Here is a 144,179-nt window from a genome sequence, read left to right on the forward strand (position 1 = left end):
ATGGATTTTTCAAGCCTAGAAATCTAGACGCACACTAGCGGTAGCAAATCTAATTTGCAGTCAGGGTCTCTAGCAACTCTCCGTTGGCTTGCGAGCTGGAAAAACCAAACTCTGGTCAGGCCAATCACATCGTGTATAGAGTCGGTGGGCGGGCTTAATATAATGATGGCAGAGTTGCGGCGGTTACGCGTGCTACTCGTAAACAAAGAAGCTGGCGAACGGCGGTCTTTCGAATCGGCTTTGATCGCGACTCTGGAAGACTTGGAGTTAAGCTTTTCTTTGAGAAAAGAACAAAGAACGGCACTGAAGTCATTCTTAAGAAAGGAAGATGTGTTCGGAGTTTTGCCGACCGGATACGGCAAAAGTTTAATCTATCAACTAGCTCCGCTTCACCTTCTTCGCTGCTCTGGTTGGTTGTAGCGCTATCCTATTGTGTGCAGAGGGAATCTGAAAGACAACCGTTCACCCGCCCCTCAGATTGAGCCCTGCCAACGGTGAATTCCCAGACCCAACATCTTGATGTGGCTCTGGCCTGTCAGGCTAGGATTTTTCTGGCTTTACGTGTTTCCACGATAAGTGGCGCTATTACACATCTTCTGAAAGAGTACAGAAACAAGCGATAAAAGCATTGAATATGCACGTTGTAGACTTTTCTCAGCTTTTTGTTCAAAAGCGTTGATATAAAAGGGAATGCATGATAGCAGAGGGTCTGTTCTTTGCATGTTCAGATATTCATACAACAAAATATTCCAGGGACAATGAAATTTGTGTGAAAATGATCAAAAACGATGGCGGGGAAAGAGTTAATGAAAACTATATAAAACTTAACAAAATGACTAAAACTTTACCTAAAATGAAAGTGAAAACGGAAAACCTGAATATAAACCTAATTCCAAATATTAATAAAAACTGTAATAGTATCTCAATGATAGTAAAAAAAACTACCAGACCAAAACTCTTGAATTTAACTCTTAATGTCATTCATATCTTTATCTTTCCATCCAGTGAGTGCCTTAATCAAATATCTAGTAGAAAGAGTGCAAAACTGGACCAAAGAAGTGAATAACCCCATACTAATGCTGAATATTTTGTATAGAGATGAGAATAAACTTGTTTCAGCAGTGATATACATTTCTGGGCCATAATGTTTGCTGTGCTGGCAGATTTTGCGTTCAAACAGCTGACTCAGGATCAGCCGTGCTGGAAATATTTATGAAGATCGCAGGAAGCTTTGACCCTGGATCAGTTATTCAGGTCAAGGAAAGAGGGCATGCTGTGGATTAGTCACGAGCTGAAAGACGATATAAAGGACAACAATGCAGTAAATATGAGGATGGAAAGTATATCAGTGTCATTTTTGTGCAGCGTGTTAGAAAGAGCACAGCGATATACATGGCAAAGGTCAAGGGTCCGATTCCTATATGATATATATCACACATGGAGAGCTCAAAGAATGTTCAGAATGAAATACTAGCATAATGTGCACTATATATTTCTTTCCATTGCATACGTGATGTAGTCTAGCACTTGCATTTAAAGTGCACGCTTTCACTGCATGATTCAGTCTATTAAAAATTCAAGATGTTTTTTATATTTATGAGCTTTTTTATATTTATAATATTTAAAGAGTTCCGTTTTTTCATCCAAATATCAGCATGATTACAAGTGTGATATTGATTTTATACAAGTTCAATAAACAACCTTCATTTCAGACACAATATTGCCTGCTTTTGCTCCATTTTGCCAAAGCTACAGTTTTGCTTCTCTGAGCAACACACACTGAATGAATTAACTTTTTGAACGAAACAGTTGAATGAATGATTCAATGACTCACTGAATGCTCTGTTTGAATGAATCGGTTGAATCTCAATGACTCACTCATTAGCAGTGACTTGCTGACACCTACGGGCGGTATTAATATTAGATTTAAAGTATCTTTTCATTTTTTAAATCATTTCAAATATCAATATTCAACATTTTGGGCCCTATTTTAACAATCTGAGCACATGGTCTGAAGAGCATGGCGCAGGTGAACTTAGAATCCACTTTTGCTGGTTTGACAGCGGACCGAAACTGGTCGTTACGCCAGGCGCATGGTCCAAAAGGGTTGTCCCTAGTCTCTTAAAGAGTCATGGGTGTGTTTTGGGCGTAATGTTCAATAAACCAATCAGAGTCTCATCTCCCTTTCCCTTTAAAAGCTAGTTGCTATTTATATAGAGAAATTTGCAAGCAGAAAGACTGAACGCTTCTCCAGAGAGGAATCCTTTTATTTTTTATATTTAAAAATGTGTGTGTGCTGCTGTGTGTGTGTGTAATAAATTGTATGCACGTTGTGCACCGCCTATAGGCTCATATTACTAACACACCCTTTAAATAACAAAAAAATACTGCACTATTGACTTTAGAGCAGATTTGTGTTGGTCAATGGTGCAGTCGCTTTCAGTTCCTCAAAATAGCAACACACCAACAATGCACCTGAACACACCTGGTTTTCAGACCAGACGCCCATGGGCGAACAGATGGACGCGAGTGCATTTGCAATTTAAACAACGTGGTGCTTGACATGAAAATGATACACTGTAAATAAAAATCAGGTCTCCAATTGAAAAATTTCTAGTGACCGATCACATCTACATTTTTTTGTAGGCCAAATTGAATGTCTGTTAATTAAATTGCATCAATTCACAGAAATTCAATTTGGCCAACTGAAAAATGTAGATGTGATCGGTCACTAGAAAATTTCCAAGAGACCTGATTGATTACAGTGTAACTGCGTCGGGCTGAAACTAGCAAAACACACTTGCCTGGAGTCACATTGTGCCGGGTGTATGATAGAGCCCTTAATGTTTAAAACAAAACATTATTTATGCATTTGTAACTGCAGCTGAGCTGCATTAAACATCTGTGTAAATGATCTAAATGCCACTTCAGATGCAGCTTCTGTGTTTCCTGTTCATTGCAAAGATTAATTTTGTTGATAGTGATTTCGATTGGTAACAGCCCTATTGTGTCTTATTATTCTAATTGAATTTATTGATTCAATGTAAGAATTGAGAAGCAAAAGATGATGCATACATTTAATTAGGTTAGAAAAATGGCTTTCTAAAAGGTAAAATGCCCATAAAAGTTCAAAAATAAAACTTCTTGGAAAAGATCATTTCTGTCACTGCTGCGAACTGACCACGCACAGAATATGAAGATATCAAAAGCTTTGCGAGTCTCTGTCCTAAACTTCCCAAGGTATTGTCAAATTATCGTTATTGATAAAATAACAGACAATATCGAGATATCATTTTTTTTTTTTTGTCAATATAGCACACCCCTACTTTAGATAAAAGCATCCGAAAGAAGGTAAATGCACAAACCCACATTGACAACATTTCATTACAAAAACGGAAGTTTATCTGTGAACAAAATAAGGGGTAAAAAAAGGCTAAACGTGTCTTTGCATCCAGCAGTTCTGAACAAAATCATAATAGCAACGATTCTTCTACAGTCGTGACAGACGCTCTCATTTTGGGTCACTTCGAGGCTGTCATTTAAATGTGCAGGGAAACAATAATAAAATGTACACAACTGACAACCTACAAAAGGAAAATAAGGGTACGACTGGCGCTGAATGAGAGCCCTTCAGCACTGAAGAGCTAAACGACAGCGTACTGCTGATACAACAGCTCACGAATCCTGTAGTAGTCATCACAATGGCAGCCTTCCAGACAGATGCGGCCCGCTTCCGTCTGAGAGAGAGAGAGAGAGAGAGAGAGAGAGAGAGAGAGAGAGAGAGAGAGAGAGAGAGAGAGAGAGAGAGAGGTCAGGGAGGTCAGTGTTGTACAGCACGCAGTGAGGTGTTCAGGTGAGCATGATGGGGGCGTTCACACAGCATGTGTTCTTGCATACAAAAACAGCGAAACGCTGGAGTCTCAAGATGATTTTAACACAAAAAGGTCACTTCGTGGTAGTTTCCTGTTGATATATTGTTCCACAGACTTAAAATAATATAAATATACAAAGACGGTGCACTCATATTAGTATGAAAGGGAGAAAGTGCAATATGCACAATATGATGGAATACATCCTGCCTTCTAATTAAAAGAGGTCAATTGGGACATCGTGTCAATGCAGCTGCTGTTAGAAGTCCCGGTAGCTTTAGGCCGTTTACACCTGGTATTAAAGGTCCCATGGCATGACATTTTCATTTCATGGGTAAGCGTGAGGGTCTCCGGGCTAGGCTAGCCAGCTTTCCCCACAATAAACTAGATTACATTTGATTACTTCTGTTGTGTCTTTGTTTGTGCTGTGTACTCAATGTTGACGCTTTTCATATGATAGGAAAATATCTAAAAATAATGCTATAATCAACACTTACTCGTAACTCATTCATCTCCTGTAATGGTACATTACATGTGTTACAGAGTTGGTAATAAGGAGGAAGACGGCTCGGCGTGACTGGGACTCGTGTTTATTCAGAACTCTCAGATACAAACACAATAAACTCTCACAACTCAGTACAATATCACTTTGTTAGCAATTTCTCCATCTCTGGTCCATTAGTGATGTCCGGTTCGCGAACAAAGTGTTTTTTTGAACCGGTTCTTTTTAGTGAACCGGTCGAACCAGTTCACCAAATCGGACTGAATCGTTCTAAACGGTTTGCGTCTCCAGTCAGCGCTGATCCATAATTTACTTAAGTTACTAACTTTCTGACATGAGTGACAGTCCCTCCGACTAGAAATAGACTAATAACCTGAAGTATATGCTGTAACTACAACAGTTCACTAAACTGAGACGTGCTGAGAGAACTGATGAGAAGTGACATCCGTCTCTCTGGCACAGCCTTGTGCCTCGTAGACCTTGTTAAACCACACCCCCTCCGCTACAAGATCTAATACTCATTTCAAATGCAAAGATGTCAGCCAATCACAACAGTGGGCGTTTTTACTGAAGTCTCACAGTAGACATGCCTCTTGAAACAGGGCATTCAGCCAGAGGGCAAACATCAGTATAGAAAAAATGCCTTTTATTTCTAAATTATGACATTTTATGATGTAAAAATCATACTAACAATATAAGTACACCTCAGAATACATTATAAAATAAAATAAAAAATCCATGCCATGGGACCTTTAAGGGTGTGTTCACACTTATAGTTCGGTTTGTGTAAATGTAGTCCTGGTCTGCTTAGCGTTCACATTGCATTCAACACCAAACCGAAAGATACAGAAGCTAAAGGCATAGGAATATGTTCACAACCTGATTGGACAGCTTTTATGACGTAGCCTACATTTCGAGACCGAACTTCCAAAACAATGCTGTCTGCTGGGCTAAATGCGCTCGCTGTATGTGCGTAGCTACATATGATGGTATGGCTATCACCAGACCAAGCTCAATTTAAGATTGAACATTGGTCTGGGGAATCTGCTATGCATTTTCTACTGCACAAGAGGCGTGGTAAACGAGCATAAATTAAATGACTCTGTACGCAATTTGATAGTCCTTCAACCAATCAGACCACAAGAGGCGTGATCAACGGGCAACGACCCATCACTTCTCTATCCGTCATTGTGTAAAACGTATCTTAATACCAGCTGTAAACAAGGCCATAGAAATAGTCTCTTCTGTTAAATGCAGTTTGTCATGATTTGAGCATTTAGAAACTAAATTAATGATTGTCAGATTTGATTGGTGATTTCATATAATTTAATCGTAAGTTTGCTAAACAACTTTGGAGAATTTGATGTTTCTCCATTCAAAGAGATAGGAGCTGCACTTGCATGACTGGAATAGCTGCCCGAGAGGTCGTTAGTCACTGCGCACAACCCTAATAGATACCATTTTTATAATTTCACTTTTTAATTAAAAATGTACAGTTCATTGCACAAATGCATCTCAAATGTGACGTCCCAGAATTGCAGGATCCAGATTAAGCCCAAGAACACATCGTGATTGTATGCATTCACTAATGAATGTGCAGTCCGCTAATCAAACACTCATTACAGATGATTTGCATATCGTGAGGTGTAATCTGATTCAACTCACCCTCCTGACAGCGACCATATTATTACACACCAGAACTCCGCCCACAAACTCCGCCTGGATCCCTTCGCGCAGCAGAACCTGCTTAAAGTCCGACAGTCGCGGTTCGTTGATGAACACAGACTGATGACCTGGGACCTGTGAAGAACACGTGTTATTTCACATGTTACTACCAATGCGTACTCAATTAGTAAGGGATAATGAACATCCAGCAGGTTGTTATCGCAATATACACTCTGACAGGGGTTTTATTTTGTGATGACAACCGGCTGGATGTACATCATCCCCACTGATTACACATTGATTAGAGTTGTAATATTTTATTAGCTCATAAAACATGAAGCTTCACTAGCAAACAGCTTTGAGCCTAGACGAACAAACAAGTTCAAACAAAACAGACATTTAAGGGATAATGAAGTCCATAAAAGTGCATCTATCCATCATATAACTGCTCCACACGGCCCCGGGGGGGTTAATAAAGGCCTTGTGAAGCAAATTGGCACATTTGTGAGAGGAAAATATCCATATTTAAAACTTTATAGACTAATATAACTAGCTTTCGGGGGTCAGCGGTACACAGGTCTTACAGCGAAAGAGTAAGTATTACCCCCCCAGAGCCGTGTGGAGTAGTTATATGATGGATAGATGCACTTTTATGGACTTAAAAAACGAATCAACAAGTCAATGCCATTATAAAGCTTGGAAGAGCCAGGACATCTTTAATATAACTCTGATTTTATTCGTCTGAAAGAAGAATGTCATATACACCTAGGATGACTAGTTTTAATTTTTGGGTGAACTATCCCTTTAAATATCCAGATGAGCATAATTATACAGCGCTGCTATTGACGATGATCATTATTGGGCAATAACTGACCTTGGAATGTCACGCCTAACCAATCAGAATCAAGTGTTTCAGAGAGCCATGTAATATAACACCTTATCTGTTCATCTCAGAGTGTTTAATGAGATGTTTCGTCCTGCTTCTTCAGTCAGCAGATCTATTTTAAAGTCTTTCCGCTGATGTCTGATGAACTGTATCGTACATTTTTACCTTCATCATGAGCTTAGTTTAACCCAATTTATATTGTAAATCACTCTCTTTGTACCTAGGGCTGCACGACAACTCAAAATAAACGTAGTGCTATTATGAAATCACGAAGGCTGCAATTTAAGTGAATACATTTATGCGCTGTGTTTCTGTGTTTCTTACACATGAACTGCTCATTATGGCCGCTTTAAGTTTAGTTAAGTTATAGTTTGGTTCGATTTAACGTGCATTCGGGAATGCAACATGCACCAACAATCTTCTCATAATGTAATGAGAAGTGATTATCAACAGAAAGCTTTAAAAGTTTGATGGTTTAAGGAAGAAGTTAAGGGTTAGTTCACCCAAAAATGAAAATTCTGTCATTAACTACTTACCCTCATGTCATTCGACACCCGTAAGCTTCGAAGTGTTATGAATCAGTGAGTCGATTCAGCAGTTTGAATCGCCAAATTTCAGCAGTTTGGCGGTTTGACACGGGATCCGAATCATGATTCGACTCACTAATTCATTACGCTTCGAAGCTTCATGATGCCTTGTTTTGAAATCGTTATCACTAGGTAAGTCGTTATTTAGGGTTTTTTTGCGCACAAAAACTATTGTCGCCGATTCATAAAGTTATTTTAGAACCACTGTAGTGAGATGGACTTTGTAACGACGTCTTTAGTACCTTTTAAAGGTCTTGAGAGTGAACCGTGCATTGTGCCAATGGAGGCCTTTCAGAGCCATCAGATTTCAACTAAAATATCTTCATTTCTGTTCCGAAGACGAACGGAGGTCTTACGGGTATCGAACGACATGAGGGTAAGTAATTAATGACAGAATTTTCATTTTTGGGTGAACTAACCCTTTAAGACTATTGTTTAATTGCACAGCTTTACAAATCACACACTTGTGTAAATCACACATTTTTGAATGCAATCACAATTTTTAAATGTAAAAAAAAAAAAACAATTCCCTCAAATTGTGCAGTCCTAGTTCCACTTCATTTATTTCCCCCTATCCTCTCTCATTTTCTCTAACAAACAAACATAATTTCCATGTTAAACTTCTCCTTTATGTCGTTTGTAACCTCTCACTCACCTCATTAGTAGGCAGTGGTTCCAGTGTGGGTATGACGTCGCTCTCCTCTGAGATCTCCCGCTCATCCTCTCCAAAGAGAGTCTTCATGGCCCGCTGGTTAGCCACGACGCTGGGCTCAGTCGTGAGGTCCGGCGTGACGTCCATGGCCGGTTGTTCCCCATCCTCCGTCTCCTCTTTCGCTTCTCCCATCTCCGCGATGACACCCGTGTCCACCTTTTCCACCCGCATATCCAGAACGCCGTCGATCCAGGCCAGCTCTGTGTCTTTGGCTTTACAGAACTGCAGCGAGCTGACTAGAGAGTCCTTCAGTCTGACCTACAGCGACATTCATCAGGCGGTCAATATTTCACTTTGTAGTCAAAGTTAAAATTATACTTAAAAGGGAATCATATCAATTTTTCTCTTTTGAAGCATTCACAACTCAAAGCACCCAGAACATTTGCTGAATATATCTTAAAGCTACACTGTGATATTTTCCCCCATCTAGCGGTTAAAAGGTATATGACCATCCAGTGAATATTAGTTTCTCTTCCTCTCAATTCCGATTTCGTTTTAACTCCTACGGTGGCCGATTTAGTCCAAGATTAACATGGCTTCCAGTTCGACCTCGTCCACATTCGACACGGTGCCATCAAGTGTTAAAACGCGAAAGGCGAAGCTTGAATTCACGGGTATGTCCCTCTTTGGCTAATGTACTTTCAAAATGGAGGGGCAACATGGCGACCCGCATTCGAACCCCTCACCCGTATGTATTTTCAATGGCATATTATAAACTTACGAGAAAACTTTATTACTTGAAAGAAGTAAATATACATTAATGAGCACATATTTTTTAAAGAACTAAGTGTTTTTAGCTAAGAATAAACAAAAAAAGTTACACAGTGTAGCTTTAATATTTATATATTGAGCAGTAAGATGAGTTCACCTCTTTATATAACCTCATATTAAATGAGACTAAATTGAATATTTATATTTTTAAAAAGTTAATTTGTTATAGCATTTGAAAAATAAATAAAAATAGTGAATCAGTCACGGTGATTAGAAATGGCGAAAAAATGGTTGTGTAAAACAATATTAATAGGAATAAAATACAATGAAAAAGTGTTTTTTCTAAATTTTCACTGATATTTAACACTAATATTTAACGTATTCGGGTCATTTTGACCTGGAGAGGTATTTCTTTTTCCTGAAAATGTACGTTAATGTTAAATTACATTTGACTAAAACTTCCTGACTTTACTCACCCAGGGAATGACTACTTAACCAAAAACATTTAAGGATTTTTGTGATTTTTTTTTCCCCCTCCACCTTGTTATTAGGGCTTGTCCGAATAAAATTTTTTGAGCTTCGAAGCTTCGGTAGTAATCAATCAACACCAAATATTCGAAGCTTCGGAGGGAAGGGGCTGAACATATTCTTCTCTCTAATAAAAGCAGGAATCTGGAAAAGCAGTGCACCTAACACGGGCAGGGCTTATATGCTCCGAGAACAGACATTGCACTAGTGTCCCACTATGTCCCAGTAACAACTATATTTCACACTAGATTAATTTAGATTGATAATGACGGGTAAAATTAGACTTGCTGTGATAGTCGGTGTTACCGGTGTTCAGGCATAACACCGGTTACATCACTTGCCCACCGTCATTTTGATATTTTATAGTAGTAAAAATTTGTTCCGTTAGAGAACAGATTAACTACAATTAAAAACTGAACGTGCAGCGTGATCGCGGAAGATTTGGTTTCAAAGCTAAATGTTAAAGCGGAAATTTAAGTGAGTTTGTCATTGTACTGTTTTGTTGTTGTCTTTCTCATTAAAGGGGTGGTAAACCACGATTTCACTATTCTAACTTTAGCTAGTGTGTAATGTTGCTGCTTGAGCATAAACAACATCTGCAAAGTTACAACGTTCAAAGTTTAAAGCAAAGGGAGATATTTGCTTTTGAAGAATTCAGTTTCTAAGAACTACAGCAAACGGCCAGTAGGAACTACAGACATTCCTCCAGGGTTTCTGACATCACCAGCCCCAATATTTACATAAACCCCTCCTCCGAGAATATGAAATAAGGGAGGGCGAGGCCATTTTGTATCGCTGCGTTGTTGTGGTTAGTAGGCTGGAGTGGTGTTGCTGCAATGCCGACGAAACGCTGTTTTTTCATCCGGATTGCAGGTCTGGGGTACTTGCTTTGTTCAGCCTTTCTAGGGACGGGGGAGCATTTGTTAAATGCTCATTCATACTTAACGTTATCCGACGAACACCTAACGTTACAAACACTAACGTTAAAATTTCAACAGTGAACTGGGCATTAGCGTAAATGATTCTTTGATTAGAGCTTTTATGTATTGTTTATCTACAGGCATGCTAAACATGGTTCTGTGTGTGATTTGGCTACTAGTAAAGCCAATGTTTAGTGTTCGTTTTGGGTTAATAGTTCTTGCTAGAATAGGGAGGGAATAGAGGAAAAAATAAATAGTATTTTTGTTTTGTTTTTTAAGATGAGATTAAGTGCTCACGGAAGAGATGAGTTTTCAGCTGAAGAAAAAGCAAATATATTTCTTAAAGGGTAACTTCAGTGATTTAGCATTAAGCTTTGTATTTAAACTGGGTCATTTATGTAGTAGAAATGTGAAATTATTTTTGAATTTGGTGCCTTCTAGACTGAGAAAAGACAGAAAATGTATTTTTGTCTCATGTGGATGAAAGACAACAACTCCCAGAATGCACTTGCTTTGCTGCCCTACGAGGCCACTCCGTACACCAGGGGTGTCAAAGTCAAATGGACGGAGGGCCAAATAAAAAATTTAGCTACAAGCCGAGGGCCGAACTGTTCGAATGTTCATTGAAAAATTTTTAAATGACGCATATAGTCTAGTGAACCTAATTGAACCTACTGAAAACCTAACAAATATATTCCAATATGATCAGATAAATAAAGCAATATTTTCTTATGGCTCTGTCAGTAATCTTTAATTTTCAACAGACACAAAAGACAAATTTCCTTTATATAAAAATCCCCATAACATGAACATTAAATGAAAGAAACCGGTATTCAAGGCACCATCAGTAGCCTATATTTTCTATTTTAGCAAAAGTGGGCTAAATTTACTTCAAAGAAAAAAACAATAATAGCAATTTTCTATCATCCACTCAACTGAAATATTTTTAAAATATAATTGGATTGAAATACAATAAAATAAAGTGCAAAAATCTATTAATCAAAAACAACACTTTGTTTAAGGAGAAGTAACATGCAGTGAAAACAAATATTAAACTTTAACTTTTAAACTTGAACTGAGTAAAAACTCTAAATATGTGATTGCACAGTAATGTTCACTTGTTTGAGGTTGATACTTGGTGGTGTCCCATCTTTTCCACAAGTTCATCAATGTTCGGGGTAAGGCTCTGAGCTGAGGAAATCCTCAGAATTGAGTGGAGGTGTTCAGCAGTAAGTCGACTTCTGTGTGATGTTTTGTTCAGGTTCATCAAAGAAAACAGTTGTTCACACAGGTATGTGCTGCCAAACATAGACAACGTTTGAGCAGCCTGGATGCGCAGCTGGGGCATTGTGTCGGGGAGGAAACGGGCGAACTCCGCAGCACCCACTGCCGCATATTTTGCCCTCAGTGCATCATTGCATTGGAGGTCAATCAACTCCATTTGGAGGTTTGGTGGTGAGCTTTCCACGTCAACAGCAAATGGGTTACCGAGCAGTTCCAACCTGCTTTTTTGTGCTTCAAAGTCAGCAAATCGGCGTCGAAAGTCAGCGGCAAGCATACCTATTTTATCAGCCAACTGTGCGCTCGGGAACGCACTGGTAGAGTGCTTCTCTTTCATGGTCTGGCAGCCATGAAATTTTACTGTGTCTAATTTTACATGTCTAATTTTAATTTTACATGTCTAATTTTACTGTGATGCTGACGACTGCTGTGCCAATAAATATTGAAATGAAGCAGCCTACTGCTCGGTGCGTCACCGTTGCATTGTGGGAAATGTAGTATTGGTGCGTGTAAAAGATCTGCGGGCTGCCGGCTTGCTGCGGTCTGCGGGCCGGTTCTAATAATAAATCAAGATCATCCCAGGGGCCGTAAAAAACCTTCTCGCGGGCCGGATGTGGCCCGCGGGCCTTGACTCTGACATATGTGCCGTACACCGTCGTTTTGATCTTCATAGTAATACAATGTTTTCGTTCAGTTAGAGAATAAACACTACAATTAAAAACTGAACGTGTCTTTTCAATAAAGTGTGAGTGAGCCGAACGAAAGTCACGGCACAGACGCAGCAGGAGTCAGATTTCATTCCTCACGAAGAGCGGAGCAGAGCTGAGGTAACGTTCAGCGCCAGTCTGGCACGTTCTCAGATCGCATATGGAAGCTAAACTATCACAGGAATTCATTGAAAAGTTGAAGTTCTGTGCGTGAGATCTCTCCCCTGTGGGCGGGTTGATAACATGCGGAACAGCTCCATCTACTGGCTGTAGTCTTTAGCTTCTGGCCAAAAAGTCCTCCGATGACGCAAAATGATGATATTTGCGTCATTGAGGGTTTTTTCCAGAAATAAAATGCATAATTATCTCGTCTCAGGGGGATATGAGGGGGGAAAGTACCATAATTTGAATATACTACCTGTTTTCTACTGATACAAAGCTTAATGCTAAATCACTGAAGTTACCCTTTAAGTATAATGAGGTTGGGTGTCTATTCAACTGTCCATCCTATTAAAAACTAGACTAGACTAGAAGATAATTGTACAAGAAAGAGTATTGTATTTCGCCAGATGTTATAGTGTAAATATATGCAAGCGTGAATGAGAACCGTTTTGAGGAGGATGCTAGGTATGGGCGAAAAAAAAGAAGTATATTTAAATCCCAAAATTGAAAATCGAATACCAACCCATCGAACGAATATTCAAATATTCTGGTCCAGCCCTACTTGTTATGCTGTTTCCCTTTAAAAATGACAGGTCAACAGAAAATATACATTACGCTATATTAACACCAAATATTGATCTCAGCTTATATTGGTCAACAATGGCCATCCATTAAATATGAATGGGGGAGATCGAACATAAGAGAACCATTAAGTGTTCAGGAACATGTTCATCATATTCATGTTCACATATTTACATGTGTGCTTGCAAAGATAAAGGCCTCACTCGGACCTTTGCATGTGTTGGTACATGCACACTCGCACTACCGCGCACACACATTCAGGCGTGCGCTCACACACTATATTTTGAGTATTACAGGCTTTCTTTTTCACAGAGATGAACTTTACTCTCATACGATCCAAAAATAAATACAAAACCTGCCCTGATTGAAAGAAAAGAAGTTGAGAAAAAGATTGAATCCACTATTTGGTGATTTAGCATAACGGGAGATTTATAAGCCAGTTATTTATAATATCAATACCAATATATATATATATATATATATATATATATATATTTGTCATTTTTGATCGGGACCACCACAAGTGTGACTTAAAGGCCTGATTCATTTTAAAGGAACACTCCACTTTTTTTGAAAATAGGCTCATTTTACAAGTCCCCTAGAGTTAAATAGTTGAGTTTTACCGTTTTTGAATCCATTCAGCCGGTCTTTGTATTTGGCGGTAGCACTTTTAGCATAGCTTAGCATACATCATTGATTCTGATCAGTCCATTAGCATCTCATTCAAAAAATAACCAAAGACACTTTCAATATTTTTCCTATTTAAAACTTGACTCTTCTACAGTTACATCGTGTGCTAAGACCAACTGAAAATGAAAAGTTGCGATTTTATACACCTATATGGCTAGGAACTACTTTCTCATTCCTGCGTAATAGTCGCGGATCTTCGCGGCTGTACCATGGCTGCAGCGGCGCAATGATATTACAGCGCCTGAAAGTAGCCCAGCTAGGTAACTTTCAATGTGACCGGCACTAAGTTTGTGTAGTTGCAGAGAAAGTTTCAGGCTTGCAGCCGACAAATTGTGTTGTGGATTTAGCTGTGTGATTAGCCATGGTTCTGTGTGTTGTAAAGGGCTGTGATAGTAAGTTCGAAGGTGTAACTACCACCATGTTTCACAGAATACCAACCAATCATTGCGCTGCTGCAGCCATGGTACGGCCACGAAGATCCGCGACTATTACGCAGGAATGAGAAAGTAGTTCCTAGCCATATAGGTGTAGAAAATCGCAACTTTTCATTTTCAATTGGTCTTAGCACACAATGTAACTGTAGAAGAGTCAAGTTTTAAATAGGAAAAATATTGAAAGTGTCTTTGGTCATTTTTTGAAAGAGATGCAAATGGACTGTTTAGAATCAATGATGTATGCTAAGCTATGCTAAAAGTGCTACCGCCAAATACAAAGATCGTCTGAATGGATTCAAAAACGGTAAAACTCAACTATTTAACTCTAGGGGACTTGTAAAATGAGCTTATTTTCAAAAAAAGTGGAGTGTTCCTTTAAGGGTGGAAACTTGACTAATATTATAAGACTTATAAACTTTTGTATGGTTTATTTTCAAATGTATTTAGAAAAGAATACATATCTGAATCTTAAAACCATACAGAGAGAAGCATTACCTGGTAAATGTGTGTCTCGCTGGTGGCATCCACCGTCTCCTGCAGTTTTGGCATGTAAACTTTGATGTCTTTCCCGCTGAAGGCCTTGCAGGACTCGGCCAGGTCCTGGCTGGCCTCAGGCGGGCCGTGAACGATGACTAGCTGTCTGGGTTTCATCTGGTTTATGATCTTCTTAATGGAGTCCCCGTCAGAACGGCCCTCATAATCGATGTAGGAGACTCGAGCTCTGAGACACAACAGATGAATGAAGGACTCTGAATGCTGTATCTGGGTCATTCTACCAGAAGTATGACCAAACAATACAATATTCATTTAAAAAAAAAGTATCACCACAACTAGGGTGACCACCATCAAACAAACCAAATGTGGGACGATTACTAAGTTTATGTGGGACAATGTGGGACATGTTACCAACACTAAAACATAACCTGAAACTGTTGTATAATCTTAAATTCAACATCACTGAGCCCAAAGGCAGCAGGCATCATGCAGATAACTACTTTTGAAACAGTTCTATATATATATATATATATATATATATATATATATATATATATATATATATATATATATATACAGAACTATCCATTCGTTTTCTGACAGGGAACACATGGAACGAATCACCGCTCCACATTTTGATTGACAGTCACAACCTACTAGTGACCGTGTTTACTCCTTTCTTTTCAACCATTGGATATGGTTTAAAAAACGTTTTTTGTATTTGTGTGAGGCGGGATGTTACTTCTGACGAAGCGCTGTTAAATATAGGTGAAAAACGATGCCGCAAAAATAATAAATAAAATGCTTTCTTAAAAAGGCAAAAGAACGCATGCATGTTTTCTCAATATGATCATTAAAAATCAACAGACTGGTGAAAATGCGGGACATTTTCTCAATATGTGACATGCGGGACAAGGGGTGAAAATGCTGTGCGGTACAACGCAAAGCGGGACAGGTGGTCACCCTAACCACAACACATACAAAGATGAATTTGACTAATTATTTGACCTAAGATTAAGCTATATAATAAATAAATTTACTTTATACTCAAAGTTGCAGTATATAGATGAATGCAACCACATTTAAATTTTTTTTACCAAAACATACCTAACAAATTACATAATAATCATAACTACTTCATAACTAATATAACTTTTTATTTAAATGGTTAGTTCGGTCATCATTTAGGACTGAAAGCGTTTTTGATTTCATCAAAAAGATCTTCATTTTGTTCCCAGTAAATGACAGAACTTTCATTCTCGGGTGAACTATCCCTTTAAAGTCTGTGGTGTAACAGAATATTGCACAATATATACAAAATAACAAATCATTTTCTTGTTTGAAGAGATTTTACATGGAAAGTCCTTTTACTAATTTCCAACACAAAACTAACATTTATCAAAAAATAGTAAATGTTAGCAAATATTTTATGTTGACACAGGAGTTCTTTCTGTGGACAGAGACACCTTACAGGGGAGGACATTTTCCAAGGACACCCTCATAATTATAACAGTGAATAAGCATATGCTTTAATGGTTACATTTTAATAATCTAAAAGCATTTCTAATAAATTGAATTCATAAAACCTAAGGGACAAGGGGTGGTTGATTGCCCCTTTTTACAAGATGTAAAATAAGTCTCTGATGAGTGTGCATGTGAAGTTTTAGCTAAAAATACCCCACAGATATTTTTTTATAGCATGTTAAAATTGTCACTTTTTGAGGGTGAGCATAAATGTGCTGTTTTTGTGTGTGTCCCTTTTAATGCAAATGAGCTGCTGCTCATGGGGCGGAGCATCAAAAGCTTATGTATGTTAGCAGCTTTGATTACCAAAACCGTAGCTTTTTCTTTGCGGTTTGGCTGTTCAACCACACACAAACCCAGTATCCGGACACTGAAACTAAGCTTCTTAGTCCTGCCAGGGTGAAAATATTGCAGTGTTGTCGTGTGGACAGTGAAACCGGAGATTTTGGCTTTTTTTCCAGGCTTCTGATTGGCCCACATGGCTTTACGGTTAGGGTTATATTGCCACCTGTTGGTTTGGCATGCTCTTGACAGCGCTTCATAGTGTGTTTTGCGTTTTTATGTGGATGTGATTTTATTTAAACTGAGGAGGGAAAAGAAAAAACTGTATATAAAAATACCCGTGTACGTGTGGATGAAGCCTCATGCAGACAGGCAATGAAACTGTTCAGCCTTTTATGTTCAAACCGGAGTCGGACAATGATGGAGAGACTCAAGAACAAGAGACAACATGTAGAATGAGACAGGACGCTTCTGAAGGGTTAGTTGAGGAATTTATGAGTTAACTATCTTCAAGTCATTGATTAGCATATTCTGTCCTGATAATCTCACCCCCTTTGTTGCGTGTACCCAGGGGCGGGTTTATGTAAATTTCAGGGTTTGTGATGTCACTAACCCGCGAAGAAGCTCGTTGTAGTCTCTAGCAGCCGTTTGTTGTAGTTCTTAAAAAAACGATTTCTTAAAAGGAAAATATATCCCTTTGCTTTGAACTTTGAGCTTTGTAACTTTGCACATGTTGTTTATGCTCAAACAGCAAAATTACAAACTAACTAACGTTAAAGCTACACTGTGTGATATTTTCCCCCATCTAGCGGTGAAAAGGTATATGACCATCCAGAGAATTTTTGTTTCTGTTCCTCTCAATTCCGATTTCGTTTTAACTCCTACGGTGGCCGATTTAGTCCAAGATTAACATGGCTTCCAGTTCGACCTCGTCCACATTCGACACGGTGCCATCGAGTGTTAAAACGCGAAAGGCGAAGCTTGAATTTACGGGTATGTCCCTCTTTGGCTAATGTACTTTCAAAATGGAGGGGCAACATGGCGACCGGCATTCGAACCCCTCACCCGTATGTATTTTCAATGGCATATTATAAACTTACGAGAATACTTTATTACTTGAAAGAAGTAAATATACATTAATGAGCACATATATTTTTGAAAGAACTAAGTGTTTTTAGCTAAGAATAAACTAAAAAAGTTAACCAGTGTAGCTTTAAAAAAGCCAAATCATAATCAACCACCCCTTTAAAATGTTATTACATTTTCCACAATAATATTGCCATATGATTAGTTTTTTTTCTGTTTTGTTGTGTTTTAGATTTTCTGGATTGATCAAAAACGGTGGTAATCAAAAGAAGGCATAAAACATGAACAATTTAATATTTTAAAATTTAGTCAAATCAAAATGTTACAATTCCTTTTATGTTTTGGCAAACAAAGTGCAGCACAACAGAGGTTTCCTGTTAAAATTAAAACATGGAAGAAAATAGTGTGATTATGCCTTTAAAAATAAAGTTGTTATTATTATTTTGAGAAGTACATTCTACTGTACAATAGTAATAGGCTACATTTCTGTCACAATTTCAAGTTAAACTGAACTCTCATTTTGACGGATTGTCATGAAGACCTTTGAGTTTCTGTGTGTATATGATTATAACAATAGTTTTTATCAAATTAAATGGTAAAAAGCTGATAAAGAGACTCTCAGAGGGCCAGTTCATGTGTTCATGTCCTCGTATAGTGAGATGACAGACGCTGAAAACTCAAATGTTTTAAACCTTTTCTCAGCTGATTAAAATCACTAATGGAGTCTAAACTCACATTATGCACCAGTTCAGCAGCAAATAAACACCCAAGCCACAGAAGAGCAATTCATTAGGGATGGACGGAGGGTTATTAAAGAGTGTAAGGAGCAATTATTCATTTAAAACTGACAGCAGCGTAATGGCAAACACTGACAATTGTGCACACGAGTGTTTGTGAGTGTATTTTTAAGTGACTGTAGGATACCTCTATGATTTTACATCTCAGCAAAAGCGTGACATTTTTACCAAACACTGATCCGTGACAATAACATGCAAGAGGGAGAGCGACCCCTGCAGGCCAGAGTCAAGAATGACTTCCTGAACACAATCTAAAGCCTATACAAATACATTGAATGGATCCTAAATACTGCCGTAGCAACTACACTGTTAATATTCATTCAAGTATTACATTTTTTTTTTTTTTTCACTCATCCATTATAATTAGTAATAACAGTCAGACTGATAGTGTCATGATGAAGTCCTCACCTGATCTCTAGTGTTTGTGTGTTACTGGTGCATTTGGTGGGGACGTCAGACAGGTCTTGCTCCATGGGCTCGTCTCCATTAATCAGTCCAGACTCCAGTTTGCTCTTCTCCTCTTCAGTGGCCTGGAGCTCAGGAACCAGAAACTCCTCTGGCCTGAGGGTCAGAGGTCAAAGGTCATTCCTCAGAAAATACAGAACTGGTACGTAAATATTACACAATAAACATAAATCAAAGCTTTTTATGGGGAAATAATAATACATATTCTCAGGAATTCACAAAATATACTGCTTTTTATTAGCGTGTAGTGTAAACCTTGCATTTAAAGCATTGATATGTTCGTTTTATTATGGTTTTATTAATATATTGAATTAGCGTTTTATTTTATAATTTTAGTTTTAGTAACTTCATTGTGCTTATTTGTCAAATATTGCTATTTAGGTTTATTTATTTTTTATTCAATTTTAGTTCGTTTGTCATTAGTTATTTCCAGTTAATATTTTTAGTGCTTCAACGTAAACATATTTCAGTTTATTGCCAATGCAACATTTCTAATTTTAGTTTTTTAAACTGACATTTATATTAGCTTTATTTTGATTAACATATGTTTTTTAAGTAGTTTTAGTTTAGTTAAAAATAACCCTGGTATGACAAACAAAAGAAGATTTAGAATAGAGCATTTAAGGAAAAAAACAAGACATATAATAGTAAATATTAGCACAAACCCATATAATACTGCATTACTACTATGGTATATATTACCATCTGATTCCATCACTTCACTTTAAGAGGAAGAACTCGAATTCATTTACATTAATGGATTTGGTAGATGCTTCCATCTAAAGTGATTTCCATTGCATTGAAGCAACACATTTGACCATTTTATAATTCGTCTTCACCTGATGATTTCTCCGTACTCATCCCATTTGATTCGCTCCTCGTGAGTAGGGAACATGGGGTAGGATTTCTTGGCCTGTTTGAAGAAGCTGCCCTTCCTCCCGCCCTCACCCTTCATCATCAGGTCGTGATGTTTGGTCTTCACCACCGCCGGCTGCTCCAGATCGTCCTCCATATCGCTCTCATCGCTCGAGTCCAAGTCCACCCTGACCAAGAACACAGAATGCCGTTACTGAACCTCAAATGCAAAGCTGTGAATTAGATCTGAACAGATCATTAAACTTCAACATCAACAAGCCGAAAAAGTGAAGAAACGACAACAGAAAAGGGTGGTTGACATGCAACGTGTTCATGAACTGTGCTTTTCTCAGCATTGTTAGGGTAAAATCAATATTAACGCATAAAGAAAACTGTACATTTTAGGTTTTTCACCATTTTAAATTACCTTTTTGAATCCTGTAGTTCATTTAAATGGTGTGATTTTTTAATCGCAGAACTATTCAATATATTCTCTTAAAGGTGCAATGTGTCAATTTTAGTGGCATCTAGTGGCGAGGTTGCGAATTGCAACCGCTCACCCCTCCCTTTCGAAGCACATAGTCCGACACAGGACAAAGATGTCGTCGTCTGAGAGAGCAGAGAGTGACTAGCAGTTTGTAGAGAAGTTTGTTCGTTTAAGGCTACTGTAGAAATATTATGGCACAAAATGGCGGCTTCACTGTAAGGGACCCGCACTGTATGGAAATAGAAATGGCTCATTCTTAGGATAATAAAAACATAACGGTTGATTATGTAAGGTCTTTATACTCCACTGAAAACATAGTTATGTATATTATATTGCATTTCTGTCCATAGATCCTCATATTAATATTAAGATAAATATTACACATGGCACCTTTAATTAATGTGGGGTCATAACTGACTGTATAATTACTTTAAAATGTAGTTTTAGACAAAGTATAGCATATCTCAGGACATTATTAGGACACATCAACTTTATATTACAAAAGTATTATAAAATAAAACTGTAATAGCTATATTAATAAAAATATAATTAATTTATATATAATTTCATTTTATTGTGTACTGTATTCTTTTATTATTGTGCACTGTAATATTTTATCAATATGAATATATTACATATGTGACAATTCACAATTGTATTTAAAAAAAAAAAGTAAATGAAAAAAAAAGTTATTTATTATTATTATTCAGCAAGAATGTATTAAATTGATCAAAAGTGACAGTAAATACATTTATAATGATACAAAATATCTATTTCAAACAAATGTCCACAAAATATGAAGCAGCACAACTGTTTTCAACATTAATAATAATCATAAATGTTTCTTGAGCAGCAAATCATTATATTAGAATGATTTGTGAAGGATCATGTGACACTGAAGACTGGACTAATGATGCTGAAAATTTCAGGAATAAATTATATCTGAAAATATATTCACAATATTACTGTTTTTACTGTATTTTTAAACAAATACAGTAAATGTGGGTATGGTAAGCAAAAGACACTCATATTTTTCATTCAGTTGACTTGTTTTGGTTCAAAATTGGCATAAATGTGAACAGCATTTGCAACAGAGCGTGGGTAAAATATGAATTATTTTGGAGAAAAGGGTTTTGCACACCCTGATCAATATGAGAGCTGCTGTTTCAAAGCGATTTTTTTCTTTTTTAAGCAGTGGCAGCAGGAGATGTTGAACGTTTAACATAACTTTTTGACCCAATCGTGCAGCTCTAGCGTGAGTGATTCATAAAATATTTATAGCTATAGATTTTTTTTCAGTGAGGATCTGTCCTTTGAATATTTGCAGAGGATTACCCACACTACACTTGATAAGTGCTGTAAGAAAGACTTGGTTTGATATGCAGTGCATTCTGGGTGAGTCAAAGATTTTTTTCATTCTGACAGTGTTTTAGTCACAAACACATTTCCACTCACTCTTTCGCCTGCTCCAGTTTTTTGGCAGCTTCTTTCTTCATTTTCTCTTTTTCCAAGTACTCCTCTAGTTCTCGTCCTTCAAGTCGGCAACGTTTTCTTATCTAGTTTAGTTAAAGAAAAGAAAAAAAAAAAAGCTTCAAAATAACAAGTCAAACATATCAGACACTGCACAGTCTTATAGTTAGAGCGCACATCCACTGACCATCTGAAACATACGGCACACAAAAACAATCGGAAAGATCAAAAGCACTACAGAGGAAAAACTAATCACGAGATCTGCCAAAATTGTGGGATCTAATCGTTGGTATTCAGGGATTTGTCTGAGAGATGTCATAAGCAAACTAGTAACATATAAGCAAGTTGTTGTTTTTGTAACACTCTACAATAAGGTCTCATGAATAATTGACAAATCATTGTCTTCTCATAGGATATGGCCCTGTAGTCTCATGAATGATTACTGTACGTGTTTCGCCATGTCACATCCTGTGACGTTGACATGTAGATATTAAACCGGGAAGACGAAAATAGCACAAAAAGCTCAAAATTAACAATGTTTGCCCTGAAATTAAAACAAATGGACTAATGTTAACAAATAAGACCTTATTGTAAAGTGTTTTTGGTCACACTTTCGTTTAATGTCCAATTCTCACTATTAACTACGACTTTTGTCTCAATAAACTCCTCTAGTTTATTAATAGTTAGTTGTTAAGTTTAGGTATAGGGTATGATTAAGGGATGTAGAATATGATCATAAGGCATTAATATGTGCTTTATACGTACTAATTAACAGCTAATATCCTAGTAATATGCATGCTAATAAGCAACTAGTTAGAATTGGACCCTAAACTAAGGTGCCACCGTGTTTTTTTTTTAAAGTTATGTCTAATAAATAATACTTTTTTACTTTTGTATAATTCTGATCACAAATTTACATTCACACAGGGTTTTTCCTGCATTGACAATTTTTTGGCGGCAATGTTTTTTTTTTTTTTATGAACTGCGGTGGGTTGATTTAAAATGAATTCACACTGATTGATTACATTTCCTATTTGCATGTCTAATGCCGGGTTCAGACTACATCATATTAGACTGATTTTAGCATGATCCGTTTGATGTACGGTGTCGTGGTGATTCGTAAACGACAAGAATCAAATGTTTTATCTCGTATAGTGTGTCATAGGCGGTGTTCACACTGCAGGGCTTAATGCTCAATTCCGATTTTTTGAAAAAATGCGATTTTTTTGCAAGGCCGTTCACATTTCCAATTAAATGCGACCTTTTGTGATCTCCTGTGTGAACGTGAAATGACCCAGAAGTGACCCGCATGCGCAGAAGAGTACTCAACGGTCAATGACGTCACTTGTTGTTTACGGAAGTAGCCAAATATGGGTGTCAGCATTGGAGTTCGTTTAGCTTTATTAAAGTTATTTTCGCAACGGAGCCAGCACCATTACAACCTTCTCATGTTAAGAAGAAAATTAAAAAAGAGGAGGAGAGCAAGGTTTTTGGCCATGGCGTTTTGTGGAGCAGTGGTAGCAACGTCGGTACAGAGAAACGTGTGTGTGCGGAGTCGCAGCCAGGAGTGGTGGGATACTGGTGTGAGTGGCTTTACTGATACCGAATTCATCAGTAACTTCAGAATGACCAGATCCACCTTCAATTATGTTTGCGAGCGCCTTCAACTAACTTTGTCACGGGAAGAGACACGTCTGCGGCGGCCCATAACAGTGCAGAAACGCGTTGGAGTTGATTGGCTAGCAACAGGTGCGTACTTCTTCTTTTATTGGCGGTTAGCAACTATTTCTTGTGCATTACCGCCACCACTGGACTGGAGTAAGGAACGGGAGTTACAATGATGACGTTTGTCGCGTATCAACGACGTGCGGGTCGGATACATGTGACCTGGCAGTTCAGACTGAAGACGCATTTCAAAAGATCGGATATGTATCGGATTTGGACCACATACCCAAGTGGCCTGGGTCGCATTTGAAAAGATCGGATCTGTGTCGTTCAGACGGTCATGAAAAGATCAGATACAGGTCGCATAAGGGCAAAAAAATCGGAATTGGGTCGTTTCAGCCTGCAGTGTGAACGCAGCCATAGTGGATGACAATTGTGACCCTGGACCACAGAACCAGCCATAAGTGAAAATCTGAAATCTGAGGATCCATTGAATTCATGTGGTTTGTGCTGTTCACACGGTCATGAGAAAAACAGATCGGAGTCACATATGAGCAAAAAAAAAAAAAACGATTTGGGCCACGTTTGCCTGCAGTCTGAATGTAGCAAAAAATGGCATAATCTGACACAGTGACTATCGTAACAGACAAACATATTGTGTAGTCTGAGTTAAAGTGGAAAATCTGAAAATCTAGGGGCCTCACCTCCAGGTCCATCCTCTTCTCCCCCGGGTTATCTATGAGGTAGCGGGCCAGCGTCCCTGGTGTGGTCCTGTAGGTGAGGATGACTGAGTTCTTGGCGTCCTGGCACCACTGTATGAAGAGCTCCCGTGAGAAACCCGACTCCAGATCGGGCTGACTGCACAGAACCACCTTCGGGCTGGGCACGCGGGACAGATCGGCCAGGCTGTGACAGAGCGAGAGGTGGCGGAACTGGAAAGGGTTGTTGCGCTTGTCCTCGAAGCATCGCATCAGTTTATCGCTCATCCACTCCACCTGTGAGAGAACATGTTAGATCTGCCATATGACATAGAGAAATTTCCATGGTGTGTGATATTGGGATGATTGGGAATTGTGATAATGTTAATTAAACAATGTTTTGGCTGGTTTTTAAGCTTTAAGTAATAACTTTTCCACTACGAGGCAATATATGCCTCCTTTATACTATGCTATTTTTTTATAATCTTGCTAATATATATAATCTTTTATGTCAAAGTCTTACATTTAATCAATAAATGCAATTATGTTGTTCAGGGATGCAAAAAAATATCATTGACAAAATAAAGCAAAAATTGTTTTAACTCTAACTTGTTGTTTATTGAACTATTTTATAAAATCAATATGCCATTTGCAATCATGCTGAAATTCTGGAAAAAAACATAATTCTTCCTTGTGTGATAATGCTTAAAAATTGTGCACTTTTGTTTGGTTTTAGCGAGTGGCATTCTTTATAATATCAGCTCACACATTTAAAACAACAATTTCAGTATAGACAGTAGTGATGCACCGATCATGATTTTACATGGCCGATTTCGATACCGATGTTTTCAAGCAAACTGGCCGATTTCGATACCGATTTCCGTTTTTTTTTTTTTTTTTACACAATAAAAAAAAATTAAAGTATACATGAACAAGATGTTTATTTGGTATTTAACAGGCCAAATTGGCCTTTGGCCAATGAAAACAAATCCGCAATCTGAAATCAACGGGAAATTGAATTGGGTTGAATTTATGTGAAATTAAAGGCAACAACTGCATATTCTGCAATCCAAACAAAGATGTTACTTAAATCAGCATTTGTTTTTAAATTCAGTGTAAAGAAAAAACATTTTTACCAGTGAAATTAAATAAAACCAAAGTATATAACCCACTCGCCCGCGCGCGCAATTGCTCATGTCTGTGTCAAAATTTTCCAGGCATAAAATGGAGGACAACGGTTTAATATCCAAGAAAAGATGCACATCTGTAATTTGGCAGTATTATGGATTTAAACCAAATGCAAATGGTGAACCAGCGGATCCAACAGAGGCTATCTGCAGGCTGTGCAAAAAAAAGTAAGGGTTAAAGATGCGCAGACCACTAATCTCCGCAGCAATATCAACATACACCATCCAGCAGTAGCGGCCTCATTTGAGCCCCGCTCTGCAGCCGCTTCTCAAAGCGGGAAAAATTCTAGTTTAACTCCGATTGCTTCTGCGTTCGCTTGTGGAAAGAAGAACGATAAATCCAGTTTAAAATGGAGACAGTGCACTCTAGCTGTGACCCGTTTTCTGGTTAAAGAGATGATGCCTCTTAGTCTTGTGGACCAGGCAGAATTCCGGTCCATGCTTCAAACTTTTGACCGGCAGTATGAAGTACCCAGTCGGAATTATTTCTCAAGAACAGCTATTCCAGAGCTGTATAATACAGTGAAAACTGAGGTTATGACTAGCATCAGTAGCGCGGATTATGTCGCTCTTACGACGGATATGTGGTCGAGCAGCAATACGATGACACCTTACATGTCAATTACTGCTCATTACATAGACAAAAACTGGGTACTTCAATCAAACTGCTTCGGAACGATTTATGTGCCTGAGAGCCACACAGCAGATTATTTGGCAGATAGTCTCTTGGAGAGTGTTAAAGAATGGGGCGTCGATGAAAATAAAATTTCATGCATCACCACAGACAACGGAGCTAATGTCGTGGCAGCAGTGCGGCAACTAAAGTGGCCATGGCTTAATTGTTTTGGGCACAATTTGAATGTCGCCATAAACAATTCACTTCAGAAGGAGAAGGCCAGTACAGACCGAGCATTTGGTGTATGCCGGGCCATTAATGGGGCTTTCTCGAAGAGTTGGCACCGAAGACGCGAACTCGTGAGAGCGCAAGAGGAGCTCGACATCCCTAATCACTCTCTCATAACGGTAAAACCATTTTAATTTAATATTATTTTAATATTATTTTGGTAACACGTTAGAACAAGGTTTCATTAGTTAACTACATTAGTTGCATAAACTAATAATGAACTTGATGTTATAATGAATGTAAAAATGAATTATTTTAATTTCAACATTTAGTAATATGCTTGCTTATTACTATCAACATTTGTAGTATTTGTTAACATTAGATAATGCACTATGAACTGACCATAACAAAGATGAATAGGCTATTTATCATGGTTGGTTCATTACATTAATGTTAACAAATTAAACCTTATTGTAAAGTGTTACCATTATTTTTATATATTGTATTTTATTATGCTATTTCAAATAGCCTACCCATGATTTTTGTCATCACTTTAATATATTTTTCTTTCATTTTTTTATATTACAATAATTTTATTCTAACCTTTATTTTATATTATTTAAAATACAGGCCCATGGTTACCTTTTATATACATTTTCAACCGTTTAAGGTTAGGCTATACAGATTAAAATTGGAGAACACAAACGCAGCTATTTTAAATCTATTTATATATATATATATATATATATATATATATATATATATATATATATATATATATATATATATATATATATATATATATATATATATATATAAAAAAAGTTAAACAAATGTTAAATTAAAAGATTGCTATAAAAATAGACACTTTAAATTCTAATGTTATTTGTTTTGTTTATTAATTAATTGTAGGACTGTCCAACGCGCTGGGGGTCGAAGCTGAAGATGACACAAAGGATTCTGGAGCAGACTCCAGCAATACGACGGGTCTTTGCAGATGACAAAAGCCGACGTCCACTACCAAACTTAACGTGGCAAGATATTTCCGTTCTGGAGTCAGTGAACAAAGGACTGAAGCCTGTAGCAGACTTGACCGACGTTTTGTCAGGAGAAACTTACGTTACTGTTTCGTCTGTCACCCCAGTGCTACAACACACACGTCGTGTCTTAACGGAAAATGACGATGACACACAATTGGGTAAAAAAATTAAGACTGGCATCTTGGAGGAATTAGACGCCAAATATAACAACCACGCAACCCAAAAACTTCTCAGAATCAGCACTCTCCTTGATCCCCGCTACAGAGGTGGAATTAATTTGAACGAATTGGAGCAAACCAAGACAGAAGTGCTTGATGCCATTACAGAGTGCCATCGTCACTCAAGCCCGGTAAATCACGAGAACATGGAAGAACATGCAAACACCAGCGCTCAAGAGGTGCCTTTGAAGAAGAAAAAAAACACACTGAGTGATCTCCTTGGAAAGACCAAAAAAACACCTACGAGTGAGGCGGGTCGGGCAGCGGCTGAGCTCACGGCCTATCTTTTGGAAGATGTAATTGACGGAGAGGAGGACCCACTTGAGTGGTGGAAAAATAATGAACGCCGATTCCCGCTCATGTCTCTCGTAACGCGAAAATTTTTGTGTGTGCCTGCAACAAGCAGTCCTTCAGAAAGGGTTTTTAGCGCAGCAGGTCAAATTGTCACCCCATTCCGTAATGCTTTAACCCCAGAAAAGGTTAATATGCTCGTTTTCCTGTCTAGAAACCTGCGTTAGATTGTTGCGGTAATGTTTTATAAATGCATGGTTCAATTAAATAACGTGGTGTTTAGATTATATGTTATTTTTGAGAACTAGCCTAATGTATTTTTAAAAAAATGAAATCATATTTGTTTTAATTTTGAATGATAATTTAGATTTTTGATGATTTTAATTATTTTTTTTAAATGCATTTATGATACGCAACTGCCAAGACATGCATGCAAACCATACGTTTTATAGGTTTCTATTAAATAACGAGGTGTTTGGATTATATTTTATTTTTAAGGTGTCTAATTAAAAAAAAATGAATTGTTTTAATTTTGAATGATGATTTAGTTTTTTGAAGATTTTACTGATGATTTAAAAAAATGCATTTATGATTTTCATACGCAACTGTTAAGACATGCTGGGTAAACCACATTTACGGTGTTTTACAGATCACCTGCATAAAGTTATTTTGAATACGTTTTGAATATGTTACTGATAAAAGCAATTTGTCTAAATGATTGAATATCGTTCGCATTGTGTCCTGAATAAAATATTTTGTTCAAAGGTTTCGCTCTCTCGTTTTATTTTTAGCGTTAGTATTTTAAATGTTTTCCAGGTTTCCATGTTTGATTAATATTTGTATTATTAATAGGCTATTCTATTTATAATTTAATAGCCAATAATATTTTTAGAGCTGTTTAAAACATTTAGCCAAGCCAACCTATGTCTCGTTAATTTGTAACGTGCTTCTCTTTGCGCATGTATAATGAAAACAGACACAACCAACTTTTTATCCATATACTTCAATGTTTTGCTTTAACACATGTAGGTTACTGTAGCTATGCATCAAAAACACTAAAGAGGTAAGTGTATGGTAACTATAAGCTATTTATAATGTATTTGGCAACGCAATGTCCTGTGAGTTTATCAGTCGTCATTTTTACGATACTGTCGATTATCGTCTGATAACACTGACTGTTATCGATATCGAGATATTTGCGAGACATCGTCGATATACGATAATATCGTCATATCGCCCAGCCCTAATGTGCACGCGGGCGCACTTCTGGAAAAATCGGCAGAAAAATACAAAGAAAACCGGCCGGTTGCCGATCGCGCGCTAGAAGCGAAAACCGTCCGGTTCCGATTTTTGTGCATCCCTAATAGACAGCACAAATCACACACCTGGGACTTTGAGAACTCCACCACATTGTAGCTGACGTTGTTGAGCAGGGCGAGCGAGTAGACGCCCAATCCTGCGTCTTTGGTCCTCCAGATCTGATCCAGGAGTTGAGCCAGCTCCAGCACTCGTCCGGCTGTGTCCACTGCGATGAGCACGTTCCCGTCACCCCGGAGAGTCTCCATGACATTGGCTGGAAGAGAATGTAGAGCGTCAGAACACTGTAATCTGGTTTGATGAGTTCTCCTCATCAAAATAACTTTTGGCCAAACTATTGGGTTTGTTTGAACTTACTGAGCAGTTGCTCGTCGCGTTGTTTCCTGCGAGGCTGTACATATGAGGCGTTGAAGGAGTCTGTGATGAGGAGAGACGGTCTGCTGACGGTCTCCAGGGAGCAGCCGTTCAGATGACTGAGAGAAATCAGCAAACATGTCAATTTTGGTTTAAAGGGCACCTATTATGCCCCCTTTTTACAAGATGTCATATTGGTCTTGGGTGTCCCCAAAATGTGTCTGTGAAGTTTCAGCACAAAATACCCCACAGATAATTTATTACAACGTGTTGAAAATGTCATTTTGAGGCCTGTGTATAAAAAGCGCTGTTTTGGTGTGTACCGCTTTAAATGTAAATGAGCTGCATATCCCCGCCCCATCTTTAGAAGAGGGCGTAGCAAATACATCTCTCCTGTGCATGGCAGATTGCATACAGGTCTCACAGGGCGGGTCTATGTTAAAATGGCAGTGTCAGTCAAACCTTGCCGACGGGCCTTTGCAGTGTGATGTCACACTTCAGAGAATCTGAGAACAGCTTGTTCTGAAATTGATTTTTGGGGATTAAAAAAAAAATACTGGGTGGATTTTTATCGTTATAGGGTGGTTGTTTACACACACTGTCAAAACACATTTATGTTCAAACATCATGTAAAAGTGGATTTTGCATAATAGGTGCCCTTTAATACACCTGATATCTTCCACTTCCTGATCTCATACAGAGCAGACGTGCATTCTATCTGATCCCCCCTCTGCTTTGGCGCTGATCTTTATGCTTAGCAATCTGCATTTCTTTATTTCTGGAGAGCGTGTGGCGGCGCTTTAAATAGCTGCGGCTCGGAGGCTTGCTCCAAACTTCATTTCGTTGCATTGTACTTGTACACGTGTAATGACAATAAACTTGAATCTCATCTCATCTCATCATTAAGATGCGTTTTGGTCAATCGGATCACAAGTAGACGCGGGAGACACACTCCCATTTACACCTGGTGTTTTAATCCGTCTCTTTTGCCCACTTTCATCCACTTTTGCCCTGGATTCTTTGAGGGGTCCGCTGTTTATGCTTTGTAATTAATGCATGTATTTCTGTTGTGGTTTTAAAAATGTTATGAAATAAATATTCAAGTTTAATTACCATGCGTTATATTATTATTGAGTGAAAATAAGTCTATTTATACATATTTGTTTAAAGTATAGGCTAAATTAAAATAACGTTATTAACCGGTATTTTTTCAAATCAAACCGTTTTCGGAACAGTAATTTTTATTGAGGAACGCAAAAACGGAAACACTATAATATCGATTCTGCTCGGAGTGAACCGATTGATATTTTTTTCCGTTTTTAAGCCCTGACAAGAACAAACTGTGTTAAATAAAATTTGAAGTAAAAAGGTATTCGTCCCACAGTGTTTTTTATACTTTAACACAGTAAAGGATGTGAATAGTTTTAATAGACTTAATTATAAGCGAACGGAAGAAACGTTTATAATCCCCTGCGAAAATGGGTGTTTTGGATTTGGTAAAGATTTGGGAAAAGAAACGAGATGTCCATGTCCATTGGGATAAAATGGACTAGGCCTATTGTTAAAATTCACGGAAAATCGAGTGACCAGATCCAGATCGCAAAACAGAATGAATAAATGCTATCTGACCATTATTTCCTTTCTAGGCTAAACAAAGCTTTGTGCTTCACTCCTGTGGTAATATTCACGTGAAACAGCATTCACATACAAAACACTGGGTTAGTAAAATAACACAATTTTTTTTTTAAAGTAGAAAATATTATTTATGTAAAGAGATATATTAAAATAAAAAGAGTTCAACTCTTAAGTGGAAGGAAGCAATTTTTTTCCCCTCACGTGCATTATTTGGGTTAGTAAAAATAACAATGATAGTTTTAAGTAGAAAATAGTATTTATGTTAAGAGATAGGGTAAATTATCTACCTATTTACCTAATTACCCCCCCCCCCCCCCCAAACGACGATATCATCGACCATCACAATGTTTTACTGTAAACATCGTCAACTGCAAATTTAGAGGACATCGCCCAACCCTAGTACATGCAACCTGAAATATACCCAAATGAATCTGTTCTTCATATAAAGTGATCGTGTCTCTTCAGAAGACCTGGATTAAACTGCTTATTTCATATGGATTTGAAATCTCATGAATCTCTTTATGAACATTTTGAAACTATCCCTTTAATAAAATACAACTTTCTGATGCTACTTTCATGTACAGGTGATTTCTTCCATACTTACATCTCCCTCTTGTGGTTGAAATCTACACCATAGATGATCTCTTCCTCGCCGTCCTTCACTATTTTCCAGATAGTGCCACCAATCATGTGACCCGCAGGAAGTGGGGTGATGGACAGACCGTGACCTTTCCCTGTTCATTAATAAATTAACTATTTTTTCATCACAGTATCACTGTTATGGAGAAGTAAAGCTTCGTAAGTTTTCTTGAAGGTGTATCTCACCTTTGAGGTTGACGATCTGAGAGTATTTCAGCTGCTGGATTTTGTCAAAAGCTGAATCGACATCATCCAGTGTGAACAGAGAGAAATCTTCTGTGTTGTGTCGAGACTGAGACCAAACAAGACGGAACATAATTAAGGTTTCTCTGCCTCATTCTGATATTTGTGTTTAACACAACAAAACATCTTTATATTCCAAGTTCAACTGACAGTTCAAGTCTATGATTCACAGATCTCTGTCAAAGTAAAATCATGTTACAACCCATACTGCATTGTGGCTTTATTTTCAAGATAATTTAGCATATTTTAGCCCCATATTCTGATTTCCCTAATGCAAAAGAAAAACCTTTATCATTACTGTAATGCAAAACATAATTCAAATAATATATAATATGTTATACTGCATTTATGCTGATTTTATTTACTGTAATAAAGCAAAATTGGGAATAATGCAAATGCATTAAACTCAAAAGTTAAACATCAGGATGCATTCAGTTATAAATGAGTTTGGGGGAAATGTGCTTAACTGTCATGAAAATAAAAATCCTACCAGTCTGAAAATTGAGTTTGTTTTCTTTATGCAAAAAAAAAAGTCACATTTTTTCTTTTTATTATTCATTTTAGGATGAGAGTCACCCAACAATCACTCAAATAAACCCAACATAAAATAATTTAAAGTTTCATATTCAAGAATCTCAAATAGCCTGCCATCATTTTAGGAATTTTCCAATTTTCTTAAAATTATAATCTTAACATGATTTTTTAAATAAAACAATTGTTTATTAGAATTATTAAAATGATTTTAGGTTTGTATTGGTTATTAATGTATAGGAGAATGGGTTCATTTTTGTTTGAATTTTATGTAACATTATATAAATGTTGCCATGAGCATGACCTGTCAAACTTTTTTTTTTATAAACTACTAATTTGACAATTAAAAAAAGTAATATTTCAGATTCATAAGACAATCACAAGAAGTGTTTCATTTGAAACCCATCCGTCTCACCTGATAGAGATCGTACATGAACATCTGGCCCATCTTGTAGACAGGGATGGTGGCGTAGATGGTGCAGTTGAGCCCCAGTTTGCCCACAGCGTACGGTAAAGCGCCCAGATGCAGATGATCAGGGTGAGAGAGCAGCACTGCGTCCACCTGATGGACATACCTGACGGAGACAGGACGGCAAATACACATCACAATCACATACAGCAAAATATATAAATAACACGCCTCATTGTCAAACTACCGTACCGCTTCAGGGAATCTATGATGTCCATGGAGAAACTTTCATCCCAGCCACAGTCCAGCAGGAAACGGAACTCGTCCACCTGTAACAGGTAACACAGAGCCGATTCCTCCTGGACTCCAGATAGAGCCGTCAGCTTGATGATGGACGTCATCCTGCCGTCTGACCCATGGATGGACACAAGAGATCATCAGTAAATAACCACCAGAAAACCATCACATTTAATATGTTTTAACCACCAAATAAATAGTTCGCAAAAACTTCAAAAAGTCATTCGGTTAAGGATGCAATGCTATGAAAACTTTGGCCGATAACCGATAATTCCTTATTGAAAACCGATATATTGGCCGATAAATCTAAATCCGAATTAATACATTTTTTGAGTGTCTGATTACAAAATCAAAAGTCTCACCATTAAAAGCCATGTCCCAAGCACACAATTAAAATGTTCTCATGATAATTTGATGTAGCCTTGCGCTGCACATGTTGCACTTAACTGTATTTTACTTTTATGAAGTGATTAAAATCATATTTCAAGCAAGTCAAAACCATCATGGTGAACAGAGCGCATCTAAAGCGTCTCAGCTGAAGTAAATAATACATCATTTATCCGTTTTTCTGACCAGACCAGGATAATAACATTAAAAATGAACATATATCCATCGGACGATACCGATATGGTGCATCACTACATTCGGTACAATAGTACGACCATGTTTTTAAAACCACTGTTTTGTAATGGTACATGTACCACAGTAATACCATGGTACTCTTTTCAATACATTAGAATACCATGATACATGAATATGGCATGAATACATAACCATAACTATGGTATTTATCCAAATACCATGGTATTAGTATCTGATACCAGCACTGTACCACCACAGTACGCTTTGTAAACATAAAAAAATGAGATTCATACCGCCAATTATAACGCATTACTTATAAATATGTTAATAAATAATAATACATATGCAGGTAAAATAACAGAGCAGTGTGTAATGTAACGTTAACTGTAAACTGCAAGTTCGACGAGAAGAGGCAAAGAATGAATGAATATGAGTATTCATTAGCCTTCACACACTATACAATTTCAAAACTTTAGGATAAATCTGACATTTAAACTTAATCTGAACTCATTGAAAACACATAGCAGCCAAACAAATGAAGAGATTATCTTTAAAAATGGACTTCGTTTATGTACATAAACACTTGCATACCCGTATCTTCTTATTTCACTTTTGATTTCAGCCGGTTCGGTCACTAATAACTGATGAAACTTGCTGAAAAATCATATTATATTCATATTAATGTATCAGATCGGCGGCATGAGAAGAGACCAGCAGCCATTACCGCCATTGCCGACGTCACTAGACTCTACCACTGACGGCACTAGAGGGGTGCTCGCAAATAACTGACAAAAGTCTCGTAAACGATGTATACCATTTTTTTTACACATAAAATTATATGTGTTAAATATATCTCTACAATGTAGTTTTGGATAAGAAAAAATATATTTCGGCTTGACGTAATAATTCTGCAGCCTTTCAAACGGTAAAAATAAATAAATATCCAAATAATAGCAGATTTTATATACGTATATGTATTTATTTAGGGATTTTATATAAACTTCAATGATTGATATTTTGCACATTTTAAAAAAAATTAATAGATATAAAGACCTTGCTTTTTATTTTAAACGCAGAGGAAAGGAAACTTATAGCACCTCCCTTCAAACTGTCGTGATGATAGTTGGTACAGTCCAAAGCCCTCTAACCCTTCCTGCTAATGCTGCTGTGCTAATAAACAGAGACAACGAGCGGCAGGTAAATTACTTTACATTAATTTATATATTTAACTAATAAACGTGTTTTATATTTGATTGTCAATATTCAAGTTAAGTAAAGGTTTTTACGAGTTTTCTGCAGAAGTAATGATATTTAAATCTCTTTGAGGACAGTAGCAGATAGTGTGGACGCGGGCCCAGAGCGGTCACCTTCACGTCCACACAAACATTGATAATGGGATGTTTTCATTTTGACATCTGTATTTCGATCTGTTTAATCTGATTCGGTAGATATTAATGAGGTGAGACCGAGTTTTGCAGACAGACGGATCAATGAATGCTGCAGAATGACTGTTTTTCAGTGTCTTTCACGTCACATGGCTGGCATCATAATCATACACCTATGACATATATATACACCGATCAGGCATAACATCATGACCACTGACAGGTGAAGTGAATCCTACTGATTATCTCTTCATCACCTGTTAGTGGGTGGGATATATTAGGCAGCAAGTGAACAGTTTGTCCTCAAAGTTGATGTGTTAAGCAGGTAAAATGGGCAAGTGTAAGGATTTGAGCGAGTTTGACAAGGGCCAAATTGTGATGGCTAGACGACTGGGTCAGAGCATCTCCAAAACTGCAGCTCTTGTGGGGTGTTCCCGCTCTGCAGTGGTCCTGCCATCTATGTGGATGTTACTTTGACACTTTCCATCTACCTAAGTATTGTTGCAGACCATGTACACCCTTTCATGGAAACGGTATTTCCTGCTGGCTGTGGCTCTTTCAGCAGATAATGCGCCGCCACAAAGCACAAATGCTTCAGGAATGGTTTGAGGAGCACAACAACGAGTTTGAGGCATTGACTTGGCCTCCAAATTCCCCAGATCTCAATCCAATCGAGCATCTGTGGGATGTGCTGAACAAACAAGTCCGATCCATGGAGGGCCCACCTCGCAACTTACAGGACTTAAAGGATCTGCTGCTAACATCTTGGTGCCAGATACCACAGCACACCTTCAGGGGTCTATTGGAGTCCATGCCTCGATGGGTCAGGGCTGTTTTGGCAGCAAAGGGGGGGGCCAACACAATATTAGGTCATAATGTTATGCCTGATCGGTGTATGTCCACATTATAGAGACAGAGCGTATTTAGGCCACGCCCACACCGGGGGGGAAAACAATCCAACGCTCTCCATTGAATTGCATTGCGTGAGGCTGCCTCATTGTCATTTCGGACTTATAACAAAAAACAGAACAATGTCTAAAAGCTGACATGTGACAAGGTTTACAGCAAACAAGCTAAAAAAACACAGAAATACGTTTTTATAAGCTGTCGACCCAAAAAAACGAGCCTTTAAGAAGATAAAAGTGGATACGAAGTGAAGCTTCAGCAGGAAGAATGGGTCGATTTTGGGATCCTGACACTCAGTATGTCTCAGTATGTGTATGTGTGCAGTAAACATTCTGTCACTGTTAAGTCAAATATCCGTTTTATATATTATATTTCCTGTCGCTGATTACGTTCCCCTCAAGTGGGTGTAGTTCTCTGTGTAATATGACCCGCGCGCTCTGTCTCAATGGCCTGAATCCACTTTTTTGTCCTTAAACGCTCGTTTTTTGGGTCAACAGCTTATAAAAACGTCTGGGTTTTTGCTTCTGGGTTTTGTTTAGCTTGTTTGCTGTACACCTTGTCACATATCAGCTTTTATATATTGTTCAGTTTTTTGTTATAAGTCCGAAATGTCAAGGAGGCCGCTTCACGCAATGGAGAGCGTTTGATTGTCGCTCTGTCTCTATGGACTACAATACCAGTCAAAAGACACGTCTACGTATTCATTTTTATTAGATACTTATATTAAATATAACCAAAGCAGAAGTCTTTAGATCAAAAGGTGATGAGAAACATACATTGTCAAACATACTTAGTCAAGTGAAATCATTCAACGTTGTCATTGATTTGTCTCTTGTCTTTAATCGCAGGCATCATGGTGAACTTCGCAGCAGCGATTCGTGAGCACTGGGTCAATATTCTGGTCCCTCTGGGTTTCGTCATCGGGGTTTATCTGGACCGACGGAATGACCAGAAACTCACAGCATTCAGGAACAAGAGTGCTTTATACAGCAGGTCGTATGACATCTCATGAAGACGTCTTAAAGTCATAGTGTGTCTTTGCAAATGAATGATTTCTGAATGTGTGACTGTGTTTTCAGGGAACTGAAGCCGGGCGAGCAGTACACCTGGAAGTGAGACTCATGCTGGGATATTTATTGGCCCCTCTGCCCAGAATGTGTATATTGTCTGTTCTGCCACTGTGTCAGCATGTTGGCTCAATAAATGTTGCATTTAGTTCTGTAATGCCTTGTAGTTTTTATTCAGGGTTTCCGCGGGGTCTTAAAAAGTCTAAAAAAAAGTCTGGAATTTCAAAATCTACATTTTAGGCATTAAAAAGTTGTTTTAGGTCTTAAATAATTTTAAACGGGTCTTAATTTTCCTACGTCCATGTAACGCTAGCTCTAATGCTCATTGAAATCCTGCAGCACTTTAGAAAGTTCAAATAGTCTAAATATAATTAGCTTTAAAACCACTGCAAATGAGACCAACATGCAGCTTCTATTGCAGCCAATCAGCTTTCCTGTTATTGGAGTCTCTTTCAGATTGTACCACAGACACATAAAACGGATTTTATTCTTCAACTAATAGTCCTCCCAGTTTTTCGTGTTTGTGCGGTTACTAAATATAATGAAAAATCAACATTCATTTTTTTTTTAAGATTATTTGTAAACCAAAATAAACAAGATTTATGTATTTTGTTTTTTATTATATTGTCATGTGTGGCTATTGGTTATCTAGCATAATACATAATATGGTAAATGTGGTGTCCTAATTATGAAAAAAATGCACATTTCTAGAAATTACCACCACAAAATCAGCTATTTTGATCTCAAAAATCCCCCCAAAAAAGTCATGAAATCCTGGTGGGATTGAGCTATGAGGAAGTGCAAGTTTATCAATTTGAATAAATTAATTTACTTTGCAAGTAAATTTGTGACTGGATTTCCTTTTATAGGTCTTAAATTTCATAAAAAGTCTTCATAAAATCATAAAAATTTCTTAAAAAGTCTGGCTTGGTGAAACCTGCAGAAACCCTGTTATTTACACAACGAGTGATGGGATATTTTGTTGGTTTCTATTTGCACCAGATCACGCCGACCTGATTTAATTTTTTTAATCTTGCTCTACATCGCAATCATAACATAAATAAACATCAGATAAATTATGATTTGATTGCATCATCTATGTTGACTAAAACATATAATTATAAAAAATATAAACACGGCCTATTAGGATAATGGTATTTTTGTGTGTGGTGTTTGAATGCAATAGCATAATTTGTCAGAAGACCCCAATATTTAGTTTTAATTCTGTTTTAGCACATTTACATAAATATGTTTGTTTTCCCAAAGGTCTTGGAAATGGATAACAAACACTGATTAAATATTTTAAGTGTTCGTATAACTTCAGCTATTATGGAAATATATTTAATAGTAGTGGTCAAAAGTGACCTTTATTCAAAGATTTTGTAAGCATGTTGTATAGTTGTGCTTGTAGTCAATTGTTTTATTTGTGATAAAGCAATGAAACGTGATGTCCGGGGGGGATATTTGTTTTCAATGACCCCTGCAAGTTTGATTAAAGATTCAAAATATGAGGAAAATATTTTATTTTTAAATGAGGAAGAGCAAAACACTACTTGGTTAAGGTATTTATCTGACAAAATTATTTGGCAAAAAAGGCAAACTACAGCTACAGGTTTAATTTTACAATGCAAAACAAAACGCAAAGAAAAACAAAAAGCTTGATGTGTGTGTATCGTCTATTCATTTTTGGGTCACACTTGGTACCTTCGCAGTCAAAAGTGATGAAAGCCTTTTTATCAGCGAAAATATATATATATTTTTGTTCAAAAATTTTAGAATTTTGGGGGGAATTTTATGATACTATGCAATTATCAAATTAAATTGTATATATTTTTATATTATTTTTCAATAAATGCATTATTTCAGATTAAAATAGAGTTAAGGCCTTTAAAATCCATCAATAGTGCCATCTGGAGGTGTTAAAAAATATATAAACCTGTGTAATGTCATGGTGTAACACAACTTGTATAGCTCCCTATATAATTATATAGAGGCTTTTGGATTCCCTATAATGTGTGTTTTATGAGCAAATACTGTGATTGGCCTGGAGGTTGTGTGTGTAAGAGAGAGAATGAGAGTCTTTTGGATTTTATTTTATTTAACATATTCTTAAAATTTGCTCTGTTGCATTCTTACCAGTTCATTTCTGTGTGTGGGTGTCTATTATCCACTCAAATTGTTTTGCAGATTAACCCCTTCATTACTGTTTTTTTCTTTTTTTGCAAATAGCTAATTTGTAGTTTGTTCCACCAAAAGATTCTCTGTTTTCAAATATATATATTTTGTATTTCCCATTCATTTATTATGTCGGTACGCAAAGGTACCATGGTGATTTTTTGTTTCTTTTTTTGGTGACCCTTTAACATTTCTGTAACATTTCTTTAAAAACATAAAATGTTTACACAGATATACACGCACACACACACACACACACACACATTTTTTAACACCGATCTGTTCAACAAAGAAAAGAAACCTCAAAAATACTCTTCGGTTTGCTTTCAAAAGTTGTTTTATACACACTGGATAATTTTAGTTTAAAAAAATCTGTAGTTTGAACAGATGACAAGCATATGATGTAGATCCCTCCTTTTCCTTAGCCAACAAATAATGTTTTCATTCAGCTGTCAAAGGTTAGGCGGTGTGGATCAGTCCCTTCTCAAAGAGCAGCTCGGCCAGAGACGTCTGCAAAAAGAGATTCATTTCAAAACACAACATAACACATGTGCATAAATACATAAATCCAATTTCAACAGGTCATATAGGGCTATAACAAATCCATGCAGTACCTTCGCCTCCGCAGTCTCGCATGGTAAACTGGCCACAGAAACAAACTTGGGGTATGAATGAATCAGAAACTCCATGGCATCTATGTGCTGTTAAAACAAACGATCAGTCAAATGCTGAATCAAGGTAAAAACTGCAGTCATTAGAGACAAGAGTGCAGGTTTACCTCTGCTTTCATCTCAATGTTCTTGGGCTCTTCTTTATGATAGACTCTGGAGTTCTCAGTGGTGTAATAAAGATGCACAGTGTCTCCATCACTGCACAACCTATGAACACAAGTGATTTTGTACAATTTATCACAACAAAACAACTAAATGAATGTGCATCTTTAACTACACATTGTCATTTAATCATCCATCTGGTCGGTTATATTATTTCGAGGCATCCAGAATTCTCTCATCACATTCAATTCAGACTGAAAACTCACTTTATGCACCTTCAAATAAAGTCAAATATAATGTCTTTTGCTCTGTAGACTGAGAAGTGTTACAGGAAAAGAATGTTCTGGATGCGGTACCTTGCAGCTCCGGCCCGTATCAGTCTGATTTGGGTTTGGCCCTTCAGTTCAACAGCCACATCAAGGACCTCACCGTCTCGCCATCGAGCAGGAGCCCCGTACACACTTCCGGCCTTCTCCTCTACAAAACACACACAAATGCATTTATTGAATGGACATAGTTTAACATACAGTATCAAACACAGAGCCTTTATTATTGCAATATCGGATTCAACACGAATACTTGTTTTAAGATGAAATGTTAAATTTCTTTAAAAATGGAATTGCAAACATATATGCTATATTGCCAAAAGTATTGGGACACTCCTCCAAATCATTGCATTCAGGTGTTCCAATCACTTCCATGGCCACATGTGAATAAAATCAAGCACTAGGCATGCAGACGGCAACTCAGCCACGAAGTGGTAGGCCACATAAAATCACAGAGCGGGGTCAGCGCATGCTAAAATAGCTAAAGATCTCCAAACTTTGTGTGGCCTTCAGATGAGCTCAAGAACAGTGTGTAGAGCTTCATGGAATGGGTTTCCATGGCCGAGCAGCTCATCCAAGCCGCACATCACCAAGAGCAATGCAAAGCATGGGATGCAGTGGGGTAAAGCGCGCCGCCACTGGACTCTAGAGCACTACAGGGAGTGCAGAATTATTAGGCACGTTGATTTTCTGATCATATTTTTTTTCCAGGCACATTTGACCAATTCCAAACCACAGTAATCCTAATAACTACTATTGATTTAGTATTTAATAATGTATAAGTGATATATAATTGTTCATGAAGGCTGGAAATGAAAAACGCCTTATATTCAGGTGTGCAGAATTATTAGGCATGTTTTCTTTTACAGATAAATTGAGCCAAAAAAGAGATTTAACTCAGACTGAAAAGTCAAAAAGTATTAAATGCCCATGAGAAGGATGCACTACTAATGCAATACTAGACATTGCAGTTAAGGCATGACCATTGGACAGTGAAATGCTCGTTGGGTCAGCAGGATCTGACAAAAACAGGTGGTGAAGTAAAGACACCTGTTAACTGCAAAAGAATTAAGAATTAAGGTGAAGAATTAAAGCTATGGTCTACGATTTCAAAGATTGTTCATTATTAATAATCTCGTTTAGATGCTGGTTATGGTTCTACAGTACAATCCTAACAATATGAAGAGAAAAAAGAATGAAAAAAATCCATTCACTCTATTGGGTGTACACCCGCAGAGAAATTGACCAATGTAAGCTGTCCGGCCGGACAGCTTACATTGGTTAACTGCTCTCATCCAATCCCTGCTCCACTCGCGTTTCCCCCCGACCGCACCCCACCCCGCCCCCTCCTGCGACATGAAATTTTGCTTGCAAGTAGGCAGCGTCAACTCAGCAATGGAGAAAAACCAAAAAACAGACAGCGGCAAGCGGCCCCTGCTCGCCCCAACAGTCAAGGTTGGAATAAAGAGAAAGTCAATTGAGGGAAGAGCAGATATTTAAAATAAATGTGAAGAACGCCGGACTCAAAGCCGAATCAATATAGGGTCCACCGTTGCCCATTGGAGGAAGCTTCAGAGAAACCTTTGGACTTAAAACCGACGCTGATTATTTGTTGAGCAGGTAAACATTTATTTATACTTTTATGGTGTGGTGTATTACATAAATAGCTTTTTATCAGCATGACAACATGATCATGCTGCCGGTCGGCATTGGAATGTTAGCCGTTTAGCATCGCCTATCACGGGTCAAAGTAATTATATTTCTTGAAGTGCTTGACTATTTCAATAGACCTAACGTTAGCGGTTTTCTGTTCGAGCCGATAGAACATTGCATGTGTTGCTAATCTTGCGTGGGCGTGAACTCAAACGTGTGCCTTTGAGCTATCAACATCTCTGTTCCAATGTTTACTCCTGCTTGACTGAGTGACGTTGTTCAGGTCGTTTCCCGGTGGGAGGGATCAGGTAGCACAGAGGGGAGGGGTGTGCGTGTGGAGGGGCGGGATGAGTTTTTTTAAAATTCAGGCTTTCTCGACTGATTTTCAACATCGTAGACTACAGCTTTAAGGGTGAAACCATCAGGAACCCTTTAGTCTCCAGCGCCACCATTTTCCAAAGCTGCAACCTACCTGGAGTCTCCAGAAGTGCAAGGTGTCAGGATTTCAGAGACTTCAGTTAGGTAAAGAATCCTAAAAAATGACCCCCACTAAATAAGAATCATAAGCTGAAGTGTTGTAAAATACATGAAGAAGGTTTTTTTATAGGCTTTATGGACAGATAGGTTGAGAGTGACTCTTGAAGGACCAGCACCACATCCTCTAGTACCACTGTTTGAAGAATTCATCTTCCAGAATCTGGCAGTACGTTTTGGGAGTTCATTTTTAGTCCATCTCTGCAAAACGGACTTCAGGATGGACTAAAATGAACTCCCAAAACGTACTGCCAGATTCTGGAAGATGAATTCTTCAAACAGTGGTACAAGAGGATGTGGTGCTGGTCCTTCAAGAGTCACTCTCAACCTATCTGTCCATAAAGCCTATAAAAAAACCTTCTTCATGTATTTTACAACACTTCAGCTTGTGATTCTTATCTAGTGGGGGTCATTTTTTAGGATTCTTTACCTAACTGAAGTCTCTGAAATCCTGACACCTGCACTTCTGGAGACTCCAGGTAGGTTGCAGCTTTGGAAAATGGTGGCGCTGGAGACTAAAGGGTTCCTGATGGTTTCACCCTTAATTCTTCACCTTAATTCTTAATTCTTTTGCAGTTAACAGGTGTCTTTACTTCACCACCTGTTTTTGTCAGATCCTGCTGACCCAACGAGCATTTCACTGTCCAATGGTCACGCCTTAACTGCAATGTCTAGTATTGCATTAGTATTGCATCCTTCTCATGGGCATTTAATACTTTTTGACTTTTCAGTCTGAGTTAAATCTCTTTTTTGGCTCAATTTATCTGTAAAAGAAAACATGCCTAATAATTCTGCACCTGAATATAAGGTGATTTTCATTTCCAGCCTTCATGAACAATTATATATCACTTATACATTATTAAATACTAAATCAATAGTAGTTATTAGGATTACTGTGGTTTGGAATTGGTCAAATGTGCCTGGAAAAAAAATATGATCAGAAAATCAACGTGCCAAGTTGTGCCAAGTGTAAAGTGCATTGTGCCAAGTGTAAAGTTTGGTGGAGGGGGGATTATAGTGTGGGGTTGTTTTCAGGGGTTAGGCTTGGTCCCTTAGTTCCAGTGAAAGGAACTCTTAATGCTTCACCAAGACATTTTGGACAATTTCATGCTCCTAACTTTGTGGGAACAGTTTGGGGACGGCCCCTTCCTGTTCCAACATGACTTTGTGTGCACCAGTGCACAAAGCGTCGGTCCATAAAGACATTGATGAGCGAGTTTGGTGTGGAGGAACTTGACTGGCCTGCACAGAGTCCTGACCTCAACCCGATAGATCACCTTTGGGATGAATTAGAGCGGAGACTGAGAGCCAGGCCTTCTCGTCCAACATCAGTGCCTGACCTCACAAATGCGCTTCCAGAAAAATGGTCAAAAATTCCCATAAGCACACTCCTAAACCTTGTGGAAAGCCTTCCCAGAAGATCTGAAGCTGTTAGACCTGCAAAGGGTGGGCCAACTCCATATTAAACCCTACGGATTAAGAATGGGATGTCCTTAAAGTTCATGTGCATGTAAAGGCAGGCGTCACAAAACTTTTGGCAATATAGTGTATATCACATCTCAATATATATCACCTTTCAAATGAAGACAAACAAAAATATTTGACCAAAAATGCAAGTTTTGGGCACTTGTGATTTCAATCACTAAAAACAGTGAGATAGTAGGGGTGTAACAATATTCCGTGTCACAATATATCCCAATACAAAAATGCAACTATATGTATCAAGGATAGTGACAATCTGTGTTGTGTAGTTCACCCAAATTAAAAATATTACATATTAGAGAGTTTTAGGGCGTTTTCACACCTACCTTGCTTGGTCCGGATTTTCGGACTTTTCAGTTTGGTCCGAATCAAAATTGCAGGTGTGAAACCTCCCCCGTCCCACGGTCCGGACCAAACAGACGAAATTTGGTCCGACGAAAAGAGGTCGTCTCGGTCCGGATCAAACTGAACAAAGGTTCGGTTCGTTTCTAGTGTAAAAGCGTTTTCTGTATGGTTCGGACTTTCAGACCATTTACAGGAAGTTCCTGTTTATGTTTAAATATTATAACGTTATTTTTAAATTCAATCTAGGCTACATTGATTATGAAAAGTGAAAATATGCGCAATATGTCAGACAGAAAGTCAGAAATAATTTTGAACGAAATTTTGTATGATTTTGCTTAGAAAGCCTTTCTTTAATGGGAATTTCGTTTTGTATAAATTGTATCTTAATTTTAATCAACGTTTAATCAGATAATTGCCTGGATTTAATAAATAAGAAGCAAATAGTCTATAGCAGACAATAATCGCGAGAGCGATCACATGCTTTGCACATGAACTGGAGCGCGTCTCAAATAAACCGAAACTCAGCAGATACTCGCCTCACAAACATGAGAAATATGTGTATATAAAGCTTGAAATGTCCACTTTTAAACGTAACGAATAAAAAAATAGTATAGTAATGCGCACTGTTCAATAGTGGCAACGATATGCGTCCGTTCATTCAACTTGTCAAAGACGCTGATGTCAGACGCACGTTCGTTTACAAACCAATCAATGTCCAGATGCCGCCCACACAGATGATGATGAGTGGACGCAAGTGCGTCATGTAAAGTTCTTTAGTCCGCTGCAATGTGAAACCAAAACTAACCGAATATATAAAAAGTATCAAAACATGAACTTCGGTTCGGACCTTGGTGCGGACTTTCAGGTGTGAAAACGCCCTTAGTGTCAATACTTCACTAAACTACTATATACACTCACCTAAAGGATTATTAGGAACACCTGTTCAATTTCTCATTAATGCAATTATCTAATCAACCAATCACATGGCAGTTGCTTCAATGTATTTAGGGGTGTGGTCCTGGTCAAGACAATCTCCTGAACTCCAAACTGAATGTCAGAATGGGAAAGAAAGGTGATTTAAGCAATTTTGAGCGTGGCATGGTTGTTGGTGCCAGACGGGCCGGTCTGAGTATTTCACAATCTGCTCAGTTACTGGGATTTTCACGCACAACCATTTCTAGGGTTTACAAAGAATGGTGTGAAAATGGAAAAACATCCAGTATGCGGCAGTCCTGTGGGCGAAAATGCCTTGTTGATGCTAGAGGTCAGAGGAGAATGGGCCGACTGATTCAAGCTGATAGAAGAGCAACTTTGACTGAAATAACCACTCGTTACAACTGAGGTATGCAGCAAAGCATTTGTGAAGCCACAACACGCACAACCTTGAGGCGGATGGGCTACAACAGCAGAAGACCCCACCGGGTACCACTCATCTCCACTACAAAGAGGAAAAAGAGGCTACAATTTGCACAAGCTCACCAAAATTGGACAGTTGAAGACTGGAAAAATGTTGCCTGGTCTGATGAGTCTCGATTTCTGTTGAGACATTCAGATGGTAGAGTCAGAATTTGGCGTAAACAGAATGAGAACATGGATCCATCATGCCTTGTTACCACTGTGCAGGCTGGTGGTGGTGGTGTAATGGTGTGGGGGATGTTTTCTTGGCACACTTTAGGCCCCTTAGTGCCAATTGGGCATCGTTTAAATGCCACGGCCTACCTGAGCATTGTTTCTGACCATGTCCATCACTTTATGAGCACCATGTCCCCATCCTCTGATGGCTACTTCCAGCAGGATAATGCACCGTCACAAAGCTCAAATCATTTCAAATTGGTTTCTCGAACATGACAATGAGTTCACTGAACTAAAATGGCCCCCACAGTCACCAGATCTCAAGCCAATAGAGCATCTTTGGGATGTGGTGGAACGGGAGCTTCGTGCCCTGGATGTGCATCCCACAAATCTCCATCAACTGCAAGATGCTATCCTATCAATATGGGCCAACATTTCTAAAGAATGCTTTCAGCACCTTGTTGAATCAATGCCACGTAGAATTAAGGCAGTTCTGAAGGCGAAAGGGGGTCAAACACAGTATTAGTATGTGTTCCTAATAATCCTTTAGGTGAGTGTATGATGTTGAATATAATGTATAATAATGCAATTTGGGGGAATATTTGTGGGTCCTGATAATGCCAAATGTCTTTTGTTAACGAGTAAAAGTGGCCTACATTATTTTAAATATTTCTAGTCAGTGACAGAGTGCAAGCATATTCGTCTAAAATAATTCTGTATATTCAGCGACTGGCACGCAGCGGAGGAAAGCCTTGTTTTGCCCACCAGATGGGGCGTTTCTATAAGTGTCACGTCATGTGAAAACTCACCAGCGTTCAGCAGAGGCGGGAGACAGTCGTGCAGAAAGTCTTTGGCTTTCTGATCTACAGCAGCATCAACTGGAGCAAAATGTATCAGCTTCTTCATCAGGCCCTGAACGTGTGCAATGAATTTGTCTCTTCGTGGGTCTTCCTGGTCACACGCACAAATCATTTCAGTGTTAATATAGATCTGGAATAAACAGATCGGAGCTTGTGCATTAATGGAGTATAAACACAAGTACCTTCTCTGAGTTCTGAACTCCCATGAACTGAAGGTAATCGAGCGGCAGCCCCTTCCTGAACTCAACATCATCTTCCATCGCAATCTCTAGAGCTGCTGGCATCAACTGCAAATCAAATATATTCACTCAATTGACAATAGCATTGAGTGAATCTTACACTGAAATATACAGATCACATTTCACCCCAAAAATCTAAAGAAATAAGGGAGCATTTTTTCCTCCAAGCTCTCATTTCTGTAATAAATAAATAAAATACTAAATTATTAAATCATCCTTTTAAGACACTTAATTAATTTATGTAATTGTATTCTTAAAAATTTAATTCATAATTTAAATGGAGTAACTAAAAAAAACTTGAAAAAAATCTAAATTGTTGAGTGAGTCTTAAAATAAAAAATACCTAGAAAAGAATAAGATTTTTTTTTAAAATACAGGAATTAAATTATCCTACTACGGAGGATTAGGAAAGGAGGATTTAGATGTGTTTAATTTTCATGAAAAGGGAAAAAAATCTTTTAAAAAATCTTAAAGGGATAGTTCACCCAAAAATCAATTCTAATAATTTACTCACACTCATGCCATCCCCCATGTATATGACTTTTTATTCAGGTAAACACAAAGATTTTTAGGATTTTTAAGGATTTTTAAGACTTCAAAAATTGAGTCCATATAAGGCAAATGAACGGTTGATGTTTGAAAAACCACACACAGCAATCCTGACGGTAATCTATCCGACCCCAGTGGATGAATCAATGTCTTCTGAAGCCAAATTAATCATGAATCAAAAAAATATTTTTTAATATCTCATAATTTGTCATCAGGTATATTAGGCTGCTGTCACTTTAAGACCTGCCGCACGGATCCATTACACTGTTACACACGTCTTTTCTTTCTCAACTGTTTACATTCACTTAAAACAGAACTGACTGTGTTTACATGAATACTCGCATAAATGGTAATTTTGACATTATTTTGTCAATTTAGTGCTGAGAGGCAGCTTTATGTGGGCATACTTTGGGTGTGAGCACCAAATCTGTGGTAATGAGAAAAATAATGCACAATATGCGCAATCCCACACCGAAACTCAAGCCCTAAACGAGTGAGTGAGTGGAGGCGGGTTGGTGTGTCACTCGCTGTCGGAGAGATGACAGAGAGAGAAAACAGCTGGTTTCGTGTGTCTATTCTGTGGAAATTGGGTATTGGAAGAGATTTCAGATGCATTCTTTAAAGACTACAATTGAAAAATGTATATATTATATATAAAATTCAACCCGCCAAATTGGTTAGGAGTAGTGACTGTGTTACACGCCAGTGCTGAAATACACACGCATTTGGCGGGTGTTAATGGTAAATGGACAGAATTTATATTGCGCTTTCAACCAGAGGTGGACAGTAACTAAGTACATTTACTTGAATACTGTACTTAAGTACACTTTTTGAGTATCTGTACTTTCCTTGAGTAGTATTTTTTTTTTTTTGTAGTGAACTTTTACTTCACTACATTTGAAAGACAAATATTGTACTTTTTACTCAATTACATTTCTATCAAGGCCCTCGAAGTAGAAAGTCGTAGTCGCTTTGAAAGTCAGTGGATGATTTGTTTTCTTCTTTAAAACGTGAATTTGTTGCATTGTTGTATGAATGCACGCTGTTCCATCATGGTGGTTTAAGCCAGTCCTGCTCCATCTGACATGCTAGCATATCTTGAACTCATTTAAATACTTGCTTAAAAGTTACAAAGCTCTTATCAAAGTCAAAATCATACATAGGTTTATACATTGTGTTTATTTGACAGGATTATGTAAAAACATATTTCTGAAAGGACGTCAGTTAACATTATTAGCCCAACTACGTTTTTGCATGCTAACTAACATCATTGTCGAACGTTACCTATGCGTTAGCGCTGTATCCACAAGGCTATGGCAACTTGGCAGATAAATCTATAAAAATCATTTGACCAATCATACTTCATACCAGTGTTAATTTTGACAGCAAATTTGAATTTAGTTTTAGTCAGTCTTTTGACTTTAACATTTTAGGCATCTGAATTGTTTTAGTCTATTTTTAATTGACTATATAATAAGATTTTAGTTTTCAACAGACTAAAATTCAGTACTTGTGGTCTGGCGTCTGAGAGGCAGCTTTCTGTGTGCACTTTCATATCGTCACACTTTTTCAGACTTATCCACGTCTGCCCTTCTGAATTTTAACTTTTAAGTATGACTATGGTTTCTCGCACTGCGTCTGGGAACTGCCGCCTTCTATTTTGCCATCAACTGATTGGTGTTCAAAAAATACTTGGAAATCATTGAACTTCATGTGATCCTACATTGACTCATTGATTCATAACGCTTCGAAGCTTCATGATGCCGTGTTTTGAAATCGTCATCACTATGTAAGTCGTTATTTAGGGTTTTTTTGCGCACAAAAACTATTCTCGCCGATTTATAAAGTTATTGTAGAACCACTGTAGTGAGATGGACTTTGTAACAACGTCTTTAGTACCTTTTAAGGGTCTTGAGAGTGAACCGTGCATTGTGCCAATGGAGGCCTTTCAGAGCCATCAGATTTCAACTAAAATATCTTCATTTCTGTTCCGAAGATGAACGGAGGTCTTACGGGTGTCGAACGACATGAGGGTAAGTAATTAATGACAGAATTTTCATTTTTGGGTGAACTAACACTTTAAGTACTTTTAGCAAGTACTTCTATACTTTTACTTGCAGCTGGGCTTAGGTGTCTTGCTCATGGACACCTCGACACTTGGTCAGGTGGAACCGGGGATTGAACCACCAACCTTCCGGTTTGTAGACAACCTACATGAACCACTGAGCCACTGCCGCCCCAGTTTCTCCATTTAAATTATGAATGACATTTTTAAGAATACAATTAAATAAATAAATTAAGTGTCTTAAAAGGATGATTGGTGTGTGTGTCAAGCCCTAGGTGTGTGTAAGAAAAATACTAAGATTTTAAACTATTTTATAAACCCTCACATGAGGGTGAGAGAGAATTTCCATTTTTGGGTGAACTATCCCTTTAATGGCCCTAAAATAAGTTTGTTTGTTTTTTCTTTTGATTTTGGTGAGAAGATGTTTTGACAGTTTTGATGAAATTCCTTTATCATTCACAGCACAGGATCAAGAAGTGAAGGCTCGTACTTTCAGGAGCAGATCTCCCCAGCTGTTCCTCTGATAGGAGGAGATGGTGATGTGCAGCGAATGAATGTCGGGCAGACAGTCACCCTGATGAATGAAGCCACGGGGAAAATACAGCAGATCACCAGCTTCCAGCACCACGTCCATGATGGGCTGCCCGATCTCTTTCTGACTGAAATTAGCTTCAGGAGAAATGCAACAGAGAGAGGGTTTATCCCCTTTAAAATGAATAAAATGCATGCATTTATCAGGTTAGTTAGTAACTAAAGACTGTACTTACGACTAGACACCAGCGGCAACACTTCCTCTTCAGAACTGAGGGAAGACAGGAGCTAGAGGTTAATACTGCATCTCTTCACTTGGTACAGTTGAATATTTTAGTTTACTTTATAATATGTTACAGTTAAATAGGTCATATTATGCTTTTTTCCATGTTCATCTTTCATTAGTGTGGCAGTTTGAGCATGAAAAAGCTCTGCAAATTTCCAAAGCAAGTCCCTCCAGCGGGAGTTCTTCTCTATATCTGTCACTGTTTCTGGACTCCCTGAAACGCCTCATTACAGTCTTGAGTTTTCTTCCAGGAACGAACACATCAAAATATTTCTCATTTAAATCATTCATAAGCAGAATGAAGTTGAGTTGAGTTAGTTAGTAGTGTGTTGAAACTGGCAGTTACATAAAGTAAGGGGCGGGACATTTCCCAAACACGATCACAGCACACTGGTCCAGCCGACCAATCAGAGCACACTGTGCTTTTTGGATTTTTTTTTTTTTAACCAACATAGTACGAAGATTTGGCATTTCCCAAAACCATAGTTTCAACATACATTCACAAACAGCATATACTTTTGGGCACAATAGACAAGCTAACATTCAGTACATTCTATATGGGATGATTTTAGACTCAAAATGATTAATACATTCACACACACTTATCCATGAACTTGATAAATGTTGCAAACATGTTTTACTATCCACAAACAAATGCCTTTTAACTTGTATGTGCAAAATACAGAATTACATGAATGTGCAGTGATTTGTACAAATAGAGACATAGTTGTGAATACAAAACTTCGATTTTGTATTAATGTAGGTCAGAATTTGTGCGTGGATACACGATGGATATCACACATGGATAAGTGTGAATGTATTAATAATTTTGAGTCTAATATCATCCCATAATTCTACATCTTTCATTATATTTAATTAAATATATTCATTTTAACCCAAATATTTTAGCATGTCAACAATCAGCACTGTTTTTGAAGAGTGTACATGTGTGTAAAATGTAGTGGTGTCAACAATAATCGATTCAGCAATGCATCGCAATGCGGGGCATGCACGATTCAGCATTGATGCGGCTAAGTGCCATAATCGATTATGTCATTGTTTATTTTCTGGCCTTGAGTTGGACAATAAAGTTGTGAAGTTTTAATTACTTCCGGGGTCATAACAACAACAACAATCAAGATGGCTGAGGCGGAGGGAGATGACTGATTAATTAAAACACTTATGTTCACTGCTGGAAAAAGTTGGCAGTTATTATTGCTCTATTTAATTTCAAATGGTTCTAAAGCAGAGAAGAGAAACATTTCTCATTCAAAGCACTGAAAGCAGTGATTTATGTTTTCTTTTTCAGGTTTGAAAATGCCATATCCAATAGCCTGTACCATTCAATAAAATTTTATTTAATGACATTTATGTCAAAGATACAGGAGAGTGATAATACACACATAGCAGCCAATACAATCTGTTGTTCAATATCTGACTGCTTGTATTGCCTCATGACTGATTAAAAATTTGTCTTGTTGTGTGCAGTAGAATTTTGATGCATCGCAATGCATCGTAGAATCGAATTGAATCGAATCGTTACCTGGTGAATCGTAATCGAATCGAATCGTGAGGGCAATCCCAATGCACACCCCTAGTAAAATGTGCAACAAAATATCAAATTATGCAAAATAAAAACATTGAAGTTGTTAACTCATTAGTTATTATTACTCCTCCACCTGCTCATGACTTCATTATCGAGAGTCCTACATTGTTGAACCCTTGTGGTCCAAACGAGAAGCAAACATGTTACTACATTTTCTGGAAACAGTTGTGACTAGTTGGTTAGTTTCTGCAACGATGCATTGTACTATGGTAGTTAATAAGTTACATTGTTGTACAGGAAACGCATCCCAGAGCGTAACTGACAGACTGGGAAGAGACGAGCTGCAACAATGTCAAACATGGGAAAAATAATCATGAATTAGCATGAAAACCTATTCTAGTAGAGCCCAAAAACAAAACCAAGACATAAAGCAGAACTGATCACTCACTCACCGAGGGTTGTACACTCTCCAGTGCTTTTTGCCCTCGAGCTGCACAACGAACGCCTCTATATCGTCATAGTGAGGAGCAAAACCCTGCGTCCCCGGTGGGGTTAGATACCTGGAAAAACATATCACAGGTAAATGATAACTGACAGTGACGAATCTAATATTTATGGATAATGTTAATGCATCATCACATACATGTTTGCGCCCGCCATACTCCCAAACTTCTCCTGAAGAATGGAGAGCACTTGCCACACAGTGGAGGAGAACGCTTGAGGATTGAGCAACCTGAGAGAGCAGCAGCTCTGACAACAGACAACAAACAACATCTGTCAATAAACTTCACACTTTCACAGTACAATGAAAACTGAGGCTTTACAGAAGTGTCATGTATATAGTAATATAGACAGCCCTCCTAATTTGCACAAACGCATATTATCACCTTTGTATTTTTAACACGGTATTGCCTGGTGTTTATACACTATATTGCCAAAAGTTTTGGGACGCCTGCTTTTACATAACTTTAATGACATCCCATTCTTAATCCATAGGGTTTAATATGGAGTTGTCCCACCCTTTGCAGCTCATCTCTTCTGGGAAGGCTTTCCACAAGGTTTAGGAGTGTGTTTATGGGGATTTTTGACCTTCTTCTAGAAGCGCATTTGTGAGGTCAGGCGCTGATTTTGGACGGTGTTCTATCGGGTTGAGGTCAGGACTCTGTGCAGGCCAGTCAAGTTCCTCCACACCAAACTCGCTCATCCATGTCTTTGTAGAGCGATGCTTTGTGCACTGGTGCACCCAAAGTCATGTTGGAACAGGAAGGGGCCATCCCAAAACTGTTCCCACAAAGTTGGGAGCATGAAATTGTCCAAAATGTCTTGGTATGCTGAAGCATTAAGAGTTCCTTTCACTGGAACTAAGGGGCCAAGCCCAACCCCTGAAAAACAACCCCCACACCATAATCCCCCCTCCACCAAACTTTACACTTGGCACAATGCAGTCAGGCAAGTCCCATTCTCCTGGCAACCGCCAAACCCAGACTCGTCTATCGGATTTTCAGACAGAGAAGCGTGATTGGTCACTCCAGAGAACACGTCTCACTGCTCTAGAGTCCAGTGGCGGCGCGCTTTACCCCACGCTTTGTATTGCTCTTGGTGATGTGCGGCTTGGATGAGCTGCTTGGCCATGGAAACACATTCCATGAAGCTCTACACACTGTTCTTGAGCTCATCTGAAGGCCACAGAAGTTTGGAGGTCTGTAGCTATTGACTCTGCAGAAAGTTGGCAACCTCTGCACACTGTGACCCTCAGCATGTGCTGATTTTGTACCAGAAATCATATAAACCATCAGTTTCATGTATTAGGGAAATGTTCATGATCTGTACCTCATAAAAATCCCACACCGTGTACGGTAACGCTCTTCCTGGAGGATTGTGTGTCTCTCGTTTTCCATTCGTGTAGCTCGTCACATCCAGGTTCACTCCATACTGCACATTATGCTGAACAAAACACTGGATATTATATCTGACAGCAACTTTAGACGTACAGATTCCCTCTGAATCAAAGAACAAGAACTGCTTACGTTTCTTAAAATCTGGTCAAACTCAGCGGTGGAAAAGAGTCCTTTATAATAATCTGGATTCTGCCGTTGAATCAGCATCGGCTTCTTCTCCCAATAATCTCTATAATGTGGACAAAACAAGACATCTTTGATGCAAAGCAACTTCTAGTAACCTTTTCAGATGACTTACAAAGTAAATCTAATGCAAACTGCCCAAGATAATGATCAGATTGATTATTATGCAGGATTGAGTGTATAGTTCCTAGCCATATCGGCCTAGAAAATCACAACTTTTCATTTTCCGTCGGTCTTAGTACACGATGTAACTCTACACATCACAACATGTAAATAGAAAAATGTTGGAGTTATTTTGTCACTTATTGAGCAGTAGGCTAGCTGGTGCCGTTTACCTCCAGTCTTTGTGCTAAGCTAGGCTAGCGGTGTGTCAGACAGAGTTATGGCACGCGCATTGATGAGAATATATACATAATATATAATTCAGAATTCAACAATTATGAAACAACTTCAATTTCAGCTATAAAGTAGATTTACAGAAAACGCTAGTGTTGTTATTCAGCTAAAGTCAGTTGATTGTTGATTCAATTCAGTTCAACAACCGCACCGATTTTTGCAAAGTTCATCAATTATGAAACTAATTTTAATACCTGAAGAAGCTTTTATCTTGGACCGGGTGAATAAGCCACTGGAACAGTCTGTTGGCTCTATCTCTGCTGTTGTTGACCTTCACCAGATCCGTCAGGAGTGCATCAAGAGCTGGAGTGTCAAGTCCTTCACCATTATCAGTCTCGCAGTCCTTCTCCTGGAAAAACACAACATCATGAGCCTCAAATCTCCACTGATGCTCCTGTATCTGTCGTTGTACAGTTAGACACTTACGCATGTAGATTTCTCAGCGCTGCTGGGCCTCACGCGGGATTTCAGAGGTTTCGTTCTCTTCTTTTTAATTGATTTCTTGTTTAAATGGATGCCATTCTCCTTCTTTTTGATTTTCTTTGCCGCTGGTGCCTTAGCCTGCAAAGCAGAAGTCATGCAATTCAATGTACAGCCCTTCCAAAAAATGGTGGTAATAACGTGACAATAACACCAGATGATAATTATACCATGGTGTTTTTTGTAATTCAAGGGTTTTCATTATTATATTTGGACCCCTTAATGTGATTATTCTGGTATCATCGTGGAATATGGCCATGGTGGTTGTTTAAAGGGATAGTTCACCCAAAAATGAAAATTAGCCCATGATTTACTCACCCTCAAGTCATCCTAGGTGTATTTGACTTTCTTCTTTCAGAAGAATAAAATCTGAGTGATATTAAAAAAGTCCAGGCTAATCCAAGCATTATCATAGCAGTAAATAGTTGCTCTGTTTTTGAAGTCCATAAAAAATGCATCTGTCCGTCGAATAACGTGCTCCACACGGCTCTGGGGTGTTAATAAAGGCCTTCTGAAGCGAATCGATGCGTTAGTGTAAGGAAAATATATAAAGTAAAGGTTTCGGCCGAATGCCTTCCGTGTTCAATTTATGGAAAAAGTGTTGAAAGTGCCTCTGCCGATTGAAAGACTAACACGACCAGGTCCGCTCGTCATGACGTCACGGACGCATCTTAAGTTTCACTTTCAACTTTCAACACTTTAACACAGAAGACGGTCGGCTGGAACTTTACTAGATACCGTTTTAAATATGGATATTTTTCTTACACAAACACATCGATTCGCTTCAGAAGGCCTTTATTAACACCCCAGAGCCACGTGGAGCACGTTACTCGACAGACAGATGCATTTTTATGGACTTCAAAAACAGAGCAACTATTACTGCTATTATAAAGCTTGGATTAGCCTGGACTTTTGTAATATAACTCTGATTGTGTTCGTCTGAAAGAAGAATGTCATATACACCTCGGATGAGGTGAGTAAATCATGGGCTAATTTTCATTTTTGGGTGAACTATCCCTTTAAAAAATGAAAAGCTACACACTCCATCAATCAGGGTTAGAACTGTTGCCAAACATATAACATGCTAGAAACATAATAATCACTGCAATAATAATGGCTCTTAAGCATTTGCCTATTTAAATCCAAACAGAGAAATGTATAAAGACCACATTTACATGGTGAAAAACGAATATGCATGAAATATATTTCAGAAAATGTTGTCTTAATTTTTTTTATACTCAATAGTACTGTAATGTTAAATGTATAATTTCTGTATTTAAATATAATTAAATATTTTTATTTATTTTATTCAAACCTTGTAGTTTCAGTTAATATAAACGTATTTTTAATTTGAACATTTTGACACATTTTCCACTCCCTAGCTGACACAACTTTGAAGATTTTTTTGGAGTCATATTGTATACCATTTAAAATGATTATCATATGTATATACAGTGGTATTTAAATGGTTTTTAGCGAGTGAACAGATACGTTTCACACAATGTTTATGTAATACATTTTCTATTCAATGTGTTTACATTAAATTAGAAGTCAATATTGATGTGCATAGCTTAACACATTTTCACTGAAATGAGGTTTATGTTCCCCCGTAAGACGCTTTCTGCCATGCAAAAAATACGCATTTCTCAAATGCAGCCTGTTTACCTGCACTTTTGGTTTTGCTCCTCCTGATAATGACTGATAAATAGATAAAGCAGACATGTGTTTTCTTTCCATGGCTCAGCTCTGAACAGCAGCAGACATGAGACACACATGAGAGCGTTTCTTCTGCAGGAAACAACACAAACAAACAGCGATCACACTGCCACCTACAGGTCTGGAGATGACACGACATGTTCAAAACAATTCCACTTTACTACCTCCGCCCGTGCGTGTATAATATATCAAACACACACATATACACGGTTATCAGTGAATTTATTATTCCGAATTCATTTTACGCGGATGTACTACCTAAACCCCACCAGAAATCATTGTAAACAGCCTCTCGAGCTCCCCGCTCTAAACGCTAGATGGCAGCTCGCGCGTGCGATGAACAGCTACACCGCGCGAGCTCCCAGACTGCTATCGCGCATGCGCATTAAAGCCGCTGCTGCTGTCGGCTGGAGTGCGTACGCGTTTTGCTGCACCTCAGGACGGAGCGTTTTCAGCAGACGTTTACCGGGCCGTTTCTGTCCCTTACCGACACCGTGGACACGCTGGAGAATATGAGTTTATGAAGACGGACGTACTGTCTGATGCATTTATTCTGAGGTAAAGTAAAAAAACGGTTTGTCGTTCGTTAGCGGGTCGGTTAGCAGCGGCTAACATCAAACAAACAGATGGGTAAAAATATTCCTGTTTTTTTTTTTTTCACAAATTACACTCAGTGGGAAATATTGTAGTTATGATAATGCTCTGATAATAATACATAAGGTTGGTGTTTGTAGGGAATTGTCTTTTTTAGATGTCTAAAGTACTGCAGGGAATCAGTGTAAGTTGGTCATTTAAATGACGCGTTGAACAAATCCGAGCGACTGAACTGATCAATAATATCAGACACAAACTGAGCTGATTTATTAATATTATCTAATCTGAACCGCAATATCAGGCATACTCTAATATTGCCATTTTATAACATCGCATCTGATCAATAATATCAGACAATAGCTGTTCTGATGTATCAATAAATAAAATTTTAATTCATTAGGAATAATCTGATCATCATTATAAGACACTCTTATATAACATTGGATCTGACTTATAATATCAGACAGTGATCTGATATATTATTATATCATGCTCTGATGAAAACAAAACACACTGACAGTCATAATATGATGTGAGATCAGATTTATTTTGATATCTAAATCTAATTGTTAGACACTACTGTGATCTGAAATTGTATGATATTATTGATTAGAACATATCGTGTCTGATAATTCAGACTTACTTCAAATACTCTGAATATAAGACGTTATCAATGATGGCGAATGATTGATTATCGTGATCAGATCCCCATGATGTGTGCTAATATTATTGATTATTTCAGATCAGTGGGTCTGCATCTGGCATCCCGTGTCTGACAGATGAACAGATGTGAGTTGTGTTGAGGGGGGTCATTGATTATTTTAGGGTGCTGCTGACATGTTTTGTATTTGTGTAAATGAATTGTTTTCCTCCCAACCCATCTGTGAAGGTTGTAACACATTGCACGTTTTATTTGTGAAGGAAAATAAAGATATTTTGTCTCTCTGCCCTTGTAATGGTGACCATCTGTGCAATTCAGTGCCAGTTCAGGCGTGACTAAAAGAAACAGTAAATCACCAAACGGTTTTATTAGTCTAACAGCTCTTATTATAGGTGGTGTGTGTGCTTTAGATGTGTGGAGTCTTTATTTTGCCATTTTTATTTATCTAATAAACAGGCCAGTATTGGTTATTGGAGATGTCTCAACATCTCTGTAGGGTTTCGGACCGTCGGCATGGCTGTTCCAGGTCATTGTTGGTACTGTATTCTGCTTTGTGATTTTGAGCATAATGCAGTAATTCCCCTCAGGCAATGGACCAATCACATGGGCTCCTCTCCCGCTATCCGTCACTGTCCAGCGGTGTGGGTATGTAGAGGTCTGGCAGCTGTTATTAGGGTCTTAAGATTTTATAGTGTTAAATCTGTCATCCGGCATAAGGCTGGGAAAGGGCCTGCTGGGATTGTGCTGCTCTAGATGGATAACGTTGGTGGGATTTGATCCTATTTGGATCAGGTGCTTATGAATATGGCGAATGCCGTGTGTTTTTAAAGGGTTAGTTCACCCAAAAATGAAAATTCTGTAATTAATTACTCACCCTCACGTCGTTCGAGACCCGTAAGACCTCCGTTCATATTCGGAACACAAATGAAGATATTTTTTGTTGAAAGCTGATGCTGAGAAAGGCTTCAGATAGGCCTCCATTGGCATTCAGTACACTTATACTCCCAAGACGGATAAAAGGCACTTAAAACATCGTTACAAAGTCCATCTCACCACAGTGACTCTACAATAATCTTACGATGCGACGACAATAGTTTTTGTGCGCAAAAAAAATCAAAATAACACCTTTTTCCAACTTGTTACTGCCTTCCGTGTGTGCCTCCACGACGCATGCGCGAAAATATGACGCAGATCCGGCATTCGGACACATGACCCAGAAGGGATTTGTTTACAATCAGAGGAAGACGCGCGTATCTCAGCTGTTGGATTCTACATTGATCGTGCTTTAGGTCTCGGCGTAGTGCTCAAAATGGGGTTTAAGTGTGCATTTCATGGATTCCCAAACCCCGGCGCTACGTCATATTCTCGCGCATGCGTCGTGGAGGCACACGCGGAAGGCAATAACAAGTTGGAAAAAGGTGTTATTTTGATTTTTTTTGCGCACAAAAACTATTGTCGTCGCATCGTAAGATTATTGTAGAGTCACTGTGGTGAGATGGACTTTGTAACGTCATTTTAAGTGCCTTTTATCGGTCTTGGGAGTATAAGTGTACTGAATGCCAATGGAGGCCTTTCTGAAGCCTTTCTCAGCATCAGCTTTCAACTAAAATATCTTCATTTGTGTTCCGAATATGAACGGAGGTCTTACGGGTCTCGAACGACATAAGGGTGAGACCAAAGAGCTCTTCCAGTGCTGTCTTTTTACTAGGTGGCTCAACTCTGTGTGCTGCATCTCTTTGATCTGCTGCATCAGTGGGATTTCCATCACTGGCACCTCCCTCCTTCGTTTGCTTCCCAGTTACAGCCTTAAAATAAAATAAAATAATTAAGGTATACTAGTAAGCAAGTATAGTTTCAATTACATACACAAAAGGTGTGCACAAAGTAGGTTACACAAACATGCAATTAGAGTGATAAACACACACAAGTGCAAATACACAGATTCTCAGACAATTTGTAATGCAGACAACAAGACATACCTGCTGTAACTGGTTTGATTTGTTCTTCAACCGGTGGAAAACCTCTTCACGTTGTTCAGGGAGTAAGTGGGGCAATGACCGAAATCTGGGGTCCAAGGCTGTACCCTCTAGCAGATAATCCTGTTCCTCTGTGAATCTGCTTGAGAGGTTTTGCAGGATGGCTGTCTTCATGTTAGCAATAGTTGTGGAGTCTTTCTCGTCCGGTGTCATCTTCTGTTCGATCATGGCTTTCAAGGGCAATATGAGTGACAGCGTGGGGCTCTTTTCATCAGACAGGACAGTGGTGGATTTTTTTTAACGGTTTAAGGAGGTTTACGATTTCTTCGGCGTCACTGATGTCAGCGCTATCCATAGTATCGAGTTGACGTGCATTTTTGCGCACCTCTGTGCTCAAGAGGGCTGCCGTTATCGCAGCTTGTTGCTCGAGATAGCGTTCCAGCATCTCCATTGAGCTGTTCCAGCGTGTAACAACATCCATGATAAGCTTGTGTGATGCGATCTCAAGCATATTTTGCTTTGCCGCGAGCACAGCTGTTGCTGTGGTACTGCGGTGAAAGAAAGCCACGACTTTCCTCACGCGACCAAGCAAGCGACTGACGCGGGGAACATTCAATCCTGCTTGCGAAGCAAGATTCAACGTGTGTGCAAAACACTTAATATGCGGTGACATCCCTGCTTCCCTCACTGCCACAACCATGTTGCGTGCGTTGTCTGTAACGACAGCAATGCTATGAGCAGATCTTTCAAGCTCCCACTCTTGTATGGTCGCTTTTAAAACATCAGCTATGTTTGTGCCAGTGTGCGACTCGAAAAGCGGGCGAGTCTGAAGCACAACACTTTTCATTTCCCACTCTGTGGTAATAACATGCGCTGTGACTGTGATGTAACTCTGAACAGCCCTCGAAGTCCATCCGTCAGTTGTTATCGCCACACTTGCTTTAACTTCGTTGTACAGGGATGGAATTACCTCCTGACTGAAGTGCGGGCGTGATGGAATATGATACCTGGGCTCCAGCACCCTCACCAATTCGCGAAATCCAACATTTTCGACGACCGAGAATGGCCTCATGTCTTTTGCGATTAAAAACTCTGATGCACCTGGTTATTTCTTGAGCTTTTGCACTTGACTGAGACCATGTTGAAGCAAAGCTACGTTCTAAAGATAGTTGGCCTTCTTTCACTCTCTTTTTCGCACCCGGTTGCAGGAGTTTCTCTTTGTGGTACCGTTTTAAATGACACATCATATTTGTAGTGTTCGACGTCGTGTATAACATTGTTTGTTTACAGTATTTACACACAGTTCGTGTTTTGTCTGTTTTTTTTACCGTCCTCCTGTCGAGTAACTGGAAAACCAAAATGCTGCCAGACTTCAGACTTGTAAGTGGACGGAGCATCTTCTATTTCTATTTCAGACGAAGTCGAACTCATTTTGCCCTGCTACTGCTCACAGTTCAAGCGATTAATTTGAGCCTGCATGCAAGCGTGACGTATGACGCGGGTGCGGTAGCTCAACCAATAGGACAAAACAGATGTTATATGTATTAATTTGAGCGTGAATGCAGTGGATGCAAGTATGATGCGGGTGCGGTAGCTCAACCAATAGGATAAAACGGACGTCAAATCGTAAAAAAAAATAATAATTATAATATCGACATAACTCTACGATAGATATCGTGACATTTTTGCATCGCGATAAATCGTACCACGATATATCGTTACACCCCTAGTGTCGCGTAACACGAGGATGAACCTCATTGGTTCTTGCTGAAGCTCAAACGTGTCGCGTAACACGAGGATGAACCTCATTGGTTCTTGCTGAAGCTCAAACGTGTCGCGTAACACGAGGATGAACCTCATTGGTTCCTGCTGAAGCTCAAACGTGCTGCGTAACACGAGGATGAACCTCATTGGTTCTTGCTGAAGCTCAAACGTGTCGCGTAACACGAGGATGAACCTCATTGGTTGTTTTCGCATTGGAACATGCTTGAGCTTCAGTTTACCACAACTAATGTGTGAGTTAAAGAATGTTTAAATGTGAATAAAAGACTAAATTCAATCTGTTCATCATATAAAGCGATTGAGTCTCTTCAGAAAATTTTGACTAAACTGCTCAATTCATATTTAGTTTCCCGATCTCTTTATGAACTTTTTGAAGCATCAGTGATAGTTGTGTAGCTGTCAATGAAAGGACAGAGAGCTCTCAGATTTCATTTGTGTTCTGAAGATGAACGAAGGTCTTACGAGTTTGGAATGACATTTTTGGGTGAACTCTCCCTTTAATTGAACAGAGCTGTGTTTCCGTCGTCATACACATCCGGATGTGGGGGGAAATTTGCTAATAGATGGGCATTTATTAGCGTCTCATGACTAGTTTCACAGATCTATTCTGAGTCCCACACCAAAGAGAAGTTGACAGAGCTGTTTTTGTGCTGGAAAATTGGGTCTTATTCTGTGTCTGAGAAACTTGCTCTAATTGTGAACAAAGCGGACACTTGTCTGTCCGTTTTCTTATTCCTGTCTTAATTTGAACGACATCGGTTTAATTTGATGTACTTCATGTAGTCTGCTCTGCATTCGAGTCTGATGTTCTCTATTTTAGTGCTTCTACTTCTCACAAAAGCAGAAGCTAATTTATCATGCCACATTCCCTCAGCACAGACTTCTGGGTGAAATGTCTCCACAGAGTGAAGCTGAGAGTTTGTTAGCCATATTCTTTCTGACATCCCAAAGTACACCAGCTCCAGGTTGTTTGAAATGCCTTCATTAATAGTTATTTTTTGCCATATGCCAGGAAGGTAGGGCAGGATTTTCCATCTGTTTTTCTTGCTGTCTTCCTCGTTGTTATCAATTGCAGGTTCTGGCCTAATTAAGATGACCGTACTCTCACCTTACGCGGCTCAGAAAGTGGACCTGATACATTATGCAGGAATTTAAGTGCTTCTTAAAGTTTCACAATCACTCTGTCCTGGAGGCACATCAGCCCTTACTTATATAATATAAATCATTTATATATTTTTTTTTTGTGGATTGTTGCCAGAGCATTGCTATTCAATTGCCCTAAATTAAAAGTGAGCGTTTTTACCACTTTGCTATTTGCTTATTGGCCCAGTAAATCAAAAGAGCCAACCCTAACTAAATAATATCAGCCTTTTTTCGTGATGTATCTATCAGTCAACCACTGATATCTAGGGATGCACCAATATAAAGATATTGTTAGATGTTTTTATTAGGGCTGGTTATCGATTCAGATGTTCCAAATCGATTCGATTTTCGATTCTTGATTCAACTCAATGTATAAAGATTTAATACAAATACTATATTTATAAAAAAAGAACAGTGAACATAAGTTTCAGGGCTCGACATTAAAGGTCCCGTTCTTCATGTTTTTTTGAAGCTTTGATTGTGTTTACAGTGTGCAATATAACATGTGTTCATGTTTCATGTGTAAAAAAACGCAGTATTTTTCACACAATTGACTTATCTGTATACCGCTGTTTTCACTGTGCTCAAAACGGCCTGATGATTTCCTCGTTCTATGAAGTCCCTCCTTCAGAAATACGTAAGGAGTTCTGATTGTGCCCGCGGTTCCCATGTTGTGATTCGACAGCAGCTTAGCTCACGTTGCCCGGGAAGGTCCCGCCTCTTACCATAATGGGGAGATGAACGCGCTCAAACTACAGCCCCTGAAGGCCAAACAAAGGGGATTTGACTCCGGGATGAAAATAACAGCGTCTGAACGACATGGCGACAAACGCAACCGAACCGAACCGAACCGAACCGAACGCAACACTTCCTCTTCTCCACGAGGGAGCAACAAGACCACGCCCCCTTTTTTGCGTATTCTTGTGGGCGGAGGTTAGTCGACAAACTGCTCTACTGACGTCATTAAAGCAGGATGTACAGGGATGTAGAACAAACCGGCCGTTCGCTGTAGGCTTTGAAAGGGAACTTCTGTCAAATAAAATATCTCGCTTGGCATTGAACTTTGAGCTTTATAATTTTACAGGTATTATTTATGCTCTAACAGCAACATTACACACTAACTAAAGTTTGAAAAATGGGATCACGAAGAACAGGACCTTTAACGCTTGTCCGGGACAAGTGGATTTTTTGAAGGGGCAAGTGAAAAACAATTTGACTTGCCCGACGGACAAGTATTCTGGTTAAAACGTCAAAGCAAAAAATAACTAGGGAATCACCAAAGTGCAAGAATGATTCTGCATTCAGTGTAAGTGGAGATCAATAGTGGATAATAAAAAACGAACTGACGTTAACAAGGTTGAGCTGTTGAGGCTCGCGCAGCCTCTCGAGGAGAAAATCGAAAACAAATGAGCGCCGCTCACACACAGAAACTCAGTTAACATTAGGGTTGGGTATCTTTGGGTTTTTTTCGATTCCGGTGCCAAACCGATACTTTTAAAACGGTTCCGGTGCCTAAACGGTGCCTGAACCGATACTTTTTTTTTTTTTTTAAATGGCCACCAAACGAGGTGGATGACATTAAATGGCTTTTTATTTATTTATTTAAATTGAACCATTTATTAAAAGTTTAATGTATACTTAAATGTATGAATATAAATAAATACAAAACACAATTGACTTATTTACAAATTCACAGTAAAACCTAATAGCCACCTAATAGCCACCTAACCCAACTACAACAAGCCTAATATAACTCTAAATAACAGTAATAACAGCAGTTAGCCTAGTCTGTGTTCTTGCTCTGCTACTAACCAGCTTCGAGCTTCAGCTTTATTTTGAAATATGATCATTTTCTCTGGCTAAATATTTTAGAACGCATCGCCTTAATGTTTCCATGACGACGCGACATGTTTCTCACATGACACACAGCAGCCGCAATAGCGCTGACAGCTCAGCTGTATCGGGTTTATTTCGTTTTTTCTTTTTATTCAAAATATTCACAAACTTCTTAACTGTGTCACGAACTATCTGATGTTCAAATGTGTGAGTGAATGTGTGTTAGTTGATCTATAAAGCGCAATGGGCGGCGCCATGTTAGTTTGCGCCTCAGAATCGGATCTGTCGGATTTACAACACTTGAGTTCATTCTCGTCTTACAAAATACATGAAAGTAAGTGACCAGTGAACTGGAAGAAGAATAGAGTAAACTATATAGTTACTATATAATGTGCATTTATCTGATGTGAATAAAACATGTAACGTTAGTCAAATTATAACCGCCTGAAAGGATTGTCATTGCCGCTTTCATAGACATCAGTGTGTGTTTTTTGCTAGTAGCCTACTTATGAGCATTTAAATGTCTGAAACCTGGAATAAACATGATGTCGTTGAAAACACTGAATAGTTGTCATGAGTTGTGATGTGACCAGCGCTGAGCGTCTGTCTCTGGCTCGGTGCCAGCCAAAGCACCCGAAAGCATGTTTGAATTTTGGCACCGAAATGAGGAACCGAAATCTGCGTTCTGATTCGGTCCGGTACATACCGGTTATATAAGTACCGGTGCCATATTGGAACCGGATCTCGGTACCCAACCCTAGTTAACATACACAGTTAAAATTGTGCAGTTTTTATATTTATAACATATGATACAGTTAAGCAACATCACACTAACAAGAGTGTTGTTTTCCTGAATACCATCACGACTGAAAATGACACTGATTTCATACGCCTGTTCCATAAACAATTATTTAACATTAAGTCACTTACATTTTAGAAGGAATATGGACTGTTTTTGTTCTATTTCAGCAGCGAAAATGGTTCTAAACTAAGATCACAGCAGAAACGTAACGCACCTCACAGCAATAGTTTGTGTTAGTGAATGATTCAGCGTTTTAATGAATCGGTTGAATCAAAGATTCAATGACTTATTCGTAAACGATGCCTAATTCTTGAATGAATCAGCCGTTTGAACGAATCGACTCAATGACTCACTCATTAAGACGGTCATCTGCTGCCACCTACTGGTGGTTTAGTTTCATCTTTCCAACATTTCTTATTTTTATATTCAAAAATATTTAAAATAATCTCATAACATTATATAATGCAGTTCAGTGTAAATAATTTCATTTGATTGGTAACAGCCTATAGTGTCATTCTAATTTAATTTATAGATCAAATTTAAAAATATAAAATGAAAGCTGAAGCATAGCCTATATTTAAAACGATTATGGAAAAATGCCCTTTATAAAAAGGTAAAAATATCACAAATATGCATATTTAAATATGTCAAAGCTGATTGAACACTGGTGAGAATAATGCTTCAGAATAGATTATATTTACAAAAAAAATCCGGACAAGCAAATATTTTACTCGGACAAGCATGTGAACAGGCTTAATGTCGAGCCCTGCATTATAGGGTTGGGCCGATAGACCATCGCCCATCGCCGATGGCTGACAGACATCATGATGTTGCAAATAATGTTGTTGCCAATCACAATACAAATTACATTCAAATCATTCATTTGTCGGTAATACCAGTGTTGTTGCAAGTTTGCACACCCGTGTGAAAATTTTATAGAGCCAAACATAGAAGCCTCCCGCGGTTGCCCTCACAGACAGCAGAGAAACACCGTGAGTTTGATTCCAGTGGCAGGGCTTCGTGGAATTGGGTATTAAAGGTGTCAGATGGTGCTGAATCATGTAGCTTTTTTTTTTTTCTTCACTTTTTCTATATATCAAGTCTCTTGGAAATGGAAAAGAGAAAAACCACAGAGCGCGCAGTCACGTTAAATTAAAGTGCTAATTATAGACCGCTCAGCTCCGTATCTGCGGCTGCAGTCCGGCTCCAGGCTAATGGATGTGTAAATGAAAAGCGTAACATCTCACTAGCAGCTCGGCTCGGCCATAATGGAATCATTCAGGGTGGGTATCAGTACCACAACATCAGGTGATCACTGTTTTCTACCTCATGAAATGTCAGAGGGATATGAGCCGGAAAAGGCTGTCCGGACACACACATTGTGCTTTCACCCCTTGGGTGATATCAGGCTTCCTTTCTTTCGCTCTAAAAGTGTCAGAAGAATGAAAGTACACTGATTTCTCACCGATTAGAGACTTTGTTTTCGGTGAATTTAATAGTGACAAAGTCGGGCATTGTTGTTATTATTGGGCCCTATGAAATAAATGTTATGTTTTCACAAATTCTGTTTCTGTTTTTATGCTTAAACTAGATTTTAGTCATCAAAAAGTGTCTAATCAATTGACTTCATAAAACTTTAACAATTGGATCTATGATTTGATAAAGATTTATTATCGAATACGGTGGTAATCAAATGAAGGCATAAAACAGTAACAATTTTTATTTTAATCTTTTAAAAAGTTAACAAATGAAAATTAATAATTCGTTTTATTTTTTATAAGTGCTGCACAACAGGCTTACTGTTAAATTTAAAATGTTTGAAAATTACGTGAAAATAAAGTTTTAAAAATATTAATTAAATTCAATAGATTTATCACAATTTCTTCAAGTTACACCAAAATTATTGTGATGGGTTTCTGAGTGTATATGACACGATGATAAACAGCAAGTATGATTGATACCTCAAAAATTTTGGATTGTTGAGAAGTTATTTTATTTTACTTAGGATTTTGGCCAAGTATATGTGACCCTGGACCACAAAACCAGTCATAAGGGTCAATTTTGAGGAAAAATTTAGATTTATATCATGAGATATATCACCTGAAAGCTGAATAAATAAGCTTTCCGTTGATGTATAGTTTGTGAGGATAGGACACATTTGGTCGAGATACAACTATTTGAAAATCTGGAATCTGAGGGTGCAAAAAAAATCTAAATATTGATAAAATCGCCCTTAAAGTTGTCCAAATGAAGTCCAGTGCAATGCATATTGCTACTAATAATACATTTGATATATTTATTTACAGTATAGGAAATTTACTAAATATCTTCATGGAACATGATCTTTACTTAATATCCTAATGATTTTTGTCATAAAAGAAAAATGGATAATTTTGACCCATACAATGTATTACTGGCTATTGCCACAAATATACCCGTGAGACTGGATTTGTGCTCCAGGGTCACATTTATTGAAATGGGCAAAAAGTCAGAGCAATCCAGAGAAAACAGAATATTATAGAGATTATATTATAGATTTAAGGGTGGACTCTTTTGCCCATAAGTAACTACTTGTTCACTATTAGTAACCACATAGTATCTTGTTAAAAAAAAAAACTCAAAACTTTAGCAATGCATTGGCAACCACCCACACAGACACAGATTTCTCAAACAGTGTTCACATATAATGTCTAGTTTTAAAGGGATAGTTTACCCAAAAACGAAATGTTTGTTTATCTGCTTACCCCCAGGGCATCCAAGATGTAGGTGTCTTTGTTTCTTCAGTAGAACACAAATGAAGATTTTTAATAGTGTGATAGTCGTATAATGCATGTCAATGGGGATATTTTAGCGTGTGAGAGTAAAAACACATCGACATACGAATCCTTATTAAACCATGCGGCTTTTGTGTCTTAAGACACAAAACGAACAGTTTCTGCAAGAAACCCAACAGTATTTGTTTTTTTTTACCTCTTATCGGACGAATGTCATCTAGTATTCCCAGCGCCATAACTTCCGGCGAATAAGGTCAAAATACTGGCGCGATCAAAGATATATATACGTAGATGCCTCATTCGACCGATCCGCACAGGCACTAATGAGGAATCTATGTATATATCTATGATCGCGCCAGTATTTTGACCTTATTCGCTGGAAGTGATGGCGCGGGGACGGCTGATGCAGAGCCATAGAAAAAAATGAATATATATTTATATATATATAAAATATATTTCTTACACAAACGCATCGATTCGCTTCAGAAGGCCTTTATTAACATCCCAGAGCCGTGTGGAGCACGTTATTTTACGGACAGATGCATTTTTTTATGGACTTCAAAAACAGAGCAACTATTACTGCTATTATAATGCTTGGATTAGCCAGAACATTTTTGATATAACTCCGATTTTATTCGTCTGAAAGAAGAATGTCATATACACATAGGATGACTTGAGGGTGAGTAAAATATGGGCTAATTTTCATTTTTGGGTGAACTATCCCTTTAAAGCTGTTTACATTTGCAATCTTGGTCTTGGTCACCACAAATAAAGGCATCTTGAAAAATACATTTTGCTGTGTGCCTTGCACTAGTTGCCTCAACATTTTTCTCCCCAGATGTGGGATGTTATGCAAGACGAGATAAAGACAAGCTCCCATAAACAGCCTGGAAATTATTGAGCAATGATCAGGCACAAGATGCTCCAATGCTTCTTTTTGGCACACAGTTTATCAGTTTATTTATCCGTAATGTCCTTCACCTGAGGAAAGGATTGACGCTGCCTGTAGCCTATGAGAATTGTCTGTCAGCTTTCAGAGCTTCTCTGTCCTGAATAAAATTAGACGACAGCTCCATTTTCCTCAATGATTGAGTCCTGAAAGATGAGCTGGAACAGGGATAGACACCTGGTTTCCTTTAGAGAACCGAGGTCATGTTAGGCAACTGGACTAGCCTGAAACCAGTTTGCATAATATCTAGGGCTGTCGTTAACGATTATTTTGGCAATCGAGTAATCGGCCGATTATTTTTACTATTAATTGAGTAATCATGTCTATTGTAATTACCGCAAAAAATATCTAAGCAAACAATTAGCCTTTAAAATTACTTAAAATACATGTATAATAACAAAGAGGCAATAATATTTGGCTCATATAAAGTATCAAAAGCAAGTAATTGTTTTTTTTAGAACAACTCTGTTAATATATATATTACCAAGTTGGTACTGAAAGTAAAAAAATGTGAAAATACCAGCATTTCCCTCTTAACATTTCGAGTGCTCTGATTGGCCATTGTGTTCACACGCTCAACATGTTATTGGCTACAGTGATTAATGCTCTTCTTTACAGAGTGGCCAATAAGAAGTGTTAAATCCGTTCAATGGGGATGGGCGATAAATATATCACTATTTTCTGGTATTTATTGCAATGACGATATAAATGTCGTACCATTCCCTTATTTTGGCTACAAGTGAGAGCTGCACGCATTCTTGAGAGCCTCAGAAAAACAAAGTGATCTAAAGCAAAACGTACCCATCACCAAATAGGCTCCTATAATAAATAATACAAAAATGAAAAAAACTGTAAAAATTCAATCACCAGCCTTTTCAGAAATGGCAAAATTGCAGATATACTTCTGTAAAAGTGCAGGTAATGTTTAAATAGTGCAACTGTGATGAAAAACACCACGCAATACAAACAATAATAATTCAAATCATTGACAAGTTTGAAATGTAAACCGATTCAGATTTGGTATGTTGCCGGCTACTCGACACGGGTAAATTGTAATCAAGGTTTTTTCAAATCGAATACTCAATCAAGGATTCACAACAGCCCTAATAATATCCAAGCTGTATGGAATGTCAGATTATTTTGGAATAGTGCATTTAATCATAATGTGTAAAAAAAAAAGATTTTTGATGTCCGTCTGAAATTGTCTCCTATACCTTTAAATAGGGCACTTTTTTAAGGGGACAGCCACCCATTCAATCCCACAATGCACCGCAATAACGAGTGTACACTCAACGGCTAGAGAATACCCATAATATACTGTGAGGGTCGTGCTGAATGAATTCACACGTCTCGCCAGAAGATGGCGTCCGCAGCTGAATCATCCAATTATCCATTTTCCAAACCGCTGGAATTGTTTATTTTAAGGTTTAGTTATTTAAGGTAGAGTTCAAGGTAAATCTTTTCATTACTACTGTTAAGTTTCAGATGATTTTTAAACCGCAAGCACAAACTATGCAACCTGTGTCCAAATTCGCTCCTCTATTTTTCATTCACTACTCCAAGTTAGGGATGCACGATATTATCGGCACGACAGCGGAATCAGCCGATAAACGCTTAAAATATAAAATATCGGCACCGGCCGATATGAAAAGCTATGCCGATATGCCTTGCCGATATGATAACAAATATAATGCATGTATGGTGATTTATATTGACAGTTTTTTTGACAGGATTGCCAGGTTTTCACAACAAAACTAGCCCAAAACAAGCACAATCGCATCTCCCCCCTCTCTAGCGCGCGCAGCAGCTGAAGCTCCTCCGGGTCCTAGTGCCCGCCCGGTAGAATGTTATATATAGCCTATTTAGTGGGGGCGCTGTTGTTATAGTAATTAAATGAAAAGTAGAATACACAAATAAATAGAAGTTACTTCTTTTTCTGAATAAATAAAGTTTATTAATCTGTAATCAAATTTTATGAAAGGGATGATGAAAAAGAATCCAAAGAGCACTAAAATAATTGTATTTTTTATTTGAAGCTAAATAGGAGGATCTTTGTACGCATGCGCGAGTGGTTGTGTGGCAACAAAACAAACAGTATGGCGGGCTGTAAAGACGCGACGAGCACTTTCAAGAGAGTTAGCGGGCGAAATCCACAATATATAAGCACTTTAACATCTGAAGACCGGAGGAGGTTTGGAGAGAAGCTCAAAATTTGTATTGGTGACAAAATTGAAGTTATTCAAAGCCCATATGAGATCTGGCATGACAAAAAACGTTGGTCCGACTCGCCCGTGTCTTGGCCACCAATCTGCTGGGGAGACATTTATTCTTATTTAATAGAAACCCCTGGACCCTTCACTCATAAAAGATTAAAGGCTTTCAAAAGTCTGGAGGCCTATGATTTTGTTTCTCGCAAAGTTGGGCCGATCTTTTCTGCCAAACAGAAAGCAGTGATCGTGCTAAAAGCAGAGGTTAGACCTGGCCAAGCAGAGTCACAGCGTGATTCGCATCTCCCGTGGGTGATCGCCAAAGAGAGCGGCGAAATAATCACTGCTCACTGCGACTGCAAAGCCGGTTAAGTCTTCATTGATCAGTGTTCTTATTTACTTATTTATTGAAAATGTAGTGACTGTTGTACCAATTCAATTGTGTTCAGTGTGAGACTTTCAATGGCGTCTGTACTAATTAGTACACACTAACTAGACACCTGAATCAGAACGCGAAAACATATGACTCGGTTGATTTGACTCAGTTTTATTTATTTTTTATTCAATCTTCTATAAATACATGGTCACTAAGACTTACCATGAACAAAATGTGCCTCACAAACTCGATCAGAAGCTGCAGGAATCCAGGCTTTCTTCGGAGCGTCCAGGTTCAATCGCCTAATTGCACGCAACTATTTCTTTCGTTTTTCGCTATCCTTTTCGGAGAGAATTCGAAAAAACTTTTTATCAGTCCCCCAACGAGCCGTACAATCGACCACACAGCAGGAGTGAACCATCCTCTTCTCTAAATCCTCCTCCAAACGTGCAAAACAATCAAATTACAGGTATCTAGCGGTGTTTCTTGCCACACGACTCCCATGATGCAACGCGACAAACATAAACAATGACGTCACAAAAGATCCGCCTATACAGCATCGACTGATGCCATATGCCACCCCCACTTCATGTGCACAAACATTATATCCCAGAAAAATAAAAATATTTAGGTTACAACTGCATCTGTCTGGTATCTGTATACTCTTATTATAAAAATAACTTTATTAACATTTATTTATCTTTAACAAGTATCCTTTTAGCAAGGATACCTCAGAAATCTGAAACCAGAATTTAAAAAAAAAATGTTTTTGCTCAAAAGGGTGGTTTCCAAACAAAGGGGAAAAAAATAAACATATATCGGTATCTATCAGCATCGGCCAAAATGAGTTGAAAAATATCGGCATATCGGCAAAAATCCAATATCGTGCATCCAAGTGAACTATATTAGTGGAGTAATGTAGTGAATGAAGGTATAGGGGGCTATTATGTCTGTTTGCTTTCTGGGTTCATATTAACCACAATCCTTTGAGCTACAATGGAGTTATTTTTTTTTATAGTTCAGTGGAAAATGGTGATGAATGAGGTGCATATTTTAAATACGAACCTAAAAATTGTTCATCATGAAATTAAAGGCGACCTATGCCTCATTTTACAAGATGTAATGTAAGTCTCAGCTGTCCCCAGAATATGTCTGAAGTTTCAGCTCAAAAATACCTCACAGATCATTTACTATACTATGCCCAAAATGCCTCTTTATGGGTGGAATGAAAAACATGCTGTTTTCATGTGTGTATATTTAAGGGCTGTGCCTCGGATACTCCAGCAACAACAAAACAAGAAAAACATGCGGTTTGTTACTACAGAATGTGTTTTTTTCCACTGCGCTGCTTTTCCATTTTTTACCATGTAAAACATGTTTTACCATGTTAGACAGACCCTGCATTTTTTTTTCTCCCATTCAGGGCCATTTACACATTCAAATGTTTATAAAAAGTAAATTTTCCGTTAACGCCATTTCCTGAGCGGGACACCATAAAAGATGCGAGACACGAGCGCAGCGGTCACGTCCGTCTAGCATGTTTACATAGGAAAGCAATGGAAAAGTAGCGCAGTGAAATGGAAAAAACACATTATCTGTGTTCATTGACAGATACCCAACAGCAGAACATTTCGATTGTCTCAGCTACGTGATAAACATTCTTGTGTTCCCACTAGCCGCTCTAGCGAGGAGATAAACATGGTGGACTGTGTACGGCTCACACAGGGGAGGATCTTAAGCCAACAGGGCAGATTCCACCAGTCGCGGACGGGCCCTGTTTCATTATGTCACAATGTATAGAAAATATGAATGACTCATTTTGAGACACTGTTATGATTTATGGGAAGTATAAAAAAAAAAAAGGAGTGGGTGGATTTTTACCATTATTGGGTGGTTGTGTAACACACTGTAGACACATTTATCTTAAATCAACATAAAAGTGAATTTTGCGCATTAGGTCCCCTTTAAAATGAATCCTAAGTTCTTAATATACATTCCTGTCGTATTATTCAAAGTAGTATAAAGATGGAATTGTATGATGTGGAAGTATGTCCCAATACCGGTGTACTGTTTTGCTATGAACTCGCATTCCCTACAAAGTTCATTTAAGAAAGCATAAGGAGATTTATTAAGACTCTGGGAGGTTTCTGATATGCAGATAAATATTTAAAAAAAATATAATTAGATCTAAGAATATATATAAGAAGATATGGGAAGGTTTAAGTAGACAAAGACAGATATACGGGAACACAGAAACGGACGAGTCAGAGTTATGAAATTAAGTTGTAATTATGAAGTGAGGATTTAGTAGTGATTTATGAGATAAAAAGTTGAAATTGACACGTCAATTGTGACAAAAGTTGAAAATTATGACTGAAGAGTGAATTTTGATCTCATAACTTTGACTTTATATGTCAATTTCGACACATTTATCTTCAATCAACATAAACGTGAATTTTGCATAATAGGTCCCCTTTAAAATACATTATAAGTACTTAAAGGGTTAGTTCACCCAAAAATGAAAATTCTGTCATTAATTACTTACCCTCATGTCGTTCGACACCCGTTAGACCTCCGTTCATCTTCAGAACAGAAATGAAGATATTTTAGTTGAAATCTGATGGCTCTGAAAGGCCTCCATTGGCACAATGGCACGGTTCACTCTCAAGACCCTTAAAAGGTACTAAAGACGTCGTTACAAAGTCCATCTCACTACAGTGGTTCTACAATAACTTTATAAATCGGCGACAATAGTTTTTATGCGCAAAAAAACCCTAAATAACGACTTGCATAGTGATGACGATTTCAAAACACGGCATCATGAAGCTTCGAAGCGTTATGAATCAGTGAGTCGATTCAGCAGTTTGAATCGCCAAATTTCAGCAGTTTGATTCAAATCACTGATTCATAACGCTTTGAAGCTTCATGATGCCGTGTTTTGAAATCGTCATCACTATGTAAGTCGTTATTTAGGGTTTTTTTGCGCACAAAAACTATTGTCGCCGATTTATAAAGTTATTTTAGAACCACTGTAGTGAGATGGACTTTGTAACGACGTCTTTAGTGCCTTTTAAGGGTCTTGAGAGTGAACCGTGCCATTGAGCCAATGGAGGCCTTTCAGAGCCATCAGATTTACACTAAAATATCTTCATTTCTGTTCCGAAGATGAACGGAGGTCTTACGGGTGTCGAACGACATGAGGGTAAGTAATTAATGACAGAATTTTCATTTTTGGGTGAACTAACCCTTTAATATACATTCCTGCCGTATTATTCAAAGTATAATACAAAGCATGATGTGGAAGTATGTCCCAACAATATCGTTGTACAGTTTTGCTATGAACTCGCATTCCCTGCAAAGTACATGCCTTTAGTGCAGAGCAGAAGTATGCAAAGCATGCAGGCAGTCTTTCGTTGTAGAAAATACCTCACCTTGCCTCATGTAAGACTGTTATAGGATGTCCACAAAGAAACACCGGAAAGAATGACCTGTGTTGTGCTGTGTGCATAAGGGGATGTTATCTGAATTAAACCAAACGCATTCCTGGTTCCACTGACAGTCAGTGCAAGATTACAGGTGGAGGATGAAATCAGTGTGACTCTCGCTTGTTTTGTGTTGCTGTGTGTAGTAGATAATTGTCTATGGAAGATGTTATCATTTATCTCATGGGGCGTTTGCTGCTTTGTTTTTGGTAAACAGCTTTGGAGCTTGATAATTAACCTATTTTTAGGACCATTAAAGGGTGGGGGGGTCTAATGCTATTTCATGCATTCTGACTTATTTACACTGTTAAAGAGTTGATTCTCATGGCAACATTTCAAAAAACGAGTTGGACGTATGACAGAGTTTTTCTGTGCCAAATACACTCCTTCAGGATTCGAACAAATTTCGGGAAGTTTTTTTTCGAGCATGGCCCTGTATGACATCATAAAGGGCAGAATGCATGGCATGGGCCCTTCTCCCGGATGAACACACACACAGTGTGTGTGTGTGTGTGTGTGTGTGTGTGTGTGTGTGTGTGTGTGTGTGTGTGTGTGTGTGTGTGTGTGTGTGTGTGTGTGTGTGTGTGTGTGTGTGTGTGTGTGTGTGTGTGTGTGTGTGTGTGTGTGTGTGTGTGTGTGTGTGTGTGACTCTTTAGCTCCGCCCACTGCACTCCTCCACAAGCTCGGCTGTTTTTGGACAGAATCGGGACAGCGTATCTGTCTTTTATAAATCTGATAAGACTAAAAACTCTTCAGAGATATGAAGGATGAAATACTAATCTATAGATACTCAAGATTAACATGAGACTGGCAGAAACTGTGTTATGACCCTTTGAACCTTTTTTGCATTTTGATATTATTTTCATAACAATATAAGTACATTAACATAATGTGGACAGATTATTAACTTTAAGGCATATTTTCTACTTGGTTATATTTGTGTCCTTTGATATACATATGAATAGATATCCTAAACATATTTTTTATATAGATTGCAAATTTTTAATGGGCTGTAACTTCGTTCTTAGACTAAAAATATCATTGGTAGAAGCCAGACTGTGTCTCGTCTCCACGGATCAATCTGAAGACTCGATTTCATATCAGGAGTGTTATTTCGTCAGGCTGAGATACAGGTGGGCCTTATGGGATTGTGTTGCCCGAAGGAAGACATTGGGCGTGTGCACCAAATCAGGGTGAAACGGTTAGAAATTGGAGTTGGATTTCTTGCTAACACTGACAGGGCAAAAAGGATGCAAATGTGCCTCAAGCCCACTGTAGGAGGTCTCATGGTGGACCTGTTAGCTCATGCTAGACAAAAAAACTATCCATACAAGGTCATCTGGCAAGATTTCCGAGGCATCCAGCCTGAGCAGAACGAGGTTTAAAGTGGAACCTATCCCGACGGAGAATATCTCAAAGGGAATTATTATACTGTGCGTGCTCTCCATGTACTATTTAAAGCCTAATGTGTGTCTTCAGAGCCAAAACGTTTGCCTATCCCTGTCTAGGCTTTGTTACTAATGTTGAATTCAACGCAGAGCGTTCTGATAGATCAAGCATAAGTTAATTAAACACTGCTGTTTTATTTCCACTGAAATATTTGAGGAGCTTTTCCGTAGAAGAGCAGATAAGATGTGTGAACCAGGTGTTTCTAGGTCAGAGGACTTCAATACTGGGTTTATTTTTCCCTCCCTGCCAATACAATGTTAGCAGCGCAGCTTTCCTTTTTTATTGAGGATGGAGGAAGCAGATCTAGTGACCATAAAACTGAAGTTTTTCACCAATAATGAAAGAACATTTAGAACTTATTGGCCTACTTTCAAATTTTTAGATTGGAAAAGTATGGGAATGAAAAGTAAGGCTCCATTTTTTTTTTTTCTTTTACTTGAAGGGATCCCCTGGTGTTAAGCCTTGTATGGCTTAATATAACACAAATTATGTCTCTTACTGAAATATGTAGTAGAAAACCCATGAAAGATCTGTTATTTAAAAAAATCCATTACATATTTGGACAATGGGCGGCGCCATTTTGTTTGCGTTCTATGTCGATGACGCAGAATGGTTGTACTCGGCAATCAACTGGCGCTACCTGTTGCTATTTTTACCACAACACACTAGGGGTGCACGATATATCGATTCAATATCGTTATCGCGATATCACGTTGCCCGATATTATATCGTAAGTCTCGCGATAATTATGCGATATTTTGTTTATGACAAAATGAGACTCGTTTCACTTTATATACATTCTTTATCGGATCTATTTTTTTTTTTTAAACCAAGTCCCTCCTACTCGCTCCAAAGGTAACCGTCACTTTCTCTCTTCTCCCTCGCTCTACACACACACACACGCACACACATCCTTGTCGGGCCGGCTCGACGCACACACCAGCGCTCTACAAAACGAAGTGAAAGAAAAGAAAGGACCTTAAGGGAGAGCGAAGGGAGCGAGTGGAGCAAAAGAAAGAACACAAAAGTAAGAAAATGAGTGTTGCTCAGGGAGAAGACAAAATTGTTAAGAACCACCACAAGCCACTTTACGATGGGTGGTTTTGCATTTAATTAATTATTTTTATTTCGGCTCTGTTTGAGTATGCCTGTGAGTCTACACGCTGATATGAGCAGATATCCGATCACTATGCACAAGTTAAGGGGTTGTTTAGCCACGCTTGCAATGCTGGTGTCAGGGAGTTATACTCACAGAACACTATAGTTATTCACAATCACGAAAGTTTATTATTTGAATGCGTTTTAAAGCATTACGTTACCGGTTAAACATTTCATTCGCGTGCTCATGCGCTGAGTGCCCGCACTAAACGCCTGTCAAACACGTGATTACTGGACTAAGTCTTATTGCGCTAATACTGTCAAATACACACAAGGTTAACATAAACACAGCCAGCTATGTCTAAAGTGAAAGTAAAATCGCGTGTATCTGTGTAATAGATGTGTAGAGGTCTTACATTGACAGCAGCGCAGCCTAGTGAACACACTACCGCTTGTCCTTAAAGGGACAGTTCACCTCTAAAATAATGTCATTATTTACTCATCTAGTGTTGTTCAAACCTGTATTAATTTCTTCTGTTGAACACAGACAGTTGAATACCAGACAGTTGATGGTAGCCATTGATATCCATATTATTATTTCCTACAATGGGGACCAGCAACTGTTGATTTCCAACATTCTTCAAAATATATTTTATGTCCAACAGAAGGACATTATTCAGTTTTAAAACAACTTAAGCGCCAGTAATTGATGACAGAATTTTCATTTTTGAGTGAACTCTCTCTTTAATTTTACATTTATTCATACACTTTCATGCTGTACTGCCCTGAGCTGCCACTGTAAATCTTTATATATAATTATTTTATATTCTACAATACAGGAATGTGTACAAGGTTTTTTTTTTAAGTAAAGTTTTAAGTAAGGTTTTTCCAAGTCTTTTAAGTAAAATAAAAAAAAAGAGTATTGCAATAAAAAAAGAATTTATAATAAAAATAATAACTCTTTCTGTTCCTGTTGGTTAAGAATAGAAAAGCAAAAAACTGATGTGACAAGCCATCAGAACCGAACCGAACCAAAAACGTGGTTAAAAACCGAGGTATGTATTGAACCGTGGACTGACTGTATTGTTGCATCCCTTCTGTACAACCAGACATGATTATTATTTATTTATTCATGTTGTACCAGTCCAATATGACTGTCAGTTGAAATAAACCTTGTGTTGTAAGAACTTGTTTTATTTGTTATGAATCTATTTTGATGCGTTTTCCGTAACTTTTGTAATTTTACATAGATTTAAAAATAGCGAAATTAATATCGCAATATTCATTATCGATATCGCAATATCACATTTTTGTGAATATCGTGCACCCCTACAACACACCTTGAAAAATGTTTCCGAGTTAAACAAAACCAATGAATTGCTTTGTGATTGCATTTAAAACTCACTTAAACACATGCGCACAAACTCTCTCTTACACACACACACCCCAACAGATCGGCGTGCGCAAAACTTTTTTTTTTGTCAAGGGCGTTTGACTTAGTCTTTGTTTGCACGTTCTCTTTGTAAACACTTTACCTCCAAAAAAACGTATTGGCTCGTTTAAACGAAGACATTTCAAGATTTCTATAGGCCTGTTTCTCATGTCTGTAAGGAACGTAGCCCATATGCTGAGTTTCGGTTCATTTATGTGACGCGCTGCAGTTCTTCTTGCAGTCGAATACGGCGCAACTTTCTGCTCTTTAGTTTAAATTGTTCCGCGCACTGTCAATTGCTTCCGATTTGTTGTGTTGTCGGTCTTGGCAGCAATGATCTTGTCCCAAATATTGCATTGCAATATTGCAAAATAACACTTTTGATCTTTTCCATCTATGTGGATTGGGATGCTTTCCCCCTATATACACTGCACACGTCTGCGGCACATCGCAGCTCCGACAAGGTTTTGTTCTGTCCTCAGAGACTAAAAAGACAAAGCAAAAATGGATAAAGTCTAACGAATATTCGAACCGTTTAATTTCTAAATGTTTCTTGCCGTATACATACTTTCCAGAATTGTATATGTTTGTTTTGTATCTTTTATTGTGAGTTTTTCTCACCATAGTCCCCTTTATCTTGATCTCTGGGTTTGTACGGCGGTATTCTTAACGCAGTACGTAAGCTGATTACATACATTTATTGTGAAAGTTGCTTATACAAATAATTTTTAATTGAAAATGTTCTTCTTCAGGTTTATATCCAACATTAAGTATAGCCAATTTAAGTTTGGAAACATGTTGCATTTATAATGTCACACTTACTATTTATCTAACAGTTTAAATGTTTTTTCATATATAACATTTTTGGATTTTAGGTAGGGGGTCCCTCATTAAGGTTCAACATATTTGAGGGTCCTTGGCATCATAAAGTTTGAAAACCTCTGGACTAGAGTGGCCGCGATCAGCTCCGGTGGCCGTGTCGAAGCCGAAATGCGCCACAGATGGGGTTACACACACAGCCTCAAGTGCGAGCCGCGTCCCTGGGCGTAAACAAGCGTTTTTCCGCCACAGCCTATCATGCTGCAATGCTTATTGGCTCACAAACATTGACAAGATTAACCCCTTAGGTATCATAATTTGGTATCGAATGACAAGACCTTTAACGATTGGTCGTAAATTCTTTCGGTGCCTAAAAAGTATCAAACTCGATACCCAGCCTTTCCAACATAATGACGTAATGTGTGGCATATCACAGACCAGAACAAGAAGAGCATTTCTGGTTAAAAAGTATATACATTTTTATATTTTTTAGAAAATGACTGATCGTTTCGTTAGATAAGACCCTTATTCCTCGTCTGGGATCGTGTAGAGCCCTTTGAAGCGGCATTGAAACTGCAATTTGGACCTTCAAACCGTTGTACCCTATTAAAGTCCACTATATGGAGAAAAATCCTGGAATGTTTTCCTCAAAAACCTTAATTTCTTTTTGACTGAAGAAAGAAATGCATTCATCTTGAATGAGGTGGGGGTGTAGCCTGGATGCCAGCCGAATTTAGCCCCGCCCACAAAAATGTTTGCTCGGGCAATTCGGTCTGGACTCGCTCCATAGAGGAGTAATTATGCCCGAACAGAAACTGTTCGGACCAATGAAATTGTCAGGGCGGGCTTTAGACGATGATGGACAGATGATCAACAGTAACGTAATCATCCACGTCATCGAAGGCTCTTGGGTTCAATTTGCTCTTATCCTAAACGGAGAACTTGTTCGTATATGCATTCACCTTCACTATTTCTCTCAGAAATGATGATCGTGTTGGTAAGTACTCTGTGTATCCTTAAATTCTTTTATTACTGGCAAAGATCGTTTACACATGTTTTTCTTGTAACGTTACTTAATCCAGCGTGCGTGCAGACAGGGTTGCCAAGTGTTTTTGCAATGTCGCGCACAATTGCTACTCAAAACTATAGCCCAAAACAATAACTTTCCGGGGGGTTCTCCGGAAAAAAATGGCGTTTGGTTGGCAAAATATGTTATTTTGGCAAGGTTGCCTGCTAAAATTCGCATTCCTGGGTTTATATAATCACATAATTGGGGTCGCTTCAACCCGCGGACATGGAGAAAAACACGGACTTGGCAACACAGTGCAGTTGAGTTTAGGGCTGTGCAATTAATCGAATTTCGATTTCGATTTCGATTTTGCCTCCCAACGATCACCAAAATAGTACAATCGAGAAAAAACGATTATTTTGCCTTGCGTTCTGAATGAAACGCGCATGCGCTCATCCGCCCCTCCCGAAGCCACAAATCTCTCTCAGTTCGGGAGTCTCGTGAGCATATCATCCGCTGGAATTTAAAAACTCTGCGCGAGTAAAGATGGCAGAAGGAGGGCAGTTACAGCAGCGTTTGGTGAGCAAAAAAGGCAAAACCAACTCCGTTGTCTGGGAACAGTTTGGCTTCGAGGAATCAGATGACGAGCAGAAACATGTTACGTGCAAGATTTCCTACATGGTAGTGGCTGCAACGCAAGGGAACATCACGAATTTGTTTAACCACTTGAAAATTAAACAGAGTGACCTATGACAATCTAATAAAGAAACAAAAACTGACGAGAGCAGGGGTGCCGTGTAAATGTCCTTTTTTCCCCTCATATTTTTCAAATAATTCTCTCTTTGTAAACTTTGTTCAATGCATGCGAGTGCTGCCGTATGTTTGAATATGACCAGTCGTTTTCACCGTCGTCACCCGGGTTTAGTGCCAGAAGACGCGAATGAGAAGCCGCGCGCGCTGTGAGGAAATGTATCTCTGTGCGCTCATACGAGAGCGCGCACACGTCTCACAGCGCGCAAATATTGACTTCTCTTTCAAGTCTTGCTCTTGAACGGACAAACTCACACAAAACGTATGTCAACATGTCCATCTTGATGAGTATCCTAGCAGACATAGTCTGTATATGCCTTAAGTGAACTTTATACAGTCGATAAAGACGACGCATATCCGATCCGGATTGAATAGCTTTTGTAAGTTTAATAGGATTCATCTTTAATTTATGCACTCAAATATGCAATGTTATTTTACATTTGAGACATTTCTGTACCTGAAAACTAATGTTAGACGTACCTGAAAAGCATATCTAGCCGAACCATATTGTTGATCTTATTTATTTGTGATTATCATTTTTACGTGAATACTTTTATACTTTGATTTGAATATATGTTATATTATTTATTTGAATAGTTCAAAAAGTACAACAAATGTTACAATTTCAATTGAATTGTTGAAAGGTGTATTTTTAATAAATACAACACATTCCCAAAGTCATGTGAAATAATCGTGTTACATAATCGTGATTTCAATATTGACCAAAATAATCGTGATTATGATTTTTTCCATAATCGAGCAGCCCTAGTTGAGTTCTGTTGACATTTGACAACTAATGTTACGCGTCGCTCCGTTGCTCTGATTGGTTGTGGGTCTATCTAATTGAGGTCTTTCCTGGCTCGGTTGAAACACGCCCCATAATCAAAGCTCAATGGAGCGGTACCAGACTCATATTCTGACTAGAATTGAGTATGGCCACGCCAGGCTAGTGGGGGTGAGTAAATAATCCGAAAATGTTTATTCTGAAGTGGACTACACCTTTAACTTCATATTGACATCATGCCACAGAATGCATCTTAGATAATTCAATGAGACGGGCTGTATTACCTCAGTGGTCTATATTGTTTCAGCAGTGCATTAGGAACAGAGTGACTTATTGATGGAGTTCTGGAGATCATCTGGGAGAAAGTACTGCCAAATCTTTCCTGCCCGGAGAAGATGTCCCAAAGTGCAGCTCAACATCTGTCTGATGGTTAAACTGCTTTATGTAGAACATCGATCCTGCTAAAAGCTCGTCCTAGTTAACTTGTGTGCGCCGAATGCCTCTTCGCCCAGCTGAGTTATTTCATACAGTCTGGAATTTCATTTTGCCTTGGTATGAATTTCTGAAATGATAAATTGAAGTGACCGTGTTATGCAATATGTTGCTTAGATGTCAGGAGAGCAACTCTGACAGACATATTTGATAAAGATTCATTGAGATAGGGAAACATTAACTTTGCATTATGAGATTTTTTTCAGGTTTATGCAAAATGCACAGATTGTGCTACATTTTATAATGGGCATTAGTGCACTGTAAACCTGAATAAGGCAGTCGGTTATATAAAATGTTTTAAGTTAAGAAATTTTAAGTTTAAGGAAGCAGAACTTACAGATTTTCGTTTTCTACTCATATATTTTAATTGGTCTTAATTTCAAATATTTGAGTAAGCTAATTCATACATTTAAATTAAAATTGTCAGCTTAAATATTTTTAGTTGAGGAAACTTTCTTTTTCTTTTGAGTTCTCAAAACTGACACATTTTGAGTAATCTGAATTAGTTTCATTGTTTTGAGTTTTATGAACTTGTTTCTTTTAATTTAGACTAACTTAAACTGGACTGGGATTTCTGTTTCCCAGCATGCTTTGCCATGACACTCAAAAAGGGCAGTAAATGCCAAAATTTTGTGTTATAGTATGTTTGGTTTTTTTGTGCAAGATTAATGTTAATGTTAGTTGTGTTTAATGCTTTGTTATGCAGAGTTTATGTTATGTTTTTCTTTAGGGTTACCATCGCGGTGAGGAGTGGAGCATGAGATTAGTTTGAAAACAGATATATGTTAAATGTATTACATTGCTGTCCTCATTCAGCAAGTGCTATGCTAATTCTATCAAAGCATTGTGTTACCAGTTTCCATGGTGGCATTTTTTGAATTAGCCAGTTAAAGCTAGCCAAGTTTCCACTACAAAAACTTTGCAATTGCGTATTTACTTTAGTGAAATGTATTAATTAGCTTACTCGCATATTTCAAGTTCAGAGCAATTAAAATATGATTACAAAATAAAAATCTGCAAGTTCTGCCTGGTTAATCTTTAAATGTCTTAGCTTAAAAAATTTGAGGCAACTGATTGAGTTTTGCCAACTTATTCAGGTTTACAGTGTACTAAATCTCCACCTTTTCATTAATTTTGCACAAAAAAAACATACTATAACACTTCATTTTAGCATTTATTCTCTCTTTTGAGTGTCATGGCAAAGCATGCTGGGAAATAGAATCCCTGCCCAGTTTCAGTTAAATTTAAGTTAGTCTAAATTAAAAGAAACAAGTTCATAAAACTCAAAACAATGCAGATTACTTAATGTGTCGGTTTTGTGAACTCAAACAAAAAAAAGGTCTAAATACTCATAAAAGTTTATTTTAACTAATTTGTTTAATTTGAGTTGGCTCTACTCAAACCAATAAAGTATTTTGAGCATTGGGGTTTACAGTGAACTCACCATCAAAGTGCTTTGGTGGGGCGCTACTATCTAGTTATTAAGGTGTTTAGAGTGATTTTAGCTGCTGTAGTTTTATATTTAATAGTGATATGGTTTTTTTAAATTAGAAATTATAATATTGAGGTTTTCCTTATTGAACATCACGTTTGGTGTCTGGTTTGCTAACACAACATTCATTTCATCTGGAGAGGAAGTGGAAAAAGAGGAAGAGGGAAGGAAAGGAAAGTTCTCCTGTGGTATGCTAGTGGGGACTGATATTTGATTAATTTTTTTTCCTCATTTTTTTTGTATTTACACTGGATCTTCTTGGACTCTTGCCTTCAAAGCAAATTTCGCTCTGAGAAAATTGGTTACTCTGTTGTCAGAAATGTCAGCGCTGCATAAAATATGCTCACACTGATAATAAGGGATCCATAATTTCCTGCTTTCATCCGTATTTGCTGCTACTCAGCCGTGGCCAGACTGGAAAAAATCCTTCCATTTACAAAACTGGTCAAATATTGGCTTGTGGTAAATTTGCTTTGCCTTCACAACCCTGAGGCAGTGTGAGGATTAGATGAAGAGGTTTTTTTTATTATTCCAGTGAAACTTTCTGGACCTGATCACAGGTCAGTGTGAAGAAGTTCTTCAGAGAACGCCTCATGTTAATGGCCGGGCGATTCACACAGACAGAGCTCAGGCATGCTGGGTCTTGTCTGTCCACATGGGAAAAACTATTCTGCTCAGAAAGGCTCTCATTCTTGTCACAATACTGGAATTTCTAACTTTGATACAATATCTTGAAAAATATTGGTACATTTTTCGATACCATGGGGAAAACTGCCATATAGATATTTTTACTACTATCCCATACTTTTTTTTTTTCATCCATTGAAAAATCTTGTCAGTCAATCAATATATCAAGCTTCAAAAAGTACATGACACATCGTAACAGTAATCCATATGTATTGATTGGTCTTCTGATCACTTTATATGATGAACATATTTTATTTAGTCTTTTATTACACATTGGTCAGTTAAAATCATCTCACCTCAAGGTTCAATGTATTTGTGTATTAACAATAGTGTCATCTCAGCACAAGGAAGCTTGATTTTCAAACTCCGTAATAAAATGAGAACAAATAAACAAATTGCATGTAGTAGCACAAATAAATACAATAGCAGTTACAAATGACTGAATTGAACACTATTCAACCAGAGCGAATGAGATGAGTGAGTCCATCGGAGAAAAGAGAGAGCAAGAAATTGCAACAGTTGTTGTATCGAGTATTGGAACCGTTTCAGATATTTCAGTATCGATACATATAGAAACATCAATGTTTTTGAGTCAAAACTACTATATTTTGTGGCTTTCCCCTCCAGAAGTCCTTAACATTAGTCAAGGTTTGTTGCACCAAAGCAGTCGTTAGATACTTTTCTCGTTTTTTTTTTGTTGTTGTTATATGTTTAAAATAAACTTGGTGTTGTTTACAGTTCAAAAGTTTGGGGTTACTTTTTCCCTTTCCCTTTTTTTGTTGTTGAAAAGTCTCACCAAGGCTGCATTTATTAGATTAAAATAGTCAAAACAGTAATATTGTGAAATGATTACAATTTAAAAAAAACGTTTTCTATTCGAATATATATTAAAATGTAATTTATTCCTGTGCTGACCAGAAACATTTAAAGCCTCCTTGCTAAGTAAAACTGTTAATTTCTTAAAGAAAAAATAGTTTTGAACAGTGCACATATTATGGGAACTTCTGACGTGTATATAGCTTTGAATTGCGTTAATTGCGCACATGATGTTTGCACGAGGTTTAATGATGAATTCTTTAGGATAATGTTTAATGTGATACTGATGAAAATATCCAGGTAATCGAGCAGATTGATTCTGAACTCTCAGGAGAGGTCAAATGGCCTAAATTGGTAAAGGAACAAAAATTATTAACCGTTTTGCCGATTGCATAACATAAACACAGAGTTTAGCCTTTATGTTCTTTTTTTAGTACATCAATGTGACAATCATATGCTAATATTCTCTGAACAACCTCAAATAACAACCCATACAGCAGTGGAAGTAGGGGAAATAATAGAGCTTAATCAGGGAAAGGTCTCAAAGAACGATTATCCACTTCAGGTGTTCAGAGGGTAAGCGTTTTATTATCAGCCCCAATTTGTCCCTTAGTATCAGCGTCTGTCTCTCATCACTTTAACATTTCTCTGGAGATCTAGAGTAATTAATCTGAGGTGAGCAGGGTGCTCTTTCTTCTCACACGGTCTGATAATCTGTATCAATTGAGATCAGATTTGTGCTGAATCCTACTTTGTTTTTTAGTAGAATAGAAAATGCCAACATTAGCTCCTCAATGCCTATTTAGGTTGTAATATACACTATACATTTGTGTGAGTTTCGGATGATCAATACATTATATGAGCCAGGCAGTGGTTTAACAGAAGAGTGACTGTGCATCTCTTCCCTGCTGCAGGATCAGTGGCCATGTCAAAATCTGTTCCATTAAAGGGAAAATCATCCTGCGTGTCCTCTCATCCAGAGATAATGAAGCTCTCTGAAATCTTGCATGGCTTTTACTGATGGCTACATGGGCAAATCTAGCAGAGATGGTCACTCGAGGCGATTCACATGTTGTTTTTTTTCTTGTACGCATGCCTTATGGAGTGTTTGCTCTGTGGGTTTGTTTTAGAACAGCTGCTAATGCTTGGAGCTAGCTGTCATCATACCAGATAATGTGTTCAGTGAATAGGACAAGCCTGTGAGGTCATTCTGAGCGCTGCCAGTTGGTTTCGCATTTAACAAATGGATGCGAACTGTTTTTTGTGGCACCCTGTGCAACTCCTGCCAATTGCATACTGTAATACGCTAATTAGACCAGCGATTTGGCCTGAGAATCTCTTAGGCCAGAAACAAATGTTGGCATAAATGCTTGACCAGCACATTGCAAGCGTACTGTCCTATAGTAGATATTTCACATGCATACTTGATTTATAGAGGTGATACAGAGAACTCTGATCGTTCATTTTCGCAATGCATAATTAAAAGTGTCTGCACTCATGTTCTTGTGAACTTTCCCCAGGATCTAGGGACTTTGGGGTGGTACTCTGTGTGTTTCGACTTGGGGTGGGAATCTTAAGGCACTTAACGATTCGATCCGGTTGCGATTCTGGGAGTAACGATCTGATTCTCAAAACGATTCTTAACATACATTTTTGGTAACTAATTATCCTGCTGTGCAAATACATGAACATTACATTTTAACCAAAATTGAAGCTAATATGTGTTTTGTTTTAAGTTAGAATATCTGTTTGACAGTATTGCCATATTAAAAATGAATGTGAATATTTCTTTCAATACTTTTTTTTTAATTAACAAAGTTATATTCAAGATTAACAAGCTCTAATGAAACATAGTAAGCCATACAATTGCAAAGAACAATCATTAAGTACAAACAGTTCTCAATTTACAACGAAGTGTGACAATTTTCAGTTTCTTTAGAACATTTTAACAAAAAATGTCTTTAAAAGCAAAAAAAGTTTACTTTGGTTAGAGCCACAAAAAAATATTCAAAACATAGGCTAATGCAGAAGAAAAACAACTTTAGCGCTCGCTGAGAAGCCAAATTCAGTGTGTGCGCATAACATCTCACATGAGAACTTGCCGAGCTGGAACAGTCATGTTAGAGACATTTAACGAATCACTCACCAAAACGAAGTATTTGTTCAGAATTGTCCATTCGTTTGTAACATTGTGCAGTTAGTTATTAAGTGTCATTAAGCATTAATGGCAAGGAAAGCGCCTTATAGCCTACTTGAGCACCACTTTGTTATTTTGGCTCAGAATTTCGTTTGTTGGAAATATTAACTTAATTTAGAAATGCTTTTGAAATTAAAAACTTTGCATGTAATAAGCAAAATACATTTTTGAAATGGGGAGGCAGCCGCAGCGAGCGCAGACACTGAGCGGCCAGAGAAACGGAGGAGCGACTGCTGTGAGGCGTTTGTGCAAAACTGTGGAAAAACTGCATAAAACGTGCGGGTGTTGAACCCTCTCACCGGGAAAACTGTGCCCACGGGTGCGACGCCCCTGAGCAGGTCGTAGTTTGTCCATTTATCTTAAACGAAGGCAATTCACCAGCATACGAACGTTCGCCTATCAACGGGTTGTTCTGTTTGGCCAGTGACCGCGCGCGCACAGTGGTGAAGTGGCCGTTTGAATTGAACACAGAATCGATTCTGAATCGTTGGATAACGAATCGCGATGCATCGACGCATCAACCTTTTCTCCCACCCCTAGTTTCGACCGCAGGAACCAGGGTCTAATGAAGTTCTGGGTAAAAAAAAATCCCCACTTAAAAAGTCCCTGCTTGCGAGGTAGTACTTTTTCAAAGTTCAGGAACTTTCGGGGGTGGGACTTGGGCATTGAACATGCTGACTGGTTGAGCTCACGCAGCATTTTGATTGGCTGACTCCACGCAGCATTTTATTTCAACCACCGTCGAAAGTCATTTGTGGTACGTGCAGTAAAAGTTGGTTGCTGTTTAAATCAACAATGAAGTTTTAAAAAATACGACCGACGGTCCGACGGTGAGGTTCAGGCTTTATTAAGCTTATATGCGGAGGAAGAAATCCAGCGGGAACTGGAGAGGCGCACACAGTCCTACGTCACCGGACTAATCTTTACTGTACTTTAGACCGCGATGGAAACGCAGACAGCAACGGGTTTGGGGGGAAAAATTCCTGGGACAAATTGTTCCGGGTAATTTCGGTGGAAACGGGGCTTTAGACTTGATGAAGATCGAGGTGTCCTCAGAATTATGGTATAAGGAATCTGTATTTAAAGTTGAACTATGTAAGAGAATGTGAGAAATTGCTATTTTAACCGAGGAACCGGGACGTGTGAGCTATGCGTTTGAGGGAGTCGCCTGTCGATTGCGTCATATCTGCGTTACCCTCGATTTCCGGTTTTATTTATCAGAAACGCTTTACTCTCACTGCAGTGTGAACAAGTGTCATAGCAGCTGCCGAGTCATAACTTCCTTTTCAACACACTCAGATATATCTATGTATCTATATCTATATCTTATATATCTTATATATCTTATATATCTATCTATGATTAACAGAGTTGCGTTACATCATACTCATGACCTGGAAAAGAGGAAGTGGCGCCGGCGACCGTGTCATAATAAAAGTCCCGCCGGCGACTATGCCATAATAACAGTCCTGCTCTTCAACCGGCTGTGAGGTGAAGACCACATGTCCCAAGATTCTGCGCTCAAACGTGGCATCATCAAACTACGCCTTTGTTTTGAACAGGCGACCTCTAGTGGACGGAAAAGTTACATAGTGCAGCTTTAATATCAGATCAAAGCAAGTTTTTCAGATTTCCTGTCTTTAGCAATGATCATATAAAATGACCAAGGTATTTTTTAGGTTTTCTAAAATGTTCTGTCTATGTGCAAATAACTGATACTTGCTCTCTGTTTTACAGATTGAATGCAGTTGGGTGGAATGCAGTATCTCCAAGAGTTCACAGCACACTATGGCCAATTCATGAGTCCAAACTATGGAAGAGTGACCGGAGTATGATGCCACAAAGAAAAATGAAGATCAGCCATGCCTCCATTGCTGATCTCCATCAAGGGCACTCAGTTTTTACTGCTGTCTGGGACTCTCCTTCCTCTCTTGGATAGTTTCAGGTTCAACATCCATCATACCAAATGCAAGACCGTGTTTTTTATGGACGATATCATTCTGTCACGAGAAAGATGAAATTTCCTTTCATTAGAAGTCCCAATTAAAACAAGGACACACGTTACAAACTCCAGAAGCTCAAAGTGTACAGATGAAGTTGCATTATGGCAGCTGAATCTCTTCAACAGCTGCATTCACGTATCTGGTTCGGAGGAGAGTGATAGTTGCACGATGCAGCGAGGTGGAGGCATCATCGGGAACAACGGCCAGCCATGGGTACTGCGGCGAGTACGGCTCACCTGGCTCAGTTTCATGCTCTTTTTCATCCTGGTCTTTTTCCCTCTCATTGCACATTACTACCTCACCACAATCGATGAAGCAGGGGGACCAGATAAGCGAATTTTTGGGCCAAGACCGGGAGGAGAGCTGTGTGAAGCAAAACACGTGCAAGACCTGTGTCGTATACGGGAATCTGTCAGCGAGGAGCTACTTCAGCTTGAGGCAAAGCGGCAAGAGCTCAATGGCGAGATAGCCCGACTTAACCTACGCATCGAGGCTTGTAAACGTAGTATTGACAGTGCCAAACAAGACTTGCTACAACTCAAAAATGTCATCAGCCAGACAGAGCACTCTTACAAGGAACTTATGGCACAAAACCAGCCAAAACTGTCGTTGCCAGTTAGACTTTTACCAGACAAGGATGATCCTGGATACCCTCCTCCCAAGTCGGCACAAAGCTGTCGTTTGCATTCTTGTTTTGATTACGCTAGATGTCCACTTACATCTGGCTTCCCTGTCTATGTTTATGACACAGGATCATATCCTTGGGGTGACAAGTTGGACCCTCTTGTCAAACAAGCCTTCGCATCATCCGTCAAAAGCAGTGTGTATGTGACCAATAATCCAAACATTGCCTGTCTGTACATAGTGCTTGTTGGGGAAATCCAAGAATCACCTTCCTCCCCCCCTGCTTCACCTTCAGACCTTGAAAAGCAGCTCAAGGCCTTGCCCTATTGGAGGTTGGATGGCCACAACCACCTGCTTGTCCATCTTTCTAGAAAGTCTCTGACTCAGAACTTCCTGTACAATGTGAGCACAGGACGAGCAGCAGTGGCACAGTCTACCTTTTTTGAACGTCAGTATAGAGAAGGTTTCGACATGGTAGTGTCTCCTCTAGTCCACGCTCTGTCTGAGCCCAACTTCCTAGAGGTTCCTCCGCAAGTTCCTGTCAAGAGGAAGTACCTCTTCACCTTTCAGGGAGAAAAGGTCGAGTCTTTGAGGAGCAGCTTGCTTGAAGCCCCACCACAGTCCTTCGAGGAGGAAATGGAAGGGGATCCACCAGCTGACTATGATGATCGCATTATTGGTACACTTAAAGCTGTACAGGACAGTCACCTAGATCAGGTTCTTGTGGAGTTCACTTGCAAGAATCAGCCCAAGCCTAGTTTACCTACAGAGTGGGCATTGTGTGGCGAGCGTGAGGATCGTTTAGAGGTACTGAAGGTTTCTACATTTGCCCTGGTGATATCTCCAGGTGATAGCCAGTTGGTGGCATCTGCTGGCTGTAGCATGAGACTTTTTGAGGCTTTGGAAGTTGGGGCAATACCGGTGGTGCTTGGTGACCACTCAAAGTTGCCCTATCATCACCTCATACGCTGGAGTGAGGCAGTCATTATGGTACCCAAGCCTCGCATTACGGAGCTGCACTTTCTCTTGCGTAGCATCTCAGATAATGATCTTCTGGCCATGCGACGGCAGGGTCGGTTTCTTTGGGAGACATACTTCTCGACCTCAGAGAGCATTTTCAGCACCATCCTGGCTGGTGTACGAACCAGCATCCAGATACCAGCGGCACCCATACGTGAGGAGCCTGCCCAGGAGATTCCCCACAAAGCTGGAAAGTTGGCCGGAACTGATGCTAACATGGCTGACAATGGCGACCTCGATCTAGGGCCTGTTGAAGTAGAGCCTCCTTATGCTTCGCCACGCTTCTTGCGTAACTTCACCTACACAGCTGCTGATGTCTACCGCACATGGAATCATGCACCTGGCCCTTTCCATCTGTTCCCACATACTCCCTTGGACCCTGTGCTTCCTTCAGAGGCCAAGTTTCTGGGGTCGGGGACTGGCTTCCGTCCCATCGGTGGTGGTTCTGGGGGATCTGGTAAAGAGTTTCAGGCCGCTCTAGGAGGTAACGTCCCACGGGAGCAGTTCACTGTGGTCATGCTTACTTATGAACGGGAGGAGGTTCTTATGAACTCACTGGAAAGACTAAATGGTCTTCCTTATCTCAACAAAGTGGTGGTAGTGTGGAATTCCCCCAAACCACCTTCTGATGATCTGCTCTGGCCTGACATTGGTCTACCTATTGTGGTAAGTGTGCAGTATTTTTTTGACTTATAGTCATTTCTTATTGCTGGGCCAGTAAGCAACCGCCTAGTAACCACCAGAAACACCCTAACAAGATTCCAGAACACACTAGAAATGCATAGCACCCTTGAATCTTGGTGGCAAGTTTTGCACAGGCAGGCGCAACTGAAAAAATCTTGTTAAGCTTGTTATTAGTTGGAATTCTCAAAGGCTTAAATGTGATAGACCCTCACAAGCATTACATTCTGCTGTAGATTTGGTCTGCTCGCTCTGCTGTCTTTGAAGCATAGCTTTCATGTCTCTAGGGCTGCAAGCCAAATTAGTTCTGGTGATATTAAAGGAAACAGTGCTGTATTAAGCCCACAGTAAGGTTATACTTTGAAATGAAATCCCAAATAGAATTCCGAAGTACCCCAAGTTTCTTACTGTCTTTGAGATGTTTGAAATTGAGCATCTTTACTTATGGATGCAAGGTTGCAAACTAGAACTATTTTAATTTTAAACACGCAAAGCCTTTGGGTTATTCATCAAAAATGGTTTCCAGAAGTGTTAAATTGTTTTGATTGGCATTTGTTGGTTTCATAAGGTCATGTATCTGGCTGGCCCAGTAAAACCCCGTCATAATGCCATGTTTTACCTAAGCCGTCATTCACAATATGGCATGTTGACTCAACAGATGGGCTTTTTCTCTGCAGGTGGTACGCACAGAGAAAAACAGCTTAAACAATCGCTTCCTTCCATGGGATGCAGTTGAGACTGAGGCTATTTTGTCTATTGATGATGATGCCCATCTTCGACACGATGAAATTATGTTTGGGTTCAGGTGAGTTTTTGTTTTGCAAAAATGCTCTACTTATTTAGTTTTTTTTTCTTGTTTCCAGTCCAAATATCTAAAAAATGCTTAAATCCAGATGCATTTACTAAATAAGTAAAATGACAAGATATTTTTTCTTGTTTTCTGCGGAATAAAATCTAAATGAAGTGAGTTTTTGCTTAAAACAAGCAAAATTATCTGCCAATGGGGTGAGAAAAATAATCTTATTTCTGTTTGGGACAGAAACATGATTTCAATCAGAAACAAAATTATTTTTCTCACCCCATTGGCAGATAATTTAGCTTGTTTTAAGCAAAAACTCACTTAATTTTGATTTTATTTTCAAGAAAACAAGAAAAAATATCTTGCGTCATTTTACTTACCTGGTAAATGCATCTTGATTTAAGAATTTTTAGATATTTAGACCAGAAACAAGACAAAATTACTAAGTAAGAAGAGCATTTTTTGCAGTGTGAGTTTGTTTGGTTTTTGCATAATACTCTTTGAATCTGCTTTGGCTGTTCACGTTTTTATCCACCTTTTGGCCATTTCGAAACAAATACACCAGTATAAAAAAGAATATGCTGAATATAGTCAAAAGGCTGACAATATTGAGATAAAAATTTTATTTTGTGCTAAATCGCCCCCTGCCATAATGTTTAATAGTTACTCCTTTAGTTGTTTTGTAATTGATGATTGGTAAAACATTACACCCTGAAAATGCAAAGCCTAAAACATTTAGCAGATATTTTCCCCCTTTTTAAATGATATGTTTAGGGGCAATTTTGCTTTTATCTGTATAAGATAGTACCCATTATTCTATGGCTTGCCTCTTCTAAAGAAATTTTATGCTGTTTTATTTAGTAAAGTTCATTTATATCCTTTATATTATTAGAAAAGAATGTGAAACGTTAAAAAAAAAAAAAATCCTAATGATGTCATTGCTTTGGGCTAAAATATGTTTAGAAAGACTAAATTCATTTTTCTGAAGCTAGGAAAGAAAATATTTCTATTGGAGAGACCGCGCAAGCTGATCTGTTTTCTCACCTCAGTCTGTGCATTTCAAGCGTGTGATCCAAAGATTTGCAAAGTGCGTTTTCAAATGCACATTTACATCTATATGCCCGTTTTAAATGCATTTGTCTAAAAAAAGATTTCCCACTGTTGTGGTGTGTTCCTGCAGGGCTCCTGCATTCAGAGAGTTTAGGCCCACAGCTGCAGATTCAGTTGTTAGTTTGAGGAATTTAAAGCATCTGATCTGATAAAGTCCATGACAGTAGATTATAAATCTCTCCTCCACTCCTGTGCATCTCCATTTTTGTTTGCATGTTTAGACATCGGTCAGATGAGCAGATAATGGGAGATTTGATTTTGGTTGCCGGTTTATTATATCTGTTTGTTTTCGTCATGTCGAGGATCTTTACATGGTAAACACTAATGCTCCCAATACATTTTGGTATCTATAAACATTAGGGAATTGGTCAGGATGGTTGATTTAGTAGATTTTTGTCTTTGTACTGAAGTGTACGTTATGATGCTGCCATTTCTGAACAATGTTATTATAATCTGTAGGTCTGGTTTTTGAGATGTCTCAAATTAACGATTATATGTATTTAGTTACTCTATTAAGGGCCTTTGTTTGACATGCATATGTTCCTTAACAAATGCTATTCAGTGAATATTATAATAACCACTCTTGCATTCCCATCTCTTTCTCCACTTCCAGGGTGTGGCGGGAGGCCAGAGACCGGATTGTGGGATTCCCGGGAAGGTTTCATGCTTGGGATGTAAATCACCAATCTTGGCTCTACAATTCCAACTACTCCTGCGAGCTCTCCATGGTGCTGACGGGTGCGGCCTTCTTCCATAAGGTGAGGCTTTGACCGCTTTGACACTTCCAGAGCCTTATTATGCTAAAAATAGACACTGACCTTATGTAGTTTTACCCAAGGAACACCAGATAATGGGAGCTGGAAATGGTTTAGTTGGTTAAAAACCGATGCTGCTACTAAGCACGTTGTTATGCAACCAAATGCATGAAGCAGCGCTTCGTTTTCCACATGGATAAGCAAACAGCACAACATGTTTCTTTTATGAGCATTGCTGTACAACATCATGGTACTTTCTTGTGTTCATTTTTTATTAAAAGCCATCATTTCTTCCTCTCCTCAGTATTACGCGTACCTCTATTCCTACGTCATGCCTCAAGCCATACGTGACATGGTGGACGAGTACATCAACTGTGAGGATATCGCCATGAACTTCCTCGTGTCGCATATCACTCGCAAACCGCCCATCAAGGTCAGTGGACTGTAGCTTGAAGCACATCGTTTAGAGCCTTTCAGGGCTTCTCCCACTTCTTACCACACTATAAAGCAGGGTTATTCAAATCTTGCCCTGGAGGGCCAATGCGCTGCAGAGTTTAGCTCCAACCTTGATCAAACTCAACTACCTGTGATTTTCTAATGAACCTGCAGACATTGATTAGCATGTTCAGGTGTGTTTGATTAGGGTTAAAGCTAAACTCTGCAGGAAAGTGGATCTCGTGGGCCAGATTTGAGGATCCCTGCTATAAAGTGAGGGCGTTTTCACACCTGAAAGTCCGCACCAAGGTCCGAGCAGAAGTTCATGTTTTGATACTTTTTATACATTCGGTTAGTTTTGGTTTGGTTTCACTTTGCAATTATGCGAGCGCACTAAAGAACTTAACATGACACACTTGCGTCCACTTGTCGTCATCTATGTGGGCGGCATCTGGACATTGATTGGTTTGTAAACGGACGTGCGTCTGACATCAGCGTCTTTGAAAAGAATGACTGAACTGACGCATATCGTTGCCACTATTGAACAGTGCGACTATTTGACTATTTTTTATTTTATTTTATTTTGACTATTTTGTCAACTATGTTGACTATTTTTTTATTCGTTACGTTTAAAAGTGGGCATTTCAAGCTTTATATACACATATTTCTCATGTTTGTGAGGCGAGTATCTGCTGAGTTTGGGTTTATTTGAGACCCGCTCCAGTTCATGTGCAAAGCATGTGATCGCTCCTGCGATTATTGTCTGCTATAGACTATTTGCTTCTTATTTATTAAATCCAGGCAATTATCTGATTAAACGTTGATTAAAATTAAGATACAATTTATACAAAACGAAATTCCCATTAAAGAAATGCTTTCTAAGCAAAATCATACAAAATTTCGTTAAAAATTATTTCTGACTTTCTGTCTTCTGACATATTGCGCATATTTTCACTTTCAATAATCAATGTAGCCTAGATTTAATTTAAAAATAACGTTATAATATTTAAACATAAACAGGGACTTCCTGTAAATGGTCTGAAAGTCCGAACCATACAGAAAACGCTTTTACACTAGAAACGAACCAAACCTTTGTTCAGTTTGATCCGGACTGAGACGACCTCTTTTCGTCGGACCACATTTCGTCTGTTTGGTCCGGACCGTGGGACGGGGGAGGTTTCACACCTGCAATTTTGATTCGGACCAAACTGAAAAGTCCGAAAATCCGGACCAAACAAGGTAGGTGTGAAAACGCCCTGAATTATGTTAATCAGACAATACATTCGGTTAGGCACTTGGTTCCGGTTTCTGTCACTCTGGGTTGCCCCACCCGCAGTGAAATCTCATTGGCCCAAACCCTTTCTTCACTTAACTGTGTTTTGAACATTGAATATGGCCTTATTGGCCTGTATTTTGTCAGCTTTTTCAGTTCCATTTAGGATGGGGGGAAAAAACTGTTTATTTTTAACTAAACAGTATTACATTACATTTCATAATTTTGCTGACATTGATAAATCTCTTTATTATAAAAAACACATTTGTCCAGATCATGCCCTGGTCATATTTCACCACCAAATCAAAAGAAAGAAATACAAGATAAAGAAAGAATAAAGATGAAGAAAATTTCCAGCAGTATTAAGATTTTTTGAGATTATTTCCCCCTAAATTATCTCTAGATAATTATTTTAGAGCAGTGGGACCGGCGTCACTCAGTTCTACAGATGGTGGCGCCAGCACCTGATTTTGTGGTGCTGGAGGAAAATTGATCATAAAGTTAATTTAATCATAAAATTACTATTTTGTTAATAAGTACAGTTACTGATAATATTACATGTTTGTTTATTGGAAATTTAACAGTGATGCACTGAGACTGAATTGATATGCAGATCAAATTAACTTTTATTAACAACAGTAATGTGCAAATACGCATTTATATAGGGAAAATTTTAATATTCTACTCTTATTAAATACGTACCATCGTTCTTCTATAGTGTCACACTGAACTAACCGACAGCTTTAGAGATTATAAACTTGTCTTTACTTGTTTTCTGTGTAATTCAGTCACAATTTAAAGAAAAGTTTGTGTTTTTCATGAGAATTTGTGACTTCCTACTTTTTTTCCATATATTAAAGGAACACGCCACTATTTTTGATACATTCAGTTGATTTCCGAGTCTGGCGGTAGCACTTTTAGCATAGCTTAGCATAGATCATTGACATGACCGTTAGCGAGAGTTTCGATATTTTTTCGACTCATCGTGTACTAAGACCGGCGGAAAATGAAAAGTTGCAATTTTCTAGGCCGATATGGCTAGGAACTACACTCCCTGTGTAAGGAGGTTGTCACGTTGGTTATGTTGACGGAAGTTAGCCTAATTTCCTATTTTACGTAATATCATTATTATGAGTATAGTTCCAAGCCATATCGGTCTAGAAAATCGCAACTTTATATTTTCCATCGGTCTTAGTACACGATGAGTCAGGTTTTAAACAGGAAAAATATCGAAACTCTTTGGTCATTTTTTTTGAGTGAGATGCTAACGGTCTAATCAGATTCAATGATCTATGCTAAGCTATGTTAAAAGTGCTACCGCCAGACCCGGAGATCGGCTGAATGGATTCGAAAACGTCAAATCTCAACAGTTTAACTCTTGGGGAGTTGGAAAATAAGCCTTTTCTCAAAAATAGTGGGGTGTTCCTTTAAGGAGTGGAAATGTCTAATAAGTAAAATAAGTGATCCTATGCCGCCATCTGCTGGTTATAGTGGTAATTTCATGTCTTTTTAAAAATAAAAGTGCTTGTTTGCCACAAAGTGGCCTATACCTTAGCTTTTACAAATCATGACATTAAAAATAACATTAAAATTGGATAATATTTGAGCTTTGAAGTGCTGGAAAATGTGTGAAGAATTTAAATAAATTCACAAAATGCGACCACTTCATCACAGTCTGGAGCCCTGCTAGCTTTTAAATCTAAAATAATTATATATCATTTAAATTGTATTTATATATCACAGAAGTATTTGTAGCCCAAATTACTGTAATGCAACAATCAGAATCTAAAAAAAATGTGTGAATCATCAATGTGCTTAATTTGTCATGAAAATATCACCAAAAAAAAGCATTTCTATTTTACGCCGTTTATTTTTTTCTTTTTTTTTCTTTAGTTTTGGGGGTGAAATATGACCTGGACATTGTAAGATTCTCCTGTTATTCTTTGACATTTTTGTCATTATTGTGTACTATAAATAAAGTGAAATATCTAGGCAGAGCCAGACTGAACACACTTCCTCCAGTTTTACATATGTGTGTTACATCAGTGAGATTATTAAGGGAAGCTTTGATGTTGAAGTCCATTGACTGAAGTGTCGAGATGGCCCGTGAATTAACAGTGTAATGAAATTTGATGGATTTTCTCTGGCATTATTAGTTGGAGGATTTCATCAGTACACACACACACACACACACACACACACACACACACCTCTCGCTCTCCGGCTGCTGCCATCCCTGCGGATTAGACAAATCAATTTCATTCATTTTGTTTTCACAGAATAGCAGACCAGATTGCAATGGGAAAACAAGAATGAAAGAGATGATATTGTGTTATGAAGTCTGTCATCTTTATACGGAGGGGTTGATTTTAAGGAATAATCCACTCCGTTATTAAGTCGGTTGCTCGTCCTCATGTTGTTGATTCTCCGAACTGCTCTTTTCCATGCAAACAAAGCTTTAAAGGACAAAAGCATGCATGCACTGCATTCTGAGTGGTTTGAAGATGTGTGATAGATTGTGTGGCATCATCATTCGTTTGATTCTTCCTGGCGTTCCCCCCTCAGGTGACGTCACGTTGGACCTTCCGCTGTCCCGGCTGTCCGCAGGCTCTGTCACACGACGATTCGCACTTCCACGAGCGTCACAAGTGCATCAACTTCTTCGTAAAAGTCTACGGATACATGCCGCTGCTATACACTCAGTTCAGAGTGGACTCGGTACTCTTCAAGACGCGATTGCCCCATGACAAGACGAAATGTTTTAAATTCATTTAACGGAACAAGCACAGAAATCTGACTGAGTGCTGACACGGGACGGTCTCTCTCTGGGAACGTGAAGGGAATTTAAAGCTTTCCTGTAAATATAGGACAATTTTACTTTGAACTCGTCTTTCTTGAAGCCAAGGGAGAACAATTGCAGAGCGAACTGTTACCGTCAGGCGTTTTTAACGGTCACTTGTGCGTGATTCATCAGCAACCACTACAGGCTTTATTTGCACCACTTTTCACGGGACGTCTGAGACGGGGGGGGCGCTTTAATGGACGTCAAACTGACATTTGCATCATGTTATAAAGTTATGAGCCGATGGAGGCTGTTCTCGACGACATATCTGAGAATTGTGAGGTGTCATCGCTCTAAATGATTCATGTTTTTATTTTTACTTTGCATATACTCTGTTGTTTGAAATGCACTGATGGTCATGTTTTTTTACTCGTGCGTGCGTGTGTGTGTGTGTGTGTGCTTTTGAGATTGTGTGAATGGCTGTGTGTGTTGTTCTGTAGGTTGATAGTGACTAAACGTCTCTAACCCCCATCAAATGTTTGTTGATCATCAGTAAGAATAGCACAAGATGTCAAACATAACTGCATAGGAATAGCACCAAATCAAACTTTTACATGTTCTCATGTCAGTCACGATCATACAAGAAAACAAAACATCATGTGGGATAACTGACTGATCTAAATGCCTTTTGCTGGATAATCAAGTCTTGGGTTATGTGTCAATTTAATAAGGTCCAATGATTTCATGACAAAGAAATATCCAGGTCATATTTAGTCATTTAACAAAGAAAATGAACCCTAGTTTTTTGTGTCAATTGTGACATTATTTTCATGAATTATAGCACATTTAAACACCCAAAATTCTCATCACGTAATGCAAAAGAATATATTTTTTTTCCTAATGCAAAATATCATTTTTCAAATGTTTTAGGACTATATCATAATGCATTGCCATTACTGTAAAGCACATCATTTTTCTAAACATGTTCAATTCAGTGCATCAAATATTAGTATTTAGATTTAAAATATATTGTTTTATTTTTGTAATATGATGATTTTTTTATTTTTGGTGAGATTTCTATAGGGGGAAAGTTTGAAAGTAATGTCACAAGGCAAAAAATCCGCTCTCATAAAACATTTTTCTTTACGCACAATATCATATTTATTTCTTATTTCCGTTTAATTTGGTGGTGAAATGTGACCTGGACATGCTCTTGAGTTGAGTTTCATGTGAGAATGTGTTTGTGTGTCCGCTTTTGAGACTTTCAGGGCCTATGAAACGCATGTAATGACAAACATGATTTCTGTGAGGAAGGATCGCGGTGAAAGTGGTTCCTCTGTAAACGGTACGCGTCTCTTTTCTGTGCCAGGATGTTCCCTGGGGCTCCAACCCGAGTTTTATTTTTTTAAAACACAAAAATGTGGCTCTGTTCCCCTTAGAAGAGGAATATAAATAATCAGATACGATTTTTTTTTCCCGTTACATGCCATGTTTTTGTATTGTGTATGAACAGGCTTTAATGTTATGTTTTAATCATTGTGAGGACTGTATGACCGTTTGGATTGGACCATAACTGACGATATAAACCATTGGTTGTAAAGTGTTGAATGCCAGCAAACGTTATAACTGACAACTTCTTCAACCACACTAATAAACCAGCCAGTCTCATCATCTCTATCATCACGGTGAAGCTCTCCATGTGTCAAACATTATTTACTAGCGTTAGTACGGCCAAATTGACCGAATACATGTTCATCACATGACATTTTGCAATACTTTTTTATTTAATTTTTTTAATTAACTATGTTCATTCAGGAACATGATGTGGAAATTGCAAGCTGGATAAAAGCACCACATTTTTATTGTATTGCAACGTGCAATAACCACTAGACCACGGCTCTCATGGGAAAACTGAGTTGAGAGTGACTGTTGTCTGAATGTGGAGGGTCATGTGCACTAGATTTGTGCTTTAATAATATGAATCAAGTTATTATATTACATTTAATAATATTTGTATTATATAATTTATTTATTGTGTATTTAATGCATGTTGGTCCCCCTTTTGCTGCCAAAACAGCCCTGACCCGTCGAGGCATGGACTCCTGAAGGTGTGCTGTGGTATCTGGCACCAAGATGTTAGCAGCAGATCCTTTAAGTCCTGTAAGTTGAGAGGTGGTCATTTTAGCGGCGAAGCAGCTCGTAATGACACATTTTAAAACCAACACAAACAAATTTATTGAAAAATATATGGTTTATTCATTGTTTCTCTTTTAACTTTGGTCAGTTTGCATAGCAAAATGTGCATAAAAAAACGATAAGAGCTAAATGAATGGAATCTGAGGTAGCCACTTTTTTTTCCACTTACAAAAGAAGAAGAAAAAACTGACCTAGGCTACATATCTGACCTATCTGATCACAAAGTGCATAAAACCAAATAGTGCACAGTAGTAGGCTATAAGAAATAACATTAAGTTTCCTTTTGAAACAAAATAAACATCTTGCACACATTTGACCCAGGAACATCTCAAAGTGCATAAAATAAAAAGTGCACAGTATTGGATGTGGTGGTAAAATAATAAACAAATATTAGTCAGTCCAGGCAGGGTTTAACTTGCAGTCTTCATTGGCAATTTTACGTTTTACGTACCGTGATAGTAATCTAGTCTACTATCGGTACGCTCTGCATTGTTTGCGTGTTGCTAGGCTACGTGGTCTGTACTACTGTATGAATTTACATAGGAATGTAAATTATATATATTAATTAATAATTATATTAAATAATATTATACAAATAAAAATGTATAAATCTATATAAATTTTAGGGCTGTCAAAAGATTAATCGCGATTAATCGCATCCAAAATAAAAGTTTGTGTTTACATAATATGTGTGTACTCTGTTAATTATTATTTATATATAAATACACACACATTCATGTATATATTTAAGAAATATTTACATGTATATACTGTATATACATTTATATAATCTATATAAATATAAATGTTTTATATATATATATAAAAAAAAACTTAAATATATACATGCGTGCGTGCGCGCGCGTGTGCGTGTATTTATATATAAATAATAATTAACAGAGTACACACACATATTATGTAAACACAAACTTTTATTTTGGATGCGATTAATCGCGATTAATCTTTTGACAGCCCTAATTAATTTATTATATCCATGGGCTGGGCCACTCGGAGGTTGTTTCCTGGCCGCCGATTGAATAGCCCTGGTGTACATGGTCTCAACAATGCTTCGGTAGGTGGGACGTGTCAAAGTAACATCCACATGGATGGAGGACCCAAGGTTTCCCAGAAGAACATTGCCCAAAGCATCACTGCCTCCACCGGCTCGCCTTCTTCCCATAGTGCACCTGGGGCCATGTGTTCCTCTAGTAGGTCCTTGCCCTTGTGTTCTCCACTAGCTCTGTCCAGCTTCTGACCATCGTCCAGCACACGTGAGTATTGTGGCGTGAGCGCAGCTGCTCTGATGGGCCTCGGGCTCAGGCGGGGCTGAAGTTCAGCCGCTGTGTTTCCAGGAGCTGTTGAACATCCGGAAACACTGAAGTCTGTAATCAATCCCCAGACACACATCTGAGTCTCTGACTTCAGCAGAACGTCTGAAACACATGATGAGAGGGAGAACACCAGCCGTAAACCAGCTCATCATGAAATCAGACACACCCTGATGGAAACCTGCACAGAGTCAGCATTCAGACCAGAGTCTCTCTGTCTATCGTCTGTCTATCGTTCTTTGTCTGTCTATTGTCTGTCTGTCTGTTGTTCTCTGTCTGTCTGTTGTTTATCTGTCTGTCTGTCTGTGTGTCTGTTGTTCTCTATCTATTGTCTGTCGTTCTCTATCTGTCTATCTATTGTCTGTCTGTTTGTTGTTCTCTAGCTATTGTCTGTCTGTCTGTTGTTTATCTGTCTGTCTGTCTGTGTGTCTGTTGTTCTCTATCTATTGTCTGTCGTTCTCTATCTGTCTATCTATTGTCTGTCTGTTTGTTGTTCTCTAGCTATTGTCTGTCTGTCTGTTGTTTATCTGTCTGTGTGTCTGTTGTTCTCTATCTATTGTCTGTCTGTCTGTCTGTTGTTCTCTGTCTGTCTGTTGTTTATCTGTCTGTCTGTCTGTCTGTCTGTGTGTCTGTTGTTCTCTATCTATTGTCTGTCGTTCTCTATCTGTCTATCTATTGTCTGTCTGTTTGTTGTTCTCTATATATTGTCTGTCTGTCTGTTGTTTATCTGTCTGTCTGTCTGTGTGTCTGTTGTTCTCTATCTATTGTCTGTCTGTCGTTCTCTATCTGTCTATCTATTGTCTGTCTGTTTGTTGTTCTCTATCTATCTGTCGTTCTCTATCTGTCGATCTATTGTCTGTCTGTCTGTCTGTTGTTTGTCTGTCTGTCGTTCTCTATCTGTCTGTCTGTCGTTTATCTGTCTGTCTGTCTGTCTGTCTGTCTGTCTGTCTGTCTGTCTGTTGTTCTCTATCTATCTGTCTATCTATTGTCTGTCTGTCTGTCGTTCTCTATCTGTCTATCTATTGTCTGTCTGTCTGTCTGTCTGTCTGTTGTTTGTCTTTGTGTCTGTTGTTCTCCATCTATCTGTCTATCTATTGTCTGTCTGTCTGTCGTTCTCTATCTGTCTATCTATTGTCTGTCTGTCTGTCTGTCGTCTGTCTGTTGTTTGTATGTGTCTGTTGTTCTCTATCTATCTGTCTATCTATTGTCTGTCTGTCTGTCGTTCTCTATCTGTCTGTCTGTTGTTTATCTGTCTGTCTGTCTGTGTGTCTGTTGTTCTCTATCTATCTGTCTATCTATTGTCTGTCTGTCGTTCTCTGTCTGTCTGTTGTTTATCTGTCTGTCTGTCTGTGTGTCTGTTGTTCTCTATCTATCTGTCTATCTATTGTCTGTCTGTCTGTTGTTTATCTGTCTGTCTGTCGTTCTCTGTCTATCTGTCGTTCTCTGTCTGTCTGTCTGTTTGTCGGTCGTTCTCTATCTGTCTATCTATTGTCTGTCTATCGTTTGTCTGTGTGTCTGTTGTTCTCTATCTATCTGTCTATCTATTGTCTGTCGTTCTCTATGTGTTTGTCTGTTGTTTGTCTGTCTGTCTGTCTGTCTGTCTGTCTGTCTGTCTGTCTGTCTGTCTGTCGTTCTCTATCTATCTGTCTATCTATTGTCTGTCTGTCTGTCGTTCTCTATCTGTCTATTTATTGTCTGTCTGTCTGTCTATCGTCTGTCTGTTGTTTGTATGTGTCTGTTGTTCTCTATCTATCTGTCTATCTATTGTCTGTCTGTCTGTCGTTCTCTATCTGTCTGTCTGTTGTTTATCTGTCTGTCTGTCTGTGTGTCTGTTGTTCTCTATCTATCTGTCTATCTATTGTCTGTCTGTCTGTTGTTTATCTGTCTGTCTGTCGTTCTCTGTCTATCTGTCGTTCTCTGTCTGTCTGTCTGTCTGTTTGTCGGTCGTTCTCTATCTGTCTATCTATTGTCTGTCTATCGTTTGTCTGTGTGTCTGTTGTTCTCTATCTATCTGTCTATCTATTGTCTGTCGTTCTCTATGTGTTTGTCTGTTGTTTGTCTGTCTGTCTGTCTGTGTGTCTGTTGTTCTCTATCTGTCGTTTATCTGTCTGTCTGTCTGTCTGTCTGTCGTTCTCTATCTATCTGTCTATCTATTGTCTGTCTGTCTGTCGTTCTCTATCTGTCTATCTATTGTCTGTCTGTCTGTCTATCGTCTGTCTGTTGTTTGTATGTGTCTGTTGTTCTCTATCTATCTGTCTATCTATTGTCTGTCTGTCTGTCCTTCTCTATCTGTCTGTCTGTTGTTTATCTGTCTGTCTGTCTGTGTGTCTGTTGTTCTCTATCTATCTGTCTATCTATTGTCTGTCTGTCTGTCGTTCTCTGTCTATCTGTCGTTCTCTGTCTGTCTGTTTGTCGGTCGTTCTCTATCTGTCTATCTATTGTCTGTCGATCGTTTGTCTGTGTGTCTGTTGTTCTCTATCTATCTGTCTATCTATTGTCTGTCGTTCTCTATGTGTTTGTCTGTTGTTTGTCTGTCTGTCTGTCTGTGTGTCTGTTGTTCTCTATCTGTCGTTTATCTGTCTGTCTGTCTGTCTGTCTGTCTGTCTGTCTGTCTGTCTGTCTGTCTGTCGTTCTCTATCTATCTGTCTATCTATTGTCTGTCTGTCTGTCGTTCTCTATCTGTCTGTCTGTTGTTTATCTGTCTGTCTGTCTGTGTGTCTGTCGTTCTCTATCTATCTGTCTATCTATTGTCTGTCTGTCTGTCGTTCTCTATCTGTCTGTCTGTTGTTTATCTGTCTGTCTGTCTGTGTGTCTGTTGTTCTCTATCTATCTGTCTATCTATTGTCTGTCTGTCTGTTGTTTATCTGTCTGTCTGTCGTTCTCTGTCTATCTGTCGTTCTCTGTCTGTCTGTCTGTTTGTCGGTCGTTCTCTATCTGTCTATCTATTGTCTGTCTGTCTGTTGTTTATCTGTCTGTCTGTCGTTCTCTGTCTATCTGTCGTTCTCTGTCTGTCTGTCTGTTTGTCGGTCGTTCTCTATCTGTCTATCTATTGTCTGTCTATCGTTTGTCTGTGTGTCTGTTGTTCTCTATCTATCTGTCTATCTATTGTCTGTCGTTCTCTGTGTTTGTCTGTTGTTTGTCTGTCTGTCTGTCTGTGTGTCTGTTGTTCTCTATCTGTCGTTTATCTGTCTGTCTGTCTGTCTGTCTGTCGTTCTCTATCTATCTGTCTATCTATTGTCTGTCTGTCTGTCGTTCTCTATCTGTCTATCTATTGTCTGTCTGTCTATCGTCTGTCTGTTGTTTGTATGTGTCTGTTGTTCTCTATCTATCTGTCTATCTATTGTCTGTCTGTCTGTCGTTCTCTGTCTATCTGTCGTTCTCTGTCTGTCTGTTTGTCGGTCGTTCTCTATCTGTCTATCTATTGTCTGTCGATCGTTTGTCTGTGTGTCTGTTGTTCTCTATCTATCTGTCTATCTATTGTCTGTCGTTCTCTATGTGTTTGTCTGTTGTTTGTCTGTCTGTCTGTCTGTCTGTCTGTCTGTCGTTCTCTATCTATCTGTCTATCTATTGTCTGTCTGTCTGTGTGTCTGTGTGTCTGTTGTTCTCTATCTGTCGTTTATCTGTCTGTCTGTCTGTCTGTCTGTCGTTCTCTATCTATCTATCTGTCTATCTATTGTCTGTCTGTCTGTCGTTCTCTATCTGTCTGTCTGTTGTTTATATGTCTATCTGTCGTTCTCTGTCTGTCTGTTTGTCGGTCTTTCTCTGTCTGTCTGTCTCTGTTTATCTATCCATCTGTGTGTCCATATGCCATTGTATTTGAATAACCATTGTAGTTGTTTTTTATGATGACACTGTCGTCTGCCAGATGCTATAAATACTATATAGTGTTTGGGGTTTGTTTAAATCAATAACCTAATATGAGAAATAGTAATAATGACACTTACCTTACCAAGAATCACTAATAATTCATTAAACACAAACACTGACAAGGGAAAACTGAAATAACTCCGGGATTTATGTGCAGACATGGGGTTTCCCAGCACTCATGCAGCTGGATATTGTTACGTGTGTGTGTGTGTGTGTGTGTGTGTGTGTGTGTGTGTGTGTGTGTGTGTGTGTGTGTGTGTGTGTGTGTTAGCACCCATGAGAGACACACATGATCTCAGTGCAGAGAGAGAGAGAGAGATTGCGTTACAGTAGAGATATTAAACTCTGCTGCAGTGTTTCGCTCAGGGCTCTCAAAGCCTGCGACTGCCCGGCTGGACTCAATTACACGTTTCACATACTTTAGGTTAAAGTTCATATTCTCATATTCATTGTCCTGAACTGTTGTAGTAGCGTCACCCCAAAATGTGTCTGGACACTGAAGTCACTTATAAACAGTGTTGGGGAAAGTTTTACTTTGAAAAGTAATGCATTACAATATTGCGTTACTCCCCTAAAAAGTAACTGATTGAGTTACTTAGTTACTTTTTAAGAAAAGTAATGCGTTACTTTTTCTCACCTGGGCTGGGCTTGTTTTTGTTTTTGTTTATAACAAAAAAGTTATATTTTTGTGAACCGGTAAAGACTCTCTTCATACCAAAATTGAAATAAGCCCCAGGCTGAGGTAAAAATGCAGATTCACGCATGAACAGTAGAGGGCGCAGCTCTGGATAATGGTAGAATAGGACGCAGGAGAAAAAAGTTTCACCAATAAAAACAAAAAATCTAGTAATTTTCATCATCAAAGGTCAGCAGCAAGACATTGGTAAATTAAATATAAAGGTAGATTATGCATAAAAATAGTTGTTTTATTTAACATTGAATTATTGGAGGTTTGCATAGTACTCTGATTTTGCATTTGACTGATTTTATTCATTTTGAGGAGGACAGAATCTTTATTGTGCAAGTGAGATGAATAAATGCTCACATTCAGTCTAGAACTACAATGACCATCATGTTCACACACACGCCTCTGCACTTATTATTCTCAACATGGGGGCAGGAGAGCTGTCAGTCAAATTAATGTCAAAAAGTAACTCAGATATTTTGTTGTAAATTTCAGTAATGCGTTACTTTACTGGTTACTTGGAAAAAGTATTATTACGTAACTCATGTGACTTGTAATGCGTTACCCCCAACACTGCTTATAAATGTCTGAATATCGATGCGTTCATATAAATACAGAAATCAAGTGTTTTAAACGCTGCAGGATATTTTCTCTAACGGCACTTTTCTTCATGGTTACAATATTCTTTGAATCAGTGTTTTGGTAATTTTTATTGGACGTATGAAGTTTTTTATATATATTTAAAAATTATTTACATACTGTTATAATATTGATTTAATATTTTGAATTAGCTTTTATTTTTATTCCAATTTTGGTTTTAATTTTAGTAATTTTGTTATTTTGTCATAGTTTAGTTTCATATATTTATATATATATAAACTATGACTATATATATATATAATTTAGCTTTATTTTTTATTTTAGTATTCAGTACTTCATCTTATTTCCAAGGCAACATTTCTCAAGTTTTCCCACCTAATAAATATATATATATATATATATATATATTTAATTTTATTTCAATTCTTTTTTAATAGTTTTAGTTAATAACAACACTGATACACAGGTGTAGATCATCACATTAAACAAACAATGACTTCATTTTCAACACTACATCTTGATGGTGTGCTTTAGACTTTCCTTTACAATAAATAAATAAGTTTTCCCATATTTGAGTTATTAAGGTTAAACACCGTCTATATTGCAGGAGATGATCATATGGGGCAAGAAGTGAGAGGTAAGTGGCTTTTATATGGTTAATAAATCTATTTGATTGGATCATTCCTCCTAATCGCACTTAAAAAAAAAAAAAAAAGTGTTATTTAATGCACTGACATTCATCAGTAAATTATTAGAATCCTCATTTATCATTCCATGATTTGAAACCAGCTTTTAGTTATTCAGATGAATGAGACATTTTAGATGCACCAACATATGTCTGAACAAATGAACACATAATGGAACAATAACTTTCAGATCTCGAATGCATTGAGCTAAACCTTCCCCGATGATTCTGGCTAGTCTTAAAGAGTTTTCCTACATGAATTCATTTGGCAGATGCATCCAAAGTTACTTCCCTTGCATTTAAAGTATACATTTTACTATGAGTTCCTGCATTCCATAGGAATCAAACCCATGACCTTGCATTGCTAACCATATACAGTTGTTGTTTTTTTCCAGTCTGACCCATTTCTCAACACTTAGGTCACGTTTTCCAGAGCCAGAGAGCACTGTGGGTCATTCATCATTGATTTGGCACAAAATGCATCCAATGACCTTTGATCTTTCAAATGACTCGGACACAAACACCAGAAAAACTCGATGAACCTGCAGGCCAGTTTGCACATGCTTACAAAACCTAACATACACAACTGAGCAAGACATTTCTATATTGAAATATATTCCCAAATGAAATGAGATGTTGCTGAACACTACACAGGTGTTAATCGTTCAATGCCATTACCAGCTATACAAAAGGGGAAACTTAATTTTAGAGCATAATTTTGTTGGGTGAATTGGGCCACTTTCGCTCAGGACAATAATACAATACCATAAATGCCTTTCCATGTGTTTTTATGATTAATAATGACTGTTTTTGATAATTTTGTGTTGAAATGATGTACACTCTAAAAAATGCTGGGTTGAAAACAACTCAAGTTGGGTTGAAAATGGGGTTGTTTAAAGCAAAACAGCAAACATTTAACCCAACCGCTGGGTTAAAACGACCCATTCACTGGGTTAAACAACCCAATTGCTGGGTTAGTCCATTTTCAACCCAACTTGGGTTGTTTTTATCCCAGCATTTTTTAGAGTGTAATAAAATCTAATTATTTAGGCCCTACAGTTCTTGAAACATCAGCTGTGCCAACTTTTTTTGCGGTTTCAGGTAAAATGGAGCCTGGGGTCATCCTTAGGGAGGAACTGATGATCATTTGACCCCACTCCAGAAAGAGGTCAGAGGTAATCCAGCCATTGTCTGAACGCCTCACGCTGGTGTTCTCCGCTTCCCCTTTTTTAAATGTACTATATAATGTGGAATTGGTTAAATTTCACGCCTGCAGTGTTTTCAGCCTCTGCCGCCTCACCATATGAGAAGATGAACGCATGAACTTCATCAGCGGTTTACGGTTTCATTTGAGAAGAACAAGCGCCGTATCATGACACAAATTCAAAGGTCTTCACGGTAACCCGTCAAAATAAAAGTTTCGGTGTAAGAACTTGAAGAAATTGTGACAGAAATATTTGTACAGCAGAATTTAGCGGCCTCAATACTAATAATAATCATCATAATAAACTATTAAAACTTTATTTTTAAGGAATAATCAAAATTTTTCTTCCAATTAAATTTTTTTTTTTGACAGTGTATCTGTTGTGCAGCACTTTGACAAAAAGTTGTTTAATTTAATATGATTCAATTATAATTGTTTTATGCCTTCATTTGATTGCCAGAAAAATGAATACACAACACAGAATTTCTGAAAACGCAAGAAAAGTTTCATCGAAATGAAAAATGAATTAATTAGACATGCTTTTCGATTATTGAAATGTAATTAAACCCTTAAAATGGAATCCAGAAAAATAGAAAACAACAGAATTTGGTATAATAAAAAAAAGATTGGGGGAGAAAAATATTTCATAGGGCCCTAAACATGTAAATGTTGTTAAATGTTTAATAAGCGTTAACAAGTTTCACAATTTCAATTAATTAGTCATCCTTTTGTGAGTAAAAAAAAAAAAAATGGAATCCAGAAAAATTCATCCGGATTTCATAGGGCTCTAGTTTTGTACAACAAACAAACTAAACAAAAAATTTGTTTTTAGCTCATAGTTTTATGAGTGACAAAGTGTGTTTGTTGAATGGCCATCTGCAGTGCTGTGGCTTGATTTGAGACATGTATTAAGTGTTTAAGTGCAGTTTGAATGTGAGATGAAGAGAGTTGGTTAGGGGAACTGTGTGAAGAGTCACCTAACTTCAGTATTGACAAATGTGTCCTAGTGAAAAAAACTAATAATATCTTAAGGACAGGGTAGAAAGTGTTGTGTTGCCAATATCTTTAAATGTGCAGCTCGTGAAATGTACACAACCAAATTACAAAGCTGTATGTTCATCTGATTTAATTTACGGAAAAGGCCCACAAACTGCAGGAATTAAAGCTTTTTATAAAGTCTACATTTATAAACTTTGTTGGTTGCCAGGAGAACGGTACTTGCCTGACTGCATTGTGCCGAGTGTAAAGTTTGGTGGAGGGGGGATTATGGTGTGGGGTTGTTTTTCAGGGGTTGGGCTTGGCCCTTTAGTTCCAGTGAAAGGAACTCTTAATGCTTCAGCATACCAGGACATTTTGGACAATTTCATGCTCCCAACTTTGTGGGAACAGTTTGGGGACGGCCCCTTCCTGTCCCATCATGACGTCGGTCCATAAAGACATGGATGAGCGAGTTTGGTGTGGAGGAACTTGACTGGCCCGACCTCAACCCGATAGAACAGCTTTGGGATGAATTAGAGCCTGAGAGCCAGGCCTTCTCGTCCAACAGAGAAGTTATGTGGCCAATATCTTTAAATGTGCAGCTCGTGAAATGTACACAACCAAATTACATTTATAAACTCAAACAATATGATTTTGTTCTATGAAACTAAGTTATTCACTGTCATAGTTTTGACAGCAGTTGGCACATCACATAGTTGGAAAATGTGGGTGAATGACGAGAGAATTTAATTTCTGGATGAGTTTTAAACTGGCTAAAACAAATATAGAAAAAAAGTTTTATTTCAACGTTATTTTACAATGATATAAAACACACACACACACACACACACTAAAGTCTCCATCCAAACATTAAAGAAAGTTCATCAGCCGCATTCAGTCGTTTGAATCCTGGTTTCTGGCCCTGGATGTGCAGATGGAATTTAATTACAGCCACATTTCATCCAGCCACTTTATTGACAGGTCCAGTCATTAACAGCCTGCGAGGTCAGAGGTCACAGTTTCTGCAGGAATCGCAGCACCAGGTCTCTGAGCGCCGTCCGCAGGGGCTCGTTGTTGTCGCAGATGATGTGTGTGCCGTCCTCCTCCAGCTGGATGAGCACGTCCTCCGCCTGCAGGTGAAGAATGTGACCGTCCGCCGTCTCCTCCACCTTCACCTCCATGATGCCGTTCTGCCAGGAGAGACGCCACAACACGCGGTTAGTGATTTAAAGAGCACCTATCATGGCATTTAAAATGTTCCAAATATTGTTTTAGAAGTCCCCAACAACAGTTTTGCATGCATGCAATGACAAAAAAGACTTTAGTTTTCTTATGATATGCATTTATTTTTACCTGTTTTGACAGCGATTCTCAAATGATTCCTTTAGTGATTCACTTTTCAAAACCCCGCCTTTATGTGACGCTAATCTGCGGTGATTGGTCAGATGACCCAGTCAGTTGTGATTGGTTTAGTCTGTGCAGATATTCTCGGAAACGGAACGCCCATCAAAGTCTTATAATGACAGTAATTTGTTAATATGTGTCAGGAGTTATGAATATGAAAACCGCGTCGGTACTGTTTGATTGTAATATGAGCCTCAGCTGATCTCATTCATAAAAAAACTCCTCACGAAGACTCGCGACAAATCAACATCCCTCAGGGCTTTTAGTTCAAAAGTGTGCAGATGAGGAGACATATTGATAGATTCTCATATGTCTGTGTCAAATTTCTAAACAGAGGAGTATTTTTATTCAATACTTCCTCAAAATGCGCAGATATAGCCTAATCATGAGCGATTGAGTCTCTTATGTGTTGTTTTCAATTCATCCTGGCAGCCGGAGGGCGCTCTGTGCACATGTAGTCCATATACAGACAGACGAAGAAGAACCATGTGCCATAATAAAAGTCCATAATAAAAGCTTCCTGAGATCGCGAAACATACATTTGACGACTAATAAACACACAATCGCGACGATGTATGGTTTGTCTTCAAGCCACTTAGTCTTCAAATGCTCATCCTTGGGCAGATGAAAAAAGTTTGCTTTTGAGTGGCACTTCAGAACACAGCGTCTCGTCGCCATGATGTTTTCTAGCTTTCACTGGCGTCTCGTCGCCATGATGTTTTCTAGTTTTCACTGGCGTCTTGGAGCGCAATAAGTGGGCGTATCGTATTCAAATAACTTGACAAGTTGACGTCATCTAGTCAGAGAAAAAGCTTCGGTCTTCTAACGATTCTTAAAAATGACTCAGAGTCGACTCTTACTTTTGAAAGAAAATAACTATATATACGGTGCACTGTCATATTTCAAACTATCACAGGATGTTTTTGTTCACTTAGATCTATGTTACACACTACATGAAAGGTAAATTTCAAAATTCCATGATAGGTGCTCTTTAAGACAATGAGGCTGTAAATATCATCGTTTTGAAACAATTACTCATGCATTATATGCTGCTTCACAGAGTGTTTTTGTTTAATATGGCAGAACATCCTGTGCAGTGTACTGTGCAGTGAGCACCAGTGTTTTTATCGTTCTTTGCTTAGGGGTACAAAGTTGGAAATATGTGAGGCACGATATACTTCAAATGAACACCGCTGAGAGCAACGTTTAGATGAATATATACATACACTATATTGCCAAAAGTATTGGGACACTCCTCCAAATCATGGCATTCAGGTGTTCAATCACTTCATGGCCACAGGTGTATAAATCAAGCACTAGACCTGCAGACGCTTCTACACACATCAGTGAGAGAATGGGTCGCTCTCAGGAGCTCAGAGAACTCAAGCGTGAACCCACCTGTGCAATAAGTCCATTCGGGAAATGTCCTAAATATTCCACGCTCAACTGTTAGTGGTTTTATAACAAAGTGGAAGCAATTGAGAACAACAGCAACTCAGCCACGAAGTGTTAGACTACGTAAAATCACAGAGCGGGGTCAGCGCATGCTGAGGGTCACAGTGCGCAGAAGTCGCCAACTTTCTGCAGAGTCAACAGCTCCACACCTCTAAACTTCTGTGGCCTTCAGATGAGCTCAAGAACAGTGTGTAGAGCTTCATGGAATGGGTTTCCATGGCCGAGCAGCTCATTCAAGCCGCACATCACCAAGAGCAATGCAAAGCGTGGGATGCAGTGGGGTAAAGCGCGCCGCCACTGGACTCTAGAGCAGTGGAGACGTGTTCTCTGGAGTGACCAATCACGCTTCTCTGTCTGGCAATCCGATAGACGAGTCTGGGTTTGGCGGTTGCCAGGAGAACGGGACTTGCCTGACTGTATTGTACCAAGTGTAAAGTTTGGTGGAGGGGGAATTATGGTGTGGGGTTGTTTTTCAGGGGTTGGGCTTGGCCCCTTAGTTCCAGTGAAAGGAACTCTTAATGCTTCAGCATATCAAGCCATTTTGGACAATATCAGGCTCCCAACTTTGTGGGAACACTTCGTGGACGGCCCCTTCCTGTTCCATCATGACTGCACTCCAGTGCACAAAGCGTCAGCCCATAAAGACATGGATGAGCGAGTTTGGTGTGGAGGAACTTGAGTCCTGACCTCAACCCGATAGATCACCTTTGGGATGAATTAGAGCGGAGACTGAGAGCCAGGCCTTCTCGTCCAACATCAGCGCCTGACCTCACAAATGCGCTTCTAGAAGAACGGTCATAAACACACTCCTAAACCTTGTGGAAAGCCTTCCCAGGAGAGTTGAAGCTGTTAGAGCTGCAAAGGGTGGGCCAACTCCATATTAAACCCTACGGATTAAGAATGGAACGTCATTAAAGTTCATGTGCATGTAAAGGCAGGCGTCACAAAACTTTTGGCAATACAGTGAGGAAAATAAGTATTTGAACACCCTGATATTTTGCAAATCATGGAGGGGTCTGAAATTGTCATCGTAGGTGCATGTCCACTGTGAGAGACATAATCTAAAAAAAAAATCCAGAAATCACAGGAAATGATTTCCTGTGAATGAATTACACACAATGTATGATTTTTTAACAATTTATTTCCAGCCTTGTGGAGGTGTACAATTTTGTCTCTAGTGTCTTTGGACAGCTCTTTGGTCTTGGCCATGTTAGTAGTTGGATTCTTACTGATTGTATGGGGTGGACAGGTGTCTTTATGCAGCTAACGGCCTCAAACAGGTGCATCTAGTTTAGGATAATAAATGGAGAGGAGGTGGACATTTTAAAGGCAGACTAACAGGTCTTTGAGGGTCAGAATTCTAGCTGATAGACATGTGTTCAAATACTTATTTGCAGCTGTATCATACAAATAAATAGTAAAAAAATCATACATTGTGATTTCTTGTTTTTTTTTTTTTATTATGTCTCTCACAGTGGACATGCACCTATGATGACAATTTCAGACCCCTCCATGATTTCTAAGTGGGAGAACTTGCAAAATAGCAGAGTGTTCAAATACTTATTTTCCTCACTGTATTATATGTGCTACGCTCTTTTCTACTATAAAGCTGTGTTCACGTTTTTACTTGCGTCTGACCTCGACGGGCTGAACAGGAGAAATTAACCGGAGAAGATTTCCACCTCAAAGGAGGCGGAGCCTCAGAGCCACACAGACCAATGGTAGTTTGGAGGTGATTAGTAGCCAGAAAGAGAACTTTTCCAGAAAATGTCGCGTTGGCAAGCTGCTTCGATTTCCTAAAAAGAACTCCAAACAAACTTCATTTTGGGCTGATTTTGTTCGAAATGACATCACCCCAGTTCGTCCTTCGATTTCGCTTGAAGTATATCGGGCCTTAAAACTATTAAAACAATTTTTTGGTAACAGACATAAAAGCTGAAACTAAATTTTAATATTCTATGAAAAACCTTTAAAAAATTATATCAGTAATAATATTAGCAATAATAAGTTGAAGTGTAAGTATTAAAATTACTAAACTAAAACTGAAATTAAATGTAATTAAATCTAATAAATCGAATAAAACTGAAAATATAAATATAAGAACGAATTCGAAATATGAATAAATACTGAGTGTATCTAAATCATACTAAAATAACAGCGCTGTTTGATTTACAGAGCACTATAAACAGTGTTGGTTCATCTGGGGATTGATTTGTTGTAATTGGCTCATTCCCAGTGATCCGAGAGGTTTGATCCTCCAGAAGTGTGTGGAGAAGCATCAGGTCTCAGGTTAATGGTGGAGATCTGGGACGCTTTACGCCGTAATAACAGCTGTGGTCAAACCAAGCGGCTCTCAGCGGCCCATTTATCAGCATCTGCAGCAGCGTCATCACTCTGCGGTTCCTGAGAGCCTCCTCGGGTTAACCCGACCCGGCCTGACCACTCAAATGTGTGTGAGATAATGGAGATTTTAAACACACACGCGAGCTCTCCATTCTCACTTACACAGAATGCCATGACGTTATTACAGTCAAACCATAACTTGTTTTTACATTTTGTTGATTATGTGGTTGCTAGGCCAATGCAACGTCATTCTGCCTGTTGCTAGGGTGTTCTGGGTAAACTAATGAAAAAATTGTTCAGACTACAGCACCAATGTAGTATTTTACATGATAAATAAATAATAAATAAATGTATAAATAATGTTGACTGTTAACCATTGACAATCATTTCTTTTGATTGAAAAAAAAAGCTGAATATAAAATATAAGTATCAGATGAAAAAATGGGCAACTAATAAAATATAATAAAACTAGAATTACCATTATTATTGATATACAGTGTGTTATTACTTTAATTATTGATATGTTATTACTGTTATTGATATATATTGTTTATTTGTAATTCACAATACTCAAATGCACCTTTGTTTTTTACTTACTTTGAAAAAAAATAATTAAAATAAAGCATTAGATGGCAAAAACATGCAATTAATAAAATATAATAAAATGTGTTTATGATGAAGTACTAGAACTGAAATAAACAATAAAGCACATAGAAATATTTAAAAGTATATTGGAATATTGTATTAATTATTTATTAAAAACAACAAAAGCAAATAACAATATTGTTCAAATCTACACTAAAATAAAAATAATTAAAAACATTAACAAATACTATAATATATAAGTAACATTAAAGATATAAGTAAGTACTAAATAAATAAATATATAAGTAATACAAAAATAGTAAGCAATACAAAAATAACACTGACATACACCAAAAATGTTATTATATCATTTAAAATAAACATTTTAATGAAATAATTTGTATATTTATACTTTTGTTTCATACATCATTTAAAATAGCCTTTTTGTATTGTATAAGTTATTATTGATAGCATTTTATATATTTATATATATATATATATATATATATATCAATAATAACTGTAATAAAATACAAAAAAGGCTATTTTAAATATATATATTTCATTTTATATATATATATTTCATTTTATATATATATATTTCATTTTATATATATATATATATATATATATATATATATATATATATATATATATATATATATATATATATATATATATATATATATATATATATATATATATATATATATATATATATATATATATATATATATATATATATATATATATATATATATATATATATATATATATATATATATATAAAATGAAATATATATATTTAAAATAGCCTTTTTTGTATTTTATTACAGTTATTATTGATATATATATATATATATATATATATATATATATATATATATATATATATATATATATATATAAAATGCTATCAATAATAACTTATACAATACAAAAAGGCTATTTTAAATATATATTTGTGTGTTTATTTATATAATATGATACCAATAATAACTGTAATACAATACAAAAAAGGCTATTTTAAATATATATTTGTGTTTATATATATATATAGTGATATCAATAATAACTCTAATACAATAAGGCTATTTTAAATATATATATATATTTGTTTGTTTATATATATATATTTGTTTGTTTATTTATATATATATATATATAAAATGATATCAATAATAACTGTAATACAATCCAAAAAATTGCTATTTTAAATATATATTTGTGTTTATATATATAGTGATATCAATAATATATATATATATATATATATATATAAATATTTATTTATTTGTTTGTTTTTCTTACATTTAAAATGCTAAAATAAAAACCTCACTTAATGAAAACGTGCCAGTTTGAAGAATTAGACTACAGTGGACCAAAAAGTATTGGGCACACGCGTATAAGCTGGACTGGGTCACACCTGTATGAAGTAGAGTCAGAGAGATATCGCAGCTCTCTGGACAAAACCCCACTAAAGCTGAGTTCACCTTGCGCAGGAAGTCACCTTCCTTCAGAATCATTAGAGAAATTAATTTCCTTTCCAGATTAATTAGCGTCTAATCGATGTTCCGGACGGACGCCTGCAGAAGAGCTGCCAGAACCGGCCGTTTGGGATCCAAGCAAATGAGGAGTTTGGCGTTCCCCTGCATGTTAATGCCGCTCGTCCTCACAGGACGGCTGGATTTCTCTCACTGCGTCATCAACATTGTGTGGTGCATTCTAGTGCAGACTCAGAGAGCGTATCTTTAGGGCCAGATCTTTGTGTCAGTAGGTTGAATTACCACTATCAGGTGTGCGCTTCTCTTTCTACAGCCCCGGGACATCACACAGACAATATTTCACAGGTGAAAGTCACTATAGACACACCGCGAGTCATTTGAGTGTCTGCTACATTCATCAAACTCCTGTCCCGGCTTGACTTTAACCTACAGGCGGTTTGAACTCTGCTCAGCTCACTACACACATGACGGTACAGAACCTGAGAGCTGCAGGTGACTGGTTAGTGTGCAGATTGAGTGTGTGTGTTGTACCTTGTGCAGCATGGCCAGGAAAGGCTCCAGAGGAACCGCCCCGCTCAGCAGAGGTTTGGGGTTCAGGACCTCTGGTGGTTCCTCAATCACCCTCTTCCTCTTCTTACTGGGCGGCACTGGAGCGGGTTTGGGCACCGGCTACAAAACACACACACACACACACACACACGCAAATAAGAGCTCAATAGAATATCAATTCTTAGACCTGAAACACGCAGGTATGTAAATGCTAATGCTTGTCGATAACCAGAAGTCTGAACTTGTGTGAAGAATGAACTTTAAAGGGCTGTTTTCTACACATGTATTTTTCTCTCAGCTCCACTCATTGAGTCTGTTAGTCGCTGAACAGCTTTGAGATGAGAGAACATGAGCCAAGACTTTGTTTATTTTAATCAAAACAAAAAACATGTATTTTTGATAAATATTATTTTTAAATATATTATTACTATCATCATCACCACCACCAATTATTACTGTCCACCCTACCACCCATCCCTCTAATTGTCCATCCATCCATCTAACTGTCCGTCCATCCATCCATCTAACTGTCCGTCCATCCATCCATCTAACTGTCCGTCCATCCATCCATCTAACTGTCTGTCCATCTATCCATCTAATTGTCCATCTGTCTGTCCATCCATCCACCCACCCATCCATCCATCCACTCACCCATCCATCCATCCATCCACCCACCCATCCATCCATCCACCCACCCATCCATCCACCCATCCATTTGTCTGTCTGTCCATCCATCCATCCCTCTAATTGTCCATCCATCCCTCTAATTGTCCATCCATCCATCTAACTCTCTGTCCATCCATCCATCTGTCTGTCCATCCATCCACCCATCCACCCATCCATCCATCCACCCATCCATCCATCCATCCATTTGTCTGTCTGTCCATCCGTCCATCCATCCCTCTAATTGTCCATCCATCCATCTAACTGTCTGTCCATCCATCCATCTAATTGTCCATCTGTCTGTCCATCCATCCACCAACCCACCCACCCATCCATCCATCCACCCATCCATCCACCCATCCATCCATCCACCCATCCATCCATCCATCCATCCATCCATTTGTCTGTCTGTCTGTCCATCCGTCCATCCATCCCTCTAATTGTCCATCCATCCATCCATCCATTCATCCATCCATCCATCTAACTGTCTGTCCATCCATCCATCTAATTGTCCATCTGTCTGTCCGTCCGTCCATTCATCCATCCATCCATCCATCTAATTGTCTGTCCATCCATCCATCTAATTGTCCATCTGTCTGTCCGTCCATCCATCCATCCATTCATATACTTGCATATATGATATTTTCTTTGCAATTTACAATACTCACAAGAACATTTTTTATTTTCTCTCATTGTTGTGGATTTTTTTATAAATATATAATTTTACATTGTTAAAATGTATATTTTAAATTTGTACTTTCATGTTTTATAAATAAAAAAATGGCTTTCTAAAAAAATTCTGTTATTATAGTTACCATTTCCAGTGGTTTTAGAATCACTTTTCCATAGAAATGTGCACATCTTGACAGATACAAAACTTTGCAAATATGGCAATATAAATATTTTGCTTATGTCATTTATGTGCTCATGGTTGTGATTTCATAACCATGGATATTTCATGAAGAACAAGTTGTGTTTATGCTTTAGTTTCCAAATAATGTGTTTTGAGTTGTAAATGTCAGAATGGCTGTGTGTTCATGATGGACGACTAAACTGTAGTTTACGAGCCATGTAATTGGTTATAAAGTGGGCTAAAAATGCTTCAGACAATGTTCAGAGCAACTGAAGTATATTCATGCGTGACACAAGTGTTCATCAGGATGTTGTTCGCACACACTGACCTGCAGTACGTGCTTGTTGTCCTTGGACTGCAGAACCGCAGACACTGTAGCGACAGAGACGCCGGGTTTGATCTCAGAGGGAACCAGAGATTTGGCCAGCTGGAGGTTCAGAAAGAGAGAAGAGACCGAGATACTGAACAAACACATGATAGAGTTTTCTATTAATACTATTATTTTTAAGCATACAAATAATCAATTTACACAAAAACATTTTTATGCCAGTCACAAAAAATATTTGGCAGCACTTTACTTAAAGCCTTTATATATAAAGCATTATAGAAGTATTATTAATGCATTAATTATGCCTGATAATGCACATTATGATGCATCATACGGTCTCATGAATAATTATAACCACAGTTATAATACATTATAATACTTATTTATTCATTCATTGTTACACCTTTAGAAAGTAAAATGCATTCAAATACATGACAAACAACCAACTTTAGATGCATTTTACCATACATTATGAAAACCTTCATAATGCATTATACATAAAGTGTTATCAAATATTTTTTTGTTAAATTAAATAAAACGAAAATATAAATATTACATGAAAAACATAAAACTTTTAATATTACATGAAAAAATCATAATGTTTGCTTTGGCCACTAACTGAAATAAGTTTGTTAAAATACTAAAATTACTAACTGAACTGAAATAAAAATAAAAAGAATTAGAAATATTTGTAAACAAAAACTAAAATAAAACATTACTAAAAATGAACTAAAATTAAAATAAGTGAAAATAAAAAATAAATGCTAATGCAACAGATTAACCAAAACTGTAATATTGTGTGTGTATGTATATATATATATATATATACACACACACACACACACACACACACACACACACACACACACACACACACACACACACACACACACACACACACACACACACACACACACACACACACACACACACACTGGCCAACAGTGATATTTGTTTTTAATGACCCTACAAGTTTGATCAAAATACATATTTTAAAAAAATATATTTTAAGTACTAAACTTGGTTAAATATCGAAACTCTTTGGTCATTTTTGAGCGAGATGCTAACGGTCTAATCAGATTCAATGATCTATGCTAAGCTATGCTAAAAGTGCTACCGCCAGACCCGGAGATCGGCTGAATGGATTCGAAAACTGTAAAACTCATCTGTTTAACTCTAGGGGAGCTGGAATATGAGCCTATTATCATTCAAAGTGGAGCTTTCCGTTAATATGTGATTCTCTCTTGTTTTTGCATGTGTTCATAATTTCTTTGGATGACAGCCTGGCCAAAAATTATATCACGCCATGTTTCATTGCGTTATCACAAAGAAAACAACGGACTCCAATCACAACTATGCAGTATGCTTACAAAATCTTTAACAATATTTGAATAAAGGCTGAAGATGATGTCAGTTTTCCTAGGCCGGACATCAGTCGATCTCTACGCGTCATTAGAAATGAGTGTTTGAATGATGAGTGCTCTGACCTCAGGCAGCAGGTGAATGCGCTCATATCGGCGTCTGAAGGGAAGCCCCAGGACGGAGCAGCGGCGGTAGGCCATGGGCGGAGGCTGCAGCTCCAGCATCAGGTCTGAGCGGTGAGGCTGAGATGGAGGAGGCTGCGTGTACGGCTCCGGACACACCACATGAAGAGGCTGATGGGAGGACAGAAGGGAACAGCTCACAAAGTTCAAGCAACTCAATTCATCATTGACTAAACTGAAATCATTTATAAGAGCATCCATCCATCCTTCCATCCATCCACCCTTCCATCCATCCTTCCATCCATCCACCCTTTCATCCACCGTTCCATCCATCCTTCCATCCATCCATCCATCCTTCCATCCATCCACCCTTTCATCCACCCATCCATCCACCCAACCTTCCATCCATCCACCCACCCATCCATCCACCCTTCCATCCACCCTTCCATCCATCCATCCACCCTTCCATCCATCCATCCATCCACCCTTCCATCCATCCACCCACCCTTCCATCCACCCTCCCATCCATCCATCCATCCACCCACCCATCCATCCACCCATCCATCCATCCATCCACCCACCCTTCCATCGACCCATCCAACCACCCATCCATCCACCCATCCATCCACCCATCCATCGACCCATCCAACCACCCTTCCACCCATCCAACCACCCTTCCACCCATCCATCCACCCTTCCATCCATCCATCCTTCCATCCATCCACCCTTCCATCCATCCACCCTTCCATCCAACCAACCACCCTTCCACCCATCCATCCACCCTTCCATCCATCCACCCTTCCATCCATCCATCCACCCTTCCATCCATCCATCCATCCATCCACTCTTCCATCCACCCATCCATCCATCCATCCACCCTTCCATCCACCCACCCATCCATCCATCCATCCATCCACCCTTCCATCCACCCTTCCATCAATCCATCCATCCACCCTTCCATCCATCCATCCACTCTTCCATCCATCCATCCATCCATCCACCCACCCTTCCATCCATCCATCCATCCATCCATCCTTTCATCCACCCTTTCATCCATCCATCCACCCTTCCATCCATCCACCCTTCCATCCATCCATCCATCCATCCATCCATCCATCCACCCTTCCATCCATCCAACCACCCTTCCATCCATTCATCCACCCTTCCATCCATCCACCCTTCCATCCATCCATCCACCCTTCCATCCATCCACCCACCCTTCCATCCATCCACCCACCCATCCATCCATCCACCCACCCTTCCATCGACCCATCCAACCACCCTTCAACCCATCCATCCATCCACCCACCCATCCATCCATCCATCCATCCACCCTTCCATCCACCCATCCACCCTTCCATCAATCCATCCATCCACCCTTCCATCCATCCATCCACTCTTCCATCCATCCATCCATCCACCCACCCTTCCATCCATCCATCCATCCATCCATCCTTTCATCCACCCTTTCATCCATCCATCCACCCTTCCATCCATCCATCCATCCACCCTTCCATCCATCCATCCATCCACCCTTCCATCCATCCACCCTTCCATCCATCCATCCATCCATCCATCCACCCTTCCATCCATCCACCCTTCCATCCATCCATCCATCCATCCATCCATCCATCCATCCATCCACCCTTCCATCCATCCAACCACCCTTCCATCCATTCATCCACCCTTCCATCCATCCACCCTTCCATCCATCCATCCACCCTTCCATCCATCCACCCACCCTTCCATCCATCCACCCACCCATCCATCCATCCATCCATCCACCCACCCTTCCATCGACCCATCCAACCACCCTTCAACCCATCCATCCACCCTTCCATCCATCCATCCATCCATCCAACCACCCTTCCACCCATCCATCCACCCTTCCATCCTTCCATCCATCCACCCTTCCACCCATCCATCCATCCTTCCATCCATCCATCCAACCACCCTTCCACCCATCCATCCATCCATCCAACCACCCTTCCACCCATCCATCCATCCTTCCACCCATCCATCCATCCATCCAACCACCCTTCCACCCATCCATCCATCCATCCAACCACCCTTCCACCCATCCATCCATCCTTCCATCCATCCACCCTTCCATCCATCCATCCTTCCATCCATCCATCCATCCAACCACCCTTCCACCCATCCATCCATCCACCCTTCCATCCATCCATCCACCCTTCCATCCATCCATCCATCCATCCACCCTTCCATCCATCCACCCTTCCATCCATCCATCCACTCTTCCATCCATCCATCCACCCATCCATCCATCCACACTTCCATCCACCCATCCATCCATCCTTCCATCCATCCATCCATCCATCCACCCTTCCATCAATCCATCCATCCACCCTTCCATACATCCATCCATCCACCCTTCCATCCATCCATCCATCCATCCACCCTTCCATCCATCCATCCATCCATCCACTCTTCCATCAATCCATCCATCCACCCTTCCATCCATCCATCCATCCATCCACTCTTCCATCCATCCATCCATCCATCCATCCATCCACCCATCCACCCATCCATCCATCCATCCATCCATCCACCCTTCCATCCATCCACTCTTCCATCCATCCATCCATCCATCCATCCATCCATCCATCCATCCATCCATCCATCCACCCTTCCATCCATTCATCCAATTGTCCATCTGTAAGAGCAACATTTCACAGCATTCAGGAGGATCAGACCGTACCTGGATGTCCTTCAGGAGTTTGGACACCTGGTGGAAGTTGAGTCGCGTGTCTATCGGGCAGTAAACACACTTCATTGCCAGCGGCTGATACGGAGCCAGAGCGTCAAGGTAGGAGAAGTCCGGCTCTGAGAGGGACACATCATTCAGAGTCAGAGGTCAGAGCGTTTGCCACCCGAGTAGCGTTGTCAAAAGTACCGACTTCGGTACCAAGTTGGTACTGAAATGTAAAAAATGTGACGCTTTGAGCGAAATCGTAAACACCTCTGATTGGCCATTGTGCTCACGTGCTCATCGGATGTGTCTGCGATCGGCTACAATGATCAACGCATGGGTGTGTATCTGTGCAAGTGCTCGGTGACAAGCATCATTAATGTATATTTACATGTTTTAACATTGTAGCCAATCACAGACATGTTTGATGAGCGCATGAGCACAATAGCCAATCAGAGGTGTTTACGATTCCGCTCATCAGTGCTCATAGTGTCATATTTTTTACATTTTAGTACTGACTAGGTACACCCGAGATTAAACCACAGCACGTTCAGGGCCTGGAAACGTCCAACTATTTCTAGAAATTATAATAGTTTTCCATTGGGGACTTTTCATCATTCTGAAATATATTTGTTATCAATGTTTATATGCGAATGAAAGCCTAAATTCAATCTGTTCATCATATAAAGCGATCGAGTCTCTTCAGAAAATTTGGACTAAACCTCTCAATTCATATGGATTAGTTTTAAGATCTCTTTATGAACTTTTTGAAGCGTTAGTGGTAGTTGTGTAGCTGTCAATGGAGGGATAGAAAGCTCTCAGATTTCATCAAAAAGATTTTCATTTGTGTTCTGAAGATGAACGAAAGTCTAATTGTGCGTTCACACCGCCCCCGGCGAGAGCATCAAAGTGGCCGGAAGTCATTCATTTTCAATGGGGCGCGTCTTGAGCGATTTGGGCGTCGAGGAGAGTTGAAATCAGCTCAACTTTATGGCAATGAGCTATGACACGGTTCGGCGGCAACCAATGGGAATGTAGAAGTGCTCCGCTTGAGAGGATCCCAGAGAACGCAGTGCTGTAAACTTTGGTTCCGACCACATTAGTTCCCAAGCAAAAAATGGAGGAGAGGTTGATCATTGCTGAAGGCGCGCTCTACAACGCTTGTTTTTCAGCGGGAATACAATTCATTTGCTCAAAACAACACCAATTTGACCACTTGCATTAATGCTGCACTTCACCCAGGACAGTTATTGTAATGTAGGCTGTACACAAATGAATGTTAATTAAAGACCACAGCTAGCAAACGTCTCCAATAAACTGCATGTTGAAATTATTATACAAGCACTTAACCATGAACACAAAAGCCACACCACACAAATGGCTTTCAATTGGTTTATTTCGTTAGCAAACATGTTAAGTGCTTTCAATCGATCTGTTTGTTTTTTTTAACTTTTACATTTAAATTATTTCATGAGGTAAACTTCTACGGTTATACCCTACCTGTGGTCAGTTGATTTTTTACAACATGATTTTTTGCTTTGCAGCCCCTTTAAATACAGTTTACTTACACAGCGGGCTGTGTCTCATGTCCGCGGGTTGAAGCAAAAAAACACACATATTTAACCCCCCGAACGCGATGTTTACCGGAGAACCTCCCCGAAATGCGATTGGGCTTGTTTTGGGCTAGTTTTGAGTAACGAATGGGTGGGTTTTGTTGTGTAAACCTGGCAACCCTGCTGCCAGTGTTCGCTCCATGGTTCTCTCGCGCAGCTGAACGCGCCACGCGTGTTTTGCAACAGACGGTCACATTTTCCTGGGTTCTTCTCCGACCCCAGTACGTCTCGTGCTTTTATTTATTATGGGCTGCATATATCTGCTGTAAATGCGACCTGGTTCCCCTCTGTCCCAAACACATATGCATAATAACTTGCTGTATATAGGTAGTTTACATGATTAAAGTGACATTAAAGTTAAGATATGCCTCTAGCTTTAATCATTTAAATGTGTCTTTGAAGTTTGGGCAAAAACTTCTGGCAGCTTTAGTCGTTGTTTATGCACATGTATCTTCAAAATAGACGACTAGTTATAGATTAACACTATGCTGAAAGCTCCTGTATGTGAACCTTTTGCAGATAAATACAAGTGCATTTTCGTTTACTATTGACACAAATCAATAAGTAAATCATACTCAACTACTAAACAACTTTTCCTAATTAGGCCTACTCTGTATACATTTTATGATGAATAGTATCATTATATATTATGTTTAAAAAGCTTCTTGTGTTCATATATTTCATTATAAAATGGCATACTATGTACACTACCCTTCCTGAAATACAATTAATATTGTCATCATTCATTGATTTCATGTTAAAATAATATACAAATTCACTACCCTCTTTGAAATACAATAATCAGTAAAAAAGAATCATAAAATTAATCTGGAAAAATAATCGTTAGATTAGTCGACAGAAAAAATAATCGTTAGTTGCAGCTCTAGTGTGAACACACAGTAACGGGTTTGGAACGGCATGAGGGTGAGTAATTAATGACAGAATTTTAATTTTTGGATGAACTATCCCTTTAACAGTGACAGTGTAAACGCCAAGCAAACCAGGACTAAATTTATCATTTTCTTTTTTGGTCCAGACCTACAAGTGTGAACACACCCTTAAAGGGTGAGTTCACCCCAAAATGAACATTTCCTGATTATTTACTCACCCCCATCTCATCTAAGATGTTCATGTCTTTCTTTGTTCAGTCGAAAAGAAAGTACGTTTTTGGAAGAAAACGTTCCAGGATTTTTCATCATATAATGCTTTTCAATTGCAACCAAAATGCTGAAGGTCCAAATCAATGCAGTTTCATTGATTTCTCTGGGCTTCAGAGGCTCTGCGTGATCCCAGATAAGGAACAGGGTCTTATCTAGCCAAACCATCGGTCATTAAAAAAGAAAAAAAAAAAAAAACAGATTATACTTTTGAACCTAAAGTGTTCATCTTGTGCAGCTCTGCAAGGTGCTAAGGATGGCGTAATCACGTCGGAAAGATCACGCTAGACATAGGCAGAAGTACCGCCCCTGTTGTTTACAGACTAATATAAACACCCTTTAGCAAAAACACTCAATTTTCAACTTCAAAATCGTTCAAAACCTTTTTTTTGGTAAAGGGCGTTTGTATTAAGTCTGTAAACACGGGGGCGGTACTTCTGCCTATGTCTAGCGTGATCTTTCCGACGTAATTCCGTCATCCTTAGCACCTCGCAGAGCTGCGCAAGATGAACAATTTAGGTTCAAAAGTATATTCATTTTTTGATGACTGATGGTTTGGCTAGATAAGACCCTGTTCTTCATCTGGGATCACGCAGAGCCTCTGGAGCCCTTCCTTTCAAACTGCATTCATTTGGACCTTCAGCGTTTTGGTTGCAATTGAAAAGCATTAAATGATGAAAAATCCTGGAATGTTTTCTTCAAAAAAACGTAATTTCTTTTCGACTGAAAAAAGAAAGACATGAACATCTTGGATGGCATTGGGGTGAGTAAATTATCAGGAAATGTTCATTTTGGGGTGAACTCATCCTTTAATGCCTCCTTGCTGAATAAAAGTATTAATGTCTTTCAAAACAGGGTATCTGCAGGTTTCACCAAGTCTTTTTAAGACCTTTTTAAGTCCATTATTAATTACATTTAAGGCCTATATCACGCAATACAAAAACATACAAAGGAAATGCAGAATCACAAAATGACTTGCAAAGTAAATCCTTTATTCAAATTGAACAAAGTATTAGTAAACGTGCCCTTCCTCATAGCTCAATCCCACCCATATATATACACTTATTGTTTTTTTGTGATGTTTTTTGTCTGACCGTCTGACGTCGGTCCGTGTGTCAGTACCGAATTGAGTTTGTGGTTTACATCACTTTTATTGCTAACAATTTTTTAGGGCTATCAGGCATATCATACTTTTATTTGGTCATTATGCGAGATGGAAGGTGAGAAAGATTGCACTTCGCTTTCACGATCGCAGAACTGGAGAACTGTTAGATGAAGAATAAAATCTGTTTTATGCGTCTGTGGTACAATCCAAAAGAGATTCGCGCCAATAACACGAAAGCTGATTGGCTGCAATATAAGATGCATGTTGGTCTCATTTGTAGTTGTAATACAGCGAACTGAAGTTGGACTAATGAAAGAAAGAACTACAACACCCCGGAACACACACACACACACACACACACACACACACACACACACACACACTAAAGCGCTGCGGGAGCATTTCACTGAGTAATAGATGTAGCGTTAAATGGACGCAGGAAAATTAGGACCTGTTTAAAATGATTTAAGAGCTAGAACTCAATAATTCAGCGAATTTAAGACTTTTTAAGACCCCGTGGGAACCTTGTTGAAAACTAATCTTACTGACTCAGCATTTTGTGTGGTAAAGTTATATGAATAATCCAGAAGGTTTTGCATTCCAGTCAGAAGTATTATTGTGATCTGCTCGATCTCACCAGTGAAAATGATGGTGTTTAGGCCGGATTTGCCCCACAGCTCCATGAAGTGCACCACATCACCGAAGCGCAGGGACGGATGACCCGTGAACACCACACACGGCTGCCGGAACTCACTGCTGAAGTCTCCATGAATACTGGGGTAATGCTTCAGTTTATTCGTCTGAATCAGCTACAAAAACAAAACATGACAGTCAGTGAACGACTGTACGTGTCATTTACAGGGATGTGTTCTGATTATTTTTTACCTCTGCATGAGGAAATGGCGGCTCGGGCAGATAAACCTTCGACTGCTTGTTCTGACACAACCTTCAACACAAACACACAAAGCAAGAGAGGAAAATGAGCTATTATTGAGCACAGCAGTAATGAAACATTACCATGGTAACCATAGTATCTGCCAACATGACAAAGCTCCAAACCAATGAATTTCAGTCACCTTGGAATTATAAAATAATGTTTATATATATATATATATATATATATATATATATATATATATATATATGTATATATATGTATATATATGTATATATATGTATATATATGTATATATATATATATATATATATATATATATATATATATATATATATATATATATATATATATATATATATATATATATATATATATATATATATATATATATGTATATATGTATGACAACACCCAGAAAATCTAGTCAATGAATGAGAAAATTTTTATTGCATATAATTTTATTTTGTTAATTTAATAATTGATTATTATTTACTATATTATATTACTGTATATAATATTATAGATTTAAGACATAACCCAATATCTAGCCATGAACAAAAAATAAATAAATATAATTTGATTAAGTTAATATATTTTAAAATATAATTATTTTTTATATTTATAATGTTAATATATTGCATTAATTTAATTTAGTTAATGTAATATTCAATTATGAATTATATTATGTCTATTTTATTTTATTAAAATTAATTTAAATTAGGTTTTTTAAAAATTATATTATTAATTATATTAATGTACATATTATATTATAGAACTCAATAATTTTCTTTTGTTAATTTAATATAAAATTATTAATTACATTATATATACTATTATATATTAATTAAATTGTATTCATTTAAAAATTGTCTTAAATAAGACATAACCCAATATCTAGCAATTAACTATTTAATGAACATTTAATATCATAATTTTATTTTGTTAATTAAATATTCAATTATTATGTATATTAAAATGTTTTAATTAATTATATGAATTAATATTCAATTCTATTATGATTTACTGTATATTGTACTATATTATAGACGTCTTTAATAAGACAAAGCCCACAATACTTAGCCAATGAACTAAAAAAGTAATGTTATTATATTATATTGTTAATTTAAAATTCAATTATTAATTATATTACTGTACATATATACTGTATATTATAATACAGATGTCTTTAAGACAAAACCCTCAATATCGAGGTGATGAACTACAAAAACATGAAATTAACTAAATATAATTTTAGTAATTTTATTTGATCTCTTTATTATGTTATATATGTCTTTTAATAAGACAAAACCTGAAATATCTAGCCAATGAAATAGAAAATATTTAGTCACTATTGAATTCTACATGACGTTAGAGATTGTGGTACCATGGGACAGTTGTTAGTACTGTAAAATCATGATAAATTATAATTTATCATGATCGACTAAGACTTTAATTTCATTTATTTCAATGACAGTGGTGACTGACGCCAAATTACTAAAGTAATAATAACTGTAGAATAACTATAGTATTTAGGCAGAAACTATGATTAGCATGGCACTGTTTATAAGGGGAAAAGACATTCTATCTTCTTTTTTAATCTATATTTTACACGTCACGGGAAGGCGTGTGTGATCGTACCATTCGGCAAAGATCTGCGAGAACTCCAGCGAGCTGTTGGCCACGGGGGAGATGAAGTAGAACGGGGTGGTTCCCAGATTCGCAGAGTCCATAAACTGATACAGACACTCCAGCAGGTCGTAGATGACCCCCGAGGAATAACACGGGACCAACACATTCCCGCCGGCACGGATAGTCATCGCTGAGAGAGAGAAAAAGCAAAAGTTGAGCGCTCTGGATTACAGACGCACTCTTATATAACACACTAAATCAGGCGTGCATGTGAAACTCACACAGGTTGCTGCAGAATTCTCCCAGCATGCCGTCGGGGTTGGCGGTGGGGATCTGGGTCAGGCCTGTCAGGATGAGAACGTCGCTGTTCTTCAGAGAGCCCTGCTCCATGGGCTGCACAAAAACACACAACACAAGTCTCAAATCGCTCAACAATAACCTGTGAATAACCCATGAAACACTGCTGGATTTAAGAGCTCTAGTCTAGCACAGAGTCCTGCACGTGGGCGGGTACTAGTGTTGTAGTCAAGACCATCTAAAGACCATCTAAACCGAGACCAAGACCAATGCTGCGTCCCAATTCGCCTACTTATACTACGTCCTAAAAGTACGTACTCTTTTTGTGAAGAAAAAGTACATACTTTTGAGTGTGTAGCAGAAGAGTATGCAAGCTTTGGGACTTACTACTACTTACTACCGTCATCTTTAACGGACTCTGTTGCTTAGTGCAGCCCGTCATCGTTTAAACTTCCCTGTCAATCATCGTCACAGTTCAAATCCTCCACATTCACTTTAATTTCCTACCGTATCGGAGAGAAATGTAGTCGCACGTTGATCTGCCATTCGTGGGTCTCTAATGCAGAGACTCCTCTCATGTGTTTGCTAAGTTTTAATGGCCAAACGTATCATTAGAAAAGTTCACAATGCTGCTGCAGGTGAAATATAATGTGGATAACATTGAAGAAATATATTTTTGTCAGGTTAAATACTGATAATTGCTCACTCAAACCCCTTTATCTAACCCTCTCCACTTAACCGTCAGACTCGCGTAACCGTCATGTTTGTAGTTTTTTAACACTTTTTATCCGCGTTTGTAGTTCTAATTGAATCCTCGTCCATCTCGCAATGGGTTGTGGCCAATATCAGCCGCTAGAGTGCGCATCGATCTGCACTTCGAATTATGACCGGAAATAGTAGACCATCCGGGAATCTTTGTAATACTCTTTTCAACATACTACGATTTGGGACATACTAATTCTTTTTTCGAATACTATTTAGTACGGATAGTATGCGAATTGGGACGCAGCACAAGACTTTGTGGGGTTGAGACCAAGACCAAGACCAAGACAGGGCGAGACCGAGTCAAGACCACTCCTTAAATTAATCTAAAAGATCCATATCTATTGTCTGAGAAATGACTTCTATTTAATGAATAAATACAATTAGAATAGTAAGACACTATAGCGCTGTTACCAATCAAATCACTAACAATAAAACTCAAGTTGCATCTGAATTGGTACAATTACACTATACACAATTATTAACATTAAAACATTAACATTATTTACAGTCACAGAATCCTTTATTCAACCGATTTGTTCAAAGCAGCTGATTCATTTAATAACGAAACGTTGCAGAATTAGCAAAAACACAGTTTAATATTTGTCATTTAATATTAACTTCTTGTTTATTGAACATTTGTATAAATCAATTTCATTTGCAATCACACTTATATTCATGAAAACAGCAGTCTTGCACTTGCGATATTGCTTAAGTATACTCTGTTATATAAAAAAAACTAAATCTTAGAATTTTGTGGGCATTTATATTAATTTTGGGCATTTTTGAGACAATGCTGCATTGATTTTGAACCCGGCAGCACAGTGACAAAAGAAATCACATTACAATGAAGATATTGATTGCATTTTAAGCTGTAAGTTTTACATCAAATCACATTAATGATGTTAAATCAATCAGACAATGCACTGGCAATTTAGTGATATCCTTGCAGTTGTGGTCTTGACTGGTCTTAAAATCCCGAGTCCTCTAAGTCCGAGACCAAGACAAGACCGAGGAGAAATGCAGTCGAGAACGAGATAAGACCAAGACCATCAAAAAATGGTCTTAAGACCGGTCTCGAGTACTACAACACTAGCGGGTACCCATGATGGTAATATTTGATGTAAGGGGTGTAATAATATTAACGTGTCAGGTGCAGGTCCAAAAGCCAAGATTATTTTAACTCAATCCGGCACACGGTGATAGGCAGATGCTTCTAAACATCTGTCTGCAGACCGTTAAAGGCTTCTGCGCGACTTGCCCCTTTAAGCACTGCCAGTCCCGCTGCATCTGATTCAGCTGTAGTGATTATATTAAAGGGAGTGCGCTTTGCAGTCCTTCCTGAAAAAAAATCAGATTTTTTTTGTGATTGTTGCGGGCAAAAATCCTTGATTTTGCGGCACGTTTTCTTAAAAAATGCGATGGAATATGCGGGATATTTATGTAATCTGCGGTTTGATGAAGAAGAGAAAAAAAAGTGATTCCCCCAACACCCTGTTCTCTCTAGGCTACGTCCTTAATGAGTCATTTCTTATTACTTCCTATGATAAGCAAGCATACTACATCACAGAAAGTGCTGGGAATATTTAAGTTCTCATCTTCAGACCTTAATAAACACGTCTCAAACTTACAAAACATTGATGTGTCAAACAAGTTCTGTAGCTTTACAAAAGGAATATACTACAACTTCTGTAAAAATGAAATCAAATATAAAATAATTAAATGTGTGAAATGTTTGTACAGAGGTAGCTATACAAAACAGACATCTTCTGTAAAAATAAGTGCCTCCAATGCACAAAGTGCAATCTCGTACTGTAACGTAAATTTACATACTACTAATATACTTACAACTGTAAGATTTTTTTAATTATTTGTACAGAGAGTCTGGCCACTCTCCATTGACAAGCGTTTACTTCCTTGAAGGCGGGAACTCTGTTGAAGTCTAAAACTATTGAATCTGCCCAGAGCCGCTCTGGATCTGCCATTAACCGATCGCTAACATTTGGTCATGACGTATGTCATGCGCTGTTCGCCTTTTTTTCCACATGGAAATCCGTAAAAATAACTGCAGATTGTGCAGCCACCTCAGTGATAAAACCTTGTGCATTCGGATTGTGATTTATTCATGGTGGAGAGTTTTTGTGATTGGGAACGTGCTGCTCACGTGGTCCATAACATGATTGTATACTGTAAATAAAATAAATGCTTGGTATGATAAGAATAAATGCTGCCGTAAATAACGGCCCAATTCAAATGTTTACGTGCTTTTCTTCCTTTTATTTTTTGAGCGGTGATGAAATATATTGCTCTTGTAAACACTTGCCAGCATTTAAAGAAATACAAGTCTAGAAATGCATCCAAATTACAGCGAAGCGCAACCGTACGGTGCTCAAATGATGTCAAAAAGACAAAAAGGATCAAAACAGTGAATTTTGAAGTGATTTATTCTTGCAAACTCAGAGATGTGGATTCGGACAGCAATTAAATGACCACACAACCTTGGTGTTTATCTAAAGCAGTCAGTAATTTTTACGTGGGTGGTGGGAGACGGACGGCAATAAAATCACTGATTAGCCCCTGTAAATAATGACAATACCTTCCGACCGCACGAGAAACCATTACCGGCGCTTCAGCCAACTCCTTTACCACTAACGGAGTGAGCTGGAAAATCAAACTTTTCCCGGGACACAACATCATGGCCACCAACAAAACTCAGCAAAGACTGTTCTTGCTCCGGCTTTAACTTCTGGATATTAGGCGGCGGTGCCACAACAGAATGAATGGCTTTGCTCGCATCTTTTCTCCGCCGCCATTACTGAACTACAACTCAAACTAGCGCACGACATCAACGTCATCGTTCTCAGCCACGCCCTCTGTTCACTGATTAGACCGGTAAAAATTTGTTCGGAGAAAACCTAAGAATATACCGGAGTACTGAAGGAAAATGAAAATTGAGCGGAAGTACGTAGGAGGGCGGAGTCAGGCTAATGATTTAACCCACTGGTAACAAAAAAGTGCAATCTTACAACTGTAAAGTTGCATCAACTCCTGAATGAAACTACAACAGTCCACTGTGAAAATGATTTGCCCCCACTGTCATGTAACACACCGGGAAACTGCTTTGCAAGTCTTTTGCGCTTATTTTTGTTGGCAAATGAGAATGATTTGCGCGTGCTTCATCATGGTTTCATAGCGGGGTTTGATGATGTTCACGTCGCGTAATTACGTCACTTCATAACGTTCCCATGGCAACAGGGGGAAATGGCTGCTCTTGTGTGAAGTAAACGCAAAATTTTTCAACTTTCTGCTAAGATATTTGTGCCTTTTTTGCATTATGAAATCATGCAAGCCCTTCATATTTTGTCTATGTGACTTTTTGTAGTTTTGATCGTCCGTTTAACAAAAATCAGATCAGTTGTCCTGAGTCAGAACAGTCTGAAGGGCTGAGTTTGGTGGTTGTAGCTCTAGGAGGCCTTACTGTTTAAGTTTAAATAGTAGATCAGTATGTTGGCTTAATTACTAATCAACATTTCTGTTAACTTTGCATTGATTAGGGGGTTACGTTCACTCTCAAGAATACATGGATGCGTGTTTCTGCTGTGGTTTGTGTGTGTGTGTGTGTGTGTGGTGTCACCTGAGGGTGTGTGGTGAGCAGAGACGAGCCAGACACATAAGACACTTTCTCATAATGTGACTGAATGATCCAGTTTGAGCTGCCCAGGGAATATCCTGAACTCAACGGAGTGACCAGCACCGCTCCAAACAACTCCTGAGAGACAGAGATACAGTTCAAACGGAGCAGTTCATGCAGCGTTATAGATAGATGAGTGTTGAAATGAGGACCTCACCACTTTCTGAGAATATCCCACCAGCTGGACTTTACTGAGGGCAGAATTGACTTCCTGCATGCTGTAACACTTCCTCCAGCTCCAGACGTCCCCGGCGTCCTTCAGCGGCCCTGGAAGCAACCTGAAAAACACACAGAACGTCACATAAAAATGGTCTAAATCGGTGGCCAGAGTAAGCTGCAATGTGGGTTCAGTGCCTTTGTATTTCTTTGTTCTTCCAGCAGGTGGCGACGTGAGCCTTAGGAACTCTCTCCATGAATGTCACCAACTCCTCCATGAGCAACCTGAACCAGACACACACACACACACACACACACACACACACACACAAGTCAACATCCTCTCATTTACTGCTAAATCAGCTGGAGATCAGATCACATGCGGGACGGTGAGATCATGTCCACATGCATACATCACATGCTATAAATCATAAGATGTATTCACTACAGTTGAACAGTTTGGGTTCTGTATTTTTTGTAATGTTTTTTTTTTTAAAGAAGTCTCTTCTGCTCACCAAGCCTGCATTTATTTCGATCAAAAATTCAGAAAAAAACAATAACAAAATGGGGATTCTAACCTAAATGTTTGGTTAGATCTAGTTTCTAAAGTACATTCTATAGAGATAATAACATATGAAATTAAGAACAAAAGTATACCTTTTACAATATATATATATATATATATATATATATATATATATATATATATATATATATATATATATATATATATATATATATATATATATATATATATATATATATATATATATATATATATATATAATAAAATAATTTATATTACATTAATTACTTTTTTCATATAATCTTCCCTCCTTTTTAATTTATTAGTTTATTTATTAACTTATTATTTGAATTTTACATAATATTATTTGAAATTATTTATTAGGAATTATGTGTAGTTATAAGAGCTTGATTTATATGTGAATGTTAACTTTAATATGCATTTATTTTTTGATATGTAAAAGTATCTAATTATGTACTTATCGTTCTAATTATGTGTTATTTATGCGTTGGTGGTGGGTATTATCACAAAAATAATAAAATAAAGGAATATATATATATATATCATTAATTACTTTTTCATAAAATTCTCTCTCCTTTTAAATGCATCTGTTTATTATGTTATTTATTTACATATTTATTACTATGTGATGTTTACATAATATTATTTAAATGGTTATAAAAGCTAGATATATATATGAATATTAATTAATTATGTACTTATTGTTCTAATTATGTGTTATTTATGCATTGGTGCTGGGTATTATCACAAAAGAAAAACAAAATGAAAGGAAAAACCAACACTTATTGGTAAAAAATCACTTTACAATAAGGTTTTGTTAGTTAACTTATTTTTTATTAATTTATGTTACTAAAGTACTGTAACTAATGTATTTGAATAGAAAGTTCAAAAGAACAGCATTTATTTAAATTAGAAATCTTTTGTAACATTATAAATGTATTGTCACGTGATGAGTTTAATGCATGCTTGCTGAACACAAGGGCGTCAGAACCATTGTATGTGGGACAAGACCCACTCACTTTTTACGATCAATAATATTGGGCTCACTCACTTTTATCGTCTCTAAATCAGCTCATGTCTGTTTACCTACCCCTAACCGATAAACACTTATTATTAAACACATGTTAGACGCTTTATTTCCACTTTTCTAATATTTTCTTCATTCGTATTGAAAATAAATGCCTTTCCGATCTGATATGTGATGGGAAAAGGGAGTACAGCGAGTTCGGCAAAAGGTGGATTCGAACCTCGGGTCAATTTGCGTCAAAACTTGATACCATACATCCTACCCCTACACTATTGCCACTGTAAGTGATTTCCATAATCTTGTCTTGCCCAACCAGACGTTTAGCAAACAAGGCGGTACATTTGTACTTAATGTAAACGGCATCTACTCCAGTAAAAATTTTCTGAGAGGACCCACCCACATTTTTTTTGCTTCTGACGCCCATGGCTGAACAGAAGTATTCATGTCATACGGGTAATGTATATGGAGAAGCACACCTGCCGATCTGTAGTGTGGGTTCTGTGGCGTATACGGTCCCCGTGAAGCCTGTGTGTTCTGTGATATACGGCAGGGCCATCATGCAGTGATAGTTTGATATCAGGATCACGTCTATGGTGGAGAGGTCCAGCAGCTCTTTCTGGAAAACAAGTCCAATCATTTCTTTAACACGAACACTTTCTGATCCACAAACAAAAAGAAACGATGAGGAATGGACCGTTTCATTCGTGTGAAGAGCAAATCTTTACTTCAGGGAGGCAGAATTCAGGCTGTGAGTCCACAAACACACGTCCTGAGCACTCCTTCAACTCCTACAACACACATTCAACACACTTCTTATCATGCAAATATATTGATGTTTATAAAATGAGCACGGGGATCGTTCCGGTGTCAAGCAAACACTCACTTTTTCCAGGTTTATGGCTCCGTCCTTGGAAACCCATCCTGGGAGCTTGGATAGTCTTGGACTGTAAATCGTTAGAAGAAAATGATTTGAATCAGCATTTAATAGAAGAAGAAGAAAAACACTTTAACTTTAAATGAAATGCTCTTAAGATATCTAGTTGTTTTAGTCAGCTGGATGTGATTCTCTGTTGCTTAGATCCACACAATATCTAGTAGATTTTTATATCATATAAGATATAAGAATATAATATTTCAGTGATATGAAGATGAAGATATGTATGCTATTTTAATTTACTGTTAATATGTGTATTTAACCCTAGCACTAATAGCCAAGTACATAAAAAAAAGTTAATGCAAGTAAAATCTAGTAAGCATAATGTCTTTTATTATTCACTATTATACACGTTTTTAATACTTTTATTCGGCAAGGATGCATTCAATTGATCTAAAGTGACAGTAAAAACATTTATAGTGTTACAAAATCATTATATGACAAATAAATGCTGTATTCATCAAAGAATCCTAGAAAAAATATCCACGACTGTTTTGAACATTGATAATAATCATAATTGTTTCTAGAGCAGCAAATCCTCATATCAGAAGGATCATGTGACACTGAAGACCGGAGTAATGATGCTGAAAATTCAGCTTTGATCACAGAAATAAATTACATTTGACAATATATTTCACATAGAAATCAGTGATTTTATATCGTACAATTTTTACTGTATTTTTGATCAAATAAACGCAGCCTTAAGAGCAGAAGAGACTATCAGAAGAGACTACTTGATTTATTTATAATTCTACTTATGTTAATACTTTTTATTCTAATTTTATTCTATTTCTATTTAATTTCTTGTAACTGTTATTTGCACTGTCCATGGAGCGGACCTGTTTACATTTCACTGCCAGTTGTATATTGTGTATATAACTGTGTATGTGACAAATAAAACTCTTGAATCTTGAATCTTGAATCAAAAAACATCTTACCGATCTAAAACTTTTGAACGGTATTGTAAATACAATAATATAACCAATCTTTAGGTGTTGCAGCATTACACATAAAACACAGGTACAGAAATACACATCCAATAAGTACCAACAACAACATTATATACATACAATACAGTAAAGTAGTATGCAAGAATATCCAAATACAGAAAAATAAAAACTGAATATCTTGTTTAACAGAAATAAACTGTATTTAGCTATTCAAAGTGCCATTTCATATCATCACATCAAAGTGTCTGTCTATATATATTCTGAGTGATCCAGGCTATAATAATAATAGTGAGATATTATGATCAGTGTTGATATATTGATACCTGTGCACCAAAGGCAGAGGCAGGAAATACAGGGCAGCTGTTGTGTCCAGCCCACAGTCCAGCATGATGGTGGTGGATTTAAACTTCAGCACATTACAGGGCAGAGTGGGGTGCCCTGACAGACAGTACTGAAACACACACACACACACACACACACATACATGATCATGTGCAAAACATGGAAAGATTCATTCACTGCAGGAGAGACTTATGATTTAACACAAATAACCGTGATGTGATAGATCATACTTATGTATTACCAAATCACACTACTATACGCACCAATTTCATGTCTGCTCTTCAGAAACTGAATTGACTTTCTATCTTTGTTGTTTTCTGTGTTTCTACAACTCGGTAATATTCACGGCTGATGTCTTTTCTTCTCCTGTGTTGTCTGCGCGTGTCCTTCAGCTCATGACAGACACGCATTTGCCCCCTAGCGGTCAGGCGTGACACTGCATTACGACTGTGAGGATTTATTTGTTTCTAGAATATATTATTTTGAGAACAAAATAATTTGTCGATTTGCAAACAATACCATGGATTATAGTATTTAGATGGAACTCCTACATATTTTAAAGAATATCACGGTACGTGTCCAAAAGAGTACCTTGCATTTTTCTTACATTTTTAAGTACAATGAATGTTTAAGTCATGTCAACTTAAATTACATTAAACTGACTTAGAAAAATTAGTTGAATATTGTAAACAGTTGAAAATTGATTAACATATTTTGATTGAGTTAAAGCAATGTGAAACATGTCGTCATAATTTACTGAACATATATTTTACAGTTTATAAAGTATTTATTTAATATAATTCCTTGTAATTATAATATATTTTATCTGATCTATGGTTCTAATTAGTTTTTTTTTTACAGATGAGGTAGCCATCACAATTTGGCCCTTGTCAAACTTGGTCAAATCCTTGCGCTTGTCCATTTTTCCTGCTTCTAACACATCAACTTTGAGGAAAAAGATTTCACTTGCTGCCTAATATATCCCACCCACTAACAGGTGATGAAGAGATCATCAGTGTTATTCACTTCACCTGTCAGTGGTCATAATGTTATGCTTGATAGGTGTATATACAGTTCTAAAATTAGTAATAAAGAGTAATAAAGTCAAGGAAAATGGGGAGAAAATGTCAGAACGCGAGCTGCCTTTTTCTCTCTCGCAATTTCGTAATTTTTTCAAAATTGTACAAGAATGGACCCTTTTCACATTTCCGGGTTTCTCAGAGCGGAAGTCGTCATAGTTGGGTTAACTATTGTAGTTGTGAATGAGAGAATACATAAAAAAAATATGTGTGTACCCATTTGCTCAAATAGCAAAAGAAAAACGCCACAATAGTGATTTTACAACTTTTTACAACTTTCAAAAAGAGTGAAAAAATAGAGTGAGATTGATAATGGCAGTTAAAAGAGACGCTGTAGAAACAGCCTCGCAGTGGCGGTAACTTGTTTTTTTTGTAATTTAATGCGAAAGTAACAAAATACAAAGTATTAGTGTTATAGATGTACATACATTTAAAAAAAAAAAAAATTAAATACAAAAAACGCTGCGGGATTTACGATTTTGATGACCGTTAAAACGCGTCATCACAGTCTGAAAAGGCTCTATTGTGAAACAAAAGGTTGCAATTACCTTTTGTATTTTTTATGCCGTGGTGGAAACAAGCTTCCATATCAATTTCCAGTTGTCCACCGCAGTTGAAATGTAATAAAACAGAATAATTATAATTGACCCCTTCTCACATTCTCGGGTTTCCCAGAAGTGGAAGTCGTCATAGTTGGGTAAACTCGGTGAATGAGAGACTACTTTAAATATATTTTTCGTGTTCCCATTTTCTCAAATGACAAAAGAAAAACTCCCCAATAGTGTTTTCACAACTTTCAAAAGAGGAAAAAATAGAGATAGATTGAAAACGGCGGCCAAAAGAGAGAAAGATGTCACAGCTATCCACAGCCGCGTATTAGAAACACCCTCACAGCTGTGTTAACTAGTTTCTTGCAATTTGCAAAGATAATATAATACAAATTATAGTGTTATAAATGGACATACATGTAAAAAAAAATGTAAATATAAAAAACTTTGCAGTATTTACAATGTTGACGACCGTTAAAACGCGTCATCACAGACAGGCCCCGCCCATTTCTGCACCCGTTTGACTGGCGACGCCGCTCTACCTGCTCGCTCGGTTTACGGTCCGTCAGTCCCGTATGTGCGTGATTCACCTGCTCAAACGCTCCTGAAGATCCGCTGAAGTTTAACACGGTAAGATGGCCGAGAGATCAGGAAATGAAACAGTTGGATTTATCGTTGTTTCCCTTGAATAAACGCGAGGGTTGATGTTTGTCCCGTAGGTGTGTCTGGAAGTGTTGTATTATTCCCGTCTGGATGAGGAACGTTAAGTGTGTCTGTTCTGCTCCTTTAATCTGTACCGAATCCACATGATCACTGCTGGAATGACACACACTGCTACATAACGAGCACTCACACACACTCCATGAACAGGTACAACTATGTTTTACTGTATTGTAACCTTTAAATATGTGACAACTTCTTGGAGTGCCTTCATAATGCAACTTTGGGACTTTAAATTGTAAAAAATAAAAAACATTGAAAGAATGTTAGTGTTTAAAAGTTTCATTTGTAATATTCAGAGCTGTATGACAAATAAATGAAGGTTATAATTTGTAATATTGAGTATGAATAACTGGTTGACACTTTAAGCTGCATGTTTGTTCCATGAAGTGGAGTTACTGCTCATAATTGGATGAAATATGAACACAGGAACTCGTGAGACAGGTGCAGAAGATCTTCATGATGGGTGACGGTGTTGTGAATGAGTCTAATGTGAAAGTGGCTGTCCGGGTGCGTCCCATGAACAGGAGAGGTGAGTGTGAACCGTCACACCATGTGTGTGTGTGTTTAATGTTTCGTCATCATCTGCAACCCTTATTTTGTTTATGATCCTCATTTATGAAAGCAAACCTTCTCCTTATGTGGGTGAGTGACTAATGTCCAGAAGATGAACATTTACATTGTAGGGGGGAGAGAACCAATATGCTCAATGAAGCTCTGTGGCCGGTTACATAAACTGCTTAGACTAGTCTTAAAAGTTAGTCATCTAATTTCTTTATTCTTCCAGAATGGTACTAACTCAGTTACATAAAATCGGTCTAATTTGTTATTTTCCTGCTACCAGTGTGAAGCTGCTTTGAAACAATCTGCATTGTAAAAAGCGCTAAATAAAGGTGACTTGACTTGAATTGGAAAGTTGGTCAAACTTGTTCGTAAGACACAGCCTTAAAGGGATAGTTCACCCCCCCAAAAAACAGAAAATCGTGTTATTATTTATTCATCCTCATGTTGTTCCAAACCCGTTAGATTTACGTTCATCTTCAGAACACAAATTAAGATATTTTTGATGAAATCTGAGAGCTCTCTGTCCCTCCATTGACAGCTACACAACTACCACTGACGCTTCAAAAAGTTCATAAAGATATCGTAAATCCAATGAGGTTCACCCTCGTGTTACGCATCACGTTTGCGCTTTAGCAAGAACCAATGAGGTTCACCCTCGTGTTACGCATCACGTTTGAGCTTCAGCAAGAACCAATGAGGTTCATTCTCGTGTTACGCGTCACGTTGGAGCTTCAGCAAGAACCAATGAGGTTCATTCTCGTGTTACGCATCACGTTTGCGCTTCAGTAAGAACCAATGAGGTTCATTCTCGTGTTACGCGTCACGTTGGAGCTTCAGTAAGAACCAATGAGGTTCATTCTCGTGTTACGCGTCACATTTGAGCTTCAACAAGAACCAATGAGGTTCATTCTCGTGTTACGCATCACGTTTGAGCTTCAACAAGAACCAATGAGGTTCATTCTCGTGTTACGC

The 144,179-nt window shown here is 38.2% G+C and overlaps 6 protein-coding genes across 8 annotated transcripts in view; 3 read left to right on the forward strand and 3 right to left on the reverse strand.

Moving 5' to 3' along the window:
* Positions 1-3,063: 3,063 nt before the first annotated feature.
* cpsf2 (cleavage and polyadenylation specific factor 2) lies at positions 3,064-34,403 on the reverse strand. The gene is made up of 15 exons (XM_079830747.1): positions 34,239-34,403; positions 33,021-33,177; positions 32,775-32,934; positions 31,772-31,877; positions 31,551-31,680; positions 29,315-29,430; positions 29,026-29,213; positions 24,067-24,357; positions 21,683-21,783; positions 19,725-19,928; positions 18,829-18,981; positions 14,732-14,957; positions 8,165-8,479; positions 6,037-6,171; positions 3,064-3,737 (listed from the first exon to the last, which is right to left on the reverse strand). Exons 2-15 carry the CDS (start codon positions 33,167-33,169, stop codon positions 3,645-3,647), a joined length of 2,367 nt encoding a protein of 788 aa, XP_079686873.1. The 5' UTR covers positions 33,170-33,177; positions 34,239-34,403; the 3' UTR covers positions 3,064-3,644.
* Positions 34,404-34,764: 361 nt separating this feature from the next.
* Positions 34,765-37,162, forward strand: ndufb1 (NADH:ubiquinone oxidoreductase subunit B1). The gene is made up of 3 exons (XM_079830561.1): positions 34,765-34,844; positions 36,787-36,931; positions 37,018-37,162. The coding sequence occupies exons 2-3, from the start codon at positions 36,792-36,794 to the stop codon at positions 37,052-37,054; spliced, it is 177 nt and encodes a 58-aa protein (XP_079686687.1). The 5' UTR covers positions 34,765-34,844; positions 36,787-36,791; the 3' UTR covers positions 37,055-37,162.
* A 1,943-nt stretch (positions 37,163-39,105) lies between these two features.
* Positions 39,106-56,702, reverse strand: riox1 (ribosomal oxygenase 1). Of its 2 annotated transcripts, XM_079830520.1 has the most exons (16): positions 56,564-56,702; positions 54,845-54,979; positions 54,613-54,767; positions 53,969-54,068; positions 53,772-53,885; positions 52,585-52,691; positions 52,394-52,501; positions 50,346-50,380; positions 50,069-50,247; positions 46,908-47,012; positions 46,675-46,816; positions 45,773-45,829; positions 40,310-40,430; positions 39,959-40,058; positions 39,795-39,881; positions 39,497-39,690 (listed from the first exon to the last, which is right to left on the reverse strand). In XM_079830520.1, the coding sequence occupies exons 1-16, from the start codon at positions 56,633-56,635 to the stop codon at positions 39,640-39,642; spliced, it is 1,668 nt and encodes a 555-aa protein (XP_079686646.1). In that variant the 5' UTR covers positions 56,636-56,702; the 3' UTR covers positions 39,497-39,639. The 2 variants fall into 2 exon arrangements, with proteins under 2 accessions (XP_079686647.1, XP_079686646.1); XM_079830521.1 differs by lacking the exon at positions 45,773-45,829 and having other exon boundaries at positions 39,106-39,690.
* A 302-nt stretch (positions 56,703-57,004) lies between these two features.
* Positions 57,005-101,457, forward strand: extl3 (exostosin-like glycosyltransferase 3). Its single transcript, XM_079830916.1, has 6 exons — positions 57,005-57,172; positions 90,019-92,594; positions 93,287-93,414; positions 95,132-95,276; positions 95,578-95,706; positions 99,547-101,457. Exons 2-6 carry the CDS (start codon positions 90,453-90,455, stop codon positions 99,754-99,756), a joined length of 2,754 nt encoding a protein of 917 aa, XP_079687042.1. The 5' UTR covers positions 57,005-57,172; positions 90,019-90,452; the 3' UTR covers positions 99,757-101,457.
* Positions 101,458-112,024: 10,567 nt separating this feature from the next.
* Positions 112,025-140,679, reverse strand: ints9 (integrator complex subunit 9). Its single transcript, XM_079830917.1, has 17 exons — positions 140,560-140,679; positions 140,278-140,405; positions 138,954-139,014; positions 138,796-138,858; positions 138,547-138,686; positions 136,695-136,781; positions 136,498-136,618; positions 136,284-136,418; positions 131,872-131,983; positions 131,600-131,780; positions 129,949-130,009; positions 129,701-129,872; positions 125,198-125,322; positions 122,479-122,646; positions 120,992-121,090; positions 119,130-119,267; positions 112,025-112,496 (listed from the first exon to the last, which is right to left on the reverse strand). Exons 1-17 carry the CDS (start codon positions 140,566-140,568, stop codon positions 112,320-112,322), a joined length of 1,977 nt encoding a protein of 658 aa, XP_079687043.1. The 5' UTR covers positions 140,569-140,679; the 3' UTR covers positions 112,025-112,319.
* A 1,844-nt stretch (positions 140,680-142,523) lies between these two features.
* kif13bb (kinesin family member 13Bb) overlaps positions 142,524-144,179 on the forward strand; it is a 50,343-nt gene continuing 48,687 nt past the window's right edge. Inside the window, exons 1-3 of one of the 2 annotated variants that reach the window (XM_079830915.1) lie at positions 142,524-142,553; positions 142,643-142,793; positions 143,073-143,175. Coding sequence is in view for 1 of the 2 variants with exons in the window: in XM_079830914.1 (XP_079687040.1) it covers positions 143,103-143,175 (73 nt within the window). In the remaining variant the exon portion in view is untranslated. Of the gene's footprint in view, positions 142,554-142,642; positions 142,794-143,072; positions 143,176-144,179 lie in introns of those variants that run through there. The other variant, XM_079830914.1, reaches the window with a different exon arrangement.

The sequence above is a fragment of the Gobio gobio genome (assembly GCF_949357685.1).
Source record: "Gobio gobio genome assembly, chromosome: 12".
Taxonomy (NCBI): Eukaryota; Metazoa; Chordata; class Actinopteri; order Cypriniformes; family Gobionidae; genus Gobio; species Gobio gobio.

Bases quoted from the DNA above. Each gene is read 5' to 3' on its own strand.
- ndufb1 (XM_079830561.1), top strand. From the start codon at position 36,792: ATGGTGAACTTCGCAGCAGCGATTCGTGAGCACTGGGTCAATATTCTG. The intron at 36,932-37,017 runs GTCGTATGACAT...CTGTGTTTTCAG, and splicing joins AAGAGTGCTTTATACAGCAG to GGAACTGAAGCCGGGCGAGC.
- cpsf2 (XM_079830747.1), bottom strand. From the start codon at position 33,169: ATGACGTCCATCATCAAGCTGACGGCTCTATCTGGAGTCCAGGAGGAA. The intron at 31,681-31,771 runs GTGAGATACACC...ATTAATGAACAG, and splicing joins TCAGATCGTCAACCTCAAAG to GGAAAGGTCACGGTCTGTCC. The intron at 8,480-14,731 runs GTAATGCTTCTC...ATGTCGCTGTAG, and splicing joins GCGAGACACACATTTACCAG to GTCAGACTGAAGGACTCTCT.
- ints9 (XM_079830917.1), bottom strand. The intron at 139,015-140,277 runs GTATCAATATAT...AACGATTTACAG, and splicing joins CCTCTGCCTTTGGTGCACAG to TCCAAGACTATCCAAGCTCC. The intron at 129,873-129,948 runs GTAAAAAATAAT...TTGTTTTTGTAG, and splicing joins CGCCATTTCCTCATGCAGAG to CTGATTCAGACGAATAAACT.
- extl3 (XM_079830916.1), top strand. From the start codon at position 90,453: ATGCAGCGAGGTGGAGGCATCATCGGGAACAACGGCCAGCCATGGGTA. The intron at 93,415-95,131 runs GTGAGTTTTTGT...CTCCACTTCCAG, and splicing joins GAAATTATGTTTGGGTTCAG to GGTGTGGCGGGAGGCCAGAG. The intron at 95,277-95,577 runs GTGAGGCTTTGA...TCCTCTCCTCAG, and splicing joins GTGCGGCCTTCTTCCATAAG to TATTACGCGTACCTCTATTC.
- riox1 (XM_079830520.1), bottom strand. From the start codon at position 56,635: ATGGAAAGAAAACACATGTCTGCTTTATCTATTTATCAGTCATTATCA. The intron at 54,768-54,844 runs GTAAGTGTCTAA...GTGTTTTTCCAG, and splicing joins GCGCTGAGAAATCTACATGC to GAGAAGGACTGCGAGACTGA. The intron at 52,502-52,584 runs GTATGTGATGAT...ATGTTTTTCCAG, and splicing joins AGTATGGCGGGCGCAAACAT to GTATCTAACCCCACCGGGGA.